Source organism: Hydra vulgaris, chromosome 03 (assembly GCF_038396675.1).
Source record: "Hydra vulgaris chromosome 03, alternate assembly HydraT2T_AEP".
NCBI lineage: Eukaryota > Metazoa > Cnidaria > Hydrozoa > Anthoathecata > Hydridae > Hydra > Hydra vulgaris.
In genome coordinates this window covers 15,780,330-15,924,508 of record NC_088922.1, presented here as the reverse complement: position 1 = coordinate 15,924,508, position 144,179 = coordinate 15,780,330, and the positions used below count along the sequence as shown (strand labels likewise).

The 144,179-nt window shown below is 28.5% G+C and overlaps 4 protein-coding genes and 2 long non-coding RNA genes across 6 annotated transcripts in view; 2 read left to right on the top strand and 4 right to left on the bottom strand.

Annotated features, from left to right (window-relative positions):
• LOC101239275 (PH and SEC7 domain-containing protein 4) overlaps positions 1-1,872 on the bottom strand; it is a 68,961-nt gene extending 67,089 nt beyond the window's left edge. Inside the window, exon 1 of the mRNA XM_065792457.1 lies at positions 1,763-1,872. The gene's annotated coding sequence lies outside the window, so the exon portion shown is untranslated. The remainder of the gene's footprint in view (positions 1-1,762) is intronic.
• Positions 1,873-42,234: 40,362 nt separating this feature from the next.
• Positions 42,235-43,066, top strand: LOC136077975 (uncharacterized). The gene is made up of 2 exons (XR_010637418.1): positions 42,235-42,440; positions 42,566-43,066. It is a non-coding gene; the product is annotated as an uncharacterized LOC136077975 (long non-coding RNA).
• A 4,224-nt stretch (positions 43,067-47,290) lies between these two features.
• On the top strand, positions 47,291-51,082 carry LOC100198707 (uncharacterized). Its single transcript, XM_065792456.1, has 3 exons — positions 47,291-48,042; positions 48,154-48,273; positions 49,696-51,082. The coding sequence occupies exons 1-3, from the start codon at positions 47,323-47,325 to the stop codon at positions 50,299-50,301; spliced, it is 1,446 nt and encodes a 481-aa protein (XP_065648528.1). The 5' UTR covers positions 47,291-47,322; the 3' UTR covers positions 50,302-51,082.
• Positions 51,083-65,734: 14,652 nt separating this feature from the next.
• Positions 65,735-69,261, bottom strand: LOC101234775 (uncharacterized). The gene is made up of 6 exons (XM_065791905.1): positions 69,155-69,261; positions 68,062-68,115; positions 67,623-67,670; positions 67,283-67,474; positions 66,117-66,173; positions 65,735-65,951 (listed from the first exon to the last, which is right to left on the bottom strand). Exons 1-6 carry the CDS (start codon positions 69,204-69,206, stop codon positions 65,785-65,787), a joined length of 570 nt encoding a protein of 189 aa, XP_065647977.1. The 5' UTR covers positions 69,207-69,261; the 3' UTR covers positions 65,735-65,784.
• A 12,157-nt stretch (positions 69,262-81,418) lies between these two features.
• On the bottom strand, positions 81,419-85,875 carry LOC136077974 (uncharacterized). Its single transcript, XR_010637417.1, has 2 exons — positions 81,798-85,875; positions 81,419-81,601 (listed from the first exon to the last, which is right to left on the bottom strand). It is a non-coding gene; the product is annotated as an uncharacterized LOC136077974 (long non-coding RNA).
• A 17,849-nt stretch (positions 85,876-103,724) lies between these two features.
• Positions 103,725-106,571, bottom strand: LOC100209607 (uncharacterized). The gene is made up of 4 exons (XM_065792455.1): positions 105,611-106,571; positions 104,688-104,972; positions 104,515-104,592; positions 103,725-104,122 (listed from the first exon to the last, which is right to left on the bottom strand). The coding sequence occupies exons 1-4, from the start codon at positions 105,681-105,683 to the stop codon at positions 103,902-103,904; spliced, it is 657 nt and encodes a 218-aa protein (XP_065648527.1). The 5' UTR covers positions 105,684-106,571; the 3' UTR covers positions 103,725-103,901.
• Between the last annotated feature and the right edge of the window lie 37,608 nt (positions 106,572-144,179).

Below are 144,179 nucleotides of genomic sequence, written 5' to 3'. Positions count from 1 at the left end.
TTATTTACAAAATGCTTACATTATTTACACCTTTTAAAAGAAAATACGATTTTATGATTTCATTTTATAGATATTTATATTTTAACTTATGATTTTATTTTACAGATTTTTATACTATTATTTTGCTCTAGGGTTGTCCATAAATTACATAATGCTTTAGAGGTGAGGGAGGAGCTTTACGGGAGGGGGTCAAAAACAGTCAAAAATTGCACAAACCGTGTATGCATAAACACAAAATAAAACTTTTATGATTTAATTTTGTAGATTTTTATATTATTGTTAGTCTAAAATATTATGAACATAGTTTATTTCAAAGAAAGATTTGTTGTTAGGCTTTTACCAAGAAATAAATGCTTTAGTTTTAGTAAAGTTTTTTCATAAAATAACATTCATTTGAAATAATATTAAATAATTGTTAAGAAATACATTAGTGAACTATAATTTATTTTATTTGATAAATAATATGATACTTGATATATATTTTAAATAAAAATAATAATCACATTAAATGCACAACAATAATAAATACACCAATTGCATTGCTTTTTATAATAAATTTTTTATTAACATATCAACTGCTTATGGGAGACACAATAATGAAAAATAACATTTGATAGTCAATGAAAATGTAGAGAGTTAAAGTTAAAGGCTTAGTGAAATTATGATAATTATGATAATTATAAGCTAAAAACAAGGTAGTATATAGTAATATGTAGTTTATTAAGCAAAGATGGAACAACAGTTAGATGAACTTCCAATAAGAAAGTTCATCTAACTTTTGAAGGTTGAGAAAAGAAAAAAAAACACTCTAAAACCAATCCAGCATATATTTTACATCTCACCCATTAGCAAAAGTATAAAAAAAAGAACTAACTGGCAGTAATGATGAGCATAATAGCCCTAACTGTCAAATAGTGTCTGACAGTAGATGAAGCATGTAAATTAAAGGTTCAAAAGAACCATTTATATCAAAAACTTAAAAAAATCACTCTCTTCTTAACTAAAAACTAGAAAGCAAAAAGTTACAGAAACTTGAGATCTTACTATGCTATTTTTTAATGAACTTATTTAACACCTTTGATTTCTTTATATGTGCTCATGACAAAATTTTTTTCATAAGTTGTTAATTTAATTATTCTCTGATCATTATCTAAATACATTTATCATGTTCATATCTTGATTGCACAATTTTAAATGAACTATGCTTAAATGGTAATCAACAAAAAAACTGGAGATTTAACTTAATTATTTACTTTAAGGTAACAATTTGATGTCTCACATATTGCTTCATTTTCACTTATCCATATGGAACATTTGGATAAGACTAACTTTGTTTTTCTCTAATAACAATAATAATAACAACAATAATAATAATAAGCTCATTATGATCATTATTATAATTGCTATTATTGCTATAATAACTATTATTATTGTTATTATTATTATTGTTATTATTATTTATTATTATCATTATTACTATTATTGTTATTAGTAGTATTATTATAATTATTACCATTATTATTATTTTTATATTATTTTATTCTACTAGTGTTTACATTATCAAATAATACAAACATTACAGATTATTTGCAGATGAATTTTATTATATTTTTTAAGTTTAAAATACGTAATTGAAAAAACATCTAATCACACGGGATAAAGGTGCACGAAAATTAAAACTTTTGGTGCACTAAGTATATCATTAACTGCTTTGTAGAATAATAATGTTGTTAAAATACAATTATATTTTATACCCACGTACTTTAGCTAAATAAATTTTTAGACTTTCAATCGCGAAAACTCGAGCCATTTTTCATAATGCGATCAGAACTCGAGCCTCCCGTTGCGTTGGTAATTTTATTCTACTTAAATGAAAAATTATTAATTACAAAAAAAGTTAACACATCTTTAAATTAATTTTAATTTTAAGCAGTTTGTTAAAAAAAAATAATCCTAGATGTTTTAGATGATAACTTTTTGAAATTTAGAAGTTACCTAGTCTTTTGAACATAAAAGAATTTAAAAACATTCTTTTATATTGTGTAGAGGAGGTAAAAAAATTTTTGTCACTTATTTCTAAGTTTAAGATATTTGTAAAATGTTGCACGAAGACAATTAAGAATAATTAAAAATCGGAAAAAAAAAAAAAAAAAAAAGGTAAGCAAAAAATATTCAAATATCAGCAGAGCTATGAACATTTGAACAATCTTTTGAAGGAAACAGATGCAATTTTTTGTGTGTTTAAGATAAGTTTTATATAGCAATAATTTTTGAACGCTAAAAGATTATAATTGGATAAAATTTGAAATTTATTAACGAATAAAGTTTAGATGAGAATGGTGGAAAAATAATTTTTTTTTTACTTTCGCGTTTACGGTAGGGATCAAAAAGATGTTGTTTTTTTTCCTAAGCTCTAATAATTGCAATCTTCTCTCAAGCGTCCTTATTTGACAAAAATATAGACATGTCAATGTTAAGAGTTTGCTCAATGTTTGGAAATTAGCAATTCTAAGAACCAAAATACGGTGCATTCGCCTATTACTGCTTTTACTTTCTAATGAAACAAAAATATATATTGATATTTGAGTTTTATAAAATAGATTGGCAATATGTGGTTTCCTAAGAATTCAGTGGTACTACCGTTACAACTTTTCATGAGATATGCAGCATATTGTTAACCAAAATTGCACTAAACAAAGACTTTTATTACAGGTTTTTGCGTAGCTGAAGTTTGAAAATGTATAAATGTATCAAAATTTAATTGATTTTTCGGTATGTAACAGTTACAAACTAATTAATTGTTGTCGGTTTAAGTCAAGCCTTACTCTGCCCCATCGCTTTTTCCTTCTTGTGCAATTGTTATATCTTATTGTAATCGTTTCTTTTATCTTTTCCACAAAATTAACTCTTCTGAGAACAAACATCTTGTTACCGTTGCAAGGTATTGATCAAAAAACATATTGTCTGACGCTGAGATCCGTTAAATAAAGATTACTAAATTTTGTTCTTTATCTCAGAATCTTTTTTTTTAAATTTTATTTTAGGTGCCCCAAGAAGTCCTTACGGTCTGATCATAGCACCATGGAAGAGCATTTAAAAGGAAGCTCACGCCTCCTTTCTTACTGTAGTTATAAAACTTGCCCGGAGGTGGTTGAAACACAGATCTCTGCTTCTCAGGCAAGCGCGCTAACCACTCCATAACGGCTAATCAGTAAAAAATTTAAAACAGTAGAGGGGGCATCCATAAAAGACGTCACCATTTATTAGGCATTTTTTGACCCCCTCCCCCCCTTGTCACCGATTGTCTTTTTTTCCTGTACCTCCTTTAAAAAAGACGTCATATAATTGAACCCCCCCCCTCCTATTAATATCAATCAGAATCTTCTACTGCAACTACGGCCATTAACTCTCTTTTGCGCTTTGCGGTAATGCGAACAGGCCTGACTTGCAAAAGAGTAATAGCCATTCGGTTAATAACATTGGAATGAGTAAAGTTGACATGTTTTTTTAGCATGACTTGGGAGGCAAAGTACAAGTTACAGTGCTTGCAGATTTTCAGAGACATACTTGGTTGCACAGAGGGACAAAACAGATCGTAAGGAGGAGGTTTGGATGATTTCAATGATTAAAGAATAGTGCTCTGAATATTGAAAGCAATAAGAAAAAATACAGAAGGAAAACGATTCTTGCTGGCAACGTCTGAAATGGATACAGCTTTCAAGCCATCTTCTGACTGGCTGATTAGAATAGGTGGAGGCAGAAATCGACCAGGAATAGCATGGAAGTAAGAGCTCCTGTTCAAAGCGCAACATCCGGGATCTTCACATTTAACAGTTTGGGTAAAATATGGACTGGTGCGCTCATGAGAGGCAAACCAGTTCTGATCCTTTGATAAGAGATGATGGACATCAAGCTCCGTCTTTTTGTCTGGATCGGTATACTCGGCCACCGTTGAAAACTGGTCAATCATCAGACCTGAAAAGACCTAGGCACAGCTCTTACCAGCAAGGTCAAAGTTATGTGACTCCAAAAGAAGATCCACTGTTCTGCCTTAAATTTAAGTTGCAATGCAGATAATTAACTCCTTAAGCCTTGTATATATATATATATATATATATATATATATATATATATATATATATATATATATATATATATATATATATATATATATATATATATATATATATATATATATATATATATATATATTGTATTTTGATAAACAGTTGATATTAAAAATGAACTTGAATACCTTTAGAGTCTAGATGAGGTCCATAATGATCATGAGGTAGGATCGGACTTTGATCACGGATCACGGATTGATCACGGGTTACGGATTGATCACGGATCACGGACTTTGATCACAATCACGGATTGGACTTTGAAAAACTTTTTACTCTGGCAGAGTCAAAAGTCGTTCAAAGTCCAATCCATGAGCATACGCTGTCAATGATGAATGCTTTCCAGATCAAAATCCAACATAAGTGGGACCGGAATAGGAATCTGCGTCAGATTTTCCAAGCCCATCTGGTTTGATTGCAATACCTGCGTACACGGATGGGATTTGTTTCTGCTTTGCAGCGATAACCCAATTATGATCAGGAAGAGAAACTTGATATTCCATATGCATTAATATAGGAGCTTTTTTGTTAGCAGCGGTGATTCCAATAGGGATCCGAGCTTTATTGTCTTGACTTATAAATCAGATATCCTTGGGGCCCAAAAATGAGCAAACTTCTTCCACATTCTTTATAGTTGCTGTACAAAATGGACCTTCCACGTGACTTGAACAGAGGTCACTTTCAGCCTGCATCAACTTAACTGGAACCGTGGGGACGTGTCTCTTTCCTTCAAGCAAATCACTCCGTTTTGGCAGGAAACAAGTATATAAAGCACTTCTGCTAAGATTGTAACCTCTCTTTTCGAGCTCGGCACCAAGCTCATCCAACAATTTGAGGCTCTTTAAAAGTATTAAAAAATAATGAGTGAATAAGTTCAGAGGCTGAAAAGTTATATTGAGACCTAATATAGTCCATTAGAACAATTTATTATCTAAAATTGTACTCTTACTCTATACACTTCAGATTGTCTTTTCTCGTGGGCAGCAGATCCATGTTCAGCAAGTTGAATGATGACACGCAATATCTTAGGTTGTTCTACCTCAATAGTAGGACGACCGATTCTGTCACGTACTTTAAGAGATTTTTTCACTTCTGGGTGGTTAGCTAACACCTACTGTACCGAAAGAACTATACAAGTAAGTTAATGTTCATTTTCTACAATATTATTATGGTAACTTATTATTATATGATGCGATAAATGTTACCTGATTCATGACAGTTTTCCTTTAAGCCCTTGATTTTTGTTTTGACTTCATATTGCCAATCAACTTGTTTAGATTACTCGTAAGCTCCTGGACATTGGCCTTTTTCTTTTTAATGGTTTCTTCTTGAGCATCGGTCCATGAGCCACTTCTTTTTCTGCTCTTCATAGTAACTATTTCTTGATTCAAAACAACGATCTCTGCTTTGATTGTGTCTTGAGCATGAGTTTTGGCCTTCTCCGTCTCAATTTGAACTGTGCTCAGGATGTCATGTCGAAAGGTATTTGACGTGGTATCAACGACATCTATTGGCTAAATAAATTTTTTTTTTTTGATCTGAAAAAAGCTGGAACTCTAAAGAGGAAGAACTGACATGGGAAGGAACAGATTGCTTGGTTGTTTGATGGGCCCAAAATGACATTAAAGAACCTTTTTGTTACAAGACCATTGAGGTATACTTTTGGATCAAGGTCTTTACTTGAACCTCCAAATCTTGCTTTTCCTTGATCTTATTCCATATTTTATGGACTTTTTTTTTACTATTAGCTTTTTTCTCGAACAGATAATCATTATGGTAAGATTTTATAAGCGAATTTAGAAGACTATTTTTATCCATCTTTTAATATACAGACAACAATGATCTTTGACACTTTTGCCACACGTTGAAAAAATAATAAAAAAATATGCTTTATGTATTTAAAAGTCATAAATGATTAACACTAAGTTGGGGGACGAATTTTGCGAAAAAATTAGCACGAAAACCCGTTGCGATCAACTAATGATATATATGATACGAGAAACTACCAAGGGTTGAGCAATATATAATTAATTGTAATATATTCAATATATTTATATATACAAAAATAAATTTAAATAAATATCAACACGAATTTCTTTCCTATATTACGATAAATAAAAGCATAAGATTCCTTTACGTTAACTTCATAAAAACACATGTTTACATAAAAAAAATTATATAACGTGACATCCTTTTCTGATGACCCCCCTCCCCCTTGTCTTTTTTTTTCCTTTTAATCTGGATCCCCCCCCCCCTACCTCCTCCTTATTTGCATGACGTCTTTTATGGATGGCCCCAGAACTGGTACTGATTTAAATTTAGGATTGAGAGATTTTCGGAAATACTTTAGAATTATCATTGATTTATTTTAAATATAACTCTGAGTTATGTTTAAAATAAATTAAGATTTTACTTACTTAATTTTACTTTATAGTAAATATATAAAGTATATGTAAAAAATAAACTAAGGTCTTAGACAAAATGCCATGCCAAACATGTCAAATATAGTTAAACCGAACAATGTCCAATTAAAACTTTTGAAATTAAATTTGGAGAAAAATTCTTTATTTTTAATTGTTAAAATACATACGAAGACTCCACGGGAAGAAACGGCAAGATCACATTTTTTTATTTTGAGATATTTCGTTATTAAACTTTTAAACCTATATAAGTTTTGAACTTTTAGGAAAAATGTGTGCATTTTTAAAGTATATTGCAGTTATTGTAATATATTATTAACTATTAACTATATAACTATTGTGGTTAATAAAGCTAGAAAGTGTAAAAAGTCAAAATTTTCAAAATGTGACCCTGCCGTTTCTTACCGTGGAGTTTTCATACATATTTTTTTAGTTAAAGGGAACACAAGAAAAGACTTTAAGGTGGTACTAGCCCATAAAAATTAAAACAGTCAATTTATTTAATTTTGATGCAATTTTTTTTTAAACTATGTGCATTAAAAATTATTTAGAGTAAATATAATAAAAAGTATTAGTATACTCGAAAAGTTAAAATTGTATACTTTTTGCTGAGTCAGCAAAAAATATACAATTTTAACTACATTTTTAACAAGGATTTCTCATGAAATAGTCAGTGTGTGAAGCTAAAATTTTGCAAAAAGGTTAACAACATGTTGATTGAGGGATTTGACCAGAATCACCATCAGAACTTTTACGGAATCAAAATGGCTGCACTTTAAAAAATAATTTTTAATTTTTATGTAAAATTTGTGCTGCTAATGTCAATATCTCGACAACAGCTAACTATAAAAGTCTCTTTTTGGTCAAATCTCTTCACAGTAACCTGATGAACAATCTGTGAAAACTTTAGCCATAATCTCCAAGTAGTTCAAAAGATATTCTTGTTCAAAGTTTAAAAATCTGTTAACAGAGAAAACGCAAGAAAACAAAATAAAACAACTTTAACAATATATATCTTTTAAAATTTCCAGACACACAGGAGTCATCCTTGCTAAATCCTTTTTTTATACCTCTCAATTTTTTCTTTCTTGATTTTGTCACTTCTTTTTCCTTCCTTTCCATATGAATGACACGATTTTTGACTTTTTTAATTGCACCGAGAAGGAAATATTTTCCGCAATGAAATCCAAGTTGCTTAAATGTTTCTTTATGGGAAACGTAACCTCCATTAAAAGATATAACTGCAGAGAAAACAGCTATAAACACATTTTTTGAAACAAAATGTGTTTTTTTGGGCATTTTTCCCAGATTATTTGATTAAAAGACTAATTAGGATTTTGGGTATAGCTGTGTAAACATTTTGACAAAAGATTGTCCAAACTAAGTTCCATAAATATTGGGTGTAATAGGTCTTTTATAGCAACTGGTAAGTTTAACTTGTTTTTATAAGTGCATTGTCCTGTAATCTTATCCCTTTGCCATTTGCACCAGCTAGTATTGGTTCTGGGACAAAATTGATGACGCGTAGCTGCATCACCTTCGCAGCAGTGCCATAAAACTGCAAGTACAGCTTTTTTCATAGGGTAGAGTTTATCATTCTGACGAATAGCCATACCAAAGTAATTCTGCATTAAGTTAATACTTGCATCAGTTAGTCTTCCTTTACCTGAGAGAGTTTTACTGTCATTCAACTTTTCTTTTTTTTTTATTGCACGTAAATTCCGAAGTCTTGTTCCAAGTCTCTTTTGAACATGACCGAGACACTCTAGTTTTTCTGGTATCAACGTTTCTCCATAAGGTCTTGCTTCCCTTACTTTGCTGTATGCTTTAGTGTCCCCATCTCCTATGTAATGACTGTACCTTAAGTTAAACTTACTTAATGAAGAACAAAAAATTGAAATAGCACCAGCGGACTCCATAGCACCAGATGATTCGTGGTGATTAATTGCACACTAATGTCTTGTTTTCCATAGTTCATAACCAGCTGATCCTTTTTTTTGTGACCAAATCTCACAAGATTTACAAAATTTTGACATAGTGTAATAGTCTAAGATCTTTTTATTATCATTTGAAATTGCAGATACCACGCCATTCAGGGATGAATAACCCCTTTTTTGTCATGTTCCATCAATAGAAATATGACAGTCAACAATATCATTGCTACACGCATTGATGTTAATCATTTGACGCACTTCATGAGCAGTTTTTTGGGTACTTTTTACAGCAGATTTTTCATATGCACAATAAAGAGTCTTATTAATTTTTTTATAAGTAGTAAATGCAATAGAAAATGGCATATTCATCATTGTTGTAAATGTTTCAATTCCAGCATGACCTTTGCCTATCTCGCGAAAAGCCATAACTGTGCGATAGTTAATTTTATGTGCTTTTTTTACAGTTTTACTTTTTTGTAAAGGTATATATTGAGGAGAAGTATAAGAAAATCTGCATGCTGAACAAACACTACATTTTATACATAATTTAAGTGAAAACCCTTTGTGTTCATTTTTATTATGTGTAAGCTTAACAGGTGAGCTACATTCAGAACAGCGTGAGAACTCCTCAAATAAATCTTTCATAATGCCAAAATGTATAAATATAAAAAAATTAAGGTCGTTAGATGTCTGTTTGTTTTTAGCTGAACTGCCAATACAATTAACTGTTTTGTTCAACTTTTTAGCACTTGTACTATTAGTACTACTAAACATATTTGAATAAGAAGCACTTTCAGGTGAAATGTTTTGCTGATCAGACATTTTATGTTGATTTCCATGAAAATAATTTCTTTTTATTCTTTTGCTATTTTTTTTATTTCCTATCTAAGAATAAAGCAGTAAAATGTGAAAAATAAATGCAATAAATTCAATAAAATAATCATAACAAGCTATTATTGATACACTGTTATAAATTCACTTCCTTCTCACTATACAATTCAATTTAATATTATTAATGGAATTAACGTAATTGCAAAGTTGATATAAAGCAAAGAAGATATATATGAAATGTAGAATAATAATAGAAATTAATTGTTTGATGAAATTTATGGAAAGTTAGCCCAAAAGTAAGCATTTTTATTGTTGCTATGCGGTTGCTAAGGGCTTCATTTTGAGATCATATTACCAAATTAACATTTTCTGTCACTAAATTACTTAAAAACAAAGTAAAACTATACATTTATGAAATCTACAATGATTCTATTTTTCTAATTTAGAAAAAAAAAAAAAATCTGAAAATTTTGAAATTTGTCGGGCTAGTACCACCTTAAAGTAGAAGAAAAAGACTTTTAAATTTCAGGAACCTTTTTTCAGTTCAGGAACCTTTAAAGGTCTTCTGCTGAAAAGTTTGCTTAAACTAGGAACGGGCTTATCTGGGTTTTATTGAGTCGAATGTTAAGCTGTGCTTTTTTTTTAAGACGAAATAGTTTAAATCCTTTTGTACTAGTATATAAAAATTTCCATGTTTTGGATATAAAAGTAAATAACTTTTATCAAATTGATGTGTTTGCGTTTAATCTAAATATTGCGAATAAGTATTCGAAATATTTAGCACTCTCGCGCCTAAACATTCAAAAGATGTTTTTATTTTTACAATGTAAAATCTGAAATTATCTAATGAGACGCTAATTACGTCAAAGTTTAATCCTAGTGAATGGTGCAACCATTACAATTTAGCCGTCTTCTAATGAATGCTAATATAATGTGTTTCGAAGACATCTGATAGGTAGTTATCTGACAGAAGAATAAAATGAGATATTTCAAAGACATCTGAATTCAGACGTCTATAAGGTGTTAACACCGAGGTGTCTTTTAAATGCAATTGAGACGCCAGTCTGAGATGTTTAACAGACATCGTGGTGTCCACAATGAAGGATTAAACTGAGCTATTTGCAAAGAATTTTTTTCTCTAACATATCTCTAGAATCAATTGACCTCAAAGTTCTAATATCATTTTTTGATTCCAACAACTTACTCTCTGACGATTAATACAGATTTGGATTCTTTTGTTTTTCTTCTGAATTGCAAACCGTAATAACAATGTAACTTGGAGTAGAAAGAAATTGTAAGGAAAGCGTTTTTCCTCATAATAAAGGCTTTTAATAAAGTTTGACGTGCTGTTTTTTTTTGATAGCTCTCTTTTTAAAGTGCATCTAGGTTTAAAATTATTAAAATATTTTTTTCTAATCGCAGAAATAACTTTGTCTTTGATTGACAACACTTTATATGTTATATATAACATTTAATTTCCATTATCTTATAGAGTGCCGCAATATTCTACTCTTTGTCCTATATTGTTTACCATCCGTATTAATGATCTTCCTGATTATCTTATGTACCCTCCCTTCCCCCACCAGAATCTGAAAGTCATAGAATTTCATAGAAATTGAGGAACTTTTTTTTTAGGAGACGCAAATGTGATGCAAAATACAAAAATATTTCAATATCTTTACCCCCCCCCCCTCCCCCACCAAAAATTCTTGGATTCGTCACTGCTTTCAGTCTCGACAAAAAGTAATCACTTTTTAATTCCTTAAAACGTGCAACTAGTTTAGAATCCAGTACTGATTCCTGTTATCACCAAATAAAGACGATTCGTAAAACAATAAGCAATTTTATCTTCACTTCTTACATCTAAAAAATCTTTAAGTATGCTCATATTACCAAGGTGCTCATATTACCCTAATCTACCCTAAATATTGGGTAACCTGCTCTAGTTTTTTTTTGTTACATCGTCGTATTGTAGAAAAAGTTTTTTTTCTGATATATTTTTATTTTGTTTAAAAAAAAATGCATTTTTTTGTTTTGTTTTTTGTTTCTTTTGTTTGTTTTTTAAATCATAGTTACATTTTTTTTTAATCAAAAAATCTGAATTTGTCATAAAACTTACAAAAAAAACTTAGCAAAGTATTTTATCAAGTTGCAACACATTAAACAGTTGGGCATAACTTCAGAAAAGTGACCGTAATTATAAATTTTGTAAAATGTTATAAAATGTTTATTCTTGATTGTTGTTGAATCCTTAACATTACCTAAAAGTAATTTAATCAAAAGGTCTTTTTTTTATGTTAATTAACAGGATCGCTATGTGGGTTTAAAAGCGATACATGACAAATTCATGATTTTCGTAATAAATTTTCATTAAAATATGATGTTTTAAACAAACTGTTAATCTTAAATACAACAAAATTAACGTATCCGGATTGCGTATATCTCTTTGTGTTCAAGTCGTGTGCTAATAAGCTTGTTTTGCTAATATTTTTATATTCAGAAAATCTATAGATGAAACAGAGGTAGAAAGAATAATCAGTGAGTAAATAGTGAACCATATAATGAAAAATCTTTTATTAATAATATTGCAACATGGTTTTGTTAAAAACAAAAGCTGTATTACAAACTTGTTGGATATAAAAATATAGTATTGTTTTTATTATTATAGTATTGCATTTATTATTGTTTATTTATTGTTATACTTGTATTGTATTTTGTGCTCAATTATTATGATTCCGAAGTACATCCGCGGTGCTCTATGATAAGACCGTAAGGTTCTTGGGGCACTTAAAAAATGATAATAATAAAAATAATCAAAAAAAATATATGGATATTGTTACGCCTTCATTACGCAAATGAAAAATAAATTAATGTTTTACACCTCGATTATGCTAAAACTTTTGATACTGTTGAGCATAAATGATTACTACTATAGTTATTGGCTTATGAAACAAAATAGAATTTATTAAATTGGATCCAACTTATATAATAAAATTCAAAGAGCTATACATAGTAATGTTAATTCGGTATGGCTAGAAGTCACTAGTGGTGTCCCACAAGGATCCGTTTTAAGTCCGCTATTGCTAAACCTTTTCGTAAATTTGTGTTCTTTACTTAAAAATCCATACGAGATAAATGCAGAAGATAGCAAATTTATTGCAATATTAGATGAAATAAGTCGTAGTTCAAAGGTACAAAATGATATTGACATAGTAGAAGAATGGTCTATAATATGGCTGATGAAATTAAATTTAGATAAATGCAAGTTTACGTACATTAGCAAATTAAATCCATAAAATTTATATACTTTAGGGAAATTGAAACAAGTTTTGGAATTTAAACAAGTTCTAAGCACTATTTGTTGGACCACTACGAGAGGAATTTAAACAAGTGTCTAAGCACTATTTGTTAGACCACTACGAGTTGGAAAAAGATCTAGGAATATCAATTTCACGAGATTTAAACTAGGAAGTTCAAGTTAAATCAGCAGTTAACAAAGCAAATAGTAGACTCCGTCTATTTTCAAAAGTATTTAAATATAAAACCAAATCATCTTTTATACAAGGGGTCGTCCATAAATTACGTCACGCTTTAGGGGGCGGGGGGAGCTAATGTTTTTGTGACGACTCATAAGGAACTTTTTTTTTTTATTATCGTTTCATATATTTACAATAAAGACATATTAATTATATAAAAATAGCAAGAAGAAGACATTGACTGTTTTATCACCAAGCCCCGTTTACATATTGCCCGTGTTTATAAACAAAAAATAAAATATACACACGTAATTTAGAAATTTACGTAAATATCTAATATTGCGTTTTCTTCAAAAATTATTGTTATGTAAAACCGGAAATTATATTTATATTTGAGGCTTGTACATTTAAAAATATTTATATATATAAATGATATAAAAGTTCGTAACAAAAATTTATTTATTTATAATGAACCAAAACCGTCGCCATCTTGATAGGCTTCAAAAAATTTGCATAAATAAAAAAAAACATAAGTTAACTTAAAGCATTTACTTAGTTACGCAAACTATTATTATTTTACGGCATTTTTATAGTGATATTTACTACTTTTAATAATATATAATTCGCGGTGTATAATCTAGTCGAAATTTATATCATTATAGAATAGTATGACAAGAGACATTTATTAAAAAAAAGCTTATTTTTTCTTAGAAAAAATCAGACATGCTTTAATGATATCAAAAAAATATTTACAAAATAGTCATCTCACGAACAAATTTACTGTATTCCTAAATAATTTAACTGCGCATTTTAGCAAAATGTTTCACGTTATTCATCTTTAACCCATAAACCAAACAATTGTAAAAGTTTGTGATCAGTAAATACGCAAGAATATTTAATTAAAGAAAACTTCTCACTAACAATTAAGCTTTTCGATTAAAAGTAATTGCTACTTCATTGACCGCAGATAAAAAGTAAGGAAAGTATTCTGATTGTTTTCGAAAAAAAGTGAATTTATTAGTTCGTGTCTAGCCTTTTTTATGTGTGTTAATTTACCTGCCTTTTTTTGTGTTAATTTACCTACTTTAGTTGTGGTTACAAACCTCTCTCAACTCGAAAACTCCAAAACACAAACCATGATGAGCAAAGCCGCTGCGCGGAGAAACAAGTTGAGCGTGGTACTACCAGGGACGTGGTGGTGATCGAACTCAGAACTTCTCGCTTATGAGAGGAGAGCTCTACCACAACACCACTACTGCACTGCCGTTGAATAACAACCTAGACGGGTGTTATTCAACGATTTTAGCGGTGTTTTGTATATAGAACAATAATAATAAAATGTGACCTAAACTTAGGTCACATTTTATGAACTCTAAATGTGTGCCAGAAGGATTTGAATCTTTGAATAATATGAATGTTAAAAATGTTAAAACAGTCACATGCCAGAATAGTCTATACTTTCACAATGTTCTATAAAAAATAAAAATATAAAAAGATCAAATATCTCATAATAATCAAAAGCAAGAGTTGACTTAAATTAGCCAATAACTTTACACATCTATAGCAAATAAGCAATACAATAAAGCAAATACAATATAGCAAATAACTTTACAATATAGCAATACAATATGGCACATATAGCAACAGGGTACATTCAAAACAATGATAGAACTAAAAGCACACCATTTACGACAGTTTAATACAGTAACAAAAGGAAACATCTCAAATTTACCATTCTCGATTCATTTCAGGTAAGGTTGCCTCATGTCATATCGTATTTAATCATATCATTATTTTTTGATATAATTAAATTTGTTTTGATACTGCTACACAATGCTATTGCATTTCCTCTTACAAAAAAATCACAATTATTTTCATGTACAACTCAATGCACTATCAATGGTGCATTATCTTTACTTAATCTATTAAAGAGTGAATCATAAAACTGAACACACTTCGAATGTGAAACAACATCAGGACGCATAACTTAGAAGCACCCAATATGGTTTTCTAACATTAATCATTTGCACAAAGCTGTAATTTTATTTTTAACTTTTATTTTTAATAAACATAAAAAAACTTTTATAAGTATTTTATTATTATTAAAATTTGTTTTTGAATCATCTTTAATTTATTGGGAACTTTTGACTCGTATTTTTAACTTTTATTCCACATTTCGGCTTCATTATTTGTCCATTAAAATCCCGCAAGTTAGACCTCTAGTTTATATAATATATCATTACCATCGGCTATTCACCGTTCCTACCTCGTCATTAATTTATTCTAATTATAGGGGAATAAGTTATACTGCCATTTATGGAGGACAAACAATCGTAAAAAAACATAAACAAATATCTGCTATGTCAACAAAAAGCGAGTATTTGTCTAAGCTTGATAACAATGCAAAACTTAGATTTTTAAAGAAAATTAGTTTTATAGGTCACGTTGGCCCGTATTTTCTTTAAGATAAAGATTTCTCTGACAATATAGATAATTATCCAAATATTAATTATCCTGATATTGTGAACTATTTTTTATTTGTTCCAAGTCCTCTAACTAAAGATCAATTAAAAGCATATAAAGCTCTCAATTCTTATAATCACTTTGTATCAGGTTGGGTTATGAATGTGGGTGTAAAAGAATTTGAAAAATATGTTCTTATTCACGGCAGGGTAGGTTTTTTAAATATTGGCTCTATATAGAAATTTAAACAACATTCATACTTTTAATTATTTTTTCAAACTTTAATATATTAGGTAAAAATTCATTCTCAAAAAATGGGTGATGTACTCTTACACTCATGGATTATTTCAAAAAAATCAGGTAGTATAGTTAGGGGTTAAAGTAGAATAGTAAATCAAGCGGAACGGTGTTGAAAAGTTCAAACCGTTTGTTCAAAAGGATGCGGAATAGCCCATTCGGGTGCGGAATTATTCCTTCAAACTTTTGTTATAAGCGTATTTTTGTTAGGTGCGCTTTTGCTGTGTTTCGAGATCTCGCGTGATATCTAATATTACTTAATATTAATCATAAATGTTAGCAAAAATTAAAGTAGCTCTTTAACTTCAATAAAAACTAGCGCACAAAGTAAAAATGATTTACGATTTTAAAGAGATATTTATATTAGGTATTATATTATATATTAGATATTAGATATTAGGCGTGGCGTAATATATGTAAAATTCCATTATAAAAAAAACTCAAAAATGAGATGGAACGGTTGCAAAGAAATATGAAGCAAAGCGGAACGATTTCTGGATTTGTTGGCTAAGGAGGAACGGCGTTCCCCCTTCTTTAACCCCTGAGTATAGTTTGTGCACATTGCATTTGTATGGCTGGTCTAGGAGAAAGCTGCTCACATATTGGTGCGGTACTATTTTATATTAAATGTGCATTTAACATCAAAAGTTCAAAAACATGTACCGAGGAAAAAGCCTATTGGTTACTACCAAGCTCTAAAAGTATCGTATACAAGTCTGTTGCAGATATTGATTTTACCACACCCAAATCATTTCAATATAACTTAAACAATAAAGTACATGGAGTAGATAATAACACAAAAAAACACCTCGAAACACTGTTTCTATTCTAACAAAGGAAGTAACTGATAAATTGTTGTTTTTTTTGACTTGAGCCAATATGGAACCAAACCAGCTATTCTTTCTATTGTCCCTGGGTTTGCAAAACCTTTTGAACCGACAACAATAACAGACAAATATCCTGAATCTTTGTCTGATCTTTATCAGAACAATAATATTTTTTCAAACTATGAAGAACTCTTAAATGCTTGTAAAAAGAAAAAACTTATAATAACTATTGAGCAGAGTAAAAACACGACTTCAGACAAAAACTAAAAATTGAGAGTGCAACACGACTTCAGACAAAAACTAAAAACTGGTTTTACTTTAGAGCAGGTTGTATCACTGCTTCAAAATTTGGCAATGTATGCTGTGCTAATATTACCCAACCATCAATCAGTTTGATTATGCAAATTTGTTATCCCATTCAAGCAAACTTTTGCACAGCAGCAAAAAATTAAGGGACATGACCACCAAAAAGAAGCATTTGTTTTGTATTCAATAACCATGGAAAAAAACACTCTAATTTTTCAATAAGAAATTGTGTTTTTTTATTTCAGTTCAACAATATTTCCTCGGTGCATCGCCAGATGCAACTGTTAATTCTGATTGTTGCAAAAATGGTTGTTTAGAGATAAAGTGTCCCTATAGTGGGAGAGATAAATACATCAGCGATTTATCAAGTTATAAAAATTTTTGTCTCAAGAATAATGAGGGTTATGTGGCTCTTGAAAAATCATATAAATATTCAAGTTCAGTGTCATCTATATGCTCATTAAGTAACTTTTGTGACTTTCATATTTGGACATCAACGGACTGGTATTGCAAAAGGATATTGCCGGATTATAAATTTATAGAAAAAAAATATAACAAAATGTAAAAAATTATTTTAAGAATGTATTTTACCTGAACTATTTGATAAGTTTTACAGCAAGAAAAATCATTATAACAAAGAAATACCAGATAAAAATAAACTTATATTAATAGAGTACAACTACTTTAAAAAAGAAAAAAAATTTTTAATGAGCATGATTACTGCAAAAAATAAGTTGTAACTTTAAAATATGTATTTTTATAAAAATATTTTATTTTTCATTATAAATTTTAGTTTTACTTAACAATTCCTTTAAATGTTTATAACTCTTCCACTGGAATAATTGAACGACTGTATTTATTAAAGAAGAACAAACAATAACAATTTTGTCTAGTGTACATTATCCAGAATCTTTTGTATATAAGTAGTCTAATGGCATAATACTTTGTAGAACTTTATTTTTGTTATGTTACAAACCAATAAATCTCTCCACGTATACACGAACAGAAGCGATTTTTCAGGTTGATTCTACATCTAAACAAGATAACTGTTGTTTCCCTTTTGTAAATCCTGGAATCTTTAATTCCCCACTATAAAATCCAACACTTTCACCAATGTTAAAACCTCTATCAGCTAAAACGATTTCTCCTCGAAGAATATTTTAATGTTTTTTAAAATTGAACAATGCTCTGTTAGGTATTTATCACTGATACGTCTTCCCCAAGCCTTAGAAATAAATGTTATCACACCTTGTGGGCTTACACCTATTAAGAATTTAACAATATTTTTGTATTGAGACAAAGTTGTTGCTCTTGCGTGTAGATTAGATGGTTTATTTATGAATATTTCAAATCAATCAATTATTAAATCCACTTTTGTTTGAAAATATTTTCGGAAACATAAAGGCATAGTTGCAATAAGTTCATTGTGACCAGGCCATTTAATTAAATGTTTCAATCTGAAGTACATAACATCAGTCCACTTTAAAAAATTTTTTTTAAGAAAATTTAAAAAAAAAAAGTTAATTGACTTGATAACAATGAACGATTCTTGTGTCGTAAGTAACGTTCTTTGGATTGTTGAACTCCAAACTTAAACTTTTTATGCCCTAGATTTAATGATGGAACCCAATCAGGATTATTCTTTGAGAAAAGTGAAGAAGCTTTTCCTAATTAAAAAATAGCCAAATGTTGAACATGTAATGGCATAAATCAAAGGTTAAAATTTTACCAGTAATAAAATGGTCGCTGCAGATTGTGGAAAGACTTCAGAATTACAACAAACTCTGTTTATGGCATTTATTAATTTATCTCTATGCTCTTTTGATAAATTTTTGCCTTCTTACTTTTGGTTGCAAACTACTTTTGGTAAACGAAAAAAAAATTTACTTTTTTCACGATTAGAACGACTTGAACACAGTACAAAAGTTCATCAAATTTTTAGGTATGTGACATGAAATTTTTAAATTAATCAAACATTTGAGTGTTATATATCACTGGAAAAACCTTGAAAACAGTATTTTAATGGTGAAAAAATTAAAAAGTTATAGCATTTTAAGTACCACATTTTTGATATATGGATTTGTTGAAGAAACCGTGACCAAACTTTAAGTTTTTCTTAACTTAAAATGTCATAACTCTGTCAATTCTTATCAAAATTGATAAAACTTGGTATTAAAAGAAAGGTCTTAAAAAGGAGAATAAGGATAGATAAAAGATGTATGCAGGGCGTTAAAAGGCCCTACGTAACACTCTTTAATATATTAAAAATCTTGTTTTTTTTTAAATAAATTTTTTATTTTTTATTGAAATTTTGAACTTTTTTTTACATTTTTTATATTTATATATTTTATTCATTCTATTCAATATTATTTTGTATCATAATATACATTTAAACATTATTAATATTCAAATATTTATTATGATACGCGTTCTCCAACTATCCGTGTGTATAGCGAAACTCAAGTCAAAAATTGGTACCTATTTTGGATAAGTTAGTAGGGTGTCTGGGGGTGGTTTTTTTAATTTAAAGTTTGACAGGTAGCAAGAAAAAAAGTTTTTGCTGATGTCTGAATATATTAGAAAAAAGTCTCAGCATTCCTTCGATATATACCTGATGCACAAACAACAAGGATGTTTTAAACAACAATAAATTCATTAGAAACGAAATTAAAAAAAAATATTTCCTTGCAGAATTAAAGATAAACTATACTAGTACTCAAAAAAAAAATCTATGTTGATACAAATTTTTAAAAAAATAACACAGAAAACATGTTCATATCATGCCACTCTTAAAAAATTCAGAAAAAAGTGTGGCACAAAATGTGTACGAAGAAAGCGGTACTGTAAGGTCGGATACGCGTTCGTATATGGGACTTTAATTTGAAAAAAAAAAAGACATTAACCAAATAAAAAAGATTTATTTATTTTCCATTATTTAATATATAGATATATTTAAAAAATATATACTATACAATACTATGAATATAATAATAAGAAATTTAGTTGGCTTAGTTGTCCTCCATAATGGCAGAGTTTGAGTTAAAACACTTCTTAATTATTTCATGACGTCGACCTCGGAACGGTGAATTTAACGATTGATTTAACCTACCTAACGGAAGTTTTACAAAATATCTGCGCATGCATGACGCTTGCGCAGAACTGATCGTCTACTTATTTAACGATCTACTTATTTAATGCGACGCCGGATTAAAATTTTGCGGTGAGGCCTATTTTTTGTTGCTACGCTACTGGTATGAGCTCAAATATTTTTGATAAAGTTTGATGAACCAGCACCAAAATTCATCAAAGATTTTTCTTCTTCTTCAGAAAGTATTTAGAGATCATGTACAATTTGTTTCCAAGGTTTCTCATATTGTTAATGGTAAGAAAGCACGTCAAAACATCAAAAAAAGAAATCAGAAAGCATCAAAAAAGTTTTGTTTAATTTTTTTTTGCGTCTAAATGATTTATGCTATAAGAATTTACATAATGAAAAACTCTTTTAATTATTTAATTATATGCAATTTAAAAATAAAGTTTAATTATGCAATTTTTTCTATTTTTTCTTCCACTAACAAATATACAAAATTTGTATAGATTTTATATATTTAAATCAACACAATTTTCTATAGGCTTTTGAAACAAATGGTCTAAGTATTCCGACTACAAAAAGTCAACAAAATATTGTATTGAATCGCAATAGGTAGTCTAAAGAAACCTCTATTTCTATAGGCCATTTTTTTCAAAAGCCTATAGAAAATAGTATTGATTATTTTTTTAGAAACACTATACAAATTTTGTTATGGGATACGGCAAAAAATTAATATCAATTTCATTTTTTTACTTTTAAATTATATTCTTAACAGTTTAACTCTCGTGGTTATCTCTGATTTGCCAAACATTCTAAAACAACAAACTATTCTTCATCAGAATCGGAACAATCCATGTCCGAATTCATGAGAAAACTGGATTTAAAACCTTTAGTTTGTTAACTTTGATGTTTTTGAATCTTCAACTCAATAACACTTTGTTTTTAACAACCTTTAATGTCTTTAGAATGATACTTATCCGGAACAAGCTCATTAAATGGGGATTTATATAGTTGTGTATATTTGATGCTGTACAGGCTACCTTTATCAGATTAAACTGTATACAAGACAAAAAGTGAGCTCAGAATATTCATAGGTCATGGTAAAAGTACTGCTGTCATGAACTCAAACATTTGTATTATCAGATTTTAATTAATAACTACTTCAATTCTCCACGGGTTCAAGGTTATATGCTACACAAAAAGATTTACCTATGTGGTACTGTTTTTATGAACAGAAAGCATATGCCAAAAAAATTTTTAACCAGACAAGGTAATAAACCGGAGTGACATGCTAATGACAGCAAATCGGTGTATTTAAGTAACTCTGTTATTTAGTTTCTTTAGTTTTACGTAAGAGTGGAGTTGTAAAACTTAATTTTTTTTTTTTTTTTTGATATATAGTTAATGTACAAGATAGTTTAAATATAAAGAGGAGTAGCTAAAAAATAGTAGAGCTCATAAGTCCGTTAATGTTTGATAGGTGACTGCAAGAGTACAAACATGCTCGTAGTCACAATATTTGTTATACGTATTCCCAAGGGAAACTTTAACAGTTTATCCGAACTTGCTATGCTTTAAGTATATTATTTGATTAGCGCAACAATGGTCGAAATGGTCCATGGTCGAAAGATGATGTATTGTTGGTGATTAAAAGGAATTTAGAATGTGAAGAAAGGTTAAGAGAGCCATTTCCTGTTATTGCTCCATTTTAGAACAAACTTATGGGTGGTTTGAACCTGAGAAAGGTATATTGTACAAGACTAATTGAAAGTTAAAAGAAATTATTGTTTAAGACTTTTTTTTTCATCTTTTTGATATTGCTATGAGTAATAGTTGCTGCATTTATGATCAAATCAGCCAAGAGAGAAATGCAGAAGTCGATTGTATCACTATAATAGTGATAGATAATAACAAGTGGTTTTTATAGATCAATTTTCTAACAGAAAAAGAGATGCTTTATCAGCAGCTGTCAGGTCAGCTTTACGATGTCTTCTAACAGCACCAATCCAGAACATCCCATTATTAAGAAAGAACAACACCAACGATGCTCTTAGTGTGCCATGCATGGTATTGAAAACCACACTGACTGTTTTGTACACATTTGCTACAAAATAACACTTAAACTTTTTGCAGACTATCCCATGGAAACTTATTTTTGAATAAAGTACTTTATATGGAAATACTTTATTTATAGCATGATTTTTCTGACAATTGAGTATATTTCAATTAAAGCTCAACTGATTATTATGATCAATTCTCAAACGTTTGTATTCTATTATTATTTTATTGAGCTTTTATCATAACATATTTAATGTTAGGTTAAAAATAGATAAAAAATAAACTCGCCATAAGTGACTGCCATATGGGATAAATATGATTTATAGTTTACTTAAGAACAATAAGTAAATATATGTCCCACATTTCTGTTTATTAAGAGTGATGCAAGTTTTTTTGTATTTTTAATTTTAATTTGTATTTTAAACGTATTCTAAATTTAAAAATGTATTACTTTCAATCAAATAATTAGAGTCATTCTAAAGGTCCTCAAAGAGTTCAAAATATTGTCTTTAAAGTAGGTGTTAAAATTTTCATGTTTAATGTTCATAATTTTTAACAAAGTATCCCCTCCCCTTCAAAGAAAGCGATTTTTAAGCTATAGCTGGTTTTTTAAGTATCATAGTCGGTAAGACGGACATTTGAGATATTTCAATTGAATGATTTTAAGTTTGTAGGAACTTTGTTTTTTATTTAGAAACCAGTTGATACTTTTTATAGGATTCGCCCCCCTCATTTTATTTTATATTCATCCCTTCATCAAAAAAGATAACGACATAATATTTATGGACAGATTTTAAATGCCAAAGTTATGTTACTTGTTGACTCGTCGGATTAATTTGTTTTCTATTTACTATTTTTTTCAGTGTATTTTATTTGCAATGTCGACAGATTACAAATTTATTATTAATTATGGGCGCATCTACATGTTCCCATAAATATGATTTAGTTGCTTTAAATTTTGTTTAGTGCTACTCATGTTATTTACATTATTTAATTCTTGTTCGTTAAATGACATTTTAGAAGTATATATTATGAACACCGTTATTTATAAAAGTTTTTAAACGCATTTGACACCTATGAAAACTAATAACTAAATGACACTTAGTTGCTTGGTTAATTAAACATTTTTGGTTCATAGAACATAATTAAATACATCTATAATGACGTGTTTCATAAGTTTTTCTTCGAAAGTGATAAGGCCGGGTGAATAAAAATAATTGCTTTTACTCATTAATTGGTCAGCTTTACAAATAAAAACTCAAGAATTTTGCTTAAATTTTTATTTACGTAAAGTTGAGTAATTACTCAGCGTTTTTAGAGCAAATTGCGTAACTTAACGTGAATAAAATTTGAGGATTTTTGCTTAAATTGTTATTCACGTAAAGCTGAACAATTACTCCAAAAATACTGAGCAAAAGCAATTGCTTTTTTTTATTCACCCGGCCTATTGTTCCGCAAGTTTTTGTTGCAAAAGAATTCATTTTGACCAAGGCGATCTGTAGAGGAGTTGGGAGCTCTTTGATCTGTGGGGCAGCTTGATCTTTTAGTGATCTACATTATCTATTTATAATTATATCTGCGTGACGTCATAAGTTACTATCAGCATATACTTCCGGCTATTTTTTTTCGTTGTTGTTTTGTAAATAAATTGATTTTACGAATTTTAAGAAATAAAAGTTTGATTTTCACGATAAAAGGTAAATTTGATAAACATGAGAATTATTCATATATTTTTATTACTATGATAAATATTTGTAATTTATCAACTGCAGTCACAAGGTATTTTATTGACGTATATTTTATGGTATGATTTCGCCGTTGAATGTTATTTATCAGCGAGATACAGCCATTATTACATGATGTATACCTATAGGGGTTCCTTGATCTCTCTTACACGGGGCTGGTTGATCTGAGGATCAAGGTGCCCCATACTAAAATTATGATACATGTATAATTTGTTGTATTTAATTACATTAGAATAACTATTGAAATGCATTCATAGCACAAAAAAAAAATTTCCATTTGCTAGATAAATAAAATTAATAATAAAAAATAAAAAGGCAAATTATTTTATCAAGATATAGTAATAATACTCGATTTAGTTTTGTTAAATTTTTGATAGGCGTGTATCAGCTGCCACTGGATTTGAAACTGTCAATACGAAAGGTCAAACATTTAAATAAGATGATTGCGAACAAGAGTAATTTTTTTGTCTTGCGTTTTCTATGCTGTTCTCATTAAAGAAAAAGATCAGGCTATTGAGCAATAGTGCACGCTTGGTGTCGGGGTTCGATACCCGTGCGTAGCAGACGCTTGGTCAATTTATTCTGAGCGTCTGTATTTGTAAACAGCTGCTAAGTTTAAGTCACTGTTTCTCGTTCATTTAGTTTTACGTTGTTTTTCTTTACGTTTAGTTAATTAATGCTGCTTCATTGATTGATTGACTGAATTTGTATTAATACTTATGTTCTTTTGGTATGTTACAGTTAATTTTGTGACGAATAAAGATATATATATATATATATATATATATATATATATATATATATATATATATATATATATATATATATATATATATATATATATATATATATATATATATATATATTTATATATATATAATTATTGTATCAAATTCTAAAAATGTTTATGACTTTGTTTCAAAATTTCAGATTTGGTGTTGACTGAAAATGGTTAAAAATAGAATTTGGAAGACAGATAGAGGAATGGTACCTCGCGAAATAATGAGAGCAGCTGTGGATGAAGTTTTATTGAAAAACAGGCCTAACAATGAAGTTGCTCGAGAGTTTGGTATCGATCGCATGACATTGGAAAGATATGTTATAAAGCAAAGACTTAATCCGGGTGTTGCATTTAAATCGAGATTTAATACATGACAAGACTGCTTATCAAATTATTTGCTTCAAGCTACGAAGATGAACTATGGCTTTTTAACGAAAACAACTCGCCAATTAGCATATGAAATGGCTGTTGCTAATAATAAAGTTTGTCCGGATTCATGGATTAAGAACAAAATGGCAGACATCGGTTGGTTACAGAGTTTATGAAAAGAAAACCAAAATTATCTTTACGAGCTCCAGAAGCTACCAGCTTTGCAAGAGCATCAACTTTTAACAGATTCACCGTTAGTGAATTTTTTCAGAAGTCCAAGAACGTCATCAGTTTGGTCCACAAAGCATTTACGATGAGAACAAAACAGGACTAACAGCCGTACAAAAGCCTGTTAAGGTTATTGCTAGTAAAAATAATGTTATGCTACCTACTTGTCAAACAAGTAGGTAGCATAGCATCGTGAACAAACTCTCGTGACAGCTTGCTATTCTGTAAGTGCGATCGGCAATTCGATACCACCACTGTTCGTTTTTCCGAGGGTGAAGTTTCGAGATTTTATGATTAAAGATAACCCACCCGGATGCGTAGGATTTGCTAATCCATCTGGTTGGACGACATCAGATATCTTCGTCGAGTGGTTGAAACATTTTATAAAACATTCGCACTGTTCGAAAGATTCTCAAGTTCTTCTTGTGCTAGACAACCACGAGAGTCATATATCTGTGGCAGCCCTCAATTTGGCGAAAGAAAACGGAATAACTATGTTTAGTTTTCCACCACACCGCAGTCACAAGCTGCAACTGTTGGACAGATCTGTGTATGGGCCTCTGAAGAGATATTACAATGCGGCTTGCGTTAACTGGCTAGTCAGCAGTACCAGACCGATGAATATATATGACAATGTTCCAATTGTGTGTGAAGCATACGGTAAAGCCTTTACAAAATCAAACATTGAATCTGGATTTAAAGTTGCCAGGATCGAACCATTCAATCCGGACATTTTCACAGATGACGAATATCTGCCAGCATCAGTAACCGATTGACCAGCACCCACTCCTACTGTTGAACATCCAGAAATCATTATAGATATTGCAGAATCTCTTATATCTAAACCCAATGAAAATCTGCAGAAAATGGCTAGCTTGGATGAACGAGACTCTTCTGAATTAGCTGGATCCTCTGTTGCTGTAGCAGGACCGTCTGTTGCCGTAACAGCAACCCTGAATATCGTAATATTGGAAGTTCTGAGACCCTTTCCGAAGGCTCCAGCCAGAAAAAAACAATTTAAAAGTAGGCAACAAAAAACAAGATTTTTGACAGACACTCCAGTTTGAAATGAGATTTGTTTGGCAAAAGAAAAAACAAAACAAAACAAACAGAAAAAAAAAAGTTTCCATGGTTCAGAAAGATCTAAAAAAGACCACAAGAAAACCTAAAATAAAACATGCTGCTACAAGACTTCAGTTTGAAGAATCCGATTATGAATTTGAGGTAGAATTGAGACTTCGAAAGATGTAAAGTAATAAAAAAAAATGCTAAAAGTACAGCAGTTGAAGACGATGAACCAATGAAACTTTCCAATGATTCTAATAATATTCATCGCCTATCACCGCTTGAAAGTGATGACAATGAAAATGATCTTGAAATGATATCTTCTCAACAGATAGTTGAATCATTAGACCTGAACTTTGACTTTGATGCACTTAATGTGAAGGATTTTTTTCTTGTTAAATTTGTATAAAAAAGAAAACTATTCATTATGTTGGACATATCTGTGAAGAAGAAAATGTGCGAGTGCTCAAATATTTGAAAAGAGAAAATTTAAAATCGTATAAATTCATCTTTGTCAGTAAGCAATTGTACCACTTTATCAAAGATGATATCGACTTCAAGCTTCCCGATTTAATGCAGCATGGTGGCACAACTCGTGTCGATTGACATTTGATTTTCAATTTTTCAGTTTTTGCAAACATTTCTTAACATTTCTGATGAAAAAAATTGTTCACTAAACTTTGAATGTCAATCTCTTAGCAAAAATTTTATGATTTTGTAAAAAACTGTGTATAAGATCAAAGTGCCCCATAGTGCAGATCAAGGTGCCCCATATACGGGGTACCGTGATCCTTTGTGGTTGATGTTATAAAGTTGAATTCTAGCTTACAAAATATTATTTGGACCAAAATTAGCTTGTTGATTTGAATAAAGAAATAAATATTCTTTTAAAGATATTGAAAATGGTATTGTTGTTTGCAAGGGTTATCAAGTAATCAACCATAAACCATAAAAAGGATCAGGGTGGGCCTATCTCCCCTACTGAAGGCCTATTCATTGCGCAACCGTAAGCCATGACTGGGGTCCTAATATTTTTACGGATTATCAGCAACTCTACTATAAAATTATATTTTGGAGTCAAAATATGACTGTTAATGAGTTAATAAAAAGTTTAAATTTAAAAACAAAAAACAAAAATTAAAACAAAGAAAATATTTCCATATATTTTAACAACAACAGATACAAATCATTCTTTTCTAAAATAATTTATGATAACTTTAAAACTTTTAATGCAGGTTCTTTATTAGATCTCGATGTAATTTGTGCACGAAAATTGTTTAAAAATATATTAGCAAGTGTGTTGCAATATTTTTAATTAATTTTAAAATAATAAAATTCAGAAACCTGCAAAAAGATGTCACTTAAGGACTTATGACAAACTTTATTTTTTATTGAATAAAATAAGACAAAGCAAAAAAAAAACAGGTCAGCAAGGCATGATATGTCTTATCCGAAAAAACTTTAAGGCAAGTAAATACATTTTGCCTTTCGATTTACTTGGGAGCAGTTGCAATTTTATTCAAGTCTGACAATTTAACTAACTTTTCTGATTCTAATTGATATAAGCATTTAAGAAGCTCCCATTTAGATGTTCTTTGAATACCATTATCACTGTACACTATTTCCCCAGTTTTTTCTGTAAACCGTAGATTCCTAATGTTTTTCAAAAGATGAACAAAGTCAAACAGCAAATACATCCCATCTTCCGTTTTCCAAGGTTTTCTGGAATAGTAAGATATAATTTAAAAAAATGCTTGGTTTACATGATTACCATTACAGATAACAACTTTTTCATCACCAGATGATGATTTTATAAGTTTTATGCTGAAGTTTATTTGTTCAAACAGAAAATTTGAACTTAATTTTGAAATTGGAATCATCTTATACAGAAATTTAGGACTACCTTTGACACATACTATCATAATACAGCCAATAATGATGGATCATCTAAAGATTTACCAAACAATGTTCCAAGATGGTAAAGCATCATTTTTTGACATATGCTTCATCATGAATAATTATACAAATTATTCATTTTTTTAAATGTTTTTGGAAAACTGAGTCTTAGAAACTAGCATCATCAATTTTTCAAACTTTTGATGTTATGCGTGTCTAAGTACTAACATCAGTTACTAAAAGTAACTGATGGCAATTGAAAATTGTTTCTTAGTTTATTATATAAAGCACGAGATGTTGAAAAATATTCAAAACTACGTATAATTGTATCTCTTTTTTTTTTCCAATAAGCTTTGCAGATATAACTGATATTTGTTGCTGAATAATGTTTTTCTTATGATCTATTTCCATGACATTTAAAAGATGCAGTGTTTCCTCAAACTTTGACCTAGAATCAGCAATATTTTTTTCGATTTTTACACAAACTTTTTATCTAACATTTTATTCCAAAATAAAATATTTCAAAATGTAAATTCTCAAAAATTTTAACAAGAAATAAAGGAATACCATCATAAAACGTTATAGATTGAACATTAATTGTTTTTTCAACCATTATGCTATTACGAAACTGAAAAAACCCAGTGATTATTTAATAAAACATTTTTAAAATCAATATGTGTTGCTGTATCAGCCAATAAAAAAGTGCTAAGTTCATCAGCGTGGTAATGGAGTAGGTATTTAACTTGATGGCATTCCTGGTCATACAGATGGTGGCATTTTCAGTCTTCGTTTTCCTTGTACAGTAACTTCTTCTAAAACTGTTGGCCAATGTAATTGGTAAATAACAATTTCATCTGAAACTTAAATATTAGAGTTTGGAATACTTTTTATCCAAATATTTCTTTGTTCTTTATCTTTAAGAATACGATAAACTGGTATTTTTTACAGCTTTTATTGTTTGTGGTACTTTGATAATTAGTTTTGCAGCCATATACACAACATTATATATATATATATACATATATTTTGTATATATATACATATATTTATATATATATATATATACATATATATATATATACATATTTATATATATATATATATATATATATATATATATATATATATATATATATATATATATATATACATATATACATATATACAACTTATATTTAATATATATATATATATATATATATATATATATATATATATATATATATATATATATATATATATATATATATATATATATATATATATATATATATATATATATGTATATATATATATATATATATATATATATATATATATATATATATATATATATATATATATATATATATATATATATACTTATATACATATAAGTATAAACATTTAATTAACAATGTTAAATGCAGTGATCCGTTTATATTATTAGATGGTTGGTTACCTGAAGAGGACAGTATTAAACAATGGCCAATGGTTTTGTATCCAGATATTTTTAACTAATTGATGTTTAACCCATCTGAATTAGGCAGCAATGACTTAAGTGATTATAAAAATTCGAAAGCATTTTGTTTTTATAAAACAGGCTGGCTTCAAAAGCTCTCATATCACTGTATAAGAGAGGAAGTTCCATTTTGTGCAATAAAAGGTGAATGCAGACATTCATAACGTATTTATGACACAAGCCATAAACTGTGGTTGATTATAGAAAAAGAAAATGCAAAAATCCGATTTTGTCACTGTACATGTATGGCAGAAATGAGCCAAAAATGTAACCATGTTGCGCAGTAATGTTTAGAATTGAAGCTGCTGTAAGAATGGGCTTAACAAATCCGACTTGCATAATGGTTTCAAATCAATGACTTCCAAATCGAAAAGATATTTTACCTGTTAAAGTTAAAAATCTAGATTTTAGCAGAGAAAATTTTTCTCAACATTTAAAAAAAAAAAAGACCATTTGTAGACAGTTTGTATAAGAAATTTAGTCATAATTAATAATCATAATTAATAGAGAAATTCCCTTCATTGGCGGTAGTCCTGATCGTATTGTTACTTTTTTGTGTTGTCCACCTGCATGTCTTGAAAATAAATGCCCATTTTCTATAAATTACTTGTCCCCACTTGATCCGAGCGTAAAACTTCCATATTTGATTAAAAATGATATTGGTATTTCTTTAGACAAAAATCATGCAGGCACCATCACTCATATTTTATGGTGTGGACACCTCATGGAAATTTTATTGAACATTTTGGCAATAACAAATGGGAAGAAATCAAATGTAAATTTATAGACTATTACTATAAATATTATTTGAGCATAATTTTTATTCAACACTACGCTTTGTTAAATAATTAGAAATTGGATTAAAATTGTTATGCAAACTGCATACAAGTGGTCATTCAACTTATAATCAACCACACTTTACGGCTTGTGTTATTAATACGTTGTGAATGTCTGAAAGCGAGAATGGTTGGGAAAACCATTGGCCATTGTTTAATATTTTCCTCTTCAGGTAACAAACCATCTAATAAGATAACTGATCACTGGATTTAACATTTTTAGTTAAAATATTTTTTGATATTTATCATTAAGTTCTTAGACTGCCTCAGTAGCATTTAGTACAGGCTTAATAAAGATTTTTACTGTGACAGTATATGGCAGTTTCTTTTTATTTGATAAGGAAAAATAAACATGACTACATTTCTAAAAATTTCTGTTTTTTCTATACAAATTCTGCTTCTGGCTGCCTTAGCTCCCTTAATTTGCGTTTCAGCCCCCTCCCCAACTATAAAAGTGACAACTATGTCAAAATGATATGGCTTTTTTTTTTTATATTACCGAAATCCCAGGATTGTCCAATATCAGTCCCGGCATTTCGAGAACGAACGTACGGGGCGATTAACACCCCCTTTTTGTAGTAATCGCCCACTCCTTCTACCATTTGAATCAATGTATACAAAAACGTTCTAAGTCATTTTTTTTTTATATTTGACTTTTTGATGAAAATTTGTTCTTTGAAGACAGTTCCACCATTGTGTAGTAAAACATTTTAAGTCAGACCTCTCCGTACACGTTGAATAGAGAGCTGAAATATTGACTGCAAACTAAAAGGTTCTAGGTCAGTGACTTAGAAGGTTTTTGTTGGCAGCACTGAGAAAACCAGCTGTGTTCTGCTGGTAGCTGTCAGATGTTTTTAATCCAATTTTTGTTTTGTCTTGGTTACGAGTTTGAGATTATTTGGGCTTATTTTATTATTCATCTCGTTGTTTTAATGAAAAAGACTTATAATGGATGAAGAACCTAGTACTAGCTGTTGAAAAAAGGTTCAAAATGAGGCTATGTGGAAAAGGAATGTTGTTGAACTGATTGCAGGTAAGATTTGTATTGCAATTTCGATACCCAATTAGCCTTTTAACAATTTGCTTTGACCTATCATAGCATATCATGCAACATGTTTTCATAAAAACGTCTTAGACAAAACTAATCCAACACGTTCCATATTGTTCCATTTGGGCTAGTGAATTGACCTTAAACAATAGCCAAATGTTATAGTCGAATTACTCAAACATCATTTTTTAGAGTTTGGCTATGGCATTTAGGCCTACCTCGAACATTTATATCAGCATAATCTAATGAGATATTTTGCTTTCAGACGCTCAAAGAAATGTACGGAACGTCTAAAAGGCCAGAGCGACGAGATCTTCGCACGCATGAGATCTTTAGAGACAAAGAACGAGCAAGATGTGTTTCTACAATCTTTGATTACAAGCATGAAGGCGAAAACTCACCGACCCAGAAAGGAAGGTGCCGAAGGAAGAGTAGCTCATGACTTTTCATTTACATACGAGGTTGTGGTTGGAGATGCCAAAGAAAAGGTATGTGTGGATGCCTTTAAAAGCCTTTATGGCATTAAAATTAGTCGTATTCGACAATTACGCTCCCTGTTGATATTAGGAAAATCACCAAAGGACCTTCGAGGGAAAAAATTAGGAACGAATGCAATCAGGGGCAAAGTAAGACTTCTGATAAGAGAACATATCGAAAGTTATCCGGCGAAACAGAGCAAGTATGCTGGTAAAACTATCAATTATCTAGATGCTAGACTGAATGTAAAAATTTTGTACTCAATGTTTAAAGAAAAACAAGCAAAATTTAGCTACAAATTTTTTCTCGGCTACTTTAAGGACAACGTTACGTTAAGATTTGGCCGTCCCCAGATAGACTCTAGTTGCACCTGTGAGGAGCTTAATTCAAAATTACGAAGCCCTCATCTCAGTGATGCAGCAAACCTTTGATTTTTATTAGTTTTTTGTACAAAAAATGAATAAATATATAAAAGACAAGCTTTTTGTTATTATCCTTAACACATGTAAACAAAAAGGTTCTAAGTCAGACAACTTTAACTATGTATAACACATATATGTATCACAAATTTTGATATATATTTTAACAAATCTAATATTTAAAGATGTCAAAAAGCACCCATTTTTTTTTTAATTTATTAAAGCAATAATTTTGGATTTAATAAGTTTTTTCTCGTTCCCCGAACGATGTATGAACGTTTTTGCATACATCGATTCATTTATTCTCTGTATCAAGTAAATTTTATTATAAAGATCAAACAATATTTTATTTGCTACTATAAAGTCCCTCTTTTTTGAAAAATAATCCCCCCCTTCTTCACTAAAATATTTCACGATACGGGCCTCTATGGTTTGTGAGTTACAACTGTTTAAAGTGGGAATTACGGCATAATAAAAAAATATTTTCCCTATGGACTCGTAAGGATGATATGTTGTTAGGAAAGTAATTCAAAGCGAAGTAAATTTTTTCTTAGTTCGTTACGTATAATTATTAGTGCTGGATCAGAAAAGGACTACGTACGCGGCAAGGGGGGTGTCCTAAGTTGAGTAATTTGCGTACGTGGGGGATGGATGGGTGATTTTCAACAAGTGTACGTACGCAAACTCAAAAAATTGAGGTGGCAGTTTACGTTCACTTGCCAATTAGTAAAAGGTGATCTCCGCCCACGTTCATGGCTTACTACGGTTATAAAAGTTAAACAGGACAAAAAAATCGAGATCACGTTTGCGAGCGTGAATGGAAAAACAGAACAAAATTAATTCTAAATAAATTAATATTAATGTTAACTTATTTCTAGAAATTAAACTTACTAATGTTTCAAGTTTTAATAATATTAAAACCATGTGGGGGGAGGGGAGGGTGTATGAAAATGTCATTAAAGTGTCAAACAAAGATACATTACAAAAAACTGCGATGATTGAAGCCTGGGGACAAAAAAAGACCTAAAAACTTGGCCTCCCTGGCTTAAACTTAAGAGCGACAAGTTTCGCTTCCCTACGTTCTGTTTTTCCATTCACGCTCGCAAACGTGATCTCGATTTGTCCTGTTTAACTTTTATAACCTTAGTAAGCCATGAACGTGGGCGGAGATCACCTTTTACTAATTGGCAAGTGAACGTAAACTGCCACCTCAATTTTTTGAGTTTGCGTATGTACACTTGTTGAACATCACCCATCCATCCCCCACGTACGCAAATTACTCAACTTAGGACACCCCCCTTGCCGCGTACGTAATATATCTACAACCCTTAAATATGATTGTTCTAAATACCTCTAAAATGAACACCTAGGAGGTCATGACCACTTAACTAATTTATAAATATTTTAAATTATCAAATAAAATGGTGGTTTATCTAATAAAAACGCAACTAAAGCGTGTACACGAAATAAATGTGAAAGTAGAAAAAAAACTAAAAAAAAGGTACTCCTCAATTTTTATTTCGAACCAAGTAATAATTTTAATACAATAATATAAGAAGATCAAACATTAAAAAAAAATTAAATATTCCTGTGGGAATCTAATAAAATTTCGAGCTTTTGCTTTAGTGGTACCCATAAGTTTGCGCACAGAATAAGAATCAAAACAATTTGATGCTTTTTTAAATATTTTAATATCTTTAATGTTTCTGCAAAGCTTTTTTGTTTTTTTCATTTTTCTTTTAATAATAGCCCAGTATAATAATTAGTACCCAGTACTTTTCAATAACTCTCAATAATAAGCAGTTTGGAGGATTTTCTGTTTTAGGCACAAATTTCACATTATTCTTTTTATACCATTCCATACCTAGTTTACAATAATGAATTGAAGCTATATCAGGCCAGAACACAGATCTGTTATTGTGTGATTTAGTTAGGTGTAAACGGCGTTTTTGTAAACATTCTTTAACATATATTTGACCAGAAAGTGTGGACTGAGAAATATAAGGTGCTGATTTTTTGCCACAACTGCAAAAAGCTTCCCAAATCAAAGCTTTTTTAGCAAACTTGTCATGTTATGTGTTTTTAATTTCTTGCCTGCTTTTCCTCTATATTTGGCAGTATAATAAACAGCACCAGGAATTTGTTGATGATCGTACTTGATATAAGTTTCATCGTCTTCAATAATACAGAAATTTTTAGAAATAAAATTGTCATACAACTTTCTGCCGCGAGTTCTTGCACTTTTTTGTTGAGTATAAGAACGGTTGGGCACTTTTTGTGCTTTGAAAGAATGAAAACAATGTTTGTTTCTAACTTTTGCAATAAAAATATGAGAAAATCCATATATTTTTGCGAGTTTCCTTAGTGAAAGGCTTGGGTTATTCTTAAACCTGTTAACCAGTTTTCTAACTAGTTTTATATCTTTAAAACCTTCCTTTCTCCACCAAATTTGCGTTTGATCGATTTTGTTTGAGAAAAACGTTGAATAACACGACTAACGGTGTATGAATGTATTTGTAGCTACTATTAGGATTTTGTAAATATTTGTGCATAATTTTTTCTCTTACGTCTTCTTCTTTTGTCATTTTTAAAACTTATTTCAAGTTAAATCCAAACACTAGCATATTTTTTTGAAACCGCAATACGTTGTAAACAAAATACAAAACATTTAAAAATTTTTTTAATATAACCGCTATATTAAAAAAAACGACGTGCTTATTCTTTCACATTTATTTCGTGTACATGCTTTTAACAAAATCCGTTACTACCAGTGTTAAGCCTGCTTTGAAAAGGCAGATGAAGGGGAGGGATTTTTGATCCTAGACTTACTGGGGTTAAAAAACGCATACCAAACTTATTAGCCTTTTCTTTCGAAAAATATACAAATACAAGAATGTAATGTTTATGAAGGTTTGAAAAAGATCAATGTAATTGTAATCCTCCATTCAATTTTTACTATTTTCCAAGTTCTTTAAAAAAAAATTCTAGAGAAAGAGAAAAGTTAAAAGTTTTATTAAAAAGGGAAGGTAAAAATAAGAAAAAATGGAATCCATGCGACAGTGATTGTGTATGTTCGATGGATTTTGTGGATGGAACACCTACTATTGCTAACATAAAGCCAAGAAGGAGTTTAAATAAACTTTGTACAAAATAGAACTTTTTAATTTTGAAAGGTATTAGCACAGATTCCTGTGCTAACACATTATTCCTTGTATACTAATATTTAACGACTTGGTTTTATATTTTAATCTCTTGAAATATTGAGCAAAACTGGTTTCAAGGTACAGAGTGCAGTACAAACCCTCACAATATCATCAACATGACGCAACATTGTTAGAGGAAAAACATTCTTTAAAATTCTATAAGTTTTCATTCTATTAATGACTCGTTCAACGTGTATTCTTAAGTTAGCTATTTTTTTAGTTTTTTACATTCGATGTAATCATTTGACTTTTGAGACGAGCACTGGAGAAACTATCAAAGTACAAAATCTTAACAAAAGTACTTACTGAATTTGAAATCCACGATCTGCCTTGACTTCATCGTCACGCTCTAACAAGTCATAAAAACCACTGTCTTTTGTTATAAAAATATCTGAACATCTTTCACCATAACAATTAGATAAAAAAAGTGATAAAACCACTGGGTTGTCTATAATCATACCAAGTTGAGGCTTGTGCTAAAAGAGACTTGGGTTGTTCAATAAAAACTTCAGCACAATCAATAATCACACAACACTTGTAATATCCTGCATTCTTAAACACTCTAGACAAATTTTCCCTGATGGTTTCACGTGGAAGCCATACAATAAGAGCTCTACTTAACACACTGCTATAAGTTTAATCCATGTGGTAAATGTGTTAGAAGAAGTAGTAGGAATGTTCACAGCTTGGCGGTGGTAAATAAATTGTACTATCATTATTATTACTTAACTCATTGGTATTATCTTCAGTTGTATTATTATTCGTGTCATTACATTCTGTGCTAATACTTTTCAAAATTAAAAAGTTCGATTCTGGACAAAGTTTATATAAACTCTTTCTTGGCTTAATGTTAGTAGAAATATATCCCATATTTAAAGTAGGATCTGGATTAACAATGTTATGTGTTCAATCTACAAAATGCATCGAACAAACACAATCACTGTCGCATGGATTCCATTTTTTCTTATTTTTACCTTCTCTTTTTAATAAAATTTTCCACTTTTCCCTTTCTCTAGAATTTCTTAAAGAACTTGGAAAACAGTAAAGATTGAAAGGACAATCACAACCACATTGTTCTTTTTTCAAACCTTCATAAACATTACATTCTTGTTTTTTTTAAAAAAAATTTTGTTATTTCATTTTTATTATGTTATTTAGATGCCCCAAGAAGACCTAACGGTCTAGTCACAGAGCATCGCGGAAGTGTCTTTTAATCGGAAGAACCTACATCCTTACCGTAATGCGAAAAAGTATTTAAATAACGCCCATAAAATGGGAAAACAATAATTTAATTGTGAAAAATAGTCATTTCATACACACTAATATTAATGTTTTAGACTAAAACAATAGAGAGCACCACACAATGAAATTCTCCAAGCCTCAAACAAATTATGATCTTATGATGAAAATGCTTTGCACTACGTTACTAAGGTGTTCAGAATGAGAAGGAGTTAGGGAAAAGTCAAAGACTTTAATCAACCTGAGGAGGTCAAGGGGCTCTTGATGTACTAATGTATGATGTATGTCATCACCTAGATTTTTATATATATATATATAAAATATTTTAATAAAGTTCAACTTTATTGAACGTTATTTGTTTATATTCACAATATCAAAGAAATTAAGTAGATAAAATAAATAAAAATCACGAAAGCATCTTGACAACCCATGACCACACCTACCTGTGTGATTACAACCACTCCTGGAGACCAAATATGGCCAGATTTGATTTTCCTGATATCCTTTACCTTTATTTAGACATACAACATGTACCATCTAATTGAAAAACCATCAGGATATTCTGGGACCACCCCTAAAATGATCACTTGAGCAGTCATGACCACTCTTGAAGACTGAAAATGCCCAGTTTCAAATTCCCTGATCGCAATTCCTATATATAGTCATACAACATGTCCCATCTAATTGAAAAACATCGGGACATCTCAGGACCACAACTAAAATGTAAATTACAAAATCTGTTTACATAAGATTCTCGGCAAAAAATCCAAATTTAAAAATGGAGCCATAAAAAACCTCAAAAAAGTAAGTTGTTTACATTCAGAGTTATACAATTTTAACGAAAGAACAAACTATTGCTTTTTTTACCGTGAAATTTCTTAACGTAGACTAAGTATGAATGAACAGCAATATCCTCCTACCCATAAAGAAATGATTTATTCTTAACACAAATTTGCTTTTGATTCCTTAGTTATAAGCTTGGAGTCTTTTTCTTGGCAAATTTAGCTATGGGAATAATCATCACATCTACTTGCGGCTCCTACCCATGCTCTCCTAGATGATAAGTATATAAAATGTTGATAACTGGCATTACTCAGGTTTTCTCTCTAAAACCTGAGTAATGCTTATGCAGTAAATTCAAAAGTAAATAAATCTCTTAAATTTTGATATGTTTGTTTGCTGTTGAATTATATGACGAATTTATGCAGCCTATATTCATACTCTATCGATCAATCAATATATTTCTGAAATATTTGGTATTACATTTCAAGGTTGTTTACAACTAGTATAAACTACTAACATTAAGTAAACACCTAATGACACCTAATGACAATGATTAAAATAGTAATAGTAAAAATAAAAAAAATAATAATGATAATAATAATATAGTAATTATAATATTATAATAATTTAAATAAATTGGTATAACTTTCCATACAACAATCGTATGATAATACAAAGTTACATTTACAAACTGTAATAAACTAACAAAACGTAACTAGGGCCGTCCCGAGCGAGGGGTGTTTCCCCTCCCCTAATATAATAAATTAATTTTTTATAACATAATAACCAAAATACGTTGCAAATATTATGACTAAATAAAATGTAAACGATAAAACACTGAAAAAATCAAAAAACAAAAAATACAACAAACATTACAAACTAAACAAAAAATTACGTTAAGTACTTTGGGCAAAAAAACAACATAAAATAAAAAATAAAAAACAATAATAAATAAAGAAAAAAAATAATAGTAATACACGGTAGAATAAAACATATATAATAAATGGCTAAAATGGAAATAAAAGCAAATAATCTATGACTGTATAAAAAATATATATATCACTATTTAAAATAATTAATAACAAAAAAATAAAACAATAAATGAAAATACAATAAAATAAAAATTAAGTAAAACTTTATACGCTAAAAAATTTAAAGAAATTAAATCGCTACTACAAGACCGCATAACAGCAAAACTAAAAAATAAATCGTAAATAAATAATCCTAAGAAATATATGAAAGAAAACTAAAGAAATATGAAAAAATAAAAAATCTTGGTTTGCCGATTTTTTTCCGATGATTAAATAGTTTTTTCTTCTTTCTATTCCATTCTTTTTATTTATTTCATTCATTAACTTTTTTGTTTTTTAACTTCTACTTTCGATACTTTTTTACTTATTTTCTTTTAGACATTTCTTTTTCTTTTCTACTTTTAAAACATATATTTATTCTTCTTTTTAGTTGATTTTATTTTTCGTTTAACTTATGTTTTCTTTTCCTTTTTTCTTTTTTCCTCTTTTTCCTTCTCTGGATGATTGCGGTGTCTCGTTTTCTATTGAAAGTGGGAACTGTAAATATAATGGAGTGCTTCAGTTTCTTGCTCTGAGTAAATTTATAAAGAACTTATGTGGCGTTGGATGAGCTATTGAATTTGGTAAATGGCACCGTGACCTTTTAGAGTCATGGTGGTACCCTATAGACATAAATAGGAAACCCTAAACTTCACAATTTTAGAAGCATAGCCACCATTAAGAACATTACTAAAGCAAATTTTAAAAACACCATTCAATTTTTTTAAAGTGTGTCAATAAAGGAAAAAGCTGTAGAGAAAGAATGCTGCTTGGCCAATCTCTCCAAGACACCCATATTCTTCAAAAGCTTCTTGCACTCGTTTTCAGCGAGTGTCCACCATAGAATGTCTGCTGATGAATGTGCAGTAAAGCTAGTAATTCAAGAGAGTGTGTCCAAATCTTGCAAAGAGACTGCAGAAGATGATTTACAATTCTAAGCATTAGATGGGCTTTATTGGGGGAAGCACATCAAATACAAAAGATGTTGATACAAGTTTTTTCATTCCAGAACTTAATAGCTGTGTTGCACTGCAAATATACAAGACCTTGTGGTCCTTTATTAAAATGACTCCCTAAAATAGCATTTCAATCATCCTACCAACCAGTTTTTTTATTTTTTTATAGTGCGTTATTAGACATCTAGATCGCTTCTGCTTTCGTTGCTGAAATTATTTCTCACATTACAGCTTCTGTACAGATTGAAGTTTGCTCAAAATTCTCGTTACAGTTTTACAAAATTATTTTCCAAAAATTTTTTCATTACCCTCTGAATTATCTAACAATTACTAAACTAAATTTTGTTTTCTTGCATGCTGGCAAGTTTAATGTTTAGGTTGTTCTAACTCCTCTAACGCCCAATCTTATAATTAATATAAATCTTATAATTACTTTAAGCAAAGTCTTTGAATTTTTAATTAACAAAATTTTCATATCTCATCTTACTTCCCTAACATACTCTCTAAAAGTCAATACGGATTCTGTTATTCTACTGCTGACTTGTTAATCAAAAAAGTTTAAGTATTTTGTGGAAGGGTTGAGTTTATGGCTACTTCTCTTAATATATCAAGATTTTTAGATAAAGTACAATATGCTGGTTTTCTTCATAAGCTTGCTAACTATTGTGTATTTTGGAAAGTTTATAACACTATTTGAGTCATTTTTTTCTAGTATCTAGAACATATTTTATAATTTTCCTAATAATCTTACTTCTAAAGTGTCTCTATTTGCTGATGACATAACTATATCCAGTCTTAAAAAACTGTTATTACTGTTTGTTGTTTAGAACAGAAAGCCAATTTTGAATCTGGTCTTTTTTCTTTGACAGCTTGCAGCTCGCAATAGCTGGTGAATTGTGGCTGGTGAATTTGAACACAAACAAAACTTAGTTATGAGGAGCGTTATTGAGAAATGAAAAGAAAACAAGGACGAAATTACAAAGTAAGAATACTCGAGAGCTAATTAAATACATCTACGGTGATTTAAATTCTAAATTATTTAACATTGTTGCCTATAGTTGATGAAGAAGAAGAAGTAACTCTCGAATCCTTTGACTCTTACTTTATAAGGTAAATAAACTTTTTTAATGTTGTTGAAAAAAAAGACCTATTACACTTACTGGCAAAAAAGTAGAAATTTCATCAACGCTTAATGAAACGTTTGCTGACAAATTTTTCTGTTTATATGAAAGATGTTAATTTATGGTCTAACAAGATTGATAGCAGTGCAAATGTATTTAGAGTACATCCTTTAGCAGTTCAAATTCAGACGCCAATTCTAGTAAAAAAGTAAAACATTCTAGTAATACAATCAAAGCCAAAAGTTAAACAAGAAAGTTTATTCATTCAAACTTTGCTTAATAGTGAAAACTGATCTAACTGCACGTTCGATCATTTTCCACTGCACGTTCGATCATTTTCCAATTGCGCGTTAAATCATTTTACCACTTCACATTCAATCCTTTTCATTGGTTAAAGCGATTGTTATAGAAGCAAGAGATCCAGTGTTTGAGGTCTGGGGATATTTCGCGCCATTGATTAGGAAGGAGATGTGAACTTCCTAGTTAAATGCTCTTTCGCAGCGCTCTGTAACAAGATCGTTAGGTCTGCTTGCGGCACCTAAAAAAAAAAGGATAATATAAATATATACATATATATATATATATATATATATATATATATATATATATATATATATATATATATATATATATATATATATATATATATATATATATATATATATATATATATATATATTATATATATATATATATATATTATATATATATATATATATTATATACATCATTTTAGATATATACATTTTTTTAGAAGCGTCCTTATACGCATCCATATTTGGGGTGTTGTATAAAACAAAGAACGCCCTAAAATAGATCTAGGTAATTAACATTAATTTTTTTAATCTTAAGGAAATCTTGTTGTCTCGCATAAAAAAAAATTTAGCGGAAAAGAAGTTTTTCGATTTGCGGGCAGCACTAGCAAGGCAAATGTGGTCTAACTTGTATAACAATATCAACAGATCAAATAAAGCATTTCTTTCAGAGGAAGAGCAGTCTTGCGAGGAAGTTAGGTGTCAAAAATTAAATAGGTCAAAAAAAGCCTAATATCTTTTACTACTTTAAACTCTAAAAGAAATGAATTTCATTTACTTGTTCATTTACTCACTCATTCATCATAAAATGAGTTTTGTTCACTCACTTATTCACTTACTCATTCGCCCTAAAAAGAATTTATTCTGCAGTTTGACTCTCATTCAGAAAAAATGAGCTTATATTCATATTTTATTGTTAGAGTTTTAAAATATTTTGAAACTAAATTTGGATGATTTAAAAAGTTAAAACGACATTATGTCATTTTAAATGTGGTTTATGTTCAAGTGTAAATGACCATTGATAAATCTTAAGATAAGCAAGTATTCTGTTAAAAATGCAATTTTTTTTTCCAAGTGGCAATTTATACTCCTTGTTATGTCACCACCCTCGCCCCCCGTCCCCACCCTATCTCAAGATGTGTTTTAATAAAAATAACTCTTTTGACATAAATGTGAAAAAAATAAACCGATAATGACATTATTTAAAAAAATAATAATAAATAAATTTTCTATTAAAAACACACTTGGTGATGACTACAAAAATATATTTTTATCTACAGATCATTTTTATCCTTTGATTACTTAAATTCAAGAATTTTGTTGCGTAATCTTGTATTACAAAATTCCAATGATATCTCAAACTTTTCAATGAGTTCAAAGTTTTGCTATTTCAGTCGGTGATCGAACGATAGACTTTGAACTCCTATATAAAACGCATTCTTTACTAAACAATTCTTTCGCATAGATTAAAACTTTTTAATCCTACAATGTTTTGCTCAGATAACGTTGAATGAATGACGATGAATGGAGAAAACAAGATTTTTATAAAATAATTTGTTGTGGTAAATTTTTAACGATAGCTTTTGTTTTCTTTTGTTAGGAAGTTTTTTAATAGTTAACTTAAACGGTTTATTTATGTTTATAAACTATTGAAAATTTATAATTGTATTAAATAAAACATTTACAGTATGGCTTCAACTGCGTACTATTAATATAGCGTCCATAACGAATCCGCTAGTAAATTTTATCGCCGAGGAGTTTTAACATCTGCCTTTGCCTTTATATTAACAAATATCAAACACGTGTTTTCGATTGATAAAATAACTTCGTTAAATAGAATATTTAAAGCACTCTGTAAGCTTGTAAATCAACTAAAAATTGCTGTTTGGATTTATTCTTGATGTATTTGCAGCAAAACGATGGAGACTCGGACTAATATAGAAAATTGTTAAGCGGAACCCAAAAGTTAAAACAAAGCGCGCTTTTAATACAACGTCAATGTTAAATTAAAATACGATGGATAGAAAAGTTTTCATCGCTTTAATATTTAGTAACAGAAAAAATTTTGTCACAAAATTTATCTGTTGAGGATCAGTGACCATAAATAAATATGCTGACCGTTTTTTAGACGCATTTTGATCTTGTGTTGTTAATACCGCAAAATTATTTGTTGACGTCGCTGATTTTGGTATCGCTTTTTTATTTTTATCTTTTGAATTGTTTAACATTAAATTTATAATTTTTCTCTTATTTAGGAAACACAATAATAACTATTACATTATTATTTGATAGAAAAAATTTGCTAAAATGAGATAAAACATTCTAGTCAATTTATTATATTTTGCTAAGATTTTTCTTACTTTGATTGCATAATAATCTTAAACATAAATACGTATACACTTTCGTTTATTATAATCACATGATTACACTTTTAGGTGATTTTATTACATTGCCGTATTATTTTACAGTGCTAGTGGCCCTAATTTCTTTAAAAAATCATCAGAAGGTATTAGTAATAATAAAAAAAAGCTCCTTAAACTTCCAGACGGGCCTCTAGATTTGCAAATAGATCTCCTAAAATCGCTAGACCCTCCCCAATTTGTGTGTGTGTGTTTGCGTGTGTGTGTGTGAGGTAGCCTAGACACGATTCTGTATCAATTTATATATGTATATATATATATATATATACATATATATATATATATATATATATATATATATATATATATATATATATATATATATATATATATATATATATATATATATATATATATATATACATATAAAGGCCCGTAGGAAGAAAAATTATATTGGGGAGGCAGCACTACCTCGAAATAGTTCTAAGGACCTTTTTTTCTTTATTTTTTTATTGCTATTTTTTCAGTCATTTTCTTCAAAAATTTTTTATTTTAAAAATTTTTGGGGGGGGGGGAGCAAATGCCCCTGCTGCCTCCCCCGGTCGCTATGGCCCTGATATATATATATATAAATATATATATATATATATATATATATATATATATATATATATATATATATAAATATATATATATATATAAATATATATATATATATATATATATACATATATATATAAACAAATAATAAAACTACTAATCAATTTCCGTTCCGTAACGATCCAAAATACAAATATAAACCGTAACGTCCACTAAACAAATCGTAGCAAAATTAAACATTTTACTACTTGCCTGATGATTGTGGTAACACATGAGATTCAGAGTTGCAGTATTAAATTATATTATAAACATTAACATTTAGCTAATTCCTGGTACTGCGGGTAAAAGTAATATATCTACTATATATATATATATATATATATATATATATATATATATATATATATATATATATATATATATATATATATATATATATATATAGATCTATAGTTTGTTGGCTTTGGGAAGAGCGGAAGGAAAAAAGTGATTCTTACGCCAACATATACGTCACTTTTAATTACTTTTAACTTTCGTCCAACATTTCCGTGTTGGACGAAAGTAAAAACCATTAATTTAATTACAAATTAATCGTTTTTTAAAAAAACCACAAAAACGCAAATTTAATTGACCAGAATGTTTTAAAAACATTGTGAATGTTTTTAACAATATAAACAATGTTTTTTTTTTATTTTTTTTAATAAAATGTTTTTATTTTTATTTTTTTTAATAAAATGTTTTTATTTTTATTTTTTTTACTGTAAATCATGCGCGGAGTGTTGCTACATCGACTATCTTATAGCCTGACTCGCAAGGGAGTGCTGCTACATCGACTGACAAATAGCCTGACTCGCAAGGGAGTGCTGCTACATCGACTGACAAGTAGCCTGACTCGCAAGGGAGTGCTGCTATATCGACTGACAAATAGCCTGACCCGCAAGGGAGTGCTGCTACATCGACTAAGGGTTTGGTTGGGGCAGGCAGTCTATCATTATTAAAAAAAAAAAAATTCCGGTCTTGCATTTTAATTTTTACTTTTTGTCAACAAAATATCGAAAAAACTTTCGGACAACATCTAAGGGTTGTATATATATATATATATATTACTTTTACCCGCAGTACCAGAAATTAGCTAAATGTTAATGTTTATAATATAATTTAATACTGCAACTCTGAATCTCATGTGTTACCACAATCATCAGGCAAGTAGTAAAATGTTTAATTTTGCTACGATTTGTTTAGTGGACGTTACGGTTTATATTTGTATTTTGGATCGTTACGGAACGGAAATTGATTAGTAGTTTTATTATTTGTTTATATATATATGTATATATATATATATTTATATATATATATATATATATATATATATATATATATATATATATATATATATATATATATATATATATATATATATATATATATCTATATATATATAAAGAGAATGTGAGAAACCGTTGTTTAAAAACAATATCGTAGTTTTCAAAATGTTATATAGAATGTTTACTTTGAAAAATAATTAAGAAAAATTTATGAATTATAACAATTGTATTGTATAGTATAGCGATCGTAGCAAACATAAAGAGAAAAATGTTCATGCCATAAAATAATCCAATATCTTTATATTCATGCATTCATATGTTTGTCCAATACAACAACAACAAAATCATTGATTCCTTAAAATGTCTTTATGATTTTTACTTAAAATTGCTACTTATTATCTATAGCAATGTTAATGAAAAGTGCGATCTGCTAATAAAAGTTCTTTTTGAAAACTATTGCTAATACGTTTTTATTTATTGAAATTATTTAGAAATTGAAAACTAATTAGAAATTTAAAATATAAAATTTAGGGAAGCAGATGCTTTTGTAATTTTATGATAAATAATTTTGTTAATAATTTGTATACAATAAAACGTATAAATCAACAGACAATAGAGATTAAATTTACAACTGTTTTGGTTAGGTTGGTTGGTTGGTTTGGATAATGGTTAGGTTTAGTCTTTTGATCTTTTTTAGTCATCAAAAAGTCGACGGCTAATTTAAAATTTTTTGTTTTTTTGTTTGGCTGTTTGCGGTTTGGGTTTAATTAAATATCGTCTAAATACAATATTTAGACGATATTTTGCAATACAGAAAAAGTATATACGCGCGAAACGATATATAACGGTTATTAAAACTAAAAAAGTAAAGTATTGTAGAAAGTCAAGTAAATAACCAGCTAGCGCCATAATTTTCAAATGAAAATTAATTTTTTATTATGTTTAACTCAAATATTTTCGAATAAGACGTCATATTGTAATTACTTTGCAAAGCCAAAGGTTTTTCAACTAGTGGCTTTATATATATATATATATATATATATATATATATATATATATATATATATATATATATATATATATATATATATATATATATATATATACATATATATATATATATATATATATATATATATATATATATACATATATATATATATATATATATATATATACATATATATATATATATATATATATATATATATATATATATATATATATATAAATATATATATATATATATAAATTAATTATTATTCAATTTGATAAAAACCCGTTACACAAATTATGAGCACGTACGAACCGTTTACAACTAACAATCAAAAAAGGCTGTATACAATTTAAGAGTTTAATGACATTTTCAATGTATTAAAGGACATTTTTTTAAAGTAAATGCATTATACATAAACAATTAAATAATATAACTCATACTTAATCATTATAATTTTTAAATATGACGACTGAGAAACAATCACAATGGAATAAAGCTGTAAGATTACTTTCTAATCGGGCCGTATTCAACTAACCAATCAGAATTAATAACCATGTTCTTCGACCATGCGATTTGTTTGATGAATAGCAAAAGCATGAGTTGACCTAGAAAATATCTTAAATGAAGTTAGTATACCTTTATAGTTATAGTTTAAAAGTTGTTTATAGTTATAGTTTAAAAGTTAAAATGTTTCTAGAAGGTTCACATCTGTAACATTTAATCACGTTTTAAACGTGATAAGCATTTTTTTATTTAACAATGTGAAATTTTTTTATGCAGCTTGTATTTGTATTTGCACTTCCCAAGTTAACAACAAATTTGTATTATGTATTTATGATAATATCATATATTCTGTTATAATATATATATATATATATATATATATATATATATATATATATATATATATATATATATATATATATATATATATATATATATACATAAATATATATATATATATATATATATATATATATATATATATATATATATATATATATATATATATATATATATATATATATATAGATATAGATACATGCATACATACATACATACATGCATACATACATGTATATTTAAGTGTTTTCATGACTAATTACTTATATTTTTAACTTGTTTTATAGCAAAAAAATTATAGACTTTTAAATCCTGAAAAATGGCACCAAGTTCAGCAAAAACTGTAGACTCAATTGTCTCCAACGGAAATGGAGTTATGCATAAATTGAATGGTAATGCTAATGGAAAGCAAAATGGGTTTTCAAAGTCTATTTGTCTTCCTGATGAGAAAACTTGGGAAAAAGTGACCTTTAAAAAGCTTTTGTTCTTTAACACTGTTGCTTCATTTATGATATGCTATTATTTAAATTTTCCTTTTTATATTTTACCTGTCACATTTTTGATTACATTTGTTCCTGTATTTGCATCATTTCTTGGTGTGTGCAATTTTCTCTATCACTTGTTTCAAGAGAAAAAAGAATCAAGCAAAATAGATCATTATGTAGAATTTGTTGACGAAACTGCTAAAGCCAAGCACAGTGGAAAATACATCCCTATTCGTGATTTGTATGAGCTTTATGCTGATGGTAAAATTAATTTCAAACTTGATCTACTCCAATGTTTGGAACGTCGTCATGAATATGTGGTCTACAAATTACAATGGTGGCATTTAAAATTTTTCTTATGTAAATTTGTGCCAGAGATGCTGCATTTTAAAGTGCAAGATCATGATCAGGTTACAGATCATTATGATCGTGGCAATGATTTCTATGAAGCGTTTCTTGGTCCTTTAATGGTTTATACATCAGGTATTCGCTGTAGAGAGGATGAGACTCTTGAAGAGATGCAAATTAACAAAATCAAAGAAGTTTGTAAAAGGGTACTTAGTTTTTTTTCTCTCATTTGCTTAAGTTATACTTTTATACTATAATTTTATGTTCTCATGTTTAAATTTATAATGAATAAATTTCGATAGTGCAACCATTTTTAGATCCTTATGAAACCTGGCGATAAGCATCTTGATATTGGTTGTGGCTGGGGAACTTTTGTAAATTTTGCTGCTGAACACTACGGAAGTAAAGGAACTGGAGTTTCCATATCAGAAAATCAGGTAAAACTAAAAGTATAAAATGCGCTTAATTATCAATCAATTATTCAACATCCCTTTTAAATACTTTTCATTTTATAAAAATAACATAAAATTTCAAAATTAAATGCTGCATAAACATACACATAAACTTGAGTCATTGAAAGGTTTTTTTTTTTTTTTTTTATTTTTTTTTTTTTTTGCAGTAATAAAATTTGTTACAAACTTAACAAAATATGCTTTTCATACTTTGTTCAAAATATGTCATAATTTTAGAATTAGCAATAATTAAATTTCATAAATAATGTGTTTGGTGAGGTGTTTTGATGCATTACATAACATTAGCTACAGAAATAGTTAAGAGAAAAACGTCACAGTAAATAGCTAAATTTTTATTAGGTTTTCCTTACATTGACTGTTTTTACTTAGATTAATTTTACTTCCCAGTTGTTAATAATTAATAATGTAAATTTTATTAATGAAAATTTGCAAAATTAAAACCACTTGCTCTTGAGTCTTTAATAAAGTGTGTGTGTGGGGGGGGGGTCATTAATTAAGTTTTTGGAAATTTCCCCTCCTTATCCTCTCCCCCTCCCCTCTCATTCCCCATTGTTTATTAATTTTTACTTGTTATCGTCAACTACAAAAAATCAGCAAAAATTGGCCTTAAAAATTAGAAAATAATTATTTCAGTCACTGATAAAAACAAAAACTTTCAATGTAATCAGGCTTAAAAATCGCTGACCAAGTAAATCTCGACTTGTCAAAAAATGAGCTTTTGGTTTATTTCTCGCCAAAGTTTAAAACTTTTATCAGCATATTAAATCCTATTGAAATAATTATAAAAAGGCTGTTAGAAAATGCGGATTTGACCACAAGCCATGCTAGAATTAAATATTTTTATGCGTGTTTTCTGAAAAATATTAGTTTAGATTTATAAACTGAATTTTTTATAAAAAATCAATTTTTACATTATTGTAACACAAAAAAGTTCCCTCCCCCTCTCTCGTATTAAGGACTCGAGAGTATCAACAGTGCACACTAGTTCAGGGATATCCCTGAATATGTTAAATAACCAGTACTATTTTTATATGCATTTATGAATGTATTTATGTTTACGAAATGTAATTGCAATAAATATTGTTATTCAAAACAAGAAACCTACAACACCACTTGCACAACATAAAATAAAATAAAGATTTGCTTTTTTATATTTAATTAATATATGGATAAATAGAGTTTATTATCTCCTCAGTCAAGCAATACTTCTATATACATAGAAGTTCTACTCACAAATATTTATATAAGATACAAAGATGAAATTTGTAAAACTGTTGATAAGTTTTATTTTTGCCTAATATTTTCAAAAAAATGCTGCTTTTTTTTTGGCTCATTTTTGTTTGGTAGTTTTGAACTTGTATTAATTTGTTTTTTTAACTACTTTAGATAAAATGGGCTCAAGAAAAAGCTGTGAAACACAATACATCTGCCAGCACAGAATTTCTATGTATGGATTATAGAGATATTCCACATAGCAAGTATGACAAAATTACTTGCTTGGAAATGTCAGAACATGTTGGAATTCGACTCTATCCTAGATTTTTGAAACAGGTTTACAATTTACTGGATGATAATGGTATCTTCTATTTACAGATTGCTGGTTTAAGACGTGCCTGGAAATGGGAAGATATTTTATGGGGTTTCTTTATGGATACGTACATATTTCCAGGCGCTGAAGCAAGTCTACCACTCATTTTTCCTGTTGGTCAGCTTGAATCGGCTGGGTTTGAGGTTCACTCAGTTGAAACAATTGGTGTTCATTATTCTGAAACAATTAAAGAATGGTATCGAAATTGGATCCAACCTGAAACTCGTAAAAATATGTCTCTAAAATATGGTTCAAGGCTGTGCCGTATTTGGGAGATTTTTCTTGCTTGGAGTACTATAATTGCTAGACAAGGTAATTCAACGTGCTATATGATTGTTGCTCATAAAAATCGCAATGAATATGACAGATTAAAGTTTTCTGCTGACCGTAAAGAAATTATTTGAGATTACATTAATCATTGTTACTGTTGAACTTTAGGCTTGTTTTTTAAGAAACATTTCCTTATTTATAATATATATATATATATATATATATATATATATATATATATATATATATATATATATATATATATATATATATATATATATATATATATATATATGTATATGTATATGTATATATGTAACGTTTTTTAAATAGGTTTGTTTCAAGCTAAATCTAATAATATTAGTATTTTTTGCTAGTTTCTAGTGTTTTTTATAATTTCCTTCTTATGTAATGGACTTTAAACATTATGATCGGTTCATTTAAGCACACTTCGACAAAATGGCACTTTTGAATGCTAATTTCCTGGTATCATACTAAAATTGAATTAATTAGGCTAACTAGATGTTAGTGATGTTATTTGTTAATGATACATAGGAAATTGTCATTTTAATGTGTCATGTTTTTTACTTAGTAAATATGTTGTTTTAAAATCAGTTTTGCTGGCGAAATTGATTTAGCTCCATATTTAGCAGTAAAAAAAAAATTGTGCGATAGTTTATACTACTGGTTTGTAAAAAGATTTTTTAATCTTTATGCAGTATGAAAACAAATTTTTTCTTTGGGCTTTATTTATTTGTAAGGTATTATGTCTACATATATTTTTTTTGTATAAAGTTACGATAACTATTGTTTTTGATATACAGTTACGATAACTTATGTAGTTGTTCCAAATTTGTTATTATGTTTATTTAGCTTTTCTGATTGTATCTATCAAATACATATTTACAATTTTCATGTTCTTGTGTTTTTTTTTTCTTCTTTAAAACCTTAAGTTTATTATAGCTCGTAAAAGTATTTTCTTTTGTAGATACACGTTGTCAAGGTAGCATTTTTTTCTTGAGATATTCCGGATAATGTTGAAATGATATAATTGACATATACTGACAAATTATAAGAATTGATATATAAATTTTAGTGCCCTAAAATATTACATTCGAAACAATAAATAATTAAATTAATTTTGATTTTGAATTGATTTCTAATTTGTTTTATTTATTTGAACATATAATAACATTTTTACTTATATTGTAATATTTGTTTAATAATTACCTAATATTTCAATAAATCAAAATTTATTTTTACATATATGGCAATATATTAAAATGAATTATTTTTATTATATTGCGATTTATATATCGTCAGCCCGGAATACAAGTATCGTATACAACACTGTGTTTAAATTGAGATATTTGCATTCAAAGTTTAAAGTACAAAATCTCTTTATGTAAATTTAGTTACATGTTGAAATTTAACAAGGTTGACTAAAATCAATATAAGTTGTTGTTTAAATAGTTAAAAAAATAAAAACTTTTCCCGTACTAAGAGCACTGTTTTTCAAATACAACAAATGCATTTCGAAATCAGAACATTTTGTCGGAATACAATTGTCATAGATGCAATTAATTTGATAGTAGGTGAATTAAGGTTAAATTTTTTTATGTTTTAACTAACAATGGCTTATAATTTTAGTGTAATTTTATTTTCACTGTCCTTCGCATTTTTTTCCTTTAATTCTTTCTCGGTAACCAATTTATCGGCATTATATTCAGAATTATACAGTTTTTAATTTTCAAGCTTCTTATATAGAAATTAATAAGCTTCTTATACTTTTTTTTTTACATTAAGCCATTTTTATTAATATTATTTATTTTCGAATAATTAAAAATAAAATAACTAATTTATCACACATCTTTTAATTTGTCTGTGAAAAATGAAATAAATAGCTTAAACCTTAAATATAAAAAACAACCATTTTTATTATTGTTCCTTTTTTTTACAATAAAGAAATAAATATATACGTTTATTAAAACATTTTACAAAGTGATATATTTAATTGTTCAGACTTTCGTCAGCCCGGAATACAGGTGTTGTATACAACACTGTTTAAATTGAGAAATTTGCATTCAAAGTTTAAAGTACAAAATCTTTTTATGTAAATTTAATTACATGTTGAAATTTAACAACCACTTCCATTATTGAACTTTTTTTTTTTTACAATAAAGAAATAAATATATACGTTTATTAAAACATTTTACAAAGTGTTATATTTAATTGTTCAGACTTTGTGACTTAAAAAGAGTATTATAAAATTCAAGATCATCACCATCAAAATATTTTATCATTGACTTAAGGTCATTAATTTTTTTATCTGAGAGCAAAAAACGTGTTGAATCAGTTTTTAATGGAGGAGATTCTTTCAGAACTTTAAGTATTTGTTTATTCTTTCTCTGATCGGTACCTTTTACCAATCTTTCTTCAATTAACGGACCAGAGAACGATTTTTTGAATTTAATATGAAAAGGTAGATGTTTTTCATGACACATTAGTTTTACCTTTGCAAAAGGCACTTTATGGAAATATAAAGATTTGGAAGCAAATTTGAAGTTTTTGAAGTCATCTTTGTACATTTGTATGACTTTCAACTCTACTCCAGAAGTTTTTTCAATAGATGACAGTAACTTGAATAAGGTAGGAGGACTGTAAATCTCAAAATGTCTTAATTTTTTCTCAATCACACTATGCGCAGTGTCAATACTCTGTACTGAACTATGACCAGGTTCACTATACTTCTGTTCAATGAGTGGTATTCTGCTTTTATTTTGAAAATTTTTTATTGCCATAGACACAATTAAGTTCTTATTGTGGGGAACACATGAATCAGACCACAAAACAATTTTATTAATTGATATATTAGGACAGTCTTGAATAATTAACTTTAATAGTTTATACAGACAACTTGCAAGTTCATTTGCGCCTCTACCAGCCATAGATTCATTCCAAAGTGCACAATAAGTTTTGTTTTTCAATGAACAGTGGGCTGTGAAATTATAACAATTTAATTTTCTTTTATAATAGAATCCAGAAATATTAGCAATTGGAAGGGGAAATACTTTTTCTAAATCAAAAGTTATAACTGCTGTGGTTTTGTATTCTCCATTTGCAACTTTAGCTAGGTCACATTTTCTTTCTTTTCTAGTTAATTGCTTACTCTCTCTATGCTGCAGTATTTTTTGATCATCTTCTTTGTTTTTATACTTTTGACATAAATCACACAAATCTTTCTTTGGTTTTATGAAATGCCAAATTAAACTCTGTATTAAAAGTTGAATAATAAACATCTTTTTTTACATTGAACTCTGGGTAAGTTTGTGTAAACAACCTGTACATTTTAATTGTACTTAATAACGTCTCTAAATATTTTTTGTTAGTATTCTCTCTGCAATAGTGTGATCAACTGTTTGAAAACTATTTATATGTTCTCTGATCTTATCTAAGATTTGATTAGGAGCTTTTCTACAAACCATTTTTCCTTTCTTCGGGAACCTTGGTAGTCCACTTACTTTATTTACCACGTTATCAAAATTATAGTAAATTCTTCTTTCACTGATATCTAATGTTTTTAGAAAAAATAACTTACAAACTCTGCCTCTAACATCGTTCTTTTCAAAATGATATTTATAAACACACTTCTTATGTTTACCAATTCCTAAACTTTTACTTTTTCTTTTACAATCCCACCTTTCTATATTTTGAGTATAAAAGTTAAGTTTTTTAGTGTCACTTAAGTTCAAGAAATAAGAATGGATTTCAACTCTCTCATTAGCACTAAAAACTTCAAAACATTTTAGTTTACACACTGAAGAACAAGCTTCTCCTACTTTTCTCTCTTGTTTCTCTTGACCATTTCTATCTATGTAGGCCTCGCCACACCGCCTTTGCTTTTTCTGACATTTATTTTCCACTTATTAAAGTAACAATAAATCTATTGTATTGGAAACTATTCGTTAAACTGCCTATTAAAAGTAGAAAAATTATTGTTATTAAAACTATAATTTAGAATATTATTAAAAAACAATGCATAAATACAGTTGATGTAAAAATAAATAAATAAAAAGTAATAATGATAAAAAGAAATTTTAAGAACTTATTTTGAATGTAAAAATAATGATCTCTTTAAAACTATTCGAGCACAAGACGTATTGTAATCAAATCTATGTACACAAGTATTTTATATTTACTTTTCATTGTTAGGAGAAACGATAGTTGAAGAAAAAGATGAATTAGTAGGGTCTTCCACTACATATCTAGATGTTTCTTCTTCCATTTGGTGGTTAGGCTCCAATACTATTGGTATCGGATTATCAGCATCACAAGCCATAAAATACTCAATATTTGTTATAAAATATTCCATATTTGTTACTTATCTTAACAAAAAAACGATATATTTATAAATACTGTTTAGTTCTTTTGATTACGGGTAATAATTTTTATTTACTGAACATTTCAATTCAATTCAAAGAAAAAAAAACAATTCAATATTAAAAAACAAATGGAATGCATTACTTTTTTTTCAAAAAACAAATGTTTAAAAATAAACAAGTGAACGAATATACGTATTAATCTAAAGTCACGTGAGCAAATAGAACGCTACTATTGGTCTACGATAAGTAGAGCAAATGTAACTCGAGCGTTTCATATGAAAAGTTCATTTACGACAAATGACCTACTGAAATATGCTGGAAAAAATTATAATTGAGCTATTGGATAATTTTTTTAAAAATAAGTCCACAAAAAATAGATAGTTCGCATATATAAGTCATTTTTTTCAAAAATGTCGAATACGACACTTGTATTCCGGGCTGACGATATGACTTTATATTTCCAATGCAATAGGACCTTTTAAAGAACTTTTACTTTTTATGCAATTGATGAAATGTGGTTTTTAGAGAATTTGAAAAGTTTCTTGGAAGCAAGCGGACTATCGTATTTTTTTTGACAGAAAAAATCATTTTCGTGGGGTTTTTTTTTTTCCTATCTGTTTAATGTTCAGTAAAAAATTCGTTTTACAGTTAAAATAATTCCCAGTGGGCACAGTACGTTTTTAAAACGTTTTTTAGACGTTTCTATTAGGTTTAAACCTTATAAAAACGTCTAAAAAACGTTTTAAAAATGTTTTAAAAACGTACCGTGCCCACTGGGTTCAGGGCCGAAAAAAGGGTTTCGAAGTGGGAGGGCACATACGTCAAAAAACAAAAGAGGTCCTTTAGAAAAAAGTGAGGGGGGTGTGGCACGCTTTTTCCCTCCCCCTCATTCCCTCTCCTGTGGTTACGATAAAAATCATTATGTATATTTAGGTACAATATACATATGTATGTATATACAGTTAATTCTCGGTAAGTCGAACTTTTATTATCTCGAACTGTTTAATTCAGTTCCTTAAAATCGTCTAATCAATTCTATAAAGATTCTCCGGTTAAATCGAACATCGTCAAGTCAAACTATTTTTTCGTCCCCTTTCAGCAAGTTTCTTCTGATAACTCGAACTTTTTGTATGGAAATTAAAGACACTGACCTTTATTTAATTAAAATTTTTCTAAAAAAGAAGTCATTTCATATAAATCATAAATAACTGTAACCTAATGATTTTTTTCATTGAATTTAGCTCTGATTAGTATAGATCGTTATTTGACGTAAAATTATACTAAAATAAAATTGTTAAAAGATACATCATGATAAAACTTTTAAATAAACAATTATTTTAATGAATTTCTAAATACCGCTACCTTTAAGACGCGATTTTATAAACAAATAATACGGAAGTCATTAAGTTTTTTCAAATGTTATCTTTTGACTATACTGCTGGATTACAATACGCAACTTCTTTCATAGAGACATTAGAATAATGATGTAAATTTAAAGTATATACTTTAGCATTGAATAAAGGAAAATCACCTTAACTCGAACTAATATTTTTTATCAGTCAAAGTTTAATATATTGGGAATTCGCTTTAGTCAAACATTCCTTAAATCGAACAATTTCCCTTGGTCTTTTGGGGTGCGGGCGGCACCGAGTGACAATCTGACAATGAACGAAATACAAATATAACAGAACTGCTCATGCTCGTGTTAATTTATTTTTGCGTTTGACTTGACCAATAGTTTTCAGGTTTTGATTTTTCGATATACTATCAATAACTCTGCTATTTCTTCGTTTCACATAAAAATCTTTCGTTTTTTATTCTTTTATTCAAAATCAAAAGATTGTATATTGAATGCCCCAACTCTTATTCTAAAAATCCTTTTTCTTTTAAAATTCGAAACCTGCGTCGTCAGCCCTGTTAGTGAAAGTTTAGAGGGGTAACTGCACTGGGTGACACCAGCATAAGCGACGCCACCGTATATATATATATGTATGTGTATATATATATATATATATATATATATATATATATATATATATATATATATATATATATATATATATACATACATACATATATATTACATCACTACTAAAATTTGTTATTGTTTCCTAATATAAAGAATGGGAGACTCGTAAAAAAAAAAGTAGAATCTTGTCATCGAGAACCGCTAGAACGTTAAATGAAAAGATAAAAACATACTTGATAAAAATAGAAATATCGGTCAAATATATACAATGTTAAAAACAAAATTTTTTTTCAAAAAAAGTATTTAAGTATTTTAAGAAGCGATTAAAAGCAAATACTTGATAATAAATATAATCATTTGTAAAAATGATTCTTTTCAAAGTACGTTGAAAATACTAACCTCATAAATATAAGGAATGTTCATGCTAAATTTATTTCTTTTTTTCATCAGTTTTATCATATATATAAATACATTTTTTTATCGTGAAAAAAAAAAGTGTTCAAAATTATTACGTAACAGATTGATAAAAATACATTAATGAAATATTTATACAAACTTTAATAGAAATTTTGGTATAATAACTAATTTTTATTTTTCCAAATTATAAGTTATGTTTTCCAAATTATAAGTTGTTTTTTTAATGTTACTAGGGCCGACGACAAGGGTTTCGAAGTGGGGGAGCACAATCGTAGATTTTTAAAAAAAGTCTTGTGTATCAAAAATTTTCTCAAAAAAAATGTCCATTAAAAAAAAGTGGTCCCCCCGGTCTCTTTACCCCTTCCCATAAAATACCTATATTTTGGATTCAATGTGCCAATGCGATATCTTTATGATAAGTTTTTGTCTATTTGAACTCCAAGAAACTTTGTATACTTTTCCCGTATTATTGTTATGTTGTTAATGAGCAACTTTGAAATTTTTAATGTTTAAAATATTGATTGACTTGTTTTATGATCTGTTGATTCGCTCTGAACCATAATTAATGTTTTCCCTCTTCAGTATTCATTGTTCCGAACATCTATTTTAAATTACTATGATTAATAGGGATGAATTTTTTTTCTTTTAGATCAATTCGTTTCTGGATGGAATTAAATTTTTTTACTTTTTTTTTTATGACATGTGACACAGGCTCCCCCACCCAAAACCTGCCATTAGGGCCCCAAATTCTTAAAACTTTTTCCACTAGGTATTAGAAAAAAAAAAGTTTCCAAACAGCCCACTAAATTAGTTACTCCCGCCCAATTGGTGGTGTTGGGGAGCTTAGCCACGGCTCTGTAAATGCAGGCCTAATGTGGCGGTTACCAAAAAATGGTGAGCGGGAACGAGGATACACCAGGGGACAAAAGGGCATTTTTCCGAACCCCGATTTTCTGCTAATTAAATTATCAGGCAAAAATTTAGTCACAATTCTTTAAACTGTAGCTCCACATCCAACTTCTTTGGAAATATTACGCAATGACTGCATTTTGCATTTGAATTATTCTTCCTTCATCAGTCCGAAACACGCTTTTTCGTAAGTTGGTAAATACGAGTTTTAACTGATAACTAAATGAAATAGTTTAGAATTAAATGCTAAAATGCTATAAGTATAAATGTTTTATACCTAACTAATGGTTGAAAACTTCATGCAGCAATCAATTTTACTTTATTTTAAAAAATAAATATCGTAATATCGCCTAAGTTTGGTCACCATGTAAATTCGGTCATTTAAGAAAAAATATAAAAAAAGCATGCAAAACTCAGGTTTTACAAACTTTTTTTTCTCAAATAATATTTGTAATTAGTTCGTAAATATGAATCTTTAAAAAAAATAATGATTTTTATATGCAACCTGATGAAATATTTTTTAAAAATGCATACTATTAAAATCTAAATTAAGCATATTATTAAAATAAATGATCATATTTAATCTTAGTATTATTAAGAATCACCAAATTAATTATATTTATAAAAAAAAATTATTAACTTTTGAAAATTAACTATATTTTTTTATAAAAATTAATGAAATTTTGAAATACTCGAACTTTGGTCATTCACGGATAAACAGCGAAGGAGACAATAAGCAGTAATATTGTGAAATGTTGATAAGTGTTGCGAATGTAAAATTTACCGGTAACTTTACCTGTAAATTTACCAGTAAATTTTGACAATTTTATAATGGATACACACCATTGTGTTTTATTTGAATAAAAAAACATATTTAACTACAAAACTAACTACAGTTCTTTGAGTTCTAAAAAATATCAAGCTTTTGACATTTTTTTTGGAGATAAATTACAACTCAACGACAATTATGGATGCGTTGCGAATCATGTGACGATTGGTTGTGTGGATCTTGCTGTTCTATTATGGTCAACGATACGAGCAAGAATTGCCAATAAACATACAAAGCTCATTTAAAGCAAAGTAGTGTTTTTTTGTTAATTGAAAAAACCTTTTTAAATTAATTGAAAAATATATTTTTAATTTTATTTGCCAGTGGCGTAGCAAATGTGATAATGGCCAAAGTAATAAAATAGTTGACTAATTACAATAAAAATTAAAAAAAACTACTACTTATATTTAAAAAGACCTTTTTTACGTGGTCTTAATATCAGCATCATTCCAATCTTCACAAAACTAATCGAATATATAATCCTAATAATCTGTCCAGATCTAAAAGAAGCTCATCCTCTTCAATTCGTTTTCACCAAAAATAGCTCAACCCTACACGCCGAATTTGTTATTAGTGAAACAATTAAACACTACAACAACAACAACTCACCTGTTTATCTCTGTTCCCTTGATGCTGAAAAAGCTTTTGACAGCTGCAACTGGGACATTCTTTTTGAGAAACTGTACAATAATAAAAAATTACCACTGTATATTGTTAATACAATATCGTCATTATACAGGGAGAGTAGTGCTTCTGTGTCTTATCTAGGTTGCAAATCAACTCTATTCTATCTAACGCAAGGAGTGAGACAGGGATCGATTCTCTCGCCTCATTTGTACAATCTTTACACTCAAAACCTACTAGAAACCTTACAAAATGAAAGTGTCGTAGGAACATCAATAAATGGAAACTACACGGGTGTTGTAGCATATGCTGATGACATTATACTTCTTAGTTCCACCCTCTCTGGCCTACAAAAGCTAATTAATATCTGTAACATTTACACAAAAGAAAATTGCATAAAATTAATACAGTTTTAATTCGTAAATATTATTAGTTTTAATTCGTAAATATTATTTAGTATTGCAATTTATTCTCCTTATGAGACCACATACCAAGGTGGTATGGGGCTACATACCAAGGCCCGCAAAGTCGAGTTAGAAAGATAGAATACAGATAGCGGAAAGATATTGCACTAGATATTAGAATGTGCAATTATACAATTAAACAGTTACAACTAATTACCATGTTTTTAATTAATGTGTTTGTAAATATTTTTTGGTACTGTGCTTTATCCTCCTCCGGCTAATTGCCATATAGAGGCCAGATACCAAGGCCTGTGAAGACGAGTTCAGCTCACTAAAGAACATTATAACCCGAAGAAGAATAAAGGATCATTGAGTGAAAGTCAGAAGAAGTTGAGTTAAAGAGATAGTATAGAGAAAGCGGACAGATATTGCACCAGATGTTAGGTATGCAATTTACGTTCAATATTAAGTTAACTTGATAGGAACTGTTGTTTTGTATACCTTTTTACATAATTTAGGTAACATCTTGTTACGTTATCAGCTTGTGAATATTTTTTTAGGGTGAATTTATTCCCACTAGCGTGCAAATAGACTATAACTTATTATAGTCTATTCGCTTGTTATAAAAAATTGAGGTTTTTTATAATGAATATTAACAAAAAATAATAATTTACAATTTAAGTTACTTAAATTTAAGTTAAAACTACAGTATAACTAGATTTTCATTCTTTAGAAAAAAAAATTAGGTGTCAATAAATAAAATAAATTTTGAGAAGAAATTTTTTTTAGTTAAAAGATTGCCTTTCCAAACCAACTCTTATCGATCTATTTACACTACTCTGAGTCTATCCCAAAATAGTTTGTTAACGAATGTTCACTTCACTGCACAGTGATTTAGAAACACTGAAAATTTGGCCAAAATACAGCTTTTTGAGTGGCGCAATTTAAATAATGTTATTAGCTAACTATTTTCTACAGTTTCTTATGATTTTAACGGTATAAAAAAAAGGTAGTGAAATAAAAGATTCAAACGTTAATTTATGTTTGAAAGTGACCGAAAACAGCTTTTTTTTATCAATAAAATTTTATGATTTTTAAATCTTGATTTTCTCCCTAAATACAAAACCTTTCAATTTAATTTTCTATATATACAAAAATAATAGATAACTTTATCTTAAATTATGAAAATATTTGAAATATGTATTTATACAGTTTGTAAGAAATGCATTTTAAAAATGCAGTTGTAACGAGTTTAAACTGATTTTTATAGTGCTAGGACTTTTTACCTTAGACTTCCTTCGCGAAGCTGTTTCTTTTTTTAAAGAGAGTTTGTATCATTCTATAATAAACTAAAAAAGTTAGCTGCCCCAACTTGCCCCATTTCGAAATAACGTGGTTTTAAAAAGCTCATTTTATAAAAAAATTAGGGACGTAAAAACTAATACGACGTAAATTACCTTTAACTTTTTAAATGTTTAACTTTAACTTTTTAAATGTTTTAAGAGTTTTTTTCTGAAATTTCTGAACAAAACTTTTTAATGTGAATATATATATATATATATATATATATATATCTATATATATATATATATATATATATATATATATATATATATATATATTTATATATATATATATATTACGTCGTATTAGCTTTTACGTCGCTAATTTTTTTATAAAATGAGCTTTTCAAAACCACATTATTTCGAAATGGGGCAAGTTGGGGCAGCTAACTTTTTTAGTTTCTTATAGAATGATACAAACTCTCTTTAAAAAAAGAAACAGCTTCGCGAAGGAAGTCTGAGGTAAAAAGTCCTAGCACTATAAAAATCAGTTTAAACTCGTTACAATCGCATTTTTAAAATTTTTACAACCTGTATAAATACATATTTCAAATATTTTCATAATTTAAGATAAAGTTATCTATTATCTTTGTATATATAGAAAATTAATTGAAAGGTTTTGTATTTAGGGAGAAAATCAAGATTTAAAAACGATAAAATTTTATTGTTAAAAAAAAGCTGTTTTCGGTCACTTTCAAACATAAATTAACATTTGAATCTTTTATTTCACTACTTATTTTTTTATACCGTTAAAATCATAAGAAACTGTAGAAAATAGTTAGCTAATAACATTATTTAAATTGCGCCACTCAAAAAACTGTATTTTGGCCAAATTTTAAGTGTTTCTAAATCACTGTGCACTGCGCTGGATAAATTTAAAATTTAAAAACTAAACATAACAAATTTTATGCCTTTCAGTTTTCATTGAATTGGATAGATTTTTTCCTTTTTTTTAATAAACGTGCCTATAGACTATAAGTAAATAAAGTCTTTTCGCACGAAAAAACGTGCAAATAGACTATAAGTAAATAGTGTTTTCGCAAGTAAAAAACGTGCAAATAGACACTATTATTTTAATCAAAACAAATGCTAAAGCTATTTTTAAAATCTTAGCGTTCTAACGTGCGAAGAAAAAATGTTATTTAATCGTTTTTTACACATCCTAAAAGCTAAATTAAGAAGAAAAAAAGAAGTTTTTTTAATTTTTTTTTTATTTAATAAATTTAAATTTAACTGTAAAAAAGTGAGCATTGAGTAATCTAGAAAAAAAAAAAAAAAAAAAAAAAAAAACCGTAGATGACAGTGACTCTTTTTCTTATTTAATAAATTTAAATTTAACTGTAAAAAAGTGAGCATTGAGTAATCTAGAAAAAAAGAAAAAAAAAAACAAAAAAACCAGAGATGACAGTGACTCTTTGTCTTATTTAATAAATTTAAGTTTAACTGTAAAAAAGTGAGCATTGAGTAATCTAGATACAAAAAAAAAAAACAACCTGAGATGACAGTGACTCTTTGTCTTACTTGATGAATCCTCAAATGGTTTCACGTGCCACTAACAGTTTGCTTCTTTTTATTGTATAATAAAAACATTAATTTAGAGTTATAAACAAAAAGTTTCTTACTTTGAATTTTTTCTTTTTTTTTTCATTAGATTTCATTAGCTGTGATAAATAAATTAAAAAAAAAATGCTGCATTTCGCGCCAGCAAACAATTGCATTTTGTGCAAACCGATTAAATAAGCAATCACTGACTGCTAAAACTAGAGTTCGAAATCTTTATGACTAAATGCTTTCAAAATTTAATGTTTGCATAATTATAGATGACGAAACATATATTGAGTGCAACTTTAAACAGCTCCCAGGGCCAAAATTTTACACTTTTGTTCAAAATTCTTTCAAGCTAGACTTTTGCCATTTTCTTGAAGACACAATGTCCCCTGTTGGTTCTGGCCTGATCTTGCTTTTTGTCGTTGTTCTAAGAAGACCGTAGAATGGTACAATTTGAGAGACATTAAATTCTTACCAAAAAGCTTGAACCACCATATCAAGTGGGAGATGTTCAGGTTTTAGAACGCGTTTAAAAAAAAACTACAAGATTAATTTTTTCAATATCAAAACTGCCACTCTACTGAAAAAATATCAAAACCACCATACAAAGATAAACTTAAAGCACTTGGATTTATCACTCTAATTGAAAAAAAGATGAGAAGTGATAACATACAGCAGTTTAAAATAACACGTCAGATTGATATTATTAATTGGCATCAGCTAGTGGTCATGCTATGTAGTAAATATCATGGTCACTCGTGGTCATGCTATGCAGTAAATACTTAACAATAAATTGTAAAGGGTTGCAAACAGAGTCTCAGGTTTGAAAGTTTATATATTTTCTGCAAGTTTTAATTCTATAAATGAGAAATAAAAAATATAAAATAAAGAAGTACAGTTTCAAAAACAGTTCTACGCACCCGTTATTTTCAAAATTTCGAAAAAAAACGAGTGCCTAGGGATGTTCGTAGGTTTTCGAAAAAGGTGCGTAGGACAGTTTTGTACGGGTGCGTAGGACTGTTTATAGGGTTTCAAAATTTAAAAAATTTAGTTAACATTTGGCTATGTTGCTAAATGCTTGAGAAGTATAATCCTTTAAATTAAAGTTTAACAGAGATCCTAAGCTTAAGACTCAAGATAGTTTTCTGAAAATATTTTGTTTACACAGTGTTTTTTTGCAATCGAAATATGTAATAAATATTCGCACCATTCTTGCATTAATTCCTGCTTGAGGTTACTTTTTTTTTTTTTAGTTATAAGTTTGCCGTTTAAAATAATTACAACTCTCGTATTGGTAAAATATACACATGGCGGGGGCAAGAAGAAGACAAAATAGTCTTATCACCAAGCTCCCATAATCCGTAAATAATATAGCTATCAAATCTTGTCATTAAAAATGTTATCAAATATAAAAAGAAAAAAAAGAAAGAAAATTTTTTTTTTTAAAAAAAAGAAACAAAAAAAACAAAACAAAAACAAACAACAAAAAAACAAAAAAACAGACAAACAAACAAACAAAAAAAGACAAAAAAATAAAGATAATAAATTCTAAAACTTATTTTCAAATATAATTGAACACAAAGCAAAAATAAAAAAGAAACAAACAAACATAAAAGATATTCGAAACTATATATAAATGTTTTTAGTTATTGCGATTAAGAATTCTTAATTAGGAAATATAATGAAAAGAATTTAAACTTCTATAGCAAGACCTTAAGTTTTTCATAAAAAGAAAATAGAATATAAAAAATAAGTTTTTTAGTGAACTAAGTTTTTAAACCTTTGCAAATAAAATGAAAATATACTACACAATATTTTAAAGGCCAACAAATAAGCTCTAGAAGAAGTCCTTCATGTTTTGATTAATTAAAATTATTTCTTTTAGAAATTTAAATGATTTAAAAATATTTATGTTTGCAAGCGTTTTTATGTCATTTCTAATTACTTTACTCCATAGTTGTGGGCCTCTAGCTGTGATAGAAAACTTGGTGGCTTCAAAGTGATTTTTACCTTGAACATAATTATTGTTTGCATGTCTAGTAAGGTATTTGTGCTGTATTTTTTTAAATAGCGTTTTAAAAATATTTGGTATCGTTATTGATTTTATACATAAAAAATAATAAATGATGATATATATTTATTTGGTAAACATTTAAGATTTTTAAATTAATAAATAGTGGTCGTGAATGAGAGAGACGGTCTGCGTTGGATATTATTCTTATGGCATGTTTTTGTTTGTTAAATAGTTTTTTTTTATTGGTGTGCACTAAGCAATGTTAGCATAATTGAGATAACAATGAATAAAAGAGAAGTAGATATATTTTAAGCAAGTTTGATTAAGATAAGGTTTTACCTTATAAAGTATGCCAATATTTTTAGAAATTTTATTTTCGATTAATTTTAAGTGGTTTATCCATGTGATATTTCGTCAAGAAGAACACCTAGTAACTTCATTGAGTTATTTTTATAAAATTATTTAATTGTTTAATTATTCAATTTATTTAATTATTTTTAAAAAATTTATATTTTATTTCCATTAAAACTAAAAAGTACTAAAATCTTTCCAGGAGAGAGTGACATGGGGACGGTTTTTGTCCCCATTCCAACTCCGTTCATCGAATTATTTCCCCATCCCCATCCCGCTATCGCAGAAGTTGAATAAAATTTAGTTTATTTCCTAATCTAAGACATCTATTTTTATTATTATTGAAACACAACAGTAAAATCTTAATTTAAAACAAATTTAAATTAATTTAAAAGGCTAGAAAATAAAACTACGCAAAATTCCATTGTTTTTTTAAAACATCAGAGTAAAGCCGCACAAACACGATTGTTCCGGTAGATTGTAAAATGCTTTAGCTCAAAAACCAAAGTTTTATCGTCTGACTTCCCAAGGTTCACGGGAAAAAAAAGTCAGACTAAATATCGTCTATTAATGAAAAAACAGTTGCCGCAAGAAAGACTCGATTGTGGTCAATCATATATTTTTACTGTAATTAAAAAGAGCCATCGTAACTTTGAAAGCTCTAAAGTTTTAAATGGCGCATACGTAACCAAACAACGTTTTTAGATGACCATAATTAAGCAACAATTATTTTTGCATTAGGCGAACCGTTTTCCTTTTTCGTTTTATACTGCGATGCATATTAAAAAAAACAACCCTGGAACAGTTAGTATTTAAAAGTTTATTTTCTATTGTTTTGATAAACATGCGTCACAGGTTGAATTGTAGTACAGTAAATTACTTCCGCACCACATGTGGTAAGTGATTTTGGCAACGCATGCATAGTAATAACTAGGATTCACAGGGTCTTCGTAGTTTTGGCTTTTTGGTTTAGAATCGCAAAAATTGGTTTTATCTAGAAGCAAAAAGTATTTTAACTATTCTTAATATATATATATATATATATATATATATATATATATATATATATATATATATATATATATATATATATATATATATATATATATATATAACAATAGTAAAATAATAATGATAAAATTAAAAAAAAACAACTTACAATCGGTTGTAGGAACAACCCCAGGTTTTATTGTTGTAGAACAATCGTTTAAGCTATCTGAATAATAATAAAAAAAATTATTTCAAAGTAAAATATAATTTTAAGTAATACAACGCAACAAAATATTGCAACTAAAATATTGCAGGGCAACTAATTAATTGCAGCAAAGCAAAATATTTTTACACAACAATAACATCAAAACGCATCTGAAGCGCTCAGATTATCGAAGTTTCTGTTAATAAAGCAATAAGCGGTTCAAAATAAGTAATTTTGGTTAAAAAAAAATGACTTTGTTTTTAGGACAATTTTTTAAATTTATGATTTTTCGTTAAAAAAAAACAGTTTCAAAAAAATAGTTAATATTTTCTACGTCCAAATGCACGCCTTTCTTTGGTTTTTTACGTTTACTAAGACCTCAATACAACAATATTAAGCAATCAATTAAACAGCAATATCAAACAACATTAAACACTTTTTATAAAAGTAAAATCTTAACAAAGAACTAATATACTTAAAAAAACAATTTTAAATTGATGAAAAAGTTTGTATTATTGTTGGAAAACAATTTTATTTCTAAAAAAAAAAGAAAATGAAATTAAGAAATGTATATTAAAGATGTCTTGAACTTGAGTAAGACATGGGAAAAACTAAAATTAAAAGGATATAATGAAGTAGTTATGACAACGATCTTATCCTTTTAATTGTTCTTAACGGTTGTTTTTTTAATTTTACACCTTTCCTTATTTTTTATTGTTATTATTGGTTGCTTTTCTTAAAATAACTTCTTTTACCCATCAACATGTATGTTTTATTCTCGACAAATGTAGTATCAACATGTATGCTTTATTCTCGATCATCGATCAAATGTAGTATCAAAAAAAAAATGTAATAACTATTTTCCTGTAAAAAAAAATTAAAACTCACTAAATAGATTTAATTTGAGTTCATTTTGTTCTACTGATTATTATTCTATAAATATTAAGTTTAGTTTTAGAAACCTAAAAAGTGAGATAATATTTTTCATATTTTCATATTTTTCTTCATTTTTTCATATTTTTTGAGCTTTAAGTCTTATAAATTACAAAAAATTTGCTTTGTTAGGTTGCCAATTTTTTTCCAAATAAAATTGCACACACAAAATAACAACTATTTGAAAATATAAGTACCATCGTTATTCCACTCGCATGAGCTGCACTTTTCAGAATAGAAAAGTGGGGGATAACAAGTTCCACATGTAAATGTACCACCATCAGCACTATCGTTTGGTATGCATGTTACAAACGAGTGGTCATCAAATGGGTGAGTAAAGGTTCCATTTAGCCACCCAGTAAACGTTCGACAAGTATCAAATCCTGCACCTAAGTTTCAAGCACATCAATTTTCCATAGTTATATTATTTAAATTACAATAATAATATTTATTAGATAACACAAAGCATAAAAGTAATACTTGTAAAGAAAAATAAAAATATATGTAAAAAAAAAAGTTTAAATAAAAATAACTTACACTTAGGAGTTGGAATAGGTGTTCCTGTTGGTTGATTTTTGTATTCGCCTGACGTAATATAATAGTATTTTTATTCTTGCTATTTATTATTGTTATTGCTATTATTATTTATATTATTATTATTATTATTATTATTAATTTTCTATTATTATTATCATTACTATTATTATTACTATTTTTATTTCATAAAAAGTATTTATAAAGACCAAAATAAAAGCAGCAATAAAAATCCGAAACTCAAGGTACACAATAAGAGTATTTTTATATATGTGCAAAACATTTACAACGTTTTTTGAGTTGTTCAAATTTTCCAGAACCAATAACGTTCTTTAAAATTAGCAACTTAAGGGCCTTAAGTTGATAATTTTAATGGATGTTGCTTCGCATATTAATTTTAAAAATTCGCATATATACAGAAATATTTTTAAAAACTTCTTACAGCTTGGAGTAGTTTTCAAAGTTTCTAAGGACGTAACTGATGGTTGTGTGTCTCCTAAATAAATAAAAAATATAGAAAACAAAAAAGAAAAATTTCAATCCCTCTAGGTTTCCAGCAAATTATAACTAAGTATATAAATTTTTGCTTTTAGAGAAACCGTGCCATCGGAGTAAAGTGGGACGAGTGTGACTAGAAGTGGGAGAAACAAATTTAAAATAACGTTTTAACACAAATTATTAAATAGAAACTGATAAAATCATAAAATCACCAAATCGACATAAAAATATTCAAGAGCTTTCACCAATCGAAAAAATTAAATGGCGATGGGAAGAAGCGGGGCATAAATATTTCTTTTTTCTGTCCCGCTTCACTCTAATGTAAACTCTTTTTAAGGTACATTTTAAAATTAGGGCTTCTAGCGCACGCAGGGAAACAAAGCAATTTCTGCTAAATAGAGGGGAAGTAATTTTATTGTTTACATTAAATAACAGTATTTAGGCACCACTCCTTATCAGAAATTTCAGGCTGTCCTACTTCTCCCGCGTCCCACTTCTCCCCACTCCCCCAACATAAACCAAGTAATTACGTATTTATATAAAGCTTTAATAAATTTTCGATACAATATTTGTATTCCGAGCTGGTGATATGTATTTATATAAGAAATCAGTTAAATGTCATACCAAGATCAGGGAAAAGAAAAACTATCAATAAAATACTTAGCACGCAATGGGACAAATGTTAAAAAGTTGGTGAAACAATCTTATGTGTTTAAAATGTTTGCCTGTTTTTTTTATTCTCAAACAAAATGTCTTACCGAATAGCAAACAATATGCATAAATGGCTAACAAGAGGTTATTTTAGCTTTTCGTCAGCATTAAACACCTAACTTATTAAATTCTTTAAACAACTTGGAAGTCATTTTTAAGTTAGGATAAAACAAGCACCAATCTTTGTAAACACTTTAGGTATTTGTCTTGCCCTTTGTGCTTTTAAATTTCAAAAACGTCAAGTTTGGCATTCAAAATATACACTTTATTCAGACGTCTTTTAAATGCATCGCGTAAGTTATAAAATAAAGAGAAATTTTTTTTACCTGCAATCCTCATTATATACGCTGCAACAAGCAAAATCCAAACGTGCTTCATCTTTATTATGAAAGTAAGGTTTAAATTGAAGTTGTTTTAACACTGGCCAAACAAGTATAATCGATTGTATAGATGTAATTATTTTTTTGGTTATTTTATAGGTTTTTAAAAACCTGGAATAAATGAGGCATTTTTTCATATGACGTAACTCGCTTTCCTTTTTAATTATAAAAGATTAAAAAACAAATTATTAACAAATGTATTCCAATTATGTACTAATAAAACTTTCCAAATATAAACTTTGAATTCATTTTCCGTCACATATGACTGGAAATTAATTAGGCTCTTCCTACCAAGGCGTTATAATTTCTTTGGCGCTAAAAAAATTACGACCCAACAAACGCTGCGACTTCCTAATTTAAGTCTCAAATGCTGCGCCTGTGAATTGAGAGTTAATTTTGCAGTGAATCAAATTATAATTTATAGTGTAGTACAAAAAATTCAACTGTTTTGAGGTTTTTTAAGAAAACATAGCTACGTGAAAAGTTGGTGTCCTATTGTTGAAGAAGCATAAAACAAATGGATGACTTTGCTGTACCATAAGAAATTGAATTATTTCTATTTTCGCAACAATTGTTTTACAAAATAAAATTTGCTATATAACAAAAGTTGTGCAAGTTTCATCATAACACAACAGAAGTTGTGCGACTTACGCAAGAAAATGTTTCATTTTAAAACAAAACTGTTGTGCAACTGTTGTACGACATTTCTGCAACAAATGTAAACCAAGCCTAAAGCTTGATTTCCAATAGTTAGAGAAATGTCGTACAACAGTTGTACAGCAATAATGTTTCATAATGGAAACATTTACTTGGTTAACGTTAATTTTATAACGTTGGTTTTACGACAAAGTTTACGTTGCAAAACAAAGGTTGCGGAAATAGAATCTAATCAATTTAGGCAACGATTGTTGTACAACAAAAACGCTGCTGTTGTACAACATTTCTACTACTATAAAAAGCGAAACTTAATGGGTTGGTAAGAGAAAGTAATAAATTTTTCAACACAACAAAATTAATGTTTATTAAAATTCCTGAATGAGCAAATCTGTGGTCGTAATCTTCACTCTCCGCTAGACTTAACGGAGCGTTAGTCAAAAATTTTTTTTTAACTATTGTTAATGTAAATAAAAGTTTTTACATATATTATTTTAAACGTAAATATTTTATTTCAATATTAGTTTTATTTAAACGTTTTTAAATGCAATTTTTAACATTTTTTCATTTAAAAAAGGTGTAACTAAATTTCCGACTAAAACTCCATTTTTTGAATGGACTTATTCGGGCACGCCTAAATACACTTATTTCAACTTATAATTGGTGTGTGATTTGTCATCATAAGTTTTTTTATTATCCTCATCATTATCATCACCGTGCTAGCACGTGTTACAAAAATTTGATCTCACAGGCCCTAACTTGCGGCCGTGGTGCAATGGTTATAGCGCTTGCTTTATAAGCAGGAGATTTAGGTTCGAAAAGAACTCTGGACATATTTTCGCTTCATAGTAAGGAAGAGGCGTGAACTTCCTAGTTAAATGCACTTCCGAGGTGCTCTGTGACAAGACCGTTAGGTCTTCTTGGGGCACTTAAATAACAAAATTAAAAAAAAAATTTAAGGGTAAGCGCATTAGAGGGTTAGGGTTACGATCAATTTGTCAGAGTACTTCACTATTGTTTGATATTTTTGTTTAATGTTTGATTTTATTTACGGTGGGTTTATGTATCAATTGTTAATTACTTATGAATCTTTTTTTTTTCCTGTGTAAATATATGCATTTTGTCAAATTTTTTCAAAATAAAAAATTCCTTAAATGTAAAGAGTAATAAAATGACTGATAAAGTCAAAAATATAGAACTTTGAATGTGAAAAAAAAAGTGCTAAAGGTAACCAATGGGAAACGGGTTAAATTGAGGGAGCCTAAGGCTATTTAAGCATTTTAGATGCCCCTTAAAAAACAGTATTTTAAAATCAAGAGCGTTTGTTCTATAAAAAAAAGGAAAGAGCGTTTATAAAATCGGAAAAAATGCTTTAAAATTTATAAATTTCAATTAAGTTTTTATACTTCATTTTCTATATGTATTACTAATTTCTCCAAAATTTGTTTTTAGCATGTTTTTTTTTTTAAAACTATATATACAAGGTCAACAATAAAGTATAAATAATAAGGATGTTATTTTTTTCGTTTTATAGTATTGATCTTTTTCAACAAACACTTATAATGTAATTTCATGTTCTTTTTTAGTCTGTAATAAAATTGATTCTTCTGTAATACATCTGCCCAATGCTACTCTTTTGTTATAATGGCTCATGAATATGCAAATACACATACAAACACACATATACACGTACACACACATACATATATACATACATACACGCATACATATATACATACATACACACATACATATACATACACATAAGTATACTCATACATACATACACATACATACATATATATATATATATATATATATATATATATATATATATATATATATATATATATACATATATATATATATATATATATATATATATATATATATATATATATATATATATATATATATATATATATATATATATATATATATATATATATATATATATGTATGTATATAACTTTAGAAAGTTCGAAGAACATATACAATATAAGAAGTATATATACATGGTTAATAATACAAGTATAAATAAAGATCAAAACTAGCGCAGCATTTACATTTACATTAAAAGTCGTTCAGTATAATAACGTATATAAAATAAAATATATATACAAAAAGTTGTAGTTAATGCAACCTTCAATTGTATTCAAATAAACGTATTTTTACAGTAAAATTTAAATTAATATTGAATAAAATAAATTAATATTAAGTATAATTTAAAAGTATGTAAGTATATTATCAATTGAAAAACGTACTTTTTTAAGCTTTCTCCTAAAATAACTCCACTCATAAGAAAAATAAACTCCACTCATAAGAAAAATAAACTCCACTCATAAGAAAAATCAAAATTTTTTAACACAATATTGTTCCATAAGAAAGCTCCACTAAATGAAATACAGATTTTATCAAAGTTTGTTTGGAAAATTGGTTGTTTAATAGAACTATAATTTCCTAAAGAACATTTTTTTCTTTTCTTTTAAAGAATATAAATCAAGAAAGGAAGCAGAAGAAGAGTTGGTTTTACACTTGAACATTAAACAAAGAACATTAAAAACATTTACATGATATATATTAAAATATTCATATTAATTGAGAGAGGCTTTGAGTGAGTAAAACGATCTTTGAAATTTATAAGAAGTGCAATATGCTTCTCTGGACAATAAAGTGGTTTCAATCTAAAAAGCAGCCGTGGCGCAGTGGTAGCGCACTTGCCTCAGAAACAAAGGATTCGTGGTTCAAATCCCACCTCTGGGGAAGTTTTGCGAAATCGGCTAGGAAGGAGGCGTGAACTTCCAACTAAATGCTCATCCACGGTGCTCTGTGATAAGACCGTAAGGACTTCTTAGGGCTATGAGTCAACTTACCCCGAAAGCTTTTTTTTTTAATAAACAGTCTATAGATCCTGAAAAACGTCAGCTTTGAAAAAAAAGTCTGACTGGATATAGTAAACCAATTGTGACTTGAACTTTTACAATAATTATGTTTTCATACGACTAACTATTTTCTTTGTAAAGTAAAAAGGAAGCGATGTTCTAAAAGTTACGTTTTTGTCCAAAAAACGCATAAATCTCAATATCTCCCATGCGCATGCGCGAATCCTGACAATACTACAGTGAATGATGAAATGGTCAATAAGGAAATTTCTGTATAATTTTTGTCACTTTCTGATGAAAGACTCTGAAGATAAACGCAGTTCGTCAACTTACCCCTACGGCCAACTAGCCCCGGTCTCCCCAAAACGTTTTTTAAATACTGGATGGAAGAGAGTCCATTAAGTCTTTTCAGTATTAAGCGATAGTTTGTTTGATTTGAACCAATTAGAGATTTTTGTTAGCTTAATATTCATATCATTAAAAAGTTTATTGATACTACTACATGGTAAGAAGAGGTTAGTATCACCAGTAAACATGATTGTTATTAATTTTGAGGCTGAATGGAGCTCATTTACATGAATAAAAATTATTGGGGTCTGAGTATAAATCCTTGTGGAGCTCCACAGATTATATTTAGAAAGTAAGTTAAAGAAGATCCTTCGACGTGGACATATTGTTAGCGATTTTTTACAAAATTCGCTCTAAAATTTTTGAAAAAACAGAAAGAACAGATATTGGACGATAATTACTGACATTTAATGGTTCACCAATTTTTAATTGGTCTGAAAAAATTCCTTGGTTTATTGAGCCTTTAAAAACTTTAAAAAGAATTTGCTTTTTATTGTTGTATGAATCTATAACTCTGTTAAAATTTATATAATCAGGACTAACAGATTTGTTAGTTTTTAGCATCTTAAACGCATTTTCAAATTTTGAAAAAGTTGCTTCGGTTTTATCTAATTTAGAAATTAATGGAAAAGCGAAATTATTTATTGAATTTATCATACTAGGAATATTTTTAGCTAAATTTGGTCCTACAGATACAAAGAAACTATTTAGCTCACTTGCTATTTGTTTAGGCAAAATAAAAATACGTCATCTATTTTTATAGCGTTAGGTAGAGAGCACGTTTTTAATTTGTTTTTACCAGTAATCTGACATATAATTTACCATGTGCGCTTTGAACTTGACTTATGCTTCTCTAGTAAATTGCAGTATTATCTTTTTTTTTGCATTTTTACTTTGGCTTTCAAATTGTTTAGGTTAATTCTTATAAACTATTTTGATTTCAGGTGTTGGTTTTTTAAGTATTTTATATACAGTTTTTGCTTTGTTTTTGAAGGTTTTTTAAGATCTGTATTGACCCAAGGTGACTTTAAATATTTATCAGTTTTTATAAATTGACGTTTTTGAAAATTTACATCATATATTTTATAAAAGGTTTAATAGAATCTGTAATACATTATGTTTACTTCGAATGAACTTTTTACATGCTTCCAATTTGTAAGAGAGAGCTGATCCTTAAATGATACCAAATTTTTATTATTGAAAGAGCGCTTGTAAAAGACTTTTTGTTGTTTTTTTTATTATTTTTTTCTATACGTTAATGAAGAAAAAAATGGGGATTTTTAATTTTACCTACTTTTAGAGATTCATTAACAATTTCAGTTGTTATTATGTTGTCAATTAAGGTAGCAGACGTTGAGGTTGCTCTAGTTAGTTTGTTAATAAGTGCTATAGCTTTAACTCGGAATAAACCATCGTAAAACATTTTAATGTTGCTATTTTATTTAAATATTTTATAAAATATTTCTTATTTGTTATTGTAATATTTGTTATTATATATTACATATGTAAAATATTTGTTTTGATATATTATATGTATGCATTGGTAAAGAATGAGGCGTGATTTTTTTTGTTAAATACTATTCTGCAATGCTCTGTGAAAAGACCGTTACGTTTTTATCGAGCACTTTAATAACTAATTAAAAAAAAATATCTATACAATAAAGTTTTTTCCTAAAATTAAATGTAAGTAAAAAATTTGGACAATAAGTTCTTATATTAGTTTGTTCTACTTCTTTAAACGTTTTTTTATAAGAATGATGCAACTTAAAGTAGTTAAGTACTTGGATTTATTCAAATTTTTAAAGTTTTACATGTTTCTGATCCAGTTTATACCATTTTGTATACATGTAATGAAAAAGTAGAACTTTTAAAATGCTTGCAAAATCTTTTTACTATTATAGAAAAACACCCTTGGGGCGTTTTTTTATAATCTTATATATTTTTCAATAAAACCTTAATTTCTTATATTTAGAAATTAAGGTTTTATTGAAAACTTATTTAAAGCTCAAATTAAATCAAAAATCTTAAAACATTATCTCAAAACCTTTGAAAAAACTCAATATGCTATTGACGTATCAATTTTTGAAAATGGTTTATTCACTTAAACACCATTAATAAATTGAAAGAGTTCAAAGGGTGGTTGTGTCTAAATTCAGATACAATTCATTTAAAATGACACATTAAAAGTATTACTATTTTTGAAATCTATAAATTATAGTATAATGAAAATTTAAAATAAAAAATAATTATTCAATCTCTACAGCATTTGTTTATCACCTCCATGTCGTCTATACAAAAAAAAAAAAACGCTCCATCCCAGTAAACACACAAACGTCTACTAAACGTCAAAACAACGTTTCAACAAAACGTTCAGATTTGGTCAATTGTCCGTTTAGAATGAAATCCAGATTAACGTTTAGAACAAACGTCCATGATACGTCTATATTCAAACGTATTTTAGACGTCTATTATAGGATTATTATACGTATATAAAGCGTTTAGATTTTGTCTAATTTACATTTAAATCTAGTCTAATTAACGTATATAAAGCGTTTAGATTTAGTCTAAGTAAACGTATATTAAACTTGTCTATTAGTTTCTTTGATTTAGTTAACGCAAATTTAATTTATTTAAGTTTTAAAACTAACATAAGTTAAAATTACGTTATAACTTTTTAACTTTATATAAGTAATAGGTCGTGAAACTTATATATAGGATATAGTTATAAAAGTAATGAAATTTATAAAAAAGATATAGTTATAAAAGACCTGGTCTTATTTTTATATTTTTTACAACTATTATAATGTTTATAAACTTTTATACTAAACTACTTACATTTTATAAAACTATATATAAAGTTATAAACTTATATAAAACATTTTCATATAGTGGGGATTTAGAGAAAAAATGTTTGTGCACTATGCATATTTATGTTTCGATAACTAAAAAAAATTAAATGATCAGGCTTTTGGCAGTGGGAAGTCTGCTGCAAATCCACTATAAAAATGTTTGCTTAATAGTTATATTGCTATTAATGGGTAACTATATAGCTATCAATAATCAATTTTAACTTTTTTTATTTTTAATTATATAGCTATCAATGATCCATTTCAAACACTTTTTCTTTTAAATCTTTTAAATCTTTATAAAACTTCACACCTTTTTAGATAACTTGTGCTAACATACAGCTATTTCTAGAGTTATTATATGTTTTGGCAAAAGCGCTTTTGCACTCACATTAGTTTTAATCTTTTTGTTGCTCATTGTAATCATACCTTAAGAGGCGTATGCCTTTCACCTTGCAAATAAGAATAGTGATTGAATCATGAACGACATCAGACGCTATCAGGCACATAACATGAATGTCAATTGCCTGAAAATAAAAACCTTTTGTTCTCTGAATCTAGCTATTTATAATCAAATTGCATAATGAGTAAATTTAAAATGTATTTTTAAAAAACTATGCAGTTACAATTATAAAAATTTTTTAGAAAAATGTACCTGTAGATGTTCATTGTGATTTTGGTTTTCCCATAAGCTATACCTTGATTAAATCCAGACGTGTATGTATAATTTAGGAAGTGTTTTACAAGATTTAGTTCCATTTTTTTACAAGTTAACTTCTTGTTTTTTTTAAAATGAAAGAGCTCCTATTTTCTTTCTTTGCTTCCTAATCAGTTGTGCACCTTTAAAAAAATTGAATAATGCAGTAGTGGTTGTTCGCCGTAAACAAAAACTTACGAAAATTTCCCATTTTTATCTTCCGTATTTTAAATTGCTATAAGGGAAGTTGTACATTCACCTACGGTAACTCATTATACGAAAAGAATAATGATAATTCCGTAACAACCCTTTGCGAAAAGAAACTTGCGAAACAAATCATTTTGAAAGAATACTTGGGAAATTCGGAATGTGCGGTAAGCGCATAATAAACTTTCAGCGCTTGTATAGTCCTGGTGAGCTTTTATGTTAAAATTGTTTCCAGGGGTGAAGACCCGGGAAAGGGTCGCATTGTACGTGCCCGTTTTTTTGAAACTAAATCTTGCAAATAATTTTTTATTGTTTTCAAAAATAGCTAGAGATTAAAAACTTTTAGCAAGTCCCAATAAAGTTGGGATGTTGAAAATTAAAGTATTTTCTATGGCAACAATGCAAGGGGCAACAAATGGCCTTCCCCCCCTGACTTTTTTTTATTTATAAAGGAAAACATTTTAGAAAAAATCATTGAAAAGGGTGTTTATAAAATTTTTTTAAGTATAGTTGTTGTTATTGAGGTAAAAAAAGCGAAAGTGTATATAACTGACTAAACATAAAATTATTCTATTTGAAAACAAGTGAGAGCTATTTTTACGCATTTTGTTATATAATTAAGTTTTGCATTTATCACTTAAATTAGGTCTTTTTTTGATTTCATCAAAGGCGTTGTTTCCCAATGTCAGGTTATTGTATTACATAAGTATAATTTTGAATTATGCATAACATTAAAAAAAAAAGAAATGAAGATAGTATACATTAGAATCAACGAGATGGTATACCATTATAATAAAAGTTTTACGATTGGAAAGTGAAAAACTTAAAAAAAAGATAAAAATAATTTTTTTTAATGTATTAATATCGTAGGGGAACCTGTTGAACCTTAATACTATGTGTACCTAGGCCACTGGGCTCATTAAATTTTACTATCTATGGTGATGTAACGACTAGTCAATGTGACTAATTTCACATTGAATAGTCGTTACATCACTAACGACTATTCAATGTGAAATTAGTCACATGCCGCCATTAAGACGGTGTTTGCTGTTATCGACGTTAAAATTTTTTTCGGCGAAAAATTGAGTATTTCTAATATATTTTGAAGCCTGATAGTTTTAAACGTTTTATAATAGTCAATTACTTTTTATATGCTATGGGTTCTTTTATTTAACAAGTATCCAAACGATTAAAAACTTACGAGATAAGTAATCTCAAAACATTTAAAATCCATCGTTTTGTTGTAGTTGGAGTAGTGTTGTACCTCGATCACTGTTGATCAGTTGTTCCTTGGTTAGATGACAACCTACAGGTTGAACATGTAACTAAAAAAAAATAAAATATTGAAGACTATATTATATATTTATATCAAGGATCCTATTTTATTGGAAAGGTAGAATCAATATCTGATCGCGTATTACTGAAATCACTGCAAAAATCACTTAAAAGCTGGAAATGGCCTGAAAAAGAGAATTTGAATCAGTACCCGATAAGCGACATTATAAAAAAAATTAAAACCCCTCAAAAAGTAAACAAGAACAAAAAATTTATAATATTCCAGAGATACAGAAGTACTGGGGTTTCTACTAAATGCAAAAAGCTGAATAATATATCTTCGTATTGATAGTATTTTTATTTAAGCTAGTCCCAATCACTGATTAATTAGTTAAAAGAGAAATGATCATTTCTAAAGTTAATTGTTTAAATATTTTTCTATGCTTTATAAGATAAAAATTTTTCAATATATATATATATATATATATATATATATATATATATATATATATATATATATATATATATATATATATATATATATATATATATATATATATATATATATATGTATATATATATATATATGTGATATGTTCAAATGTACCTACCTAGGTCTATATACCTACTAATTTTAAAGTTTTTGATGTGATAAAATAGTAATTAAAAGTTTGTTGTTTTTGTTCAAAGATTTTAATTAAAAAGCAAAAAAAAAATTAAATTTTATTTAGTTTTTGTTCTGAATTTTTAAGGTGTTTTGTTAAGTAATCTGATAAACCGAATAAAACAATTTTGGTTAAGAAAATTTAATGAAATTCTCAATGTGTCTTGGGTACACTGTAGTACTGGCCAAGATACATAGGGTATGTTGTACCTTGGCCTTATTTACCATTTTTTTTAACTTTAAAATCTATGTACTAGTTATATGATATACATTTCTGATATTTTGGTTGTGAATACCCAAATAATTGACCTTTCAAAATATACAAATATGATTTGTGTGGTGTACGTCAAATCACAATAAAATACATATATCTAAAAATCTGTCCTAGGTACAACAGTTTCCCCTATATCTATTTCTATTTTTATATAGCTAAAATATGTATGATATTTGAATATAGGGTAAAAAGTGTGAACTTTATATTCCAAAGACTAACCGAAGTTTTTTATGTGTGTGTCAATGGCCATTTTGAATGAAGCCTCTATAAGGTCAGAAACATATTAAATATTTAAATAAAAATAATTTAAAACTCTATACTACTCATTTATTCATAGCTATATAAACTATGCAAATATTGCCTGGGGAAGTACAGGTAAAAGTAAGTTGCAACTTCTTTATGGCAATCAAAAACATGCAAAGCGAATAATATATTTTTTTAAACCGTTTTTCAAATACAAAACCTTTATACAAAGATATGAATGTATTAAACGTTTATGAACTTAACTTGTATAATACTTTATAATTTTAGGTTTTGTTGTATGAACAACCCTTTATTAAATGTTTTTAAAGATCTATTTACCTTTAAGTTAAAGAATAAATATAGTTTGCGAAATAATAACTATTTGAAAGAATCCTTTTGTCAAACAAAGTTTAATTAATTTCGTATAGATTATCGAGCACATCTCTGGAATAAAATTATCCAGCTTAATTTTGATTCATCTGTCTCTTTTTCTGTTTTTAAAAACAAGTTAAAGAATATCATTTTTTCAAAGGAAATATTTTTGAGATATTATTTAACCATTTATTATTTCAAATGTTTCGGATTATTATTTTGTTATAAACTGTATTATTTTATATTATATTTACATTGTAATTTTTATATGGTTCTGGCGACAAGATCGATATGATCTTGCAGTTTCCAAGTTTATATGTTTATATTACATGTAAATCACGACATGCAAACAATGTAAACTAAAAATAAAAAAAAAATATGTATGAAATAATGACTTTAAAAATTTTTTTTGAATATATTTTTTTATAAAGATAATTATATCAACTGTATTTACAGTTTTTGATAAAACTATAAATACAGTCGAAATGAACTAAAAACAAAAAATTTTTTGCCCAAAAAGAGCATAAATAAACAATATTACAAAGTAATAATTACTTTTAATCAACAATATTGTTGAATAAAAATAGTTGGTACGTAGAATTACGCGTTTTACGGAACCGATATTTGTGCTAAAATTCTGTGCCACGCTTTTTGAAGTTTGCTTCTCGCGATTGAGGGAGAAACGTATTTTAAGGTTTTTTATTTAGAGTTATATATTAATATAGATAATTTTTAAAAACTAGAGTTATTAAACTTTATTAATCTGTACCTTTTGATTACAATTCAAACTTTTTTAAGTAGATTTTTAAATGACAAAAACTTAGTTGTACTTTGTGCATTCAGTAAATGTTGAAGATATGCTTCTTTCTTTTGCAATACTATTCTCGATGTTAAGTTTACACAAGTTCTTTGCACCTGCTAAATTTCGTTGATTTATTTTATGCAGCACATACTCTATTTTGTGCAGCACTTTTGGTACTTAAATTTTGATTTTTATTTTGAGACATGGGGAGGGGGCGGGGTGGATAAAGAGAAACTTCAATCTGCTTTTAAAACTGTTATAATTGATTCAGATTTATCTAAAAAGAAAAATGAATAAAAATGAAGAAATGAAAATGTTTATGGTTATCAAAAGGCATACCCTTTTTTTTTTACTTTAAACAGTGACCCAGTGAAAAAGCGCACATGGGATACGCGTGGATTTTTTCCATATGTAACCCATGTGGGGATTATTATTTTGTCCCATGTGGGTTTCATATGGTAAATCCCACATGAATTCCTTATGGTAAATCCCATATGGGATACGCGTGGGTTTTTACCACATGTAAGCCATATGGGGATTATTATTTTGTCCCTTGTGGGTTTCATATGGTAAATCCCACATGGGTTTTATGTGGTAAATCCTACATGGGATATAGGTGGAAAATACTACATGTTATAGATCTTAAATGCCACATATATTTTAATCCAAATGGTATAAAAGTAGTCAATACTAGACAAATAAAAGTCTGAATGCTTCTATGATAATTTTTAAAGTTCTTTTAATTTAAAAATTACTTAAATAGTAATTTAAAATTAATTCGAAGCGTTCAAAGAGGCTTAACTTAATCTGGTATTTGCTACTTTATCCCATTTGGTATTCAAAATGTGTAGCACTTTTGATCTTTTACATGTGATATTTTCCACCTACAACCTATGTGGGATTTACCTTAAACTATTATAACGAAATTTTATAAAATTAAAAAACGTTTTGCAAAATGAATTTATTTTAAAATAAATGCTAGTAATCAATACATCCAAAATGAATATTAAAAATATTATTTTTTCTTTTGCGATTTACACGCCGTTTTTTGTCGATTGAATTAATGAAATCGCTTCGGCTTGCATAATACCAAGGTTTTTAGTATCTTCTAACTTTCTTTAAACATTTTCTAAAAAAAAAAATATAAATACAAATATATATAAATATAAATATATATATATATATATATATATATAGAGAGAGAGAGAGAGAGAGCAATTTTAATAAGGAATCTTATTAGTCGAGCAATTTTAATTATTAGCCAGGTTGAAGTCATTAATGACTACAATATTTCACAAATAATTATTTCCTAATTTATTACTTACAATGACTAACGTATTATGGGTAATTGAACACATATTATGCGTAATGAGCTTGAACCCATGAGGAGAATCCTGAAAAAAGTGACCAATTAGGATAAGTAGTTAAACAAAAAAACAAAAACAAAAATGTAAAAACCTACTTTTTCAATGATGTAGACGTTGGGTGCAATAGCCACTGGATGCAAAAGTATCTTTTTTTTTTCGTAACACACACGGCCTTCTATGATAACAGGCCTTGACATCGCGCAAAATGCCGTAAAAACTGAAGGCCGATTAAACTTTCACTTTTACTTATATTGATATACTTTTATATTAGGTAGGGTGTAATGGCAGTCTATGTTTTCTAATAATAATCTCTAGTAAAGACGGAAATATAAAAAGAAAACCAAAAAATTGTTAAAAGATAATCATATTTTTCGTATTTCAAATTTCATTAAGAATATTTATGTAATAAATAGTATCAATAACAAGCAGAACCATAACAAAGTATATATCTATATATTAGAAAGATAACTGTTTTTTTAATTTTTTTTTCTAAAAATGGTAACAATAAAAATCACCAACAAAAGTTGATTCAAGCAAAACAAAAGTTTTATCAATATATCTCAACAGGGTAAATAATTACAAATCCAAACATATTGAGAGACATATAGGCTAATGAGAAAATAAAAAACATAACAAGTAAATAGCATAATAAATTACAAAACTAATTTTCACATAAATTATGATAGCTTTAGTATTTTGGGAGTGGTAATTAGAGAGTAATTCTTTAGCAGAATATTAGAATATACTCTGCATTGTTTTTTTGTGATTTTAAATTTATATTTAGCAGCAATGAAATGAAACACAAGATGTTCTGCATAAAGGGTCAGTAGCACCTTGAAAAAAAAAAGCAAAATATTGACCATTAGACAAGAGTATCAGAAGGAATTTCAAGTCCGCCTCTGTTTAGGCTATACAGATAACTTCCATATTTATAATAATAATTGGTAGAATAATCATAAATTTTTATTTCGCTTTTTTGCACATAGCCAGCTATGTAAACTATAGCCACTAATGTAGATTTATTAACTGACCTTTCAAGATCATGTATATTATCCAGAAGTTCTTTTTCATCAGTAGAAATATCTCTAAAACATGTGTCAAAAGTATGACCATCGATACCATCAACAGGAATGTCAAGTTGTAATATCAATTTAGTATGTTGAATATTAATTTTTTCAATTACAGATTTAGCGTTTATAAAGTAAGTACCTCCAGATCCCTGTCAAAGCTTAGAAAAAGCTTTTTCAAGTGGACTGTTGAAAACCAACCTAATAAGACATACTTTGCTCCATTACTCAACAAAGTTTCTACGAGATCAATAAAGCCATAACATGAATGCGCTATTGCATTACTAGTATCTAGCGAAAGCTGTGTTACACGCTTACCTGTAGGTTTCATATGATTTGACAGTTCAGCAATATCTCGTAGCAGTTGTAACTGTTGATCACCAACTGAGTGGATTTCTCCGCATAATTCATTTCTAAACCGAATGCCAGCACCAGGTGCTTTGACATTAACAACATTCGAAAAAAAAAATTTATTTCAGCAGTACCTTCAAATGCTTTATTTTCAATCTCTGGATGCGTTCTTAATGTAGCTACTGTTTCTTCGCAAAAAACAGACAAACAAAACTTTACAGATTGTCTCTCTATTGGTTTTGGATAAACTGATTTAGCTGTAAGTTTAGAGAGTTTAAAAAGACTATTGCACTCAGTTTTATATAAAGTTTCTAAATCACTCCACTTAGCCAAAGCCAGTTCTTTATTGTTCAAAATTGAAGTTTGTCAGTCTTTTCTGTCAACCAATTGTTTCATATAGATTTTAAGAGATGCACATAATCATACAATAAATATATACCTGATGTTGTTAACCATGGTTTACTATCAACTGTTTTAAACATTCCAAAAAATCTTTGATTTACACGGTTACCATCAGTAATTATTACCAGTGTCTTACTATTTTCAATATTATTTATAGTATCAACAATTTGTTGACATTAAGCAAACTGAAATTCAGAAGAACAATTTGCAATAGGTTGAGCTCTACATATATATTCTGGACCTCCAAAAAGACATTTCATCATAAATGATAAAATTGTTTTAGCTAACTTTTCAGGGTAGTTTACTGCTTGACCAAACAAAGCACCTCTTTGGTAAAGTAATGAAGCTTTGACCTCATCAATTAGTAGTATGTAAGTTCTTTTCAATGGATTTAAATTCATAAAAATACTATTTATGAAAATTAGGTCCTCCATTGAGCTTATTTTTGAAGTCAATCGTGTCCTTATACTTGGCAACTTGTAGTCAATACACAAACAGTCATATAAACTTTGTCACATAGCAAAATACTCATATGCTCTACATATAATATCTGAAGTATATAAAACTTCACCAACATTAACTTTTTTCATAGCATTAAGGTGTTCGAATAGATTATTTAACTGAAGCGAACTTTCTTAATTTTTTAAAAAAATCTAACTGCTTCAAATAAAGCTGATTTTGTTTTTATTAACTTTAATTTGTTTACAGCTAAAGATGAAATATTACAAGTTGTGCCATTATAGTTAGCTACAAGTGAATAATCATTGAAAATTACTAAAATAAATAATGGAACACCAAGTTTGTACATTTTTGATTGTATGTGTAAACTTTTTTTATTAAGCTGGAAAACAATAACATCATTATCACTTAACAAAGATTGAATATCGTCAAATATAAGTTCATCCTCTTTTAGAAAATTATTTAACTCATCTGGTAAAATGCTTCGAAAACCGCTTGAAGTTACAGTTTTTCTAACTTTACTTGCTGGTGAGGCTAAACAACTGAGCGGAATATTTTTAAAAACAGATGGTGGGTTTAAAGGTCGTTGCTTCCCATATTTGCTTTCAAAAGGTGCTTCATTTGGCCAATGAAGTTGACATACTGCTGTATAGTCTGTAACAATAAAACCAGTTCTTGGGATAGCTTCACTACATCTTTTTCTCTCCTCTAGATTCTTCGGGAATTTATAAATTGATATTTTTGTTGTAGTTGTAATTGATATTGTAGTTGTAGTTGTATAAATTGATATTTTTGTTGTAGTTGAGATAGTTCGACTTGCAAAGAGATACACAGCATTTTAAAGGCATTTTAATTATTAAAAAAACTTACCGTTAGTTTGACAATATTATTACCTTACAATGTAACGCCTTGAACCTTACAAGGTTATCGTCTTGAAGTTGCGCTATCTAATTTATAAACCAATCAAATTTTAAAGATTTATTAAAAAAGTGTGAACACAAACTTTCGTCTAATGTTAAAAGATGAAAATGTAAACACAGTATTAGGAATTGGCCTTCAGTTTATCAACTTTGTTGCGCGATGTCAAGGCCTGTTATTATAGAAGACCGTGGTTACACATAATATAATATTCTGAAACTAATAAACAAACATCTAAATTTCTATAAGTAAATTTATTCTTTGATCATTGCCTTCATATCCTATCTTATTTTCATACCATAATCTATTATGGTATTATTTATATAACATATCACAACAGTATTATTAAATTTGTGATGTTCAAATATCATATGAACATTCTCTAACATGTTCATATGATATTTGAATATAGTTCTTGAATATATTATCTGCAAACAATTGACTGATGCAAGTTCAAATGTTGTCAAAAACCAAGCATGCATGCATGGGACACTGCAGTGTCCCACAAAGAAATGCTGGTTTGAAAGTCAAATTTTCTTTATTAAAAAAAAAAATTAAAATAGGGGGAAGATAGGGAGGTTTCTGTAACTTTTTTTAGGCTCCAAAACATTTAATTTTATATATAATAAGGTTCATAAAACTTAAGGGACCTACGAAGTACATTGAGGAACAAAAACAGGATAACTACAGAAACTTTTCAACTTTTAATCTGGAGTACAACAGTGTTATTGGGAATAAAGTCTCTGGGTCCAGTATTCAAAGTAATATGATCTAAAGTAATATATAAATTAAATAAAATGCTTAACTATATGTATAACTAGTTATACATGAAATTTATTATATAAACTTATTTTTTAAGGTTATGCTTGAACAAATTAGTACCAATTAATTCAAATTCAAGATTTAGTTTAAGTTCAAGTTCTTATTTGTTCATTGTTTTTTCGCTATTTTATATTTATTTGTTCAAATTTGTTAACTAGTACTAATTCTTACTACAGTAAGAATATTTATCATTGTTGAACGTGATTTTATTAGTAACTTAATTTCACTTTCAACATATTTTGACAACACCCTTTACATTTTAAATGATGACAGCTTTACTTTTCTATTGATGTTAAATTTATTACGTTTCAATAACTTAGATTGAATTTTAACTGAATTATTGTAAGCTTTGTAAGGGTTTGTTGTATATCAAATGGTGTTGTAAATAAAGTAAAAATAATATATATATATATATATATATATATATATATATATATATATATATATATATATATATATATATATATGTATATATGTATATATATAGTGTTTAGGCTATGGGATCATCCATAAATGATGCCAGTAGATAGAGGGGCAGTGTGAGTTTAACAATAATTGACAATGGGGAGGGGATGTTGAGACCAAAATAATGTCAATTAAAAAATTGAATTAAAAAAAAAAGTAACATATTTTATTTAAAAAAAAAGTAAAACAATTTATGCTAGCTAATGTCGTCTAAAAACTTCTTGCTTTTGTTGCTTAAAACTGTAGAGGATCATAGGAAAAACAATCTAAATTCAGAAATTAGCTTGCTTATCTGAAAGAACAATTTATGTTTTTTTTTTTACTTTTAGTACTGTTGAGAATAAATGTATGATTGAACCAGAAAAAAATTGAATTAGCTTGCTTATCTGAAAGAACAATTTATGTTTTTTTTTTTTACTTTTAGTACTGTTGAGAATAAATGCATGATTGAACCAGAAAAAAATTGATGGTATATGCATTTTTTTAATATTATATTAACAATTCAGATATACCATTATAATATGATAACAAAAACTGACAACATTTTCAATGGGAGATGGCAAAAAATTGACTGAGTTTGATAAAGGGTGAAGGTGTTCAATAAACGGGTCATCATCTAACATCATTATGCATAGATGACCCTATGATTTAGGTAAAATAAGTAATCAATTTGCATTATTTCTCATTTAAAAATATATATATACATATATATATATATATATATATATATATATATATATATATATATATATATATATATATATATATATATATACATATATATATATATATATATATATATATATATATATATATATAATTTTTACTTTATTTACAACACCATTTGATATACAACAAACCCCTACAAAGCTTACAATAATTCAGTTAAGATTCAATCTGAGTTATTGAAACGTAATAAATTTAACATCAATAGAAAAGTAAAGCTGTAATCATTTAAAATATAAAGGGTGTTGTCAAAATATGTTGAAAATAAAATTGAGTTACTAATAAAATCACATTCAACAATGATAAGCATTCTTACTGTAGTAAAAAATAGTACTAACTGATAAATTTGAACAAATAAATATAAAATTAACAAAAACAATGAATAAATAAGAACTTTAACTTGAACTTTAACTAAATTTTGAATTTGAATTAATTGGTTTTAATTTGTTCAAGTATAACCTTAAAAAATAACCTTTTATAACAAATTATATGTATAACTAGTTATACATATAGTTAACTATCAGGAGTTATATGTATAACTATATGCATTTTAAAGCATATTATTTTATTTAAACATTACTTTAGATCATATTACTTTGAAAACTGGACCCAGAGGCTGTATTCCCAATAACACTGTGGTACTCCAAATTAAAAATTGAAAAGTTTCTGTAAATATCCTGTTTTTGTTCCTCAATGTAGTTCGTAAGTCCCTTAAGTCTTAAGGACCTTATTATATCTAAAGTTAAAAGTTTTGGAGCATAAAAAAAGTTACAGAAACCCATCTCCATCCTATTTTTTTCTTTTTTTAATAAAGAAAATTGGGAATTCTTTGACTTTCAAACCTGCATTTCTTTGTGGGACACTGCAGTGTCCCATGCATGCAAGATTGGTTTTTGACAACATTTCAACTTGTTTCAGTTAATTGTTTGCAAATAATTTACTCAAAATCTAAATTCAAATAACTATTATATTATCCTAATAATACGTCTATTTGCACAAATCTTAATCTTATTTCTATAAAGAAAGATAAACATTATTCGTGGTACTTACATACTTGCTTGCCATTCTCTATATTAATATAAATTATTTTCACACAATATAAACGTAACGCAATGCAATGTCGATTTAATAATTCTTTTTTTAGTTTTTTTTTTAAAGTTTTTTTTTTTAGTTTCCAACTTTCAAATTAATTCTCATGCAAATCCCACAGGAAACCCACGTGGGATTTCCCATGTGTGTAAATACCATATGGTTCCCACATGTAACCCATGTGGGATTACCCACATGGGTTTAAGGTGACAAATTTCCATACGGATACCACATGGGAAAAACCGTCCCACGTAAATCCCATCAATCCCACACGGAACCCACGCGTAACCCATGTGGGACGCGGTTTTATTTTTCACTGGGGAATTGTTTGCTGAAACTGTTAAACAAGTCGAAGAGTATTTTGGCTTCAGCATTAGCAAAAATGGTATTCAGACCTTTGTTAATAAAGCAAATAAATGGGTTTGCAACTTTAAAAGAGACTCTAAACATTTTATTGCATTTTGAGATTAGACCTTTGCATTCCAAAAACCACTATTGACCAATTCATTGCAAGCTAACTCTAGTAGCATAAACCTTGTATCAACTTCTTAAGTTGTGTTATCATTAGAAAATATTATTATGTTATCTTTAATAAATAGTGAATCTTTATGCTCACAAGGTCAAATTGTAAATTTAAAAAGTTAAAGAGAAAAATTAAATCCAAAGGAAATAAAATTAAAGAATATATTGTCTCATTTGTCTTCAAAGTTAGCTAGCTCTTCTAAAGAATACCAAAATAAGATAGCTTTTTTAAAAGCTAAAATAAAGAGCACGCCATATCAATTGAAAGTTTTAAGGCAAAGTGTTAAAAGAAAAGAAGATATAATAAAAACTTTAAGAGAAGAAGTTAGAGACTTAAAACAAAAGTTACAAACATATTATTACAGTAGACGTATTTGCAACCTTATAATTACAAGAAAGGCAAAAAAAGTTAAAGAAAAAGAAAAGTTAAGGCAAATGAATCTCAAACATAATGATGTCATAAGGGTAAACAAAATGGGATTATCTAGATTAGAAGATGATATGATCCAGATGGAGGAGGATAATATTGCACTTTCAGTTACTATCAGCACTATCAGAAAATAGTAAGGCTCATGCATTACAAACAAGAATGATAATTTACAGCATGTTGTTGTCTAATGTCCCAACATGTAACATTCCATTCTTATTGCAGAAAGCTGCACAATATTTAGGTGTTAAATTTTTACATATTTCTTAGCGTATTACAGTTGAGCAAATGGCTCGTGAACTAGGCAGTATATATGAATTGCAAGCAGCAGAATGGGCTTTCAATAATAATAATCTAACTCTTGGGTTTAATGCAGCAACGCAAGCGGGTGTCCATAGTAACAGCATCCGCTTGACGTCAAAGAATAAATGTCAAGTCATTGCCCTGGACTAATTACCTGGAGGTGCATCTGATGATTACCAAAATCACATATGTAATGCAGTGGATCATATGGCTTTAGTTTATTTAGATTATTTCTAACTTTTCTTTGACGAATGTCGTAAGTCTATTATTTCAAAGCAAATCATCTTACCGTTACCAAATTTGTGCAACCTGGGGTAAGAATTTAAATGAACTGCCATTTGCACTTGCTTGATATAATAGCTATTTCATATCGTTCAGCATTACAGTCTTTGGAAAAGGCAAGTTGCCTATTACTTAGAAAAGACTGTATGGCAGTTAAAATTGTTTAGGCAATGTACAAAATGAGATTTAAAGATGGCAAAGATAATCGGGAAGGATTTGTAAATTTTTTAGACAATAACAAATTGCCACGAGGTATAATTCCAAGAAATCGTGGTAATCGTCTTCATATACCTTTCCGTACTTGTTTCATCTTTATGAAACACTACAATGCTTTTAAGCAATTTTGGACCATTGGAGCAGTAAAGTGTGGCACTTTACAAACAGTTCTGAGATTAGCATTTTGTTATACAACTGCCATAAAACAAATGTGTGTGCTAGCAATATTTGGAAAACTTCTTACTGGACTCTGGATGAAAAAATTTTATGTATCAGCTAAAAAAAGAAGTTTTGATCATATTGCAGGTATCCAAGAAGCTAAAAATGTTTTGAAAACAATTAAAAATTGCAAATATAATCCAGGTGCACTGATAAACAGTAAAAATGATTTTTTTCCCCTTAAAGAAAAATGTTTTTGAACCTGTCAAAAATTTATCCTCCATCAATGAGCAGGTTATCAACATGATTTTGGCTTATTGTGGTTGAAGATATTTTCAACCGTCAATATAAGCGATATTTCTCACTTTCTATTACAGAGACACTTAAGGAGGAGACAGCTAGTGCAAGGCCTCAAAACATAGATAGCAAAGAGTTAATGGGTACGTTTAGTGAAGCTAAAGGAAGATCTCCAAATTCAACAGTTTGTTATATATAAAAATAAGATCAAAAAAGAATAGAACTATAGATTATCTAGATAGTCTTGACCAAATATCTAGGGAAAATATAGTTAAGTGCTCAATGCAAGCATCTCATAAAAAAAGAATAAATAATCGACTGAAACACACTGCATTATGAGCAGAGATTTCAAAAAGACATGTCAAAGACAAAAAATGGATGAAAAAGAAAAAATGGATGAAAAAGAAAAAGAAAAAAGAAAGCTGGAGCGAGAGCGGCGTATTCCATCTTTTAGAATACGCAGCTCTCGCTCCAGCTTTTTTTTTTATATAAGCACTTATCTATTAAACAACTTGAAACTTATATGATGTAATGTATAAAAGAATTGTTGGGAGAGAACTCTGCCATAAATGGTTTGATACAGATGGTAAAATCTATCATGTATGATGGGCGAGTAGTAAAAACAAATAAGAGAAAAGAAAACAGAATTTATACCATTTCTTACAGGAAAAAGGATGAATCTGATTCAGAAGCGTTGACAATCTCATAAAAAAAATCCAGCTTGCTGCTGATGTTATTGCACGAGAGTTGATTTTTTCATAAATTGGCTGTTTTATTATGTGGTTTAATGTTATTTATGTGATAGTAGAAACCAAACTTGTTGTTTAGGGTAAGCTTTGTCACAACATTTTTGTGACAAAGCTTACCCCAACACAAGTGAATATGTAACAACTTGTAATAATATTGCTTCTGTGATTTAAGTATGATAAATATATGTATAAAATTTATTATCAATATATGTATAAATTAATTACTGCAAGTGGTATGACTTGCAAAAAAAGTACAGCAAGTTGTGTGACTTGCAATTATTTTGATAGGAGGCTCTGACTTACGTTCTCGTCGTGTCTATAGTTAAAAATGATTATTATTTGTTTCATTGATGGAATTTAAAATTTTAATCATTTACTAAAAGCCAAGACAAAAATTAATAATTGGTTTAGTTCAAAATAATTTAATTTAAAAGTATTATTTTTAGGTTAGGAGGGGGGATTTAAACGCTTTTTTTACAGAAAGAATGGATCCTCTGATGCATCTTGTAATTTTGTTAATGCTATTTTGTTTTATTTTATATAATAGCAATTTAAATCTTTTTCTAAATTGCATATAAAAATTTGAATCTATTTTTAGGTTGGAGAGACGTGGTGGCACACGTCCCCTATTTCACTGAATCAATGTGTGCATCTAGTAGTAGTAAAATAAAGTTTTTGTATTTCATACTAAATTTATTTTTTTTAATAATGAAAAAAAATTATTTAGAAATTTTTTTTTCATTTTAGGGTGTGTTAACACCCTAAACTGAACTAACACCCACCCTAAGTTTCATATTTGGCAGTGGTCTGGAAGCAAATAATAATTACTTTTAAAAAATAAAATGAAAATCAAGTATTTTAGCAATAAATAAACTTTTTTGTAGATAAAACTTGCATTTATTGGCGGTGTAGGTGTTGGTTTGGTACCCCATCTAGCCTCCTGGATACGCCCAATAGCTAGAAACCAACATGAATTTGTACCCCACTCTAATACCTATCTTTTGATACCAAATTATAGACGTTTAAAAGAGAATTGACAAATTTATGTTAATTTTAGTTGAGAAAAGTATATTTTTGACCACAGTTTCTTCAACAAATCCATATATCAAAAAATCGGTATTTATGTACTATCGGTATTATTATAACTTTTTGTCAAATCGTTTAATTTTGATAATTTTTTCATTTTTAAAATACTGCAACAAATATATAAATTAGTAAAAACATTTATCTAATTTTTGATCTCTTCTACAATGTGTTTCACCATCAGCAGGTTCATCAGGAAGAATGTCTAAACATAAAAAAGTTTTCAAATTATAGAAAAATTATTTCACAGGAAGTTAGGAATTGTTATAATTAATTATGTAATAACTGTAGTATTTTTTAACCAGGAAGTTGCATCAACTACATTAGATAATTAAAAAATCATGAAAAGAGTTCTTTAGAATTAGGATAAATTTGGACTGGTCATTTGTTTTTATAATTTTTAAAAGGAACTTATTTTCATGTCTGCATTTAGAAATTAATTCTGATTTTTTATTTAGTAAATTTTCTTGATCTAAATGAGTAATAATTTCAAATTTTTCTTGTAAACATAGTGTACATTTTTTGGAAATGTTATTATAAGCAGGCGCAGTTTTTAGGATAGACCAGTTTAATTTAAAATTAATATTTTTTTCTTTTAGTTGCCATATATATTTAGACAGCATAGTCTCTTTTGAGTATTTTTTACGTTCAAAAGATTGTTTGTGATTGGCACAACGTTTTTTCCATTTGCCCTCGGTATATATATATAAATATAAATATATATATATATATATATATATATATATATATATATATATATATATATATATATGATTTTTAAAAGTCATTTCTTGTTATACGATATGTTTATAAATATATAAATTGATTTTAATAAAAAAGACAGCGTCTAATTATTTTTTCCATGCTTTATATAAGGTTACTTTCTATATATATATATATATATATATATATATATATATATATATATATATATATATATATATATATATATATATATATATATATATATATATATATATACATATATATATATATATATATATATATATATATATATATATATATATATATATATATATATATACATATATATATATATATATATATATATATATATATATATATATATATATATATATATATATATATATATATATATATATATATATATATATATATATATGTTTGTGTGCCACAAAACTTGAAATCAATTTTTGAAAGCATTTTTCTCAACCAATTTTGCTCAAATTTTGTACACTTAATCATTTTCGATGACAATACAAGGAAATGGAAAAATTTGACCAAAAAAAGTTAATTAAGTTAACAAAAATTTAATTTGTATACCCCATATACTTTATTTATTTGATATGAATTGCGTATTATGTCACAAAAATCATTAATTTGCAAATTATTTGCAGTTTCGAAGACATTAAAGCGCAGCGATTCAAAACCTATTGTTTTAAGTTATTAAGTTAATAAGTCTTAAGTTATTAAGTTAAAAAAAAAAAATTTAGTAAAAACAGTAATTTTTAAATTAAAAAAAAAAAAAAAACAGTAATTTTTCCCTCTACAAAAGATAACAAAAAAAGAATTTCTAGGCCCAATAGAATTCTGCTTGCATAAAGCATGGATTTGAAAAAAGAAATTTTTTTTTAATTTCCTAGTTAAATATATTTTGATATACTGCTATATTAACGATATTTCGCTGACCTATTGTAGTCAGTGTCATCAGGTAATGAAAAAAACGTTACAAAATAACATAAAACTAACCTTTTATTAAAGAAGACATTAAAAATCGTTAAATATAAAAACCAATCAAATAATAAAATAGTGACGTCAGTTAAATTTTTGTCAAAAATGATCCCTAAGTTTTTGTTTTCACATTATCCCCGTCATTTCTTTTTAGAACAGTTTGCCCAATACCTATCTCGTATCGATTTCTTGCTTTATTTATCACCAGGGGTTCTCTTACTTTTCTTATCCTGTATTCTGGAATGACTGCCAAGGTCTTAGGATTCAGCTAATCAAAAGTACCACGGCATGTTCTAGAATGTTGCGTGGCTCCTAAACTCGACCATTTTTGATTTTTACTGGCTCTTTGGTGTTCCGCATTTCTTCAAATGATTTTCTTTTTGGTCTCGCTATTATATATATATATTTCCACATGAGCATTTAAGTTGGTAAACTCCCGGATTTGAAATCGGAGGTAGTTTTGTTTTATTGTTGCATAATATGTTATTTAAATTGGGAGCTGAAGTAAATATAACTCTGATGTTTTGTTTTCTAAATTCTCTTCGGAGTTTAGGGTCAATAATAGGTATCCAAGGTAGTTTAACAAACTGCTTATCTAATTGTTTAGATGTAGTATTTTTTAAAACGTGGTCAAAATAGTTTTTGGTTATTTTAATAAGATGACTTTTGTTATAGCCGTTTTCAAAAAATATATCTCTGAGGAAGTCAATTTCTTGTGAGAGGTGTTTTTGGGAGCAGATTTGTTTTCCTCTACATAGAAATCCTTTAAAGACGCCAGTGATTATGCTTTGTTTGATGTTAGAGTTTGGTTTTATTTGAACATTTGTTACTGCATCCGTACTTGTTTTGATTGTTATCACATATCGTACTTAAAATTTATAAAATCCTTTAATTGTATTTGTAATATTTATATCTAAAAAGTTTTCTTTCGTTTTCAAGTTCAACAGTGTATTATATGGAGGTGTTTGGTTCATTTAAACTTTTAAGAAACAGTTCTTGTTTTTCTTTCGAATCGAAGCGAGCTATCGAGTATCGTCTACATATCATTTGCAAGTCACTGGTTGGAATGAATTAACAAATTATATTAAGGGCTCTTTTTTCTATATTTTGCAAAATGCTTCAGCTATGAAGATAAAAAAAGTGCCTTTAATATAGCCTTTGTTAATTCATTCCTACCATTAACTTACAAAAGATATGTGGATGATAGTGACTATTATATTATTGGTTTATATTGGTTTTTATACTTTACGCTTTTTATTGTCTTCTTCTTTAAACGGTTGGTTTGGTGCTACTTTGTAACGTTTTTTTCATTACCTGATGAAGCTGACCACAATAGGTCAGCGAAATATTGTTAATATATTATTATATCAAAATATATTTAAAAAATAGCTATACGCTGCCTTTTTTTATTAAAATCAATATATATAAACACACAGTATTGGACAAAACATTCGCAACAAACATCAAACAATGCTAAAAAGTGTTCCTAATTTTACATGTCTTAAAAACAAAACGAACTATACTACCACAGCGAACAGTTCAGGAGTCTGGAGTCATAGCATGCCATGACATGAGCAATCAGCTGACAGGTGACAGCACACAGGCAGAATTTCGTTAATAAGTGCCATTTTGCAGCGGACAAAACAAGTGCAACTTTTTTGGTTTGTTTCATTTTCTTAAGTCTGGTTCGTGTCAACGTCACGGAAGTTTTTTGATAATTAAAGGAAGTATCCAGAAGTTTCCAGAATCATGCAGAAGCTTCCAGAAGTTTCCAGAAGGAACATCTGGAAGCATCCAGTAGCATCCAGAAATATTCAGAAACATTCAGAAGCATCCAGACGCATCCAGAAGCTTCCAGAAGCATCGAAAAGAAGCATCTAGAATCTTCCAGAACAGGTTCACACAGGTTCATTTTACTATATAAGAGACATGTAAATCGACATGCCATTCAGTCAGTATATGGAAGTCAATCAGTCAGTATTATCAAGACAGTTTATCGAAGTGAGTTTTATCAAAGTGTTTTATCGAAGAACATCAATACAAGAAGTGAAATACAACAAGTGTTTCATTACATCAATACAGTCCACATCCAACCAAGACGTTGTGTTCCACAGAGCATTATTGTATCATCACAAGGTAAATAGAACACGGTAAGCCTTGAGAAGCGTGATTATTTATTTTTATTATTTTTATGACTTCAAGTGCAAAAATGGCTCCTGACAGTCTTGGATTAGAACTAAGAAAGAAAATTATTGGCGATTACGTAAGTGGAATGTCACAAAAAAGTATTTGTGATAAATATCGCGTAAAAAAATGGACCGTATCAAGACTATGCTCCAAATATCGTTCTACGGGGAAGTTGGCAGCAGATAACAAAGGTGGAAGACCACGTTTCACCACTTTTAGAGAGCATTCTATGATTGTCAGATCCGTCAAGAAGGATCCCTGGATATCATCAGTCAAGATACAAAAGCAATTAGAGCTGCCTGTATCGGACCGAACAATCAGACGACGTGCTGTTGAAGCCGGATTGTTTTCTCGACGCCCTGCAAAGAAAGCGCTGATTTCACTAAAAAACAGAAGAAAAGACTCCTGTTTGCTATATCTCATATTGAATGGAATGTGCAAAAATGGCGAACTGTCCTGTTCAGTGATGAATCGAAGTTCAACATTATTGGGAGCGATGGCATTTGCCGTGTACGCCGACCGGCCGGAAAACGCCTTGATTTACGTTACTGCCATAAGACCGTGAAGCATGGTGGAGGCAATGTAATGGTCTGGGGGTGTTTTTCTGCTAACGGTCTAGGTCCAATACATCGAAACGATGGAATAATGGACCGTTTCATGTATAAAAATATCCTGAAAGATGTTATGTTACCTCATGCTGAATGGAATATGCCAATAAAATGGGTTTTTCAGCAAGACAACGATCCGAAATACACTGCAAAAGTAGTCAAGTAGTGGTTTCAAGACAACCACCTATCGGTGATTGATTGGCCACCTCAATCTCCGGACTCAACCCTATCGAGAACCTGTGGGAGATCGTCAACCGCAGAATTAATCGTGAAGGTGTTCGTAATAAGGATCAACTGTTTGAACAAATCCAAAAGACCTGGGCAGCGATTCCACAAAGTTTCATTGATCACCTGATTGAATCTATGCCTCGAAGATGCAAGGCTATGATCGACAACAAAGGATTTGCCACGAAATGTTGATAGCGAAATACAGCTTGGTCAACATTTTGTCGAGTTGCACTTGTTTTGTTCAGAAAGAAATCAACTCTTTTTAATACTTTTGATTAATTTATTAACTTTCGTGTACAAATAATGAACTTTGTGATGAATAAAACTTGAAGAACTTTGTCTCTAAACAGCTACATAGTTATTTCTCTAAATTGAAAAAATGCAGCACTTTTATATAAAGAAACTAAATTAGCATTATTTGGTTGCACTCGTTTTGTCCGATACTGTACTGTAAGAATTCGTTCTTGTCCGATAGATATTTGAACCAAGATCTGTTCGCAGTCCTGTTTTTTATTTATATCTTTGATCTCGATTACATCCAAATTCTAAAAATTGTTATATACTAAATATACTATATACATATACTTTTTATTTCTTTTTTATTTATTTTTTTTGTAATTTACTTTCCCAAGGCCAAGAAGGCCACTACAGATGAGGAGGTTACTTGTGGTTATAACCCTCTCCCAACTCTATAACTCCAAAACACGAACCTTGACGAACAAGGCTGCTGCGCAGAAGAACAAGAAGAACATCTATATATATATATATATATATATATATATATATATATATATATATATATATATATATATATATATATAGATGTTCTTCTTGTTCTTCTGCGCAGCAGCCTTGTTCGTCAAGGTTCGTGTTTTGGAGTTATAGAGTTGGGAGAGGGTTATAACCACAAGTAACCTCCTCATCTGTAGTGGCCTTCTTGGCCTTGGGAAAGTAAATTACAAAAAAAATAAATAAAAAAGAAATAAAAAGTATATGTATATAGTATATTTAGTATATAACAATTTTTAGAATTTGGATGTAATCGAGATCAAAGATATAAATAAAAAACAGGACTGCGAACAGATCTTGGTTCAAATATCTATCGGACAAGAACGAATTCTTACAGTACAGTATCGGACAAAACGAGTGCAACCAAATAATGCTAATTTAGTTTCTTTATATAAAAGTGCTGCATTTTTTCAATTTAGAGAAATAACTATGTAGCTGTTTAGAGACAAAGTTCTTCAAGTTTTATTCATCACAAAGTTCATTATTTGTACACGAAAGTTAATAAATTAATCAAAAGTATTAAAAAGAGTTGATTTCTTTCTGAACAAAACAAGTGCAACTCGACAAAATGTTGACCAAGCTGTATTTCGCTATCAACATTTCGTGGCAAATCCTTTGTTGTCGATCATAGCCTTGCATCTTCGAGGCATAGATTCAATCAGGTGATCAATGAAACTTTGTGGAATCGCTGCCCAGGTCTTTTGGATTTGTTCAAACAGTTGATCCTTATTACGAACACCTTCACGATTAATTCTGCGGTTGACGATCTCCCACAGGTTCTCGATAGGGTTGAGTCCGGAGATTGAGGTGGCCAATCAATCACCGATAGGTGGTTGTCTTGAAACCACTACTTGACTACTTTTGCAGTGTATTTCGGATCGTTGTCTTGCTGAAAAACCCATTTTATTGGCATATTCCATTCAGCATGAGGTAACATAACATCTTTCAGGATATTTTTATACATGAAACGGTCCATTATTCCATCGTTTCGATGTATTGGACCTAGACCGTTAGCAGAAAAACACCCCCAGACCATTACATTGCCTCCACCATGCTTCACGGTCTTATGGCAGTAACGTAAATCAAGGCGTTTTCCGGCCGGTCGGCGTACACGGCAAATGCCATCGCTCCCAATAATGTTGAACTTCGATTCATCACTGAACAGGACAGTTCGCCATTTTTGCACATTCCATTCAATATGAGATATAGCAAACAGGAGTCTTTTCTTCTGTTTTTTAGTGAAATCAGCGCTTTCTTTGCAGGGCGTCGAGAAAACAATCCGGCTTCAACAGCACGTCGTCTGATTGTTCGGTCCGATACAGGCAGCTCTAATTGCTTTTGTATCTTGACTGATGATATCCAGGGATCCTTCTTGACGGATCTGACAATCATAGAATGCTCTCTAAAAGTGGTGAAACGTGGTCTTCCACCTTTGTTATCTGCTGCCAACTTCCCCGTAGAACGATATTTGGAGCATAGTCTTGATACGGTCCATTTTTTTACGCGATATTTATCACAAATACTTTTTTGTGACATTCCACTTACGTAATCGCCAATAATTTTCTTTCTTAGTTCTAATCCAAGACTGTCAGGAGCCATTTTTGCACTTGAAGTCATAAAAATAATAAAAATAAATAATCACGCTTCTCAAGGCTTACCGTGTTCTATTTACCTTGTGATGATACAATAATGCTCTGTGGAACACAACGTCTTGGTTGGATGTGGACTGTATTGATGTAATGAAACACTTGTTGTATTTCACTTCTTGTATTGATGTTCTTCGATAAAACACTTTGATAAAACTCACTTCGATAAACTGTCTTGATAATACTGACTGATTGACTTCCATATACTGACTGAATGGCATGTCGATTTACATGTCAAATTTTTACAAAGATATGAACATTTAGCAAATGAACTCAAAGTTTTGCCATGCTTACTTAAATCTAATCAAATTACACATTCCTATGTTCAAAGAACAAACAAAGATCCAACCTTAATGGTTTACCAACGATTTGAGAAATTTAACTTAAACTTAAATGCAAGCTCTGGTTTAAAACGTTCAGCTCGGCTGATAAATCAAATGCTATTATCAAATTTAAACGAATCTCAAAAGAAGTTAAAAACAAATTTAATTATCAGTAAGAAACTACGGAAAAGATCTCCAAAAACTTTTGTACTCATACTTAAATTCTCAAAATAAAACAAGACCTAAAATCGAATCAATAAAACTCTAATCCGGCGAAGTTACTTTCGACCAACAGCAAATTACAAACTAACGACTAAACAAACACTTTTATTCAGTTTTCGATAAAAATTGTTCGAATATCGATCATCCATTCCCGATTTTCAAATCAAGAACATCAAACATCTGCTTATTCAATCAATCTTCTCTTTCGATTTTGATAATTAATGCGCAGATACAAAATCTCGGCTCACGCAAGATTCCTGGTGGCGACAACATTCACCCTCAACCATTACACGAGTGTCATTCCAGCTTCTCTGAAGCTCTTCTTCCGATCTTTGTTCATACCCTTCAAAACGGTACTCGATTCATCTCTTGGAAATCAGCCAAAATCACTCCGATTTTCAAAAAAGGAGACAAACAATTAGTTTCAAATTATCTACCAATCACCCTCACATCTTTACTTTACAAGATTGTGGAACGCATAATTAAAGCAGTAATGATGAAACACCTTATCGATAACAATCTTCTCAACTCAGCACAGCACGGCTTTGTTCCCAAAAAATCATGCTCAACGAATTGAATAGAATCAATTGACATTATCTCACAAGCGCTAAATGAAGGCAATGAAGCAGATGTTATATTTTTAGATTTTGTTAAAGCCTTTGATCTTGTCCATTATGACTCTCTTCTACTTAAACTCAGTGCGTATGTTTTTAAAGATCAGTTGCTTGATTGGCTAAAATCTTTCTTTACAGGTCGAAGACAGAAAGTAGTTATAGGTTCAAACTTGTCAGAATGGAAAGAGGTAAAAAGTGGTGTCCCCAAGGCTTTTTATTGGGCCGCTGCTTTTTATTATATTTATTAACAACCTCCCCGATGCAATGACACACTATGTCAAACTCTTTGCAGACAATTTTAAACTAATAGGAATTATCAGAAGTTTAAACGATCGAATGACGCAACAAAAAGATTTAAACAAAATTGTTGATTGGTCAAAAAAATGAAAAATGAAGCTGAATTATGCAAAATGCGAACCGATGGTAATCAGGAAATTGTCAGCAACACCAAAAGTTCCTGTATATAATTATACAATATTTAACGACAATAGGTCTCTTTATTAGCTAGAAAAAGCTGTTTCTGAACGAGATCTTGGTGTAAAATTACAAATAACCTGAATTGGAAAGATCACTCAAAACTTGTTTCAACCAGAGCAAACTTCGTGCTTGGGTCTCTTAGGCGGTCATTTAAAACACGGAATATAGTAACAGTTTTAATACTTTATTGATCCTTTGTCCGTCCTCATCTGGAGTATGCGTCCTCAGTTGGGAATCCTTACCACCAATTAGAATCAAACTAGTTAAAAAGGTCCAAAGACGAGCTACGAAGCTGGTTCCTGAACTAAAGAGTATGACATAGCAAGAGAGACTTACAAATTGGTTTAACAACATTAGAAGAAAGGCGTAATAGAGGTGATGCAAATCAATATTTTAAAGTGATAAATAATTTCAATATTGTCAAACAATATTACCCAAACACAATTGCAAGCTCAATCGGTTTAGAAGGACTAGCGAGTAGAGTAAGGGGTTACCCTTATTGTATTTCTAAGCAAGTAACTAAGAACTGTGCTCAAAGAGAAAACTTCTTTTCAAATAGAACTGTGCCTATCTGGAATCAGCTACCGATAAAAGTCGTCAACGCCTAGTCAGTTAACTGCTTCAAGAACCTTTATGACAAGCACTAAAAAGTGCAACGGCTGCTTTAACAAAGCAAACTGGTTTACTAGAACCTACTTCGAGAGCAGCCTAAGCTTATTATTATTATTATTATTATTATTATTGTTATTATTGTTATTATTGTTATTATTGTTATTATTGTTATTATTATTATTATTATTATTATTATTATTATTATTATTATTATTATTATTATTATTATTATTTTTATTATATAGTATATATCAATTTTTAGAATTTGGATGTAATTGCAAAAAAAAAAATAATATCAAATTTTGTATATGATGAGCCCATTTGCAAAACTTACTAGCATCAAGTAAGTTTATTTTGAAAAATTTATGAAAACTGAGCCACTAATAGTTGCTCATCAACAAAAATTGATGTCTCCTTTGGGTTTGTTTGTAAAAACTTTCAATTATTCTAACATTTAAATCGATAATAGGTATTTATATATAGAATATGGCAAAAACTCAATACTTTGCAGATCCTTAAATATGATCTTTAAATGATAAGATTGATTATGATCTTTACATGATAAGGTTGGATTTTTTTAATTATAAAAATCTTACTATAAAATTAATTGATGTATATAAAATGTAGGCAAAACTCAATATTTTGCAGGTCATTAAATAGGATCTTTAAATTATAATAAGGTTAAAATATAAATAAGGTTGATTATGATCTTACAATGATAAGATTAGATTTTTTTAATTTTAAAAACCTGACTATAAAATTGATTTATTAATTTCACGCCTAAGATCAAACTATTATATTATGCATGATAATAAATTGTCTCTTTTTTGTTAAAATATAATTACTTATTACATGATAATAATGGTTCAGATAGCTTTCACATTTGTATAAGCTAACTTGATTAAATCTTTATTATATTCTTTATTTTATATTCTATAAATCTTATTTATATATTTTTTTATATTTTGCAGAGATCATGGTCAAGTATGTCGAGAATGGACTAGAAAGTTGCTTTAGAGATATCCTGGAAAGAGCGCCGGATAAAAAAGGCTTCGGTGACCGTGAAAAACTAAACCAACAGTTTTTATGATATTTTTTAGATCTGTAATTTGAAATATGCTTTAATCTTGTGTATACTTTCAATTTTGTGTTTTATTAGTTTTAGTTAATTCGGCGCATTGATTGCCGTTTCTGTTATGTTTTCTGAATATTAAATTTTTATCCCCAAAACCCTACAAATTCATAACAGAACAACTATAAAGTAAAATAACTTCTTAAAGATTGTGCGTTATAATTTTATTGTAGACAACCTTAGTGTATTTACCTTCAGCACTATTTTACTTCTTTATATAATTGCTTTTACATTCCTCTTGCTATAATCTTTGTTTACAAAAAGCTGATCGTTTACTAACTTCAATGTTTTTTATTTTCGGATACGTTGGCGCATAATTACCTCCTTGCAATACAAGAAAAACAGCATCTTTAAATATTTTCGTTTGTACTACATTTACTGTTATGAGCTTATTCAAATTGATATTAATTTTTTTTTTTTAATAGAATGTGAATTTTTCACCGCTATTTAATGAAAAGCAACATTCAAAAATGACTCTAAAATGTTAAATGGTTTTTATCTAACATTTTAAATTTTGTGTGTGCTATACATTCCTTGCTCAAACGACATTGACTATAAATTTTTAAATAAAGAAAAGATGACAGTTGAAATAGCAACTCTAGAGACTTATCTTAATACGTACAGATATAAGATTAGGCCTAAACGTGTTAGAAAAATCTTAACATACAAAAATATTGTTTTATAGGATAAGACCCTAATAACCATCAAAAATTGCGTGCAGGCTTTGGGTAATTTTTTTTTTAATATTTAAACCATTAATAACTTTTTCTCTTCTTTGGGTTTGTTAAAAATTTCAACACAAAAAAAATTTAAACACGTTAGGTTATATAGAAATTAAATATTGCAATAAACGTTTAAATTAAATCTTGAATTATAATATTTCTTACTTTTTTTTTAACTTTTCAATTTTCTAAAAAAAGTGGTCACTTCATTTGCTTTATTGATTATAAATACCCCACAGGAAAAGGGAAGGGAAATAGCAAAAAATTTATATACATGGTTTTTAAATTTTAAGTTTAGAAATTAATAAAAAAAACTTTCCTTAGTGTAAGCAACAGTGTACAATATGTGTATAAAGTATTGTTATAACACAGTTAAGTATAAATGAAACTTGAGTCTTGATTTCCCAAATTTGACATGTCTTGATTTACCAATATACCTTGTTAAATTTGAATTATTGATTTTTTTCTACCCAGTCATTTTCAACTATTATGCCTATTATCTCGTCAAAGTTATCTATTTTCAAATATACATTTCCAATCGATCGCAAAGGATCTCTTCTCGCCCCTTTTAAAAAAGCATTTATAGAAAGTCCTTGGTCAGATGCCAGATGATATTTCAACACGCCATCAATCACCTCAGGTTTATTTCTTCGAATACTGTAGTAACTGTAGCCTTAAAAAAGAATATAAAATACGTTGTTTAACAGAAAAACAAATTTTTTATACGACGTCAAACCTGAAAAATTATTAAACGTTTGAAAGTCAGTTTTAAAAAAAAAAAAAAATTTGATATTTAATTCTAGAAGTTAAAAAAATTAGTTTTTTTTTTAGCTCTTAAACTCGTAAAATAACAATTCTTCTGAAGGAGCATCGTCTTTGAGAGAATGTCGCCTGTTAAACCTACATTAATTTAAATGCAGTTTAATAAAGTTCAATATTTTGCAATTGCTCTATTTAAAACAACTTTATACAAAAGTATATTTTAAAAAAAAATTATTAGATGGTGAATTAAATCAAATGTTAATATAAAAAATTCGTTTATAATAAAATAAATAACTTAGTTACCAATTTTTGATTTATTCCATGGAGGTTCTTCCTTTTCGGTCCATTGATCCACTTCTAAGTCACTAATTAATCCAAGACCTAAAATACATTTAGAAAGCAAATACAGTATGTGAGCAAGTTATTAGATTTTAAATAACTCAACTAATAAAATTAAAAAAAAAAAAGAAATGTACTAATGCTTTCTTTTCTTTGAAATTTTTCTTCGGGAGCAGGAGGATTTATAGTTTTAAGGAAGTCGTTGTTTATTTCAACACAATCCTCATCAACCATCATTCCTGTAATAACATGGCAACCATTTATCTTTTTTATTTTTAAGTAGCAATTAGTTATTGAAAGCAATGGATCTCTCAATGCTCCATACAAAAACGTGCAGCATGGATCCCCATCACTGTTTGCCATATAATACTCAAAAAATTCAGGTTTTTTAGTCACTCGATAGATTGTATGCTTTTCGTAACCTGAAAAAAAAAAATTAAGTTATAAAAAATAGTTTTCGCTATATAAGTCTGGTTGGTCATACTTTAATCAAACCTAAGTGTAACAAGAGAAGTCTTTCTGTTTTTAAATTAGGAAGTCTGTGTTTTTGCTAGTCAATTTCATTTCTGGAAGTTACCTAAATGTACAGGAATTATATGAATGCCAAACCCATGTATGTATGCCTAAGTTTATTTTTTAAATTGCTATTTCACTTATTTCAGTTCTTCCTATCATTTTTTCTTCTTATCTTTTCGCTATAACTTTTAAATGTCTAACTATTTTTTAATAAAATTTCAAATCTGTAAATAGCGTTTTGATCTAGTTTAATTCTTAACATTTTTTACTTTCAAAATTCTTTTGTCTTCACAAATGGGCTAGAGTGGTCATAAAGTGGTCCGAATTTTTTGGCATTTAATTCTGACTAATTATTATAATTTTTGAAAATGTTTCATATTAGTTTACAATGAGCATAAAAAGTCATACTAAGAATCTACAAATGTATTCAAGCAATTACTATAACAAATTCTACTGACAAAAATAAGATTGCGTTCATGAGAATAACATTAAATGTTATACCAATGTTACCGAGCGCCTTATTAACTAAATGGCATAGATATACCTGAAGTTTGCAAGTTTGACGGAGGAACTCCATTTGACCATTTTTCAGACTCAAAATTTCCAAACAAATCCATGTTTGTTTTCTAAAACAATAACGTTTTGAATAAGTCACTAAAAAATGTAAAATATTACTGGCGTATCAAGGAGAACTATTTCATTCATTTTGCCGGGAAAAACATTTTAATGTATTTCAAAATTGACTTTCAATCTCCAAGCGCAAATCAATATTCTCAATTAGTATTTAGTATTTAGTCAAGCGTATCTAAATTTTTGATTTTGTTGACAATCTTTGATAAAACTGTTACTTGGATATTTTCGTTTAAATCATTATTTCCTCTCCAAAAACATTAAAATGTAATTATTAATTAAAGCGAAAAGAATTTTGTGTTAATAAACGTGCGATAAATTTCAGATATAAGTCATAACTAGAAAGTATGTTGTATATTGTCGCCATGTTCAATTTCATATACTTATAAAACAAAAGTAACTCAGTTAATAAATGTTATAATCAAATAAAATTTACTAATAAAAAATGTAATAATATCTTCTAAAAATTGCAATGTTTTTTGTCATATAGTTTTTCGTCTTAACATTAACGAATTTGTCTTTTATAAGCAGAATATATTTATAAATAAAAACTTGACTAAATTTGTCTAAGTTATATCCTCTCATAAAGCACGCCCTATAACACTTAATATGGTATTATTTGACAACATATTTGTTTAAATTAAAGGAAAACATTGTCTGTAATTTGTAACGTATTTTTTTTCAATTATTGATAATATCAATCGCGATAACTAGTCTTTTTTAGTATATAATAATACAATACTGCGTATACCACGTAACAAAATGAAATAAAGAAGCGACAAAAAAACTAACGACATAAAATAATGAGGTAAAAGTATTTAAAAAATATTCAAAAAATGATTTAATACTTTATGTAAACAACTCAGTTAAACTGTGTTGTAACACGAGTAAAAGTAATTCGCTTAGGTAAACTCTTTCTATAAAAATATTAAAAAATTTCATACATCTGAAAACATAAACAAATTTATTTACAAAGACAATATCTGTAAGTGTCGAACAGTTTTAATCATTTTAATGTTCTTGAAAAAACAAGCGTCACTGCTGCGTATTAAAAATTTGGACAGAAAATCTAATTGTAATTCAAAAAAAAACCTTGCATAGTTTATGAGGCAAGATAGATCTTGATTTTGGTTTCAACAAACGATAAAAATAACTTTTGTTATTATTATCATTATTATTGTTATTATTATTATTACTATTATTATCATTATTATTACTAATTGTTATTATTATTACTTAATTTAATAATTTAAAGCTTTTAATTCAATTATCAATTAAATTTCTTCCCAACAAAAGAAAAAATTCCTCCATCTCCGATAAAACGGACGTTTTAATTTTAAATTTACGTTTTATTAAATAATAATATATTATTCTATACTTTTCAAATTAATTGTGAATGCTGTTTGAATGGTGTATAATATTGAATGTCGTTTGAATAATGTAATTTTGAATGTTGTTTGTATGGTACTTTTGCTTTAAAAAATTCTTAACCAAAATTAGAAGTTTAATAAATTATAAAAAATTCCTTTGAGTTTTGTCTGTAGTAGTAATAAAAAACATTTTCGCGTTTTATTTTTTATATTAAAGTAAATTTATGTATTTGCATCGTTAATCACCTACATTAAATAAATAATGTAAAAGATTATATTTGGCATTACAGCTCCTCCACGTTTCAACTTTAAGTCTGATTTTTAATTTGCTTTATTTATTTATTTTTCAGGGCCGACGATACGAATTTCAAAGCCGAGGGGCACAATTATCTATTTCTAATAAAAGTTCTCTATATCTAGAAATTTATTTTAAAAAAAGGTCCTCTAGAATGAAAGTGTGTGTGTGTGTGTGTGTGTGTGTGTGTGTGTGTGTGTGTGTGTCTGTGTGTGTGTGTGTGTGTGTGTGTGTGTGTGGGTGTGGGGTGTCAGGGGTGGGGTGGGGTGGTATTTAAGTGAGCCCCTCGCCATCGGCCTCCCCTCCCCAGTCGTTGGCTCTGTTTTTGAATAATATAGTCAAAATATGAATATTATGTTAAAAAAGTTTTCAAGTAAAATAAATTTAGATCAATTAAAAAATTATTTCAAAATATGAGAGAAATTGGTCCGAAATTTGTTATTAGTCCAAGTATTATATTAGTCCGAAAGCTTTGGATTTTAAAATTTTTTTCGCCATTTCAAACCTTATTAATACTTTTGTTATTTGAAAAATCGTTTCTAACTTTTAATAAAGTTAGCATTCACATGTTTTAATAAACAACATGTAATTATTTAATAGTTATCTTAAATAATAATTTATTATTCTGTACATTCATAAAAACTTAAAACAAACCTTTTGGAGTTTTGATTAAAATCTAAAAACGTTAGCAAATATATAAAACAAATGATACACTTTTTTTAACAAAAAGTTTTTAAAGTTATTTTAAAATGAAAATAAATTTGTATAACTTTTCAATTTAATTTTTCAATTTTAATCATTTTATTTGTTTTTAATCTTAAATTGAAAAATAAACATCGTGGCTATTATCAAACTGGAACGTAAATATTGTGACAGATACTTAAATTCATAGAAGTTAAATAGCTTAGAAAACAACATCGACACGAATTTATCAAACTTTATGAACGTAGCTATTAATTTACATTTGTTATTAATTTCAACATCACTCTATTTTGTTTAACATGGTTTAAACAATACTTTTTTAAGTTAATAAATAATCAGGCCCGTAACAACCGGGGGAGGGGGGGGGAGGGGCAGCAGGGGGATTTGTCCTCCGCAATAATTTTTCAAATAGAGAATTAAAAAAAATTTACTGAAATAATAACTAAAAAAGAAAAAGAAAGGTCCTTAAAACTATTTCGGGGCCTCTTAATCCAGCGTTGCCCCCCTAAAATAATTTTTATTATAGACTTTGAAATCATTTAACATTTTATAAGTTTCCTTTGAGGAAAAATTACAATCAAGTTTTTATATGAGTAGTAATGAAAAAATTTATTATTGACAAAACATTATAATTGTTCTTAACTTTATAATAATAATAACAATAGATAATATTAAAAAAATTAAAAAATGTTGATGTAACTTCTATATATAGTTACTTAACATACTATAAAAATATTTTGCCAAGTACTTATTATATAAAATTAAAGAGAAACTATAAAATAAACAAAAACATACGTGGAAAATAATGTTTAGAATTGATTGAGCTTTAATATATGGAACTCTTCTGAAGAGGTTTTACAGAAGCTATAACATAAATACTCCACAATATATTCCGATTATAATTTATATTTATATTTATATTAAAAGCTATAACTTAAATACTCCACAATATATTCCGATTCAGATAAAACTTTTAGATTGAGTTAAATACGTTTTTAAATTAGGTTTATACTCAATTAATTATCAAGGAATTTTTTATATGTAAATTTTATGCTTATCTTTATATTGGTAAGATAAAAAACTCTCTGAAAGCAACTCGGTTTGAATATCTAAAAACTTTAAATGTTTGTATTAAATTAAAGTTTATTTGACATAAAAATGGGTTGTTTTTAGATTTCAAATGTTTATATTTAAATTTATTTTATATAATAATCGGTTAGGGGTCATCCATAAATTAAGTTTAGGGGAGGGGGGGGAGTAATGTTATCGTGACGACTTAAACGGAACTTGCTACTTAAGTGTTACAACGTTGTGACAAGGTTGGGTGGGGAGAGGGTCTAAGGGTTTAAAAATGTCAAATAAGGGGGTCAAAAAAAGGGGTCTATAAAGGTCAATAATTGCGTGACCTAATTTGAAGGCGACCCCTTATCGGAGCTAATAGTCTTTAATTTATTTTAAGTAAATTAAATATAATAAGAGAATTTTGTGATACGAGGTTTTCTTGTGATAATTGATTTGCATTTATACTACATATTTTAAAAGATTACATGCAAAATTAGATGCTCTATTAGATGCAAAAAATTTATAGAGGTTACTTTTTGTAAATCGTTCCTTTCAAAAGCTTTTTCTTTCGGAGGTAAAACTTTTGCTACAGGTTACTTTTCATTAAAGGTTTTCTCTCCCTCCTCCTTCTCTCCCTCCTCCTTCTCTCCCTCCTCCTTCTCTCCCTTCTCCTTCTCTCCCTCCTCCTTCTCTCCCTCCAGATAATCTTGAACTTGGAATCGCATCATAAACATAAAAAAATCCAAATTTCTAATAATAATAATAACAAAAATGGTAATAGTAATAATAACAATAATAATAATAATAATTAATGCTGCTGAAATAGAGCGCTAGGTAATATCTATTGCAGCCGGTAAATATTAGTTAGTTGTTAAGTTAATTCAGTTTCTGAACATAAATAGTTAATAATAAGCTTTCTTAAGCTTTCTTTCATTTGTTATTACTTCAAAGTTAACCGATTGCAAGTTCTATTTAAAGCTATTAACTGTAACAGACTGAATGACTTCTTCTGGTAGACTATTCCATCCATCAACAACCCTGTTGTTAAAAAATATTGTCTTTTCATACAATTTCTGATGAATTCAGGTTTCTATGTTTTGAGCCTCTAATATTAGATGATCGACCAGATAAGCATATAGAGTTCATTGGTGTTTAATTTTTTTTTATATCAATAATTTCAATACCTTTGAATATCTTGAATTGCTGATTCAAGTCGCCGAATAGCCGTCTAGTTTCTAATTAAAAATTTCTAACTTAAATTATTTAATACTCTATGTTTTTTAGGAAAGGCTTTTAATTGGATACGTATTTAGAAATGTTTTCGTTTTACATGTTTATGTTTTCGGATAAACAATTTCTGATGAAAGATTGAACACCAATAAGATCTATTTTAACTTTAAACATAGGACAAATGTTTTTTCATTTTTTTTATTCACTTTTTAGGAGAGAATAGAACAATCCAAATGTCCTATAAAAATTTGTAGAAGGTATTACAAGTGCATATTTAATAAATTTTTGTCTTTCTTATTAATTGAGAGACGCAAGTTTTTCAAGTTGCAATGCGCAGAAAAGTCAATCTAAAGCATACTTTTAGTTTTACACTAAAAATAGTTGGGGCTTCAGATATTACCTTTAAAACAGGGACTTCAGATGAAGATAATGATAATGCCTTTTAAAAAGATAATGCCTTTTGAAACAGGTATCATCTTTAAAATAGGGCTTCAAATATCGCTTTTAAAAAAGGAACTTAAGATATCGCCTTTAAAATAGGAGCTTCAGATATCACATTTTAAATAGGGGCCTCTAATATTGATCTTAAAATAGGTGCTTCAGATATCGTCTTTAAAATAGGGGCTTTAGATATCGCCTTCAAAATAGGGGCTTCAGATAATGCCTTTAAAAATGAATTAATTATTGCCAGTAATTGAAGTTAGACAAGTCAATTGCATGTTTACAAAATATTATTTTGTGGGCATTCAATTAGCGTAAATTTTATAAAATTTTTTTGAATTAATATCATATGCTCTTAAAGCACGTTTCCACACTCATTGATAACTTTAATTTATATTTTCCTTGAGAAATCGTACACCTTTTTTTAAATATCTGCCCAACCAATGACAAGTGAAAACAATCCAACTATTTTATGGGTCTTGCTAATTAATAAAATAAAAATTGGTTAACTGTGATTAGCTGGTTTTGTCTCTGAGTAAACACCCATATAAATCGATGAAGGCAATCTAGGAATTAATCTAAAAGCTGCCTCAAGTCATCTTCCATCACCGATTTTAATCATGACATTACACAACAATTCATTTTTTTTTCTTATTAACTGTTTTTATTGGAAGTGGATTAAAATGTGAGTTTATCATTTCGACACATTGTCTCTATTGTTTTTTTATTTTTTCTTTGTTGTTTTGTATGCGCATCTATTAGACGCTTCTCCCTTTTATTTTTTATGGCCCCATTTGAAGTGGTTGCAAAGATGAAATGAAGTTTGCCTGGGCAAACAATCATTTATCTTTCCTAAAAATTATTTATACAAAACAAAAGCGAGCAAGTAGATTAGTTTTGGGTGCAAGTAGATACGAAAGTGCCGAGCCGTTACTCAAGGAAATAAATGCTCTAAATGTATACAAACTAAATATATACCATAACTTGTTATTTATGTTTAAACTTCAAAATGAAATGATTCCAAAATATTTTTTTAAAAGTTCCACTCGAATTAATCATAAATATGAAACAAGACATTCAATGAGTAATTACTACATCCCACTAACATCACTCAAAAAATCTGACTTCTCGACTATATGCCGGGGACCACGCTTGTGGAATTCGGTTCTTGACGAAAATATGAAAAAAATAAAATCTATTGCTACATTTAAAAGAACTATAAAAAAACACTTACTAAATTTAAACATTACGTACATTCTCTCATTTTTAAAAAAAAAAATCGAAATAATTTTGTATTTTTAATTTTTTATGTACTTTATTTAATTTTAATATTGTATTGAATATGTATATGCATATGAAGCGAATTAATTTTTTTTTGTTTTTGTTTATTGTCTTTAATATGTATACGAATATGTACAGATTTGTAATTTTTTATTTGTTATTTTATATTTTAACTTTATCTTAAATTTCTTCTTTTTTTAACTTTAAGTTCGTTTTTTAACTTTAAGTTTTTTTTTAACCTAAAATTTCTAACCAATTTTTTTTTTTTTTTTTTTTAAACTTATTAATTTCACTCTTTTATGTAATATTGGAAGATGTAAAATTTAATTGTATTTTTTTTTGTATTTCACAAAGGGGCTTGATGATAAGTCATTTTGACTTCTACTTGCCCCAGTCAGCTTGTAATTATATATATTTGTTTAAATTTATAGATAACATTGTAAAATGTGTAAAATGACGAAATAAAATAGAAATTCTAAGTTCTAATTTTCTGAACATAATTAAATCAAAAAACTTGGAAGCTAAAAGTAAAATAAATAACAGTTTTTTTAAAAGTGAAGCACTCAAAAATTGTTAAATTTAATGGCTAAGTATCCCAGCCATCTTTTGAACGTTCAAGTGAACGTTCAAAAGATGCTTTATTCAGACCAAATCCGCACCAAGCGTCGCACTCCAACTAAAATAGGAAATAGGTAATTGATCTAAAATACTTTGAAATAATTTTTACTCAGAATATCATATTTTCATTTTTACGCATATATAAGAAAAAATTAAAATTCTTAAAAAACCGAAAAAAAACCGTTTTTTTTCGTCCATTCCAAATTAATTTAGTTTAACGGTAATAAAGAGTTGCAAACCAATAGTCTTTATTGAACATTAAAGTATGTTTATTTATTAAACCATTTTGTTCTTTATAACTATAAATAACAATAGCTTTAGAAGAAGAATTGAGTTGGTTTTCTATTCAGTTTACATTCGTAAAAATGAATTGAATTCTTACTACAGAGGTAGTGAGGATATTTTTTTTACGTTTAAAAAGTTATTTTGTTCCAAAAAATTTGTGTTATATAAAAAAACTAACTACCTCTGTATTAACATGATTTAATCCATTAATCATTACGGACTGAACTAAGAAAACAAGCCATTACTGACTGAACAAGAACCCCCTTCCCCTGCCATTTAATTCTAACATAATTCCGTAAAGAATACTTTAAATGTTTAAAAAGAAAAAATCTCTAAGAAACGTAAGTAAAATCCTATTTCTGCATTGTGACGCAAAGTGTGCCGGCTATGATGAAAATGTAAGAAAAAGATCTATAACGTTTTCGCTTTACTAATTTGTGTTTTCAACGGTAACTATTTTCACACTTTTTTAAATACGATAAAGTATATTTTAAAAGAGACATTTAAAAAGAAATATTGGCAGTCCCGACCTTCCCCTTCCAGCCAACCTCGTGCGAAATTTTTTGGCCGCTCCTAACAACTTTATAATGTTTCTGAGGAGTTACGTGGAAGATAATAACAAAATTAGTTCAAAAATAGTACATTGTGATGAAATCTTTAATTTACATACATCATTAAATGGAACATTTTATTTTCATAAAGTTTGCGAATTCAAAATCACTACATGTGAAATAAAAAAATTTCCGCTCTAATTTACCTGTCGCCCTCGTGCGGCGTTTTTAAATCAATTTTTAAACTAACACTTAAATTTTTGATAAGTTTAGTAATAGCATACGTCAACGGGCGTTTGGAAATTTATTTTATTGCATAAAAAAAATAGTATTTTTTTTTCTTTAGAAATTGTTGTATAAGTTTTAACTTTACTCTTTATACGCTAATATGTTATCAGTTGTTTGCATCGCTGAAATTTTATTAAACTTTTCAAATGGTTGAAGATAAGCAATGTCTTGTACTCTTTATGGTTTAAAATATTTAAGTTACAATATAAAACTGGGTTATAAAATAAAACTGGAAGCCACTTACCAGAATAACTATTACCACTGGAAGTGCTAATAGTTATTCTGTGAACGTCTTTTAAATTTTTAAAACGTTATTTATTATTTTAAGAAAGAAAATACAGTAACAACATTAAAAATATAGGGGAGAGTTGCCATAATTGGAACAGCGCCTAAATTGAAACACTTGCATTTATTTTCAAAACAAAAAAATTTTATGGCTAGATTTTACATTATTTTAGTAAATCGCTTTATTTTCTACGTTTTGACCCATTTTGAAAGTTATTCCTCAAAAAATGCATGTGCACCATTGATTTAAAGTTTTTTTACGTCATTTTTTTTTCGGTAATCTAGTTTTGTGTTCACACTTTATTGATTGCGCTGTGTAAACTATACTGCTATAGGTTATACGGTCTTTTGTGTTTGAGTCGATGGGATTTAAAATGCAAATAACAATATAAACTTATCTTATAAGTTGTTGCAAGCATGATATTGCAGTGATGTAACAAAATAGTCCAAAGTTTCCTTGATTGGAACTTTAACGTTTTCCTTACTTTTTTTTTTTTTTCTTTTTTTTCTTTTTTACATTTCTTCAATATTTATAAAATTACAAGTTAAGATATAATAATATAAACAATTACAAGTAAGGATTTTTACTATAAATAATAAAAAAAAAAGAATGCGGAGACTCGTAGAAGACCTTAAGGTCTTGTCGTCGAGAACCGCTGCAAATTCGTTACAAATTTACGTGTTACATATTTTAAAATAAATAAAAAAAAACTGTGTTTAACAAAATTAGAAGAAAAACATAATTTAAATAAAAAATAGAAATTTTCAAATAAATTTCCTATTAAAAGTATAAAAGTATATTATCAATAGACAAAATAATTTTCTTAAGTTTCCTTTTATAAGAGGTATAAGTCCATTCATGAGAAAAGTCAAAATGTTTCAAAACTATTTTATTCCAAAGAAAGGCTCCTCGGAAAGAAACACAAGATTTACCAAAATTTGTATGCGAAAATTGTAGTCGAATAGAATTATCATTTCGTAGATTGTACTTGTTTTTTTCTTTTATTGAGTATAGGTTATGAAAGGAAGCAGGGGAATCGTTGGTTTTACATTTATACATAAAGCATAAAATATTATAAACGTTTAGCTAATATATATTTAAAATATTCATTTCAAGTAAGAGAGGCCTGGCATGAGTAAAACGGTCTTTAAAGTTTATAAGACGTGCAATGTGTTTCTGTTGAAGATGAAGAGGTTCTAGTATACTTTTGTTCACACTACCCCAAGCAATGTTAGCGTAGTTAATATGGCAGTGAATAAAGGAATAATATAATTGAGTTAAAGTATGTTTATTTAAGAAACTTCTTGATTTATATAATATTCCTATAGTTCTAGTAATTTTGTTATTTAGGTTGTTAACGTGGTGTTTCCATTTAATAAAAATAATTATTTGGGTAAAAAAGCATCCATTTAGTTTTTTCTATATTAATTGATAATTTGTTTGATTTGAACCAGTCAGAGATTTTAATAAGCTCAGTGTTCATATTTCTAAATAATGTTGGTAGATCATTGCTGGTTAAAAAAAGATTAGTGTCATCCGCAAACATAATTGTCATTAAGTTTGAGGCTTTGTAGAGATCATTGATGTATATCAGGAACAGCAATGGGCCTAGTATTGAGCCTTGTGGCACTCCACAAGCTATATTTAATAAATTTGATGATAATAATGAGTCTATTTGAATAAACTGTTTACGATTAGTTAAATAGTTCTTTAGTAATAATAAAGTATTTCCAGTGATTCTATATTGTTCTAGTTTGTTATAAAGAATTTCATGATCTATAGTATCGAAAGCTTTCGATAGATCTATAAAAATACCTAATGTGTATTGCGATGTTTCAAATGAATCACCAGTATTTCTTGTTAGTTGAAGTATTGCATGTTCTGCAGAATTATTTTTTTTAAATCCATATTGGTTATTATATAATATTTTGTTTTCTGAAAAGTGGTTAAATATTTTATTATATAATATTCTTTCTAGAATTTTTGAAAAAACTGGGAGAACTGATATTGGGCGATAATGATTGAGGTTTGTAAGTTCTCTTCCTTTGAAAATTGGGGTAACTCTAGCTATTTTGAGTTTATCGGGAAATACAGCTTGGTTTATTAAGCACGTATATATTTTTAATTATGTCATATGAACCAATAACAATATTCCCGTTTACATCGTCTGGACCAATTGCTTTATTAGTCTTAAGCATTTTGAAAGCAATCTCAAATTCATCAAAAGATACTTTAAATTTATTTAGAGAAGATATTTCAGGGGAAGTCAAATCTTTTTTTGAATTGATTGAATTATTAATTATGGGGATGTTATTGGCTAGGTTTGGTCCAACTGATACAAAGAACTTGTTTATTACGTTTGCTATTATGGTAGGGTTATAAAAAATGCCAGTATTTATTTTAATTGCCTTTGGCAAAGAGCATATTTTCATTTTATTGTTCCAAGTGATTTCATTAACAAGTTGTCATTTTCGCTTATAGTCGTTTTTATATTTATCAAATAAGTCGCTGTAATACTTTCTTTTAAGGTTTTTTTTTTTTTATTTTCAAATAGTTTGGTAAAGGTTTTATAGAGTGTTTTGCTTTCAATTGTTTTTGCTTTAAGGTATTTAATATATAGTTTTTGTTTTATTTTTGAGGATTTTCTAAGGTCTTTTGTTACCCATGGTGATTTTAAGCTTTTTTTTTTTTTATTAATTTTACATTTTGGGAAGTTTACATCATAAACTTCATAAAAACTTTAAAAAATGCATTATACATATTATTTGCCTCTGACAAATTACTTACTGAATTCCAGTTTATTAAGGATAATTGTTCCTTAAATGATAAAATATTTTTATCATTAATAAAGCGTTTGATAATGACCTGTTTTTCATGTAATATCGAATCTGTATTAATATTTATAGATAAAAAAATAGGAGAATGATCCGAGGTATCACTTTTAATTACTCCTGTTTTTAGTAAATTATAAGATGTGTCAGTTGTTATGATATTGTCTATTAACGAGGCAGATGTTGCAGTTACCCTTGTTGGTCTATTTATTAAAATATAAATTACTTAATCAGTAATAAAATCAAAGGGTTGTAGAAATAGTTCAAGCACAATTTAAAAATACTTAGTAACAACCATAAACCTTAAAAATAATACTTTCTTTAGTGATTTTTAATCAATAAATTAAGAGAACGGGTAAAGCTTTTATACAACTTTTTGTTTGTAGACTTTCAGTTTGTCAGGGTAATATTAATTCTATTATAGGTTTTGAATGAACAATTTAAATTCTCACTATAAAGATAAATATCATTTTTAATAAATTTTTGTTGATTTTACTGGTTGTTTTTTAAAAAAAAAGCCTGTTCTGATTAAGGAATCAAAGTGTTTCAATTTAGGAAACCAGTTGCCTTGATTATAACAAAATGGTATCTTCGCAAAAACAAATTTATTTACAATAACAGTGCAATCAATCAAGTAAAAATAAAGTTAAAAGTATGGTAGGGTTGCAACCCTACTATACTTTTAACAATTGCTTGTTTATATTAATCAAATCATAAATGTTTTCATAGTTAAGCCATCTTTAGTGAATAAATATTTATTCCTTAAGTGTTCCAATTTAGGCAACTCTCCCCTATATTATATAAAAAAAAAGGAAATATGTAATAATAATATGTGCAGTGCCGTAATAGGTGGGTCGGAGACCCACCTCCTCGCAAACCTATCATTAGGGCCCTAAAATCATAAAAATTTGTAGATATTACCAAAAAAAAATAACCTTAAATTTGCAAAAGGACCCCTTATTTTCCGAATGGGACCCTTAAAATTGCTGTAATCTCTCCCCTTCCCCATAGGGTGCGGGGAGCCTAGCCACGGCTCTGAATATATGAAAGAGAAAAAAAGAAAACGAAATGGGAAAAAAAAGCTACTTGTACTTACTTAAGTACTGGATGTACTTACTTAAGTACTGGATGTACTTACTTAAGTACTGGATGTACTTACTTAAGTACTGGATGTACTTACTTAAGTACTGGATGTACTTACTTAAGTACTGGTACTTTGAGTACTAAAAGTACTTAAGTACTTTTAGACCTATTAAAAATGCCTCATTATTTAATCATATTTTAATATCTTAAAAAAAAAATTCAAGCACAAACACTGGAAGTACTGGAAGTACTTAAGTAATAAGTTTTCAGTAATTGTGTTTGGATATTTTTTAAGATATTAAAATTTAATTAAATAATGAGGCATTTTTGATTTTTGTTTTCCAGCTTCTTTGTGTTTACTGTAATGATATTTAACACAACTAAGTGTTTGTTTTTTCCATCATCCAAAAGACTTTTTTCTCCAAACAAAAAATCAACTATATTATATAACTATATTTTCCAGAATGATTTGTAGAACCAAAGGATTATTTTTCACACACAAATCTCATGCAACAAAACCAATATTTTGAAGATTAAGAGGATCAACTAATATCCGAGGAATTCCATTGTTTTTTAATTCTTCCTTTACAATACTAACTACAAAACAAAATTTAAATCCAGCGTTTTTAGTCAGGTCGAATAATAATATTAATAACATTCATAGCGACCTTCAAAAAATTTTTACCCAGAATCCACACCAACTTTTACAGTTGTAGAGTAATAGTCAAAATTGTTGTCAGTGATTATAAAATGATTAAATTCATCAATATACTTTATATATACAGTACATTTATTGATTATATCACTGCTTTTCAAAAATACTTCTTCTTTACGAAAGTAATATTTATTTATGTATGCTTTTAAAGCTTCTAATTTTCAAAAATATTTCCTACAATCCTACATCAAAACCCAAAAATCTTTTTAATTTAAAACCTTTTTTTTGATAAAACCAGCCAAATTTCATAAATAAAAAGGTTGAACCAGACAATTTATTAATTTACGCAGTAAAAATATAAAAGCTTGACCAGACAATTCACGCTGCATAGATACCTTTTTTTGACTTCAATTACGTATCGTAATACTCTTTATCGTAATACATTTATATATTTTGATATTTCTTAAAAAAACTGTAAAGTTCACAAAATTCACTTTTTAACTTAGCTTAAATTATCATAACTTTGTAAATTCATATGGAAATGTTAATAACTTGGTATTTAAGGATAGAAGATGTAAGAGTGGGTTCTAAATTTATATTGACCACCGCATATATTCAAGGAACAGAGGGAGCACTAAACCACGACATTTACTTTTTAAAATCAAAAAAAACACCCTAGTATCGTTGGTTTAAAACACCCTAGTATCGTTTTTATAAATATTCTTATCTGTACTAAAACGAGTAAAGTTTAAAAAAATGATATTTTTTATATTTTTTATATTTAAAAAAATAATATTTAATATTTTTTATATGAGTCTTGTGTCCATCCAAAAGAAAAAGTACATATTCTTATATTTCTTGAAATCTTTTCTTTTAAATCTTGATAAAACGTTGCAAGCATTCAACAAAAAAGTTTAGAGGTTATTCATCCATTTATGGAGCACCTAAGTACAGTACCCACTGTTTAATTTTTTTTTTTTTCTGGACAATTATTTTTAATGGTTTGTAAACAGTGGCAACCCTGTTTCGTAATGTTATCTATCTGGTTAGAGAAAAGTTGTGTTCATGTTCATGTTCATTATATGGATTCGTATTTATCAAAAAAATCCATAAACATTATCTTTATTGTATACCTTGGCCCTAGCCATTAATTTTATTTTTAATCGGCAATTATGAGCATACGCAAAGATAAAGGAGGATTACCATTCATAAATTTGTAGAAGTACTTCTTCCCAACAACATGTTTTTTTCTTTACTGAAGAGATAAGATAATTCATATTTTTTTGCCAATCGATAAATAAGTCTTCTCAGATCAGTTGATGTAAGCCCATGGAAATCTGATTCCAAGTTGAGAACATGCATAGCAAGCTCTTTCTCTATATTTGCAGTAATAGCTTTAGATATTTCAAATTTGATATTTTCATTTAATTCTTTAAAATAACGCCTTAATGTTGATTTAGGGATATTACATTATCTATGAACTTAATTGAACCCAAAAACTCCTTCCGATAGTTTGGTTAACGCCCCTTCCATATCTTCTTGCTTCCACTTTTTATAAATTTGCTTTAATTGACTCGACAAAATTATGGTCTAAAAATAAGAATGAAAAAAAGAATAGTTATTTAACTCGTACCGGTATTTACAAAACTGATATGGGTGCGACTTAAGATTAATGTTGTTACGACTTTGAAGTAATTCGACTGTCGACTAAGTCGAATAATGTATTTTTCAAAGTCAACTAAAAGTCGGTTCAGTCGAAATATTTAAATAACTTTTTTTTAATAATAATCATTTAATTGACAATTGATTTTTTAGGCTCTATGAAATGAATAAAACTTTTGGATGACTCCTGCTAAACAACTCAAGACCTATTCGTGTGAGCAGCAACTTTTTGCTCAATTGAACAACTGAAGAATGAGCTTTTTTATATATATAAATTTTAAAGTAAAAAATCAAGGATCTAAATATTTATCTGCGTATAACTTTTCAATTTTGAGAAAATTTTCACTCCTTCAATTAAAATTGTCTTTGAACTTGATGGCGAGGTTCATAAATGTACGATTGCTTGATTACCTTTTAAAGTTTGCAAAACAAACAATTAACTTATAAACAGCCGGTAATATAATTGAATAAGTGGTATATTGTGATCCCCTCAAAATTTTTGTTAAATCATGTATTGGCTCAAATAAATTAATTAGTTTAGCAATGATTTCAAATCCCTAACTTTTTAATAACAAATATTTTTTATCTTTGTTCACTGGCTTAATTATGACGTCTTTGTCAAAACGTTATAAATATTTTCATATTTTTTAACTCAGCACAACTAACTAGCTGAGAAATAAGCTTATTAATATGTTTAAATAAACCAAACAGTTACCAGTTTCCTACGTTTCTTTAAATAAACCAAACAGTTACCAGTTTCCTACGTTTCTTTAAATAAACCAAACAGTTACCAGTTTCCTACGTTTCTTTAAATAAACCAAACAGTTACCAGTTTCCTACGTTTCTTTAAATAAACCAAACAGTTACCAGTTTCCTACGTTTCTTTAAATAAACCAAACAGTTACCAGTTTCCTACGTTTCTTTAAATAAACCAAACAGTTACCAGTTTCCTACGTTTCTTTAAATAAACCAAACAGTTACCAGTTTCCTACGTTTCTTTAAATAAACCAAACAGTTACCAGTTTCCTACGTTTCTTTAAATAAACCAAACAGTTACCAGTTTCCTACGTTTCTTTAAAATCATGGAGACGCAATGGTTTTTTTTGGTTAATTGCTCATTCTCATTTAAAAGAATATGTTTAACAATTTAATATAAGGGAAAGGCGCCTATGATGGGATAGCGCCTATGATGGTATATCAAAAATATTGGTTATGGCGAAAAAGTAATTAGACCAACATGTCTATACTGAATTTACATTAGTTTTAGTAAAAATACGTCCCTCAGGCACAAATATTGCTTTTATAATCAACAAAAATTTTGGGATGTGCTGTTGTATTTTTAATCTCTTTAAATATTTAAGATTATGATTTTATTATTAACTGTGCAGAAATGAAATTTTCATGCATTTTATTTCCAAGTTTTGAGCATTTAGTGGAATATTTATTTTAATTTTGTCTTTTGAACAAGACAGACATAGCTTGTTTAAATGAAAATGATGATTTTTTCCTATGATGTTAGATGTGTTGCAATATTGACGAGTGGAAAAAACCTTTTTTTTCATAAAAGCAACATATTTATTAGTGAAGTAAAAAGGAATTTTTACTTCACTAAAAAATTATTGGTTCAAAAAACACATAAAACGCAATATCTCTTATGCGCATGGGCAAAATTCTACACCGCTGCTATGTAGCATGATAGGGTTAATTACGATGATTAAGCGTAATTTCTGGCATTTCTGAGGGAAGACTCATAGATCAAATGAAATTGTTAAGTTACCCTTGATGCTAACCAGTTCCATCCTCCCCTATCTCATCATAGGAACAGCAAATGCCTATGATGGCATACTTGTGCTTTTTTTTAAAAAAAAAGAATAACTAATTAAAAAATAAAACTGATAAAAACTCCAAAGGCTATTATTGTTCTACATGCAACAAAGAATGTATCCATATCAAAACTTTTGTTCTTGGTCTTCAGGATACTTAATAATGAAGCTTCAAAGTTAAGTATGCCATCATAGGTGCCTTTCTTCTATGACAAAAACAAGGTATGTACAATTTATTAATTAGATCTTCAGGACAATGTTTGGTATTCGCAGCAGTGTCATTACTTGTTTAAAGTATTTTCTCAATTATTTTCCATTTATTTAGAATTAACTTGATTTGCTCTGATATATATGCGCTAGTATGAGCTTTTAGGCTGTGCATTAATGCAGTGCGAATCCATTATTAACAAATATTTTGATCAATAAAATGTATAGTGGTGCTGGTGTGTGAATGCAAGGTAGTGATGTCTATCTAGACAAAATTTGTTAGATGGTAAAATTCAGCTTTGTTTAAAAGATGCATTACCTTTACTTAAAATGATTCAATTTAAAGCCGCACTATTTCATACGAAAACATTAGTTTAGTTGGTAAACATTCGTTTAGTTGGTAAACATTCGTTTAGTTGGAAAACATTCGTTTAGTTGGTAAACATTCGTTTAGTTGGTAAACATTCGTTTAGTTGGTAAACATTCGTTCAGTTGGTAAACATTCGTTTAGTTTGTACTTGTTATAAAAGAAAGCTAGCATTTTGATAACTAATCAACAATCGACAGAGGTTGACTTGTTGAAGAACAAAATTACACACAGATTCCTCTGAACCTCTATATTTCTGCAAACGTGAACAATATAAGCGAGAGTGAGAAAATTATTTGCAAATACAGCTAGATGATAGATTCATGAATAGTTGTTAAACATGGAAGTTTAGACTTTTCAATACTAATACATGGTTCCTATACAAATGGTTTGCTATTGAGCTAGTATTTTTATTGTATTTAACTTTTTGTTGCAAATTTCGTTTGTTATAGTATCTTTATGTTTACACGTTGTTATTTTAGAATCATTGTCTTTTACAAAATAATTCCAGACTTTACTTTCATGAAAGCTTTGTTTGACATTTTGTTTATACCATAAAAAAAAGAATGAAAATTAAATTTTTATTAAAATTTCATCAAGGGAGTAGTATAAAATAACTCTTCATTGTTTTTCGTCTTGTTTCACCTAGGAATGACAAAAATTCATGCCACATATCCAAATCCTTATTTAATTATGCTACATACTTAATCCCAGGTTTTCGGGATTGAGAAATTTGTCCCTAGATAATCCCGGTTTGAATAGAAAAAAACGCAATGGTAGAAAGTTAAGCATGAGAAGAACTAACTTTTAAGTAGTCATCAAATACTCAAAAATGATTTATTTAATGATAATCTAACTAAAATAATTTCAATACACATTCTTAGCTTGAAAAAGCCTGGTTTAACTGAATACAACTATCACTACTCAGATCTGCTGCTATTATTATATCTGCCGAATCAAAATACTTTATCAGGTTTATCATAATTTTTATATTTTGGGTACTTTTATTTTTGGTACAAAAACTTCTGGGATTTTTTATGAAGTAACCTGGTGGAATTAGAATGAATAAGAAAATTTAAAATAAAATTAAAGTATACTTTCTATTAAATACCATCGATCTTTCCATCAACTAGAGCTAAAATTTATTTTTAATAATATATTAGTTTTAATATTATACTATATATACATTTTTTATATGTTTATTCGCAAATATTTTGCAGATAAGCAATAATGTTTTTAGTTTGTATTTTCGATAAAATACAGAAAGAGAGAGAATAAAAAGAAAACATTGCAAAGAAAATAAACAGCTACGAAACCATATAGCTTCTATACCAAAGTTTATATTTACGTTTTATGATGTACAAATTATGATGTATAAACTATGATGTATAAATTATGACGTACAAATCAAGCTTAAACTTGTTGTATCCCAAAGTTTCGGGAAATTAGGGAGACTAATCCCGGTATTATGGGATGAACAATTTGTTCGAAATTCTGGGATCCCGGGATTCGGGGATTGCCATCCCTAGTTTCTCATACATTAAGCTGCACGGCTTTTAAGTGCGTTTAACAAGAATTACTTTATGCAGAAATACTGTTTGAAGGGATTTATATGTATCAATCATTACTATTAATAGCCAGAGGTAATTATTTTAATCGTTAATAATGCATGAAGAGAGTTAAACCAATCGATAAAAATGTCCATTGGTAGCTATTATTTAGCAGTCATTACGTAATATTGAATTTAACTAAATATTAGAATAATTGTAAAATTTCAATTGAATTTAAAGACAAAAATTTTCAAAATATTTTAAATCTTTATCTCGTTTTTCACAACAATTTAAGCAAAGAATTTGCAAGGCCTAATTTTTGGGGTGGCAGATTTATAAAAGTTCTCATTCTTTAGCATTTTTAACTGATACTTAACATTTTGTTTTAAAAAGAATCAACGAGTTACTATATTGAAGAAAAGAAAACATGGAGTGGTGCTACATAAGAGTTAAGTTAATGTCATATTTTGATTGAATTAAAAAATACACTATTTTTACACATTGCTCAACCTTTATAAACATTTCATCGTTACCAAATAATCTATGTATATCTTAACTAATTTTTTATTTTTATTTTTTTATTTAACTTTTATTTCGCTGATTAAACAATACTACAATTTTTCATATAAAATAAATAACATCGTAAACATAAAAAACCTTTATAAAAAACGTTTTTAATCTTTTTAATTTATAATATATATATACAATGTTATAATCAGTCAGGGACTCAAAGAAGGTAAGGATGATGCGTTTTATCATCACAACCTTTTCATAGAGCCCCTTTAGTCACTATTGAAATAAAAATAAAAAAAACACTTTAATTTTTAAAGAAAAAATAAAAAATTTAATAAAATTAAAACACATAAGAAGAAAAAAATAAAAAAATAAATAAAAAGAAAAAACACAAAAAAATCTGAAAACAAATACTGTAAACTATAATATATATGTCAGGAATTTAGGAGATGCATTTTAGTTTGTTGTTTAAACGATGAAATGCTTTTTAGGTCTTTAATATTTTTATTTTGGAAACGATTCCATATTGATGGACCTCGGTTTGTAATTAGAAAACTTGACAGCTGTGATTTAATTTTTCCTAGTTGATAGTCGTTCCTGGTATTTGAACGCAGATTATATTTTTCAGAAAATGATATAAGAAAGTTATCTGAAAAAACGCTTGGTAGAAGATTGTTTTTATATTTATACATAAAAATTAATATCTGTAATGTGTTAAGTTTCTCAATATCTAGAACCATCATGCTTTTCATCACTGGGGCCGGGTTTACTAACCTATTTAAATAATTAATTGCTTTACATGCATGGTTTTGCAGACTTTGCAATTTTAGCAATTTGGTTTTATGGGTGCTGGCCCATACAATATTTGCGTACAAAAGCTGACTATGTACAAGACTAAAGTAAAGCATATTACGTGATTTACTATCGAGAAAAGGTCTTGACTTATACAAAACACCTATTACAGAGGACACCTTTGTTTCAAGAAGACCAAAATGGTTTCTCCATGACAAATTTTCATCAAAAAGTACTCCCAAAAATTTTGTGCATTTGTCACGTTTAATTTGATTTTTATTAATAAACAGTTTAGACAGTTTTAACGGAAGATTAATTGATTGTTTATTATTAGTCAATTGTTAATTAGTCATAACAAAATTAAATATTGATAAAGTTAAAATAGAGATAAGGATGTTAGGAACTGATTTAATTGATTTTTAATCGATTAGAAGAAGACCTATACCCAGTGGGCATGCGTCGTCAAAAAAACGTCCGTAGTACGTCTTACGGACATCTGGACGTCCTTGGTACGTCTAGACGACTGGGTAGTCAATTAAATAGACTATTTGATTTTTTAAAGTTAACTAATTTTGACTTTCGACTAGTCGACTTTTACTCGATTTATTCGAAGTCGATAACAACACTACATAAGATTTTGTTTCAGCTAAATCATTATACTACTTTTTTTAAGTTTGGGTTTAATAAAGAACCTAATTTAATCCGTAATTTACTTGCATAATTATCTTCCAAACATTGGTAAAAAATGTTAAGAAAATTGAAATAAATTGTTAAGAAGATTTATAATGAGGTTTGTGTACGACAGACAATGATGCGTAACGAAACTTAGTTGACTCAGATGTATATTTGCTTTCCGTTGTTTGAGCTGTTGCAACGGTGATTCGTTCAGAGTTCAAGTGGTACAGCTTAAGCAGCCGCGGCGCAGTGGTTAGAGATCTGGCTCAGAACCAAGAAGTTTATGGTTCAATAACAGCTCTAGCCCAATAAGCGACACTGGCTAGGAAGGAGGCGTGAAGTTTCTAGTTAAATGCTCTTCCGCGGTTCTCTGTGGCTAGACCGTAAGGACCTCTGGGAGCACCTTAATAACCATGCAAAAATAAAGCACTGGTACGACTTGAGCAACCTTAACCTAGAATGATGCTTTTAACTTGTCAAATCATGTTAATAGTTTTATAATTTAAATTAAATTATTTATTTTTAATTAAATCATTTTTATGACGAATTTTATAACTCCTTAAATTTATAAGAAAATCTGTTATAAAATACAGACTCAGCTTTTGAATCTTCTTCACTTTTAAATAGTCTTTCCAAGATGATACTTCTAGACTTTAAAGTTTCTGCTAAACATTATAATATTAGATTATTTTTAATGTTTCCTTATTTAAAAAAAAAAAAAAAAAAAATTTAAATGTTTTCTTTCCCCCCTTCCTCCGCCGCATCGGTAACAACTTGAGGTTTTAATTATAAAAAAACATTCAAAAGCAAGGAGACATAGGCAAATAAAGTGACGTTAAAATGAAAATTCATTTTTGATTAACTTTTAGTTACAGATTTACAGTTTTTTAATACCATTTAAAAATATTTTATAAAATGAATCGTTTTGTTACTCTGAGGAAATCCCAGTCATCTGTAATAAAAGACATTTGTTTCTTTACAATAGGAGACAAAATTATATGGAGAAACTGGCTCAAATGAGATGTAGATGAATTTATTCCAGCAATAATTGGTCTACCGTTGAGATTTTTTGGTGGTTATTTCAATAAATAAAGAGCCTGACTCTTTTACTTTGTCAATAATTTCTTGACATTTGTGAATTTTGGGAATTACATAGAAAGACTTGATTTCCATCTAAAGTTTGTGATATATTTTTGAAAAAAGATTTATTGGATTTTCTAATTTGTTTCACTTTTGTAACTATTTTTGAATTTATATATATATATATATATATATATATATATATATATATATATATATATATATATATATATATATATATATATATATATATATATATATATATATATATATATATATATACAGGGTGCGGAGAAAGTTTCCGTACAAAAATATAAACAGGAAAAACAGCAAAAATTCCTATACAAGACGAGAAACAAATTACACTTTAATTTAAAGCAAAATAATACTAAAAAATACTAAAAGAATACGAAGGAATACAAAAGAATACTAAAAAACACTATATATTGAAAGAAAATACGATACAGATAATTTTTTATCTGTATGGTGTAGTATTTTTTGGTATTATTTTGTTTTAGCCAGGGTTTTATATAATACAAGTTTCTCTCTCTCTCTCTCTCTCTCAATATATATATATATATATATATATATATATATATATATATATATATATATATATATATATATATATATATATATATATATATATATATATATATATATATATATATAAATATACATACATATATATATACATACATACATACATACATACATACATGTATATATATATATATAACTGTATTATATTCTGTTAGATATAATACAGCTCTTTGTCAGTTTAAGAGTAATCGATTATTTAAAAAATATATAATAAAATATTTAACCAACGAAAATAAATTTCACAAATTCAATTTTTTTTCGATTTCACAACCGATGCGCCTTTAAGCACTTAATTGCTTTCTTGCATTTTATATTAATGAGTGAGGTTAGCAGTACATCAAAGAACGCTTTATTGCTGTTTTGACGAATGGAAACAAAAATTTGCCAATTTGTAGCAGATGAAGCTGCGTTCTGGAGCGAGAATGCTGCGCCACTCTGGAATTAGAAAAAATGCTATAACATCATATATCCCCTATGAGTTCCATTTTGACTAATATAAATTTGGGAGTTTCTTCCAGCTGATTCGAGGCCAAAGTGAAGTTGTTTCACTTTAACCTCAGCTTGAAGAGAGACATAGCTTTTTTGTTAATTTGTCAATGAATGAATAGTAGAGTTCTGGTTTGCTCGTTGGATATTAGTAAGAAAATTCATGCCATGTTTCAGAAGAAGATCAAATACATGGCGCTGACATATTATGGTTTCTAAAAGCCCTTGCTCAAGACAATCATCCTATATGAGATTTACAATCCCTAACGACCACGATTTACTACGGTCATTTCAATGATTATCATGCAAATACTGACGCAAGCATTATATTCATCACTTAGCTGATCTAATTCCTCGTAAATGGTCGCAGCAGACTCTCATATATAAGAATACTAAGTTTGATTTTGGTTGGCATACTTTTGATACTACTTGATACTCTTCCTCTTTTACTATCAACCTGAAAACAATAGGGATTATTGCTTTGAAATTTTTGAACAATATTAAGCTTTATTTTCTGTCCTGCAGAGATTACTTGGAACCAACACATGACCCTGTTCAGCAATGGCTGCAAGAAAATCATGTGCTTTATATGTAAAAATTTAATTTTTCAGTACTAGTAAACCCGCTGTGCTTGATATATGGTATTTCGGTTTGCCTTTAGGAGAAAACGACGTTTAGGAGAATTGAACTCGGGTGAAGAAGCAGAGGTTTCAGAATACAAAAATTCTGCTAGTAAAGCTTGCGATGAGACAGAAGCTTGAGGTTGAACTTTTGATAGTTGGATTTTTTTTCTTGGGTTGATCAATTCCAAAGCTTTTTTGACCATCAAGTAACCAATCTTTCCTCCACTCCTAATTTGCCTCTATTAGAGGTCTTTATCCTCCATGCTTTTCCATTCTCTTTTCATTTTGATGACATTAAGTTATTTAGAAAATGTTGCAGTGAATTTATCAGATAATTTCTTTTTGTTTTTATCATATAAATCAATCAGACTAATGAGTTTCTTTCTAATAAGTGCGCTGGATAAATGTGAAAAGTCTAGAATTTCCCTTTCGAGCGTATACAAATTGAACTCGTATATAGTAAATTTTCCTTCAGATTCATATACTTAGTGAATTTGCCCCATGCTGGAATGAGATCACACGGTATAATTGGGATCATGGGCTGTGTTGCAAGAAGTTTTATCTTGCATAAAAAGAATGGACTTACTATTTAGAAACGATTCTTTGAGCTACAGAAGCAACTATTTTTCTAGGACTTCTTTGCATGAGTTTTGCCTCATTAACTTTGCCGCTGATAACTGACAAAGTTATCATTTTTGTAAGGAGCTTAAAAGTCTATGCAGAAAGGATGAAACTTTTTTTTATGACGAAAGCGTACAATCAGAGCTTTATTGTTCAAAATTTTAAATGTGCATCATTGCTGAAGCAAATCTGTGAAAATGAGAAAAAAAAGTCCGTGCTGGTCTTCCTTTATTTTATAGAAAATGACCTATCTCCAGAAGTTCAATTTACCTAACTCCAGAAGTATCTTTATCGCACCACCACTTTAGACGCTTTGTTCATATTGCTGAGATTAATTTGAGCTTTCTGGTATGCCGGTAAGTCTTTAAACCCAAGTTTTTTATTTTTTTTTAAACAGTGTGCTGAAAAGCATTCACATTAACGTCTTGCAATTTATCAGTTTTGTGGTAGCAAATCTGTTTTCCTGGCTGATTTTTTAAACATCTTACTTACCTTTCTTTCATTTTGGTAAAAAAAGGCTTCTTCTCACATTCTTTCTTGCCACATTCTTTTCATTTCGGGTTCAATACGTTTGCTAGTTTAGTTTTTTTATATATTCGTTGTAGGCCACAGAAATATTTAATCTTATTGGTACTTTGTGGTTTGAAAATATTTTATTATGAACGATGATCTTTAATTTAGCTTTTTTAGGTGGCGAAAAATCGTCTTTCTTTACCAAAAATTAAAAAAATGTTTCTATTGATTATTTAAACGTTGCACAGAAACACATACAAACAACTGTCTAGTACAAAACTGCGAATCAAATACACACAGCGCACAAAGCGATAAAAACACGTCCCAACTGACGCACGAGAAAACTTGATTAAAACCGATTTGCACTTATTTACATTAGTGTATTAATTGGCTAACATTGTGATGTTTTACCTTAAAAATAGATAAAAATTTGAAGTATTTAAATAGAATTACTTTTGTTTGTTTGTTTATTTCTCGTTTAATAACTTCTACAATTTAAAAATTTATAAATAAAAATACTGGCGGGGCAAGAAGAAGACATTATTTTGTCTTATCACCGAGTCCCAATCGTACGTGTTTGCAATAACCGTATAATATATTTATACTTTACAAATTATTTATTGAAAATTATAAATGTAAGAATAAATAACAATTAGTTTAAGAAATACTTCAAGAACAATATTCATGTTAAGAATAATAATCAAGTAAACAAGAAAAACTGAAAGAAAAGTAAAAAAGAAAAACAAAAAATAAATAAATTAATTAAGGAGCACGTATTTACGAGAGCCACACTATCTACGTATATTATAAAGAGTATTTATTGAAAAATATGAAAATAAAATATATAACAATTTGTAATAAAGCAATATTTAAATAAAGAACGAAAAATCAAATATAAAAGAGTACTTAATTTACAAAAAAATATTTTAGATTTCAACAATAACTTTTAAGATTAGAGGGAACATCATAGCTGAATTAATAATAAAAAAAAAGTTTATAAATTCTTAGACATATTTTATATGATTGAATTTTAGTTTAAAGAAGCATTAAAAATCGGATATGTTAAAATCCATAAGTAAAATCCATAAAATATTGCAATAAACTCAGGCAAAACAATTGTTTATTAAAAAATACTGCGCGTGTAATAATCTGGACTGGGGCTGTAATTAGTCATTCTAAGAAGCAAATATATAAAAATTAATACATATACATCTGGAACAAATTCTTTGAGTTCAGATTTTGAAGAATTTTCCAGAAACAATATTAAAATACTTTTTGGAACTAATTTGTGAGGTAAAGACAACGATATTCAATATAAAGCTGGAATAGTTTTTATTAAAATGTACTGTCAAATTTTCAGTTCGCTCTGTGAAACTGTAAAAAAAAAGCTTGCCCGTACTATATTGGCCTATGTTACACAGATAGTTGTGCAAACAAAAAGAAAGTTATAAATTTTTGTATAACAAACTAGTTTTTTTTTTGTTATAAGAACTTACTCAAAATGTAGGAAAAACTGATATTGATTCATACTTAGCGTCCATATTATGAAAGAAATTAAAAAATATATATATATATAAATAACACGAAGAAAAACTGGTTAAGATTGTTATACTCAAGGGGGTAAAAGAAAGTTATGTAGGAATTTATGTAGTTGTGGGAATTTAGAAAAAAGAATTTGACACCAATTGTAAAATATGCGTCCTCTTAAATAAAAGTAAAAATTTTGATCTATTTTAACAAAGTTTGGTCAAATGAACCAGGAAATATACAATATTTGTGTGAGGAGAATAGAAACTCCTAGAAAATATTTTACAAATTAAATTTAAAACTATTTTATTTTTGTTGAAAAACTATACATAACCGAGAGTGGATGAGGATAAACAACATTTGTTCAACATGTTCAAGAGTCACAACAGAATCCGGGATTCTGTACATGGATGAATAACAAAATATTATGGATAACTTGTGAATAATTTTGAGTTTGAATTGCAAAAACTATGGATTTTTAAAACATATGTCATCTTACCTGGTCTTTCGCTAACGATTTAAAGTTAAAACCTATCAAATTAGAAATAAAGCTGCTGACTTACTTTGTATGAGCTGTTGACTGTTAAAACATGCGTAAAAGTATGGTAAGTTTGAATTTGATTATAATATTCACCTAAAGATAACGTTTGTTGTTAATGGTTAACAACTGGGTGACTCATAAATACATCTAAAAATATTTCAAATAAATAATTTTTCAATGTTTTATGAAGTTTGATTAGAATACAAAAATTATTGAATTTGTTTACAAAAATAACTATTAAAAACTTGTGCACCACTCTCTCTTTACTATCATAAAAAGGCTAGACAAACAATTCTCTTGCATGTAAATGTTTTTTAGTTATGGATTGAAAAAAAAAAGCTGCTCCAGTAAAGTTTAAGCAGTCTAGTTATTATTAAGACTGCTCTAATTTTATCAGAATTTACCAAATTATTACATAACCCTTTATAAAAACTAATGATTCCGTATTCATCCGTATCAATTTTATTAGAATTTTGTGTTAAAAATTGTTAAGAATTTGAACGATCAAATTAGAACTCTAAACAATTCTGTTCCTATAAAATTATCTCTCATGGTTGTCACATTGGAACCTTATTTGTAAAATATAGAAGATAAAGCCTTGTCTTTATCTTTTCGATAACCCATAGTTGCAAACCTATAACTTCAAGCGTTATGTTAAAGACTGCCATGCGCGTTTTAATAACATCAACGATGCTTCCATTTTCCTAATCTATTTAAACTCAATTAATTCAAACAAAAAATTCAGAACGGAAAACTACAACAAAAAGTTAAATTTTTTAGACATTACTCTACAGAATAATCAAAATAAAATGGTAAAAACTGATTTAAGTTTTTAGAAAAGAGATGTAGAAAAACGTATAAATAAATTTCATTAATCTTATCATCTAGCTTAATTTATGGTATATTTAAAGGTTTTTTAACGCGTGCAAAACGAATATGCTATCCACAAAACATTCAACCAAAAAAAAAATTTCTTACATCAGTTTCTATCGAAAATGGTTATGAAAAACATAAGTTGAACAAAATAACTAGTTCAAACCTTCTTTAATATTTGTGTATAAGTTTGCTCACGATACAAGGTACGCGTGCTGGTTGGAACACATCGAGGCGCAATAGCCCAAGAGAAGTAAGAATAAATTAATTATATAGTATGAGTGTTAGTATAAAAATATCAAAAGTTGGACAGATGTGCAATAAAAAGGCAAAGGATATATAGATAAGGATTAAAGGAGGCGGGAGGAGGGGGGAGGGAGGGATAGAGATGTTACCTGTACCATTTAATTTTTTTTGTGATTTATTTTGACTTTTTATTGAGTTGTGTTTGCTTAGTTTTGCAGGAGGCTAATAAGAGGTTGTCTCAAGGCGTAAGTCAGAGGACAAGCTTTGAATTAGGAAGCTCAAGTATTAGGAAGGAACAGGCAAAGGGTAGCAGAATAGAAAAAAGTTATTTAAGATATAAAGTATGTATCATTTAAAAGCAACTTTATTTGCATGTAGTATAAAACATGCATGGACTGAGAGTTTGGGTTAGAGAGTTTGGGTATGAGCATGTCTTTATTTGCTTTTATAAAAAGGTTGTACTTTTCTTGATTAGCCTAAAAAAAGATTGTCATTTCTCTTCTGAGAAATTATTTTTGCTTGTCTTTTAGTAGTTTATTGGATAAAGTTTGACATTTCTAATTAGTAAGTTTTGCCTGAAAATAAACAATTCCTACAGTTATCCTGGTTTTAATTTTAAAAATTGTGCCACGTGATTTTGATGATGACATTCTGTAATGGCTGTTACTACAGGTTTTAAAACATGATTCGACCAAAGGTTCGGAATTGGGCAGAACTCTATTTGTTTTTTAATAAATATTTTGTTTTCTGAAAAAGCCAAGAAAATTGTTGGCATTTCTTACCTCTAAATTTATTTTCCCTTACCCTAAAGTAGTTTGGATGAGTTTGATATTTCTAATTAGTAAGTTTTGCTTGAAATTAAATAGTTCCTGCGGTTATCCTGGTTTTGATTTTTTAATTTATTTCACGTAATTTTAATGATGTCATTTTGTAGTAACTGCTACTGTTGTTTTCAAAGCATGCATCGAGTGAGGGTTTGGGTCTGGGGAAGTGTCTCTTCGTTTTTATAAAAACGTTGTATTTTTCTGGACAATCCTAGAATAAGATTGCCATTCTGCTGAGAAATTATTTTTGATTTGCCTTTAAATAGTTTATCGGATAAGTTTGACATTTCTAATGAGTAAGTCTTGCCTGAAATTAAATAGTTTCTGCGGTTATCCTGGTTTTGATTTTAAAAATTGCATAACGTGATTTTAATGAAGTCATTCTGTACTGGCTGTTACTAAGGGTTTCAAAACAAGCATCAATTGAGGATTTGGCTTTTGGCATGTCTCTGTTTGTTTTTCAAGAAATATTTTGTTTTCCGGAAAAAGTCTATAACAAGATTAGCATTTCTCTTCTGATAAATTATTTTCTCTTGCCTTTGTAGTGTATCGGGTAAGTTTGACATTTCTAAGTCTTGCCTGAAATTGAATAGTTCCTGGAGCTATTCTGGTTTAATGTGGTCAAACTATTGCATTTAAAAAGCAGGATTCAGCATTAGCAAGATAAGCAAAGAAATTGTGCGGCCGTGGCGCAGTGGTTAGTAAGCAAGAGATCCAGGCTCGAAACGAGCCTTGGGCATATTTTCGCGTCACGGTAAGGAAGGAGGCGTGAACTTTCTGGTTAAATGCACATCCGCGGTGCTCTGTGACAAGACCGTTAGGTCTTCTTGGGGCACCTAAATAACAGTATAAAAAAAAAGAAAAAAAGAAGGTTTTAGTTGAATCGGCACATGGTAAAAGGGCTTTAGTCCAAATCAGCTGGTTTTGGAAAAAAACAAAAAAAATTGTTTAACCGAAATATGACTCAACATTTTTTTTGTGTAAAAAATATTAAAACTTAGTAGCAAATAGTTTGATTTGTAACCAAGGAGCCAGGTTTTTTAAAAAATTTTTTACTATAAAAAAATACCGATAAGAGTGCTTGACTGAGGCCCTTTTAGTAGAAATTTCAGTGAAAAACAGATTCTTTTAACTATGACACACGCTTTATTAAGCATATTATTTAAAAGAATTAAAAATATTTTGTCAATACAAGAACGTATGTATGTTAAAGACTAACTTTGTGACAATAAAAATGTTGAAAAAAAGTTCTTAATCATCTTCTTTGCTGCTGTTGTGTTGAGCTTGTCCTTCAAGGTTTCTGTTTCATTCCAAGATTTCGTTGTAGAACAAGAGGTATTCCTCGGGAATGTATCGTAGCAGTTTTTGGATGTCTTTGATTTTTTTATCTTTGATTGGCACTTTATTAAGTGGATAAGCAATCGTAGTGGGTAAATTTACTTCACTAATTCCCAGTTGTTTTAGGCTGAATGTGTGTGCCACGATTAAGTCTATGAAATGCCTTGCAACAACTTGAGAAGAGAACTTTGAGTCAAATGTGAAATGCATGAACGTACTTATTAAAAAGTTAACTTTTTTGTTTTTCTGTACAGTTCTGGTCTTAGTTTCCTCAGGTATTATCATTTTATTATAAAACTTTGGCCACTGAGTTTGAACTCAAGTACTTCGTTGGTGTCCAATTCTTTAAGAATGAACTAGTGTTTATTGCTTGACTGGATAACAATGCTGGTTATTTCATAAGGCTGTAAATTGTGTCGTGATTTTTTAAAGCTTTTTTTATTATACCAGAATCACGGTCACAAGGTAAGAAAGAATGACCTCTGACAGGGAAAAATTGCTCAATTTTCAAATCTTTTCATGTCTGTCAAAGCCATAAGAAATCTGGTCAATGGATTTTTTATTTTGTCCTCCGCAATTGTCTGAGAACACACAAAGCTCTGTATAGTGCAAAGTGGTTTGAAATAATCAAAAAGTGGCATTAATTCCAGTTTTGCAAAAATCCGATATAAAAAGTTCTGGTTATGCAAGATTGTTGCAAATTAGTCATATTTTCATGTCAAAAAAGAATTTTTCTTTTTGACCACTTGGCGCTTCCTCGCAAATGCTCAAAGTTGCCATTTTTTAAAGAACAATTATTTAGTGAAAAAGCAATATCTTCGAAATTTTACTTTCTTTCTTAAACCATACCAGCTTCCATATATTGTATATCAACCGGAAGAATATTAAACAGGCTTTCAGAGTCTAATGTAGAATATTTTATAAAATTACATTTCATGCCGTAAAAATACAGAGAAAGACAACTTTTTAGACTATGAAATAATAGCATACTTGAATGTGACTTTCATTAAATTCTGTATGTTTCTGTAAAAATCTGAATGCGTATAGAAAAACTTTGACCTTTCTTCTTGTATTCCAACATAGATTTTAATCCCGCCCGGACCCGCCCAATAACAACTATTTACTATTCAAAGATATTTCTACTTAAATTGATTTTTATTTTTACATAAAACGTGACAGTCATTTTTATTCAATGCTAAAAATTACGCTCCAGTTTTATTTTTTAATATATCTCTTAACATAAATAAAATTATTAGATTAAAAATCAAATTAAAAAAAGTTAATTTTTTTAAAAAATACGAAAGAGGTTTTCCCCAAGTAAGGGCACTTGCGGAATAAGCTTGCGGAATAATACTGCGGAATAATATTGCGGAATAATATTGCGGAATAATACACTGATATCATTTAATTATAATAGTTTCGAATTATTTTAATTAAAAGTAAATTTCATAGTTATAACTAAGTATTTATTCGCTAACGGATAAACTGCTATCGGCTTCCATATCAACGCAATTTCATTGCCGAATGACATTAATTCGTTCAGGTAAAACCTCTTCATTAACATCCTTACTTCTCTTGAAATTTTCAATCAGTAAAAGTTGCAACACCTCTTTTGGTAGTACTGATTTACATACACACTCCAAATGACTTTTCAAAATATTTTAGGAAATATATGGGCCTGATTTTTCTAAACCTCGACAAAAAACATCATGTTAATTCTTGAGGTTTTTCTTGCATGATCCATACGATCGTTTCTATGACATTTGTGAAGTCTTTCTCCAGTATTTTCGCTTAAAATTCCAACTGGCAAAATTAACTCAACGATGGTTTGAGCTCCATGAGCTAGAACTTTATAAACACAAGTAGTAACCAGACTAGTCTATGGATAGACTTACAACACAGACATAGACAATTCTGTATGTTGTAATGGACACAACAAATGTTTAATTTTTTGTCCTTGTTGTGTCTATCAAATTTTTGATGGTGTCCTAAGATTGCTCAGTTAAAAAATAATTTTCACTTGATAAGTCTACAAAGCATAATTTTTTGTCTATTTGGTGTCTATGATTTTGTCTAAATTTACTTGATTTCATAAAACCAGAAATCTTTCATTACCGTATTATTTGAAGATTGTTATGTAGTAAATTTATAATATTAAAAAAATATTGAAATGACATCAAAACTCCAAATGACGATCATTGCCCATGATTAACTATTGTTTAAAACTTGCGTACATATTCATCAATAAAATGAAAGTAAAAAACGTTTTTCTTTTTCACTAATGTTTTATTTACAAACCTAAATAAATTTTAACACCTATTGGAATCTTCTACTTACTAATCCACATTTTATAAAAGACAACTCCTTGATCACATATTTTTAAAATAATTTTATTGAAGGTGATAAAGATTTTAGTGACTAAGGAAAATTTTTTAAATGATAAACTTACCTTCAACTTTTTTGAAGTAATCCCAAACTGGAGAGGGCATTTTAAAAATAAATTTTCACGCACATTCACTGAGAATTGAAAAACAACTGAACTGAGTAATTAATGAACTTCAATTGAGCACAAAATAGTCCATTTTGAGGTTTTTAAATAGACATTAACTTTTTAATCAACAGCACACGCTGGACAAAAAATTAAAAAATGAACTTCTGTTAGAAAAATTGTATTTTTAATTTTGTGCTCGTTTTCAGTTTTTGAAACGATGCTGCAGTGAAAATTTAATTACTCATTATAAGTCCAAATTATATATTAAATAGATCTTCTATACCTCATTAAAAAATCGAGATTGTTCATTTAGTGTCCGTTTTTAAAATGATTGTCTAGAAAGACAAACATTTTTTATAGACAATTCATTTTTGATAGTTGTAATTAAAATTGTTGCAATTAGTGCTTTGTCGAAGTCTATTTTTGTCCTTTTATAATAAGTCCATTAGAGATTGTCTGGTTGCTAAACACAAGTAGGAATTTTATACCATGAATAATTCTCATTGATAATTAAAACTGTAGAGAATAATTTTCAAATTTTATTAAATCAGTTGGAATTTGACAAGACAAACACATTAATATTGTTATTAAATGGGAAATAGAATTTATATCTATATCCAAAATTGTTGATATCAATATATGATCAGAAAAAGCTCGCCGTGCAGTATTGCCGTTATTAGATGAACCAGTGCCACCTGGATGGCTTTTGTCTAAATGTAAATTTAATTTTTTCCAAAATCTCTTTTGAAAAAGACTTTTTTGAGCTTTTACATAACACATCGAACTTTTGATTGAATTGGGAAAAATTAATTGCTCCATCAAATCCCCAATTTACAACAAAAATCAACTCAATTGAGTCCTTTTCTTTATTAGTAATTTTAGATATAATTTGCGCCTCTTGTGATTCTATTATTCTTTGAACAGTATGTACTAGAAGATTTTATAATGGTACATTTGTCTCCTTGTCAGAGATGTGTGTATTATTTGGTTTACATTTTTTTTAGATTCCAGAATATTGCTATAAAGCGGATAAATATCTGCACCTCTCTCTTTACTTTTCAATCTTATCGCCATGTACTGAGATTTAGTAAAACCATAATTTAATAGAAAAACAAAGCCTTCTTCTAGAGACATTTTTTTAAATTTCTTTGTCAATGTTTTTATTGATACCATATGCCAATTGTTGATATTGTAGAATGCACATGATAATTTTTTCTCATTTTTTATTACCTATTTGTTTGGATGTGTATCTTGCTGTTTTGAGTACTTTTTTTTATTATATTCAGCTTTTTCAGAAGTTAGACATTAGCTATTCTTTTAGCTTGTTTCCTTTGTCTATAAAAGCAATGTAGGCCGCCCTTTCTTTACTTCTGGCGTTACTAATACGCTTAAGAGTTTCCAGATAACTTCTTTAAATTCAAAATTAAATTCATAATTTAACAGGAAATAGACTTCTATGAAATTTATACTTGGAGTATTGAACATCTTTTATTTTTTGTTTGTACGTGGTTTGCAATGTTAATGAGTTTTTTTCTAATTTTTTTCTTGAGCACCTTCATTTTCATAACATTCATCTTCTCCAAATATTTTAAACATTCCGACATTTTACTAACATCACCAGTCACAGAAGAAATAAAATTTTCATCCTTTAACTTCATTCAAGACAATTTGTACTATATTATTTATTAATACAATTTTAGATCGACAAAAAGATTTTTTATAAATTCCTTCAACTTGCAGAACCTTTTGAGGTTACAGTCGTCCCCCGGTTAACGAACCCCCCTGTTAGCGAACTTTCGGTTAACGAACCGAAAGTTTGCCCAAATCCTCCCCCGGTTAACGAACCGGAACTCGGTTAACGAACCGGGACCGCCAAATGGCGTGCACACGCGCGTGAAGGTCGGGCGCGCCGTCCAGCATTTCCCCCTCAGTTTTGCGAGTGTCATGGAAGCCTGGGAGGTGAATGGTTGTGCTGGGTGTGCTTTTGTTGTTTCATTTTTTTCTTTTCTTGTTTCACTAATATTTTTCATGCATAGTTTTCATGCATAATTTTCATTTTTTGATAAGCAATGTTCATGTTCAATTTTTAGTTTTTTCTAAAACTTTGACAAGCAATTTTCATGCACAATTTCAATTTGTTTCAATTTTTAAAAGTGCATAAACCTCAGGTTTCAATCATTTCACCTTTGCCTATTTTATTTATCAAGTTGGACAATTCTTTGAATTTTTTCCCCCATTATTTCGGCAAAATCCACCAATTAAAAATTTTTTAATGGCGGCCTATGGGAAAACGCGTTTCGGTTAACGAACTTTTCGGATAACGAACTAGTTCGTACTCCGAATTAAGTTCGTTAACCGGGGGACGACTGTATATTAATTTAAAGGAAGTGTTTTGAGGTTATATTAATTTAAAGGAAGTGTTTTGAGGTTATATTAATTTAAAGGAAGTATTTTGAGGTTATATTACAGGGTTTATGCGAAATATAAAACATTTTTAAAGAAAATATAAAACATTTTTAAAGAAAATATAAAACATTTTTTAAGAAAATATAAAACATTTTTTAAGAAAATATAAAACATTTTTTAAGAAAATATAAAACATTTTAGTTATTTAAGAGTGCATTTATGATGTATAAAGTTATTCATAAATTTCTAAAGAATAAAGTGTATTTTTTTAATGTAACTAAAACTCATTATATTTAAAGATATAATATAAATAACAAAGTATCCACTTTAATAAAACTCTTGCCTTGCTATGCCTTTCAAAACCCATCTTCTCATATTACAATACCAACCACAAAAATCAATGCCAATTGTCAGTATATGCTAATTTAAAGTAGCCTTAACTTCATTTCTGGTTTTTGGAAACGGCCTTATTGAAGTATAATTAGCTTTAAGACAACTAAAGTATTCCTCGTTCGGGTTCAATTGCGGTGAATAAGGGGGCAAAAAGTAAACTGAAACATTGGATTTGCCGAGCAAATTGATTACATCTCTTCGACGATGAAATGCACAATTATCCAAAACTAGTACAAAATGAGGGTCTGTTTGGAAATACGGTCTTAAATTATTGGTTATAAAATCACAAAAAATATCGCCATTATAGGCACCATCCACTATCTTAAAACTTAGAATACCATTAACTGTTATAGCGGCCATTAGACTTACATTCTTTCCACAATTTGCTGGCACTGTAACAAAACATTTTGTACTCTTTATAGAATAGCCATATTGCTTAGAAGTATGTAAGTTAAAGCCTGTTTCATCTAGAAATACTAAGTTATTGTCAGGAATCGAATTAATAGTCCTGCAATAACTTTGTTTTAAATCAACGTTTTGCGGCGAGTTTCTTTCTTTTGGTACTAATGTAAGTCGTTTTCTAGTGAACTCCATCGACTTCAAATACTTAGATATTGTTGGTATAGATACATTAATATTCCTTTCAATAAGAATGTTTCTCAATGATGCTAAAGTATGAGATGGATCATGCTCAATTAACAATCGAAATTCAGATTTAAGCGTCTCGTCATAAGAGCTGCGCCTTCCTTTTTTTACTGATGTGATTTCATCATCACTAAGTCCTTTGCTGATTTTATCAGAAATAGAACGTGTTGCAGAAACTGATATTTCAACTTCTTCCGCTATTTCTTTTAACTTCATTTCTTTTAGAATTGACTTTCTTATGGTTCTTACAATATCCTTTGTAATAAGTGTTCTTTTTTTCCTTTCACTCTCATGTTCCATTTATCATTTAAAACAACAAAATAAATCTTGAATAATATATTTTAATTATAAGCATAGTAAGGCATGATAACACATGTATTGCATTTAAAAAGTTTTCTGTGGATAAAAAAAAGCATTTGTTTAATATGGATATAGTAATTTTTCTATTTTTCATTGTACTTGATATAAACTTAAAACTATAACGAACATTACTCACCATATTAAATCTTTTAAGTTTGGAATAAAAGTTTTATATCTTATAAATATAAAACTTTTATTCCATACTTAAAAGTCTGATTCCTAACTTTAAGGTATGATAAAAAGTTTGATAATAGACTCAAAAAATTATACTTTTAAGGCACTTACAACTGACAACTAATTTACTACCGCCATCCTTTTTTTTATTTTTTATAGTTCTCTTCTTTGTCATGAATAAACCTCATAAATTCCAAAGTGCTAAGGAGTAATTACGTAATTAAATGTTTCCTAAAAAAATTTTCCTAAAAAATGTTTTATATTTTCTTAAAAAATGTTTTATATTTCGCATAAACCCTGTAATTTAAAGGAAGTATTTTGAGGTTATATTAATAGTAGCTCTTAAAGTTACCACAAATCTTTTTATGACAATATTATGCAATTTGATTAAAAATGACTGTCATGTTTTATGTAAAAATAGAAAAATCAATTTAAGTAGAAATATTTTTAAATAGAAAATAGTTGTTCTTGGAATAATGGAATAAAAGAAGAAAGGTCGAAGTTTTTCCATACGCATTTAGATTTTTACAGAAACATACAGAATTTAATGAAAGTCACATTCAAGTATGCTATTATTTCATAGTCTAAAAAGTTGTCTTTCTCTGCATTTTTACGGCATGAAATGTAATTTTATAAAATATTTTACAATAAACTCTGAAATCCTGTTTAATATTCTTCCGGTTGATATACAATATATGGAAGTTCACTGGTATGGTTTAAGAAATAAAGTAAAATTTCAAAGGTATTGCTTTTTCACTGAATAATTGTTCTTTAAAAATTGGCAACTTTGAGCATCTGCGGGGAAGCGCCAAGTGGTCTAAAAAGAAGAATTCTTTCAGAACATGAAAATTTTTATATATTTTAATATGAAAATATGACTAATTTTCAACAATCTTGCATAACCAGGACTTTTTATATCGGATTTTTGCAAATCTGGAATTAATGCCACTTTTTGATTATTTCAAACCACTGTGTAGTGAGATGAAACACTGTTCAAGTTATCATAAACCATTAAACACCTCATTTGGACCATTTTTGGCAGTCCCTTCATGGTAAAGGTAAATTACTGAATTATTTTTCATGATATTATGAATACAAAAAACTGCAGTAGTCAATTGCCTAAGGTAAAAAGTTTCTTGCACAGGAAACCTAGGCAGTAGGACGTTTTGCATATAACCAAAACAAATTAATAAAACATGAGGGTGTTCTTTTTCTTTCACTTCCTGATCAAGACATTTGTAAAATTTTGATGCCTTTTTTGTGTGTTCGGCACATCACCAGTTTGGCAGCTGCAGCTTGTTTGCTGTTTCATTTAGATGTGTACTTTTAAGTTTATTTTTAAGTTCTTCGCAAGTGCAGCAACAATCAATCTGCGGTCTCCCAAAGTGTAAGTTAAAGTTTTCCTCAAAGAAAGTAGAAAAATATGTCTGACTTACTTTGTTGCCTGGGTGTTTTTCATTGTACATTGAACGCAACAGTTTTTTGTTTAATCGAGCATCTAAATACCGATGGGATTTTGATGCATACTTTGTTTGTTTGTAAGAAAAACTATTTATTTGCTGTCTGAAAAGCTGCCTAGTCTCAATAAAATGAGCCTTCTTAATGTGCATTTCTCGTATGTTGATAGGGTTTTTCCCCAAACACTTGAGGGCTCTTATTCTTTTACTCTTTTATTGGCGATAGAGTGTAAAGAAAGAAAAGCTTTGAAACATACCTCAAATCTTTGTGAACCTACTAGCACATGGTATTTAAAAAAATTGCTGTTAATTCTTGCCTCTTTACCCTTTTGTGGACGACGCTGCTTCACTTCTTTCACGTCAATGAGGTGTTGTAGGTGCAAATCCTGTTGATTTTTTGACGACAAATCACAAAAATATCTCAAGATCTCTTCTTGTTCTTACTCTGTCACAATGTCAAAGCAGCTCTTCCTCTTACAACTGAAACAATACGAGATAATAAGGTTACATTCTTAGCTACATTTATTTAGGGCTCAAATTAAAACAATAAAATTAAAGATATTTATCAAACTTGGCAGGTCTATCTATTGCTTATTTTTTCACTTCTCTCAATGGCTATAACGGCTAAAATCAGTAAGTTAACACATTATAGGCCTTAATATAATAATTTTATAGTAAGTAAATTTATCCAGTATTGGCCATTTTTAGGACTAAT

What these genes read in the sequence shown, in the direction of transcription:
- LOC100198707 (XM_065792456.1), top strand. Translation starts at nt 47,323, where the DNA reads ATGGCACCAAGTTCAGCAAAAACTGTAGACTCAATTGTCTCCAACGGA. An exon ending in TCAAAGAAGTTTGTAAAAGG is followed by an intron (nt 48,043 to 48,153) that starts GTACTTAGTTTT and finishes AACCATTTTTAG; the next exon opens with ATCCTTATGAAACCTGGCGA. An exon ending in TTTCCATATCAGAAAATCAG is followed by an intron (nt 48,274 to 49,695) that starts GTAAAACTAAAA and finishes TAACTACTTTAG; the next exon opens with ATAAAATGGGCTCAAGAAAA.
- LOC101234775 (XM_065791905.1), bottom strand. Translation starts at nt 69,206, where the DNA reads ATGAAGCACGTTTGGATTTTGCTTGTTGCAGCGTATATAATGAGGATT. An exon ending in TTTGAAAACTACTCCAAGCT is followed by an intron (nt 67,671 to 68,061) that starts GTAAGAAGTTTT and finishes ATATTACGTCAG; the next exon opens with GCGAATACAAAAATCAACCA. An exon ending in ACCTATTCCAACTCCTAAGT is followed by an intron (nt 67,475 to 67,622) that starts GTAAGTTATTTT and finishes CTTGAAACTTAG; the next exon opens with GTGCAGGATTTGATACTTGT.
- LOC100209607 (XM_065792455.1), bottom strand. Translation starts at nt 105,683, where the DNA reads ATGGATTTGTTTGGAAATTTTGAGTCTGAAAAATGGTCAAATGGAGTT. An exon ending in GTCAAACTTGCAAACTTCAG is followed by an intron (nt 104,973 to 105,610) that starts GTATATCTATGC and finishes TTTTTTTTTCAG; the next exon opens with GTTACGAAAAGCATACAATC. An exon ending in TCAAAGAAAAGAAAGCATTA is followed by an intron (nt 104,593 to 104,687) that starts GTACATTTCTTT and finishes AATGTATTTTAG; the next exon opens with GTCTTGGATTAATTAGTGAC.